The 142,966-nt window shown below is 44.4% G+C and overlaps 11 protein-coding genes and 1 pseudogene across 11 annotated transcripts; 7 read left to right on the top strand and 5 right to left on the bottom strand.

The window, feature by feature from the left end:
* Positions 1-28,161: 28,161 nt before the first annotated feature.
* LOC128715744 (ectonucleoside triphosphate diphosphohydrolase 5) lies at positions 28,162-30,655 on the bottom strand. The gene is made up of 4 exons (XM_053810656.1): positions 30,620-30,655; positions 28,571-29,684; positions 28,333-28,496; positions 28,162-28,257 (listed from the first exon to the last, which is right to left on the bottom strand). The coding sequence occupies exons 1-4, from the start codon at positions 30,653-30,655 to the stop codon at positions 28,162-28,164; spliced, it is 1,410 nt and encodes a 469-aa protein (XP_053666631.1).
* A 985-nt stretch (positions 30,656-31,640) lies between these two features.
* LOC128715745 (ethanolamine-phosphate cytidylyltransferase) lies at positions 31,641-39,243 on the top strand. Its single transcript, XM_053810657.1, has 7 exons — positions 31,641-31,708; positions 35,225-35,362; positions 37,035-37,147; positions 37,755-37,821; positions 37,886-37,998; positions 38,487-39,026; positions 39,098-39,243. The coding sequence occupies exons 1-7, from the start codon at positions 31,641-31,643 to the stop codon at positions 39,241-39,243; spliced, it is 1,185 nt and encodes a 394-aa protein (XP_053666632.1).
* Positions 39,244-42,517: 3,274 nt separating this feature from the next.
* Positions 42,518-45,680, top strand: LOC128713771 (phenoloxidase-activating factor 1-like). The gene is made up of 5 exons (XM_053808638.1): positions 42,518-42,626; positions 42,886-43,299; positions 43,689-43,797; positions 44,810-44,994; positions 45,259-45,680. The coding sequence occupies exons 1-5, from the start codon at positions 42,518-42,520 to the stop codon at positions 45,678-45,680; spliced, it is 1,239 nt and encodes a 412-aa protein (XP_053664613.1).
* Positions 45,681-46,736: 1,056 nt separating this feature from the next.
* On the bottom strand, positions 46,737-51,711 carry LOC128716136 (insulin-like peptide receptor). The gene is made up of 6 exons (XM_053811057.1): positions 51,395-51,711; positions 49,666-49,810; positions 49,519-49,599; positions 49,280-49,448; positions 49,100-49,220; positions 46,737-49,032 (listed from the first exon to the last, which is right to left on the bottom strand). Exons 1-6 carry the CDS (start codon positions 51,709-51,711, stop codon positions 46,737-46,739), a joined length of 3,129 nt encoding a protein of 1,042 aa, XP_053667032.1.
* A 5,872-nt stretch (positions 51,712-57,583) lies between these two features.
* Positions 57,584-77,269, bottom strand: LOC128715711 (rap guanine nucleotide exchange factor 2). The gene is made up of 5 exons (XM_053810623.1): positions 76,754-77,269; positions 62,851-63,039; positions 58,864-62,761; positions 58,405-58,788; positions 57,584-57,660 (listed from the first exon to the last, which is right to left on the bottom strand). The coding sequence occupies exons 1-5, from the start codon at positions 77,267-77,269 to the stop codon at positions 57,584-57,586; spliced, it is 5,064 nt and encodes a 1,687-aa protein (XP_053666598.1).
* Positions 63,856-65,411, top strand: LOC128714581 (uncharacterized). Its single transcript, XM_053809453.1, has 2 exons — positions 63,856-63,882; positions 64,824-65,411. Exons 1-2 carry the CDS (start codon positions 63,856-63,858, stop codon positions 65,409-65,411), a joined length of 615 nt encoding a protein of 204 aa, XP_053665428.1.
* Positions 77,270-87,237: 9,968 nt separating the features above from the next.
* On the top strand, positions 87,238-88,836 carry LOC128714487 (lysophospholipid acyltransferase 7). Its single transcript, XM_053809361.1, has 3 exons — positions 87,238-87,446; positions 87,525-87,999; positions 88,078-88,836. Exons 1-3 carry the CDS (start codon positions 87,238-87,240, stop codon positions 88,834-88,836), a joined length of 1,443 nt encoding a protein of 480 aa, XP_053665336.1.
* A 1,913-nt stretch (positions 88,837-90,749) lies between these two features.
* LOC128712033 (RING finger and CHY zinc finger domain-containing protein 1) lies at positions 90,750-93,411 on the top strand. The gene is made up of 7 exons (XM_053806929.1): positions 90,750-90,881; positions 91,434-91,595; positions 91,942-92,100; positions 92,181-92,303; positions 92,381-92,536; positions 92,613-92,877; positions 92,948-93,411. The coding sequence occupies exons 1-7, from the start codon at positions 90,750-90,752 to the stop codon at positions 93,409-93,411; spliced, it is 1,461 nt and encodes a 486-aa protein (XP_053662904.1).
* Positions 93,412-98,191: 4,780 nt separating this feature from the next.
* LOC128714676 (arrestin domain-containing protein 3-like) lies at positions 98,192-109,362 on the bottom strand. Its single transcript, XM_053809551.1, has 8 exons — positions 109,251-109,362; positions 107,137-107,207; positions 105,165-105,356; positions 102,938-103,033; positions 102,693-102,763; positions 101,089-101,389; positions 99,863-99,977; positions 98,192-98,535 (listed from the first exon to the last, which is right to left on the bottom strand). Exons 1-8 carry the CDS (start codon positions 109,360-109,362, stop codon positions 98,192-98,194), a joined length of 1,302 nt encoding a protein of 433 aa, XP_053665526.1.
* A 15,854-nt stretch (positions 109,363-125,216) lies between these two features.
* On the top strand, positions 125,217-126,755 carry LOC128715205 (uncharacterized; annotated as a pseudogene).
* A 2,630-nt stretch (positions 126,756-129,385) lies between these two features.
* On the bottom strand, positions 129,386-131,556 carry LOC128712167 (sorting nexin-2). Its single transcript, XM_053807061.1, has 5 exons — positions 131,422-131,556; positions 130,833-130,957; positions 129,845-130,733; positions 129,628-129,780; positions 129,386-129,543 (listed from the first exon to the last, which is right to left on the bottom strand). Exons 1-5 carry the CDS (start codon positions 131,554-131,556, stop codon positions 129,493-129,495), a joined length of 1,353 nt encoding a protein of 450 aa, XP_053663036.1. The 3' UTR covers positions 129,386-129,492.
* Positions 131,557-132,325: 769 nt separating this feature from the next.
* Positions 132,326-142,598, top strand: LOC128714771 (protein PRRC1-like). The gene is made up of 5 exons (XM_053809652.1): positions 132,326-132,833; positions 132,900-133,002; positions 133,066-133,236; positions 133,314-133,503; positions 142,284-142,598. The coding sequence occupies exons 1-5, from the start codon at positions 132,326-132,328 to the stop codon at positions 142,515-142,517; spliced, it is 1,206 nt and encodes a 401-aa protein (XP_053665627.1). The 3' UTR covers positions 142,518-142,598.
* Positions 142,599-142,966: the final 368 nt, after the last annotated feature.

The raw sequence follows: 142,966 nt of genomic DNA, 5'->3' as shown, positions 1-142,966 counted from the left end.
TCCGATGCGTACGTGTAAAGCACTTGGTGGCATTCTGAATGATGCAATCATGTATGTTGAGTACTGTTAATTAGCAATGACAACTGAACAATAGGAACGACAAGAATTTATGTGAATTTATAGATCCATATGTTCAGTAATAAGCCGTGATTGAGGAAAGTAATTAAATCTGTCTGACACTAAAGTAAACATTGTTTAATTGTGCCCAATGTCTGAATATATCAAATCATAATCATAAAGTCTTAAAAAAACTCTCAAAAAATCATTATTGCCTACTTTTAGAAGTGGAAAAGTTTATTATTGTTGCATACCAACAGGTTTGACAATATCTGTAACACTATTTTTTCCAAGCAACAGAATCAACATGCAGAGATTTCTTACTATCCGGCAATCCTTTTAACACAAACGGTCGTCCAAAATGCTCTACTATCGTAAGGTCTGAATATTCATTAGATGATTGCAGCAATTATTACCATTTATTCGAAACGTGAAGAAAATCTCCAATTCCAACACACCAACATTCACTCTCACCAGTGTACTTTTTTCTCGTCCTATCAACATATCGGATACTGCCAACAAACCCATCATCCCGATCCACTTTTCCACCGGTTTTCTTTGTTCGGTTTTTTTTGTATTTTCTCTTCACCCTAAAAATCACACACAATCAAACCACCAACAGCAACCGACCATTAGCTGCTGCGTTTCGGTAGGTCCAATCAGGTCAGAGGCTTTAAATTTTGCACCCCTTCTTCGTCCAACCCACACGATGGTGGTAATTTACGTTTATGGTCTGGAATAAACAATCGATGGAAGGTTCTAACCGGCGGAAAAGCGGAAAACTCGCCCAACTGCTAGATTGGTTGAGTGAATTAAAGTGAATGTTCTGCAAATTACGGTTTCACCAGGCCGCACTGATTACGATTCCGATCGCGTCCGGTACGCGGGCGCACCCGCACGTGCTCACATGGTGTGCAGTGTATATGGTGCAGGTGGCGTCAGACACCCCAAATCGTGTACCACCAGCGATCGTGTCAACCTGATGACAAATCAACCCAATTTACCGAACGATGAACCTATAGGTGTGTTATTTAGCAGGTTGTTTGTCGCTATGGCGCTCAGGGATGTATTGTAACGCTCACTGGAAGATGTTTTATCAATAAGAAAAAATCTTCATCTACCTCCAATTACTTTATGAGATTGTACAAATGTTTAATAATGTTCAAATTTATTATAAAAACATTGCTTGCATATCTGCAGATAGCTCTTGATATACCATGGCACGGAAATGCACATCCCGCCCCCATTCACAACCTCTGATAGGGTGTAGTTCTTGCACCAATTCACAACATACCAACAACGTCGCTACTCCTTTCGAGGCACGAAACGAAAAGCGTGATACAAAATGTCATTTTAAGTGCTTAGGACATCCTTCACCATCGTCGTTACCATCCTTGGCTCTACTCCGACGATGACACTGCCCTTGTTCTTGTCTCCTATTTCCCAAACGAATAGGCTTTGCCAGACCATCTTCCACCCCTAAGGGTTCCTTCCTTCCTTCACTTTCTCCCTAAACCTCACGGCCATGACGTCACCGTACCGCGAGTACGGCGAAGGAACACTTCACTATCGCACTTGACTGGATCGCATCCAGAGGAAAGCTGGCAGCGCCGTACACAAGAGAGATTGTGAGTGCAAAAGCAGTTGACTACGGATTACAGTGCCCGTGGTGAGTGTGTTTATTGCATGCACTAAGCAACGCAAACACCGTGCGCGGCGTGAATGAGACACCGACGACTTCAGTACATCGCCAGGCATAACACACACAGAGCCCGGCACTGGAAATCGGCACTAGAGTAAGCACTCACAGCAAGATGGGCTTGCCAACGGCGACCGCGTAACGACCCTTGATGTGTGACCGACATGTCATACGTCGTTAGATGTTTTATTTTATCTGCCAGCGGGTGACAGCGACACCAGTACACGATAAGTGCTATGTTGGCCATCGTGTAAGCAGGCAACAAGTGCAGTTACAGTTCCACATGTTACAGTATCGTCGAGTGAAATATACGTCGATCTCGTTAGACGGTCTCCCGGCACTGTGTAAGCCACATAATTTGCCAGTTTTATTATGTTTGCAAAGTAGCGCTTATTAATTCACTGCTATCATGTAGCGGTCGGAATAGAAAGTGTGCCACATGATGTTCAAATCAATCACATTATTTTACTATTTTTATTACACCAATATAACAATTGTAATGATGTACTTTTGCAATCAAAGCAGAACACACTTCAGAAGATTTCCTCTAAACCCTCCGATACCACTCTCATACGCGTGTACACACCGCATTACTTAATGACACATTTTCTCTAATGAAAAACAAATAAAAGATACGGAATGAAACTTTTATCACGCTAGGAAACTACCCGATCTCTCAAGAGGCGATTTCATTCCGTTCCTTCCACACAGTCATCAAGGACACTAGCACGTAAAGTGTTTGCGTGGACAAACATCACCGGAATATCTTTACCAGTTCCTGCTTCGAGTCTAAGTTCAGCTACTTTACTCGCTGACTTTTGACCGTAAGTTTATTTCCACAATTTCATTAATTAAAATATTACAACATCCATCCTCGGAACGATATGCAGTGCCATTGGAATGAAAGTCGGAACGAATGAAAGTTTAGTATAAAGAAATAGGTGAAGCGTAACGTTAACTAACTAGCTATTTTTCCATTTAACGGATACGTATTTCATTATTATTTTCGTGAAAGCTCATTTATGAACTATGTTTCTTGCCGCCACATTATTATTCAAATGAACACATAATTAAAAGCATAAACTTCCTGAAAATTGGCAGCCCATCTCGTATGTTCCAACACAATTGACTCGATTTATCAATTTAACGCTTCAGGGTTATGCAAATAAATTGACGTTTTGAATGGAACTCACCACTTTCGACACAAATAGCATTCCGAATAGTGCTTGGGTAAGCTAATACCCGATTCGAATTAACGCTCGAAACCACGTCAAAAAGAGCTTTGCCACCAATCAAGACCCCCGCACAAAAGGACAGTATGGCAAATCCGATTGATAAATGCACTCTATTCCGATCGAACCGAGCGTGAAACACCTAAATAAATAAATATGAAAATTCAATTAGCACGAAAAGACCTCTCACAGTTGGTTAGGACAGTGAGAGAAGTTTTCTGGCCAGGGTAACTGTAATTGCTGGCAAGTGAAACAATTCAACTACCACGATCGGTACGCGTTGGTTGACGGACCGCAGCGTGTGTATCGAATATTGGAAATATTGAAACAATGTACGTATTACTAGTTTAGCTGAAATGGTTCAGGCTAATGAAGAAATACATTCAATATAACCTCTGGCGTGCATATCGTTGTAGCTACAAACAGACATTCAATAGAACAAAGGAAATATTAAATATAAAGGACAATCGAATGTTTTCACACCCACCGTGAATGGCCTTTCAGAGTACAATGGAAACCTGGAAATGGAAGTGGGAATGCTGAACAATTAATTAAATTCACCAGCCGTCACCATTGCCACGCGGCTCCATTACGTAGACCATTTCGCACGAGGAGCTTTTCTGCAGAATGATAGATGAAATATTCAACATGACGCCTGAAGTTATGCAATTTATAAAGAAAAAAGTGACTTAATTTGTTTACACATCTTCCCGCTAACAAACAGACTGTCTTTTCGTCGATAATACAAAAACTACAAAGATCACTAAATTGTATACTAGGCTAGCCCCTAAAAGTATGCTAAAAATAATTCAATATTCTGATCTAGTAGGCGTTTTGGGTACGATGGATCCGGTAACAACAATTACGATTACTGAGAAACTATCACTTCTACCTCAAACCTCACAGTGTTTGCTATGTGCGAAACCTTTGCACGCATCTCCGTAATCATTTTCTGTCATCAAAATTCGACTTTCGCCCGATTAAAACATCTCAGCACTCAGCCGCTAAACGGGTACGATGTACCAAGCGCAAATTTGTTTGTGCAGCGTATCCACCCATTGCAAACGCAATTAACACCGTTGCAATAAAGGCACCCGGCATCCAACCAGCATTGGTACAACACTTCGAACTGCGAACACGGGGATGAGAGCGAAACAATTGCATCGATGACTTGTTCTACAGCGAGCGAACGGGATTGTCGGCTAAGTCCAACATGCAGTCCAACCGATCCATCCATATGCGTAGCTTCGATACTCAATTATTGAAGCTGTAATGAAATTCATGTGAGTGTGCCGTGTCCGAGCAGTGAGTACGAGAAAAAGGACCACCGTGGACTGGACATGATGTTTTCGTCCAACCTCCGCTCCACTCCAGCACCCGCACATCGCCGTGCACGTGCACACAATCTCATCGGTGTGATTTTGGGGTGAACAGCAACGAGACCACATTCGTTATTTCATATCTCCTACTCCGAGCCATCTCGAACCAACGGATGCTCCGTAACACGGTGGGTTCCGGTAGCGATGGGTTCTTGACCGGAAAAAGCCAAAATTCAACCGACACACAATTAACACCCTTGTCCTCTCGGGTGGCCAACGAGTAAAACCGTCGGTTTTAGTCGACGCCCCCTGAAACCAAACGATTCTGCCACGCTAACCTGCTGAGAGCTGCTACGTTCGACACACCGGAACCGTTTGCGATCCGCCATTTGTTCGCGCGCATCCTGCTTCCCGGTCTGTTGTGCTGGTATCATTTTGTGGTTCTCTGGTGAATAAAGGACGTCCCTCTGCCGTCCTTGCGCTATCGTCCGCTTAGTCCGGCCACAATGCAGCATCATGCACAATGTGGCCATTGGAATGCTAGTGGGTTGTATCGTTCCATCGTTAGTTCTAACCACACGCGATTCACACTCGTGGCTAGTGCTGTGAGATGCAAAAATCCCGCATCCATTATTGCGGACTGCCAGCGCTACCGGTGTGTCTGATCCTGCCACTTGACCAACTAACCGTGTGTATAGTTGCGTTTTGGCAAATGCGCCCGCTACCGGACGTGGACGATGGTATGGTGGAAAATTGAAAGTGACCACCACTGTGGCATCACGAAACACTGCCAGTACCATCGTTAAGGGAACTTTCGTACGAGGTAATGTGTTTCCACCCAGCCTGTGTGTTCCCAGTTGCCATGATTCTGGAACCTTCGCCGGGTTCTGGTGAAATATTTAAATATTAATGCAAATCAGCGAACGAACACTGCGAACATTCCAAACGAATCGGTGCGATGCGTTACGGTTCTGAGGCTTTGCAATACTCGACAGCGGGCGAAAATTGGCAAAATGATGCGCCCGACATCGAACATCAAACCCACTACTGACTTGACGTTTGATTTCTGAGAAAAAAAACTGCATCTCCACACTGCATCCATGAAGGTAGCCCGGTTCAGTAAAATGAATGGCGCACATTGCTGTTTTTTCCGTTGCAGGTTTATGCTTGATGTTTTTATTGCTTCGTGGCAAGTACGGTGGCAAGCGAGCAAGCTAAAGTTAAGGGTACTTGAAAAGCGTATGCCTCTATGTTAATTAACCTTCGCCTTTTCCATTGAGCGTGTGAATTTGAATTGAATTGAAAAGGACTTGAGAGGAAAAATAACCTGAAACTAGTTGCAATTTGTAATTATTTTAATTCAAAAATAATTTAATAAGGAAGTCATGTGATAAGCATTAAAGTTCGTTTGACAAATTGAATGCATGGCGGCATTTAGGCAACGATCAATACTGATGCAAATTGCGCCATCTGGTGGAAAGCCTTCTAAGCTTAACAATGAAAAATTATTATTCTTTCTAGGTGTTTGGAGCTATTTGGATTTACACCTTAACCCTCATGCACAATTCCTAAACTTACACATGAACTCATTATTGATTCAAAATCCTGCTTCACAAAATCACCACAAGACCCAACATTTCTGGATGCTTCCTTGTTTACTTTATCCATTTTTTAAAGATTGTTCAATTATGTAGCACCGGATGAAGCTGTTTTCTTTCAGTTTCCTTTCGGTTTCATCCATGCGGCTTCCGTGGTAATGGTAATAAAGGGATGCCCTGTATCAAAGTTTAGATAAACGAAAAAAACCAAACTAAAAATAAGCTTCCTCTACAACTCGCTCCATATGTTTCTTCCTGTGTTGTGTTTGTTATACGCTGGCACTGCCTTCCCCGTTGCCGTTATGGTTGTTACTCTCGGCATTGTTTTACAACCGACGATCATCATTCATCCCCAACCCAGCTGACGAGGTGGGTGTTTACCTTTAATCAATTGACTTGCCGATGAATAATTAGACATGAATAATTAATGACGTAACGCTGCGAGGGTAGCCCGAACAACGGTCGCTTCCTGCTTGGAAGCCTACTTTCTCCCCCATTTCGTGGCCGTGTACTTGCGTACGCGAAAACGGCATACATTAGCCCCACCGTATCTTAGTACAATGAGATCATGGAACAAATATCCATCAGGGTGAACCAAATGGCTTGTTTGAAGCAACGTGGTTCAGAGTTGAAAAGCTCAAGGAATTAAATATTTGGTTAACTCACTTGATACTACTTCATAAATATAAACATTCTTTAACTGTAACATGATTTATTTAAACGTTTTAGAACTCTCGCACCCGGCCAAGCAAGACATCAAATCTTTTTACTACGAGCGCAAATAGGTAAAAAAACTAAACTGCGAGAAATAAAAAACCAAACACTCCATTTCCATTCATTCTGCCCAAGAGCAGAAACGGGTCCCGCTAACAGCACTAAACGATCGTCAACGAACGGCTTGTTTCGTCGGTAGTGACACGCCTGTTCGCATTCGTGATGGCCGGAAAAAGGCAATAAATGTCATGTCGGAACGTACGTTGACAAACTGCACCCGGAAGGTTGATTGAAATGTTCCGACGTGGTTCCGGGTTCTACCTTTTTTCTGCCGTTGAAACTCACGTTCTAATTAAAAGAACAAGAGAAAACGTTTTAAACTGAGTGGAAAAAAGCTAGTCGAGAAAGAGAGAGAGAGAATAACTCCTGTGCCTACTCAAACTTATTCGCTTTGTTAGTTTTGTGTTTAATTTTCTTAGAAGTTTTGTTGATTTACAGATGTAAATACCTTTTTATTATTACAGTATTCTTCATTTAACTTGGCCTACATACGAATAAACACTTCCAGTACACACTGGCCGCAAATAGTATCCTTTGCTGTTAACCGTTCGAATAATCTTTCATCAACTAAATGCTACCTTGATGCGTGTTCAACAACGTGTAGTGCAACACAAAAACCAAGCACCCTTAAAGGTCCTCTACTCTAAACAACTCTCGAGGTAGATGCGTGTACTTATCGCGTAAATTTCCCCTCTTGCGGAAATGTTTATCAATGGGATTGGGTAAATAAATAACGGCATGTGTTAGCATGCGGAATAATTACCTCCTAGGGAAATACATTTCCGGGAATTAATGCGGTCTCTCTTGTTTACTGCTTATGCAGCAGTTATGCTGGTAGTATACAACAAAAAAAACAATAACATGCTTGACAACATTATCGTTCAATCAAACCAGCAAACAACTCGAATGGTTTTAAAGCAATGCTTCTTTGGCAAAGAGGTAACTCCATTATTTTCCATCGGAAGTGACCGATACCGATGACGCTACTAATGACGTGAATAATGTGCCTTTCAGTTTACATCTTGCGGTCCTTACTTGCCCCAGTTTACAAGCACTTCATCAAGCACAATCAGTGCGAAACGATTCGAGCGATTTGGCTTGCTTATCACCGTCTAAAAACCCCACCGCACGACGGACACGATCGATTGTGAATGGATTTTGCAAACGCTCTGCTCTGGTGCATCTGGTGATATCAATTCCTCTGCTGTTACGCAGAAACGCCCAACCTGGCCAGCGTATCCCAGAATGAGAAATTAATTTGCTAAACCATTTACTTTGATCACTCCGGATCGGTTCCCGGGCAACAGCGGTTCGGACAGGTGAAACAGGTGGAATACTATTTTCATAATCACATTTCACCTCTATTTTATGCCCATTTTGTGCTTGTTGGAATTAAGGACCGAGCGAGAGGGACCGGGCAGATGGATCGGGATAAAATGTCGGAAGATATTCTAGTCGGTCGTTTCGAGTGGATGAAGAACAAAGCAGAACACTTCATTCGCCCATCTGTACCGGCCTCATCATCGTCGGTGATGTCCCGGAAATGTCGGAGAGCAAAATCAACTCAACTGGTCAACGATAAAACGATGACTTTCCTCTTTGATCTCGTTTCCTTCGTATGGCTATGGAAGAAAAATCAGTTCATTTGAACGAAGATAAGCTCATACAGTGCCATTGCATCCGGACAGGAGAGCTGGAAAATTCTTGACCTCAATCAATTTGTGTTTTGCCTTGTTTTTCTGCCTTATTTTTTCTTCTTTTATATAAAAATAATTATGCCGACCTACTGGGAACGTTCCGGACGGTACTACGACTTCATTACTACGTGCCATTGCAGACGCTATCGGGAATGGGGCTTTCAGGCGTCATTTACTCCTTTCAAGTAAGAAGCCGGTAAAATGCAAAAAAAGACACCATGATCAACCACCTAATGCTCAATCATAAACAACACTGCAGGCACTGACTTCATGCCAGCCGAGTTCGAGCTGCTCCACGGTGGCTCACCGCACAAAACCGACTGTCGGGCAGATGCGGTGACTGGAATGTCCACTATGCAGTTCATTTTCTTCACCCTACTGGAACTGCTATCTGTGCAGCATCTTAGCGCTAACGTAAGCGGTAGAAGAAGCTGGATTCATCGACTACTTCCAAAGGAAATCGTACGTATAATTTGCTCCATCCGCATTGCCCGAGGACGTCCACTGGACGACCACATGACGCCAAGACGACGCCCGCGCATCTCTCCCACCCCCGGGGGCATAACTCTTTCTTCGACAACCTCCATGCAGACACATAAATCACAAAACGCCTACAGTAGGGTCGCCAACAATCTCAGTCCTATGTGAAGAGCGCAGTGTTGTAGTGAGCGCGAAGAGGAGTGTGGTCAAAAGTGCACTAATCACGGCATAGCACAGCACTGTGCAACACTTGCAATCGAATCGTTGGTCACCAACTGTACGGGTGGAACAGTGGGATAAATGTGCAGAAATAGTGGAAATATAGGATTTTTTGTTGATCAAGTACTATTCATTGGATATTTATTGAAACTACTCCGCCTAAATATATGCAATGTGTATGAAAAAATATGATTCACAATGCGTAAACGAGTTTGCATAGTTTCCCCAAACAGTGTGCAATGCGTTTTGGCTGAAGAAAGAATGCACATTAAAATTGCACTCAAATTGGCGTATTTTCACACTTTTTATCGTTTTTCCATAGTGCACTTGTATCATTCCCATGCTTCTTGTGAATGTAGGACTATGAGCAACGCCGGAGAAGACCCTTTTGATGGTGTCATCTCCTGGGAGTACTGTAGCATATAACAATTTTATCCAACTGCCTCTCACCCTCTTATTCTGCCCCACTCCTCCCTCCTTCCATACCATCCTTTTAATACAATCAACTTATCCCGAAACGAATGAGACCGATGCAATGAAATATGGCTTGCTTCCATTTACATGTTCAATTCATTAAAATTATTATACCCGCCCCAAACGTGTAAAATGGTGCCACCATCTTACCCTCAGCAGGGAGCCGGCGGTGCAATGTTTATTTATAGCCCTGTTGTTCATCCCGGCAGCTTCCCCGTGGGCCACCCCGATAGTCTCGCTTCATAAAACATGTGTAAGAGGACAGGAAACCATTGTTCCAAGCGTACCGTCCCCACGAACCGAATGGGTAGGCAGCTTCGATACGCTTCGATTTGTAGTACCAACACCGTAAACCATTATTGTAACACTTCGTGCATCCTTTCCGGTGTCCAAAGGCGTGCGAGATTGTGTCGTGCTAACGCACTGTTCACATCCGTAACGGATCCATGGCACAAAAAACTGGCGGGGTATGAGAGCGGAAAGAGCAGAGAGAAAATGAGTTAAATGACTTTTCAGCTGCTTCGGTTTACAGGAACATTCGCACCCACGTTTATGGTACCAAAGCTGGCGAAGAAGAGAACGTTGGAGCTCCTTGTTGGCAGACAGGAAAAACAGATCGTTTCCCACGCATGAATCGACTCACGACTTCCTGCTTCTTGCCATAAACGAATTCAATCATTTACCCATTTTCCATGGCCGTGTTGCCGTGTTGCCGACCTTATTGAAATGTGTGAGTGGCACACTCCATGCAATCATACGACCAAATCTTATTAAAAGCGTTTTATGATTGCGTTCAACCCTACGGTACCGAGCTAGTTGGGTGCAATTACCGGGAAAAGCTACTTAAATATTTAAATGCAACATATTCTAACAATTGCCAATTGAGCTGCTTAAGCTGATTTTGCACGCTTTTGCAGGCGTTTCATTGACTGTTTGATAATTATTTTATTTTGCTGCTTTATTATGGTTACTTTTTATTCGTTCGAAATGAACATTAAAGCATTCCTTTTTCTACTTATGAATTCATACAATCCCGCCGGAAATCTACCCACGCTCTATTGCTGCATTCCAGCTACTCATAGGCCTGACGGACCAGTTCACATTCCCCGTCTGCAGCATGCTCATCCTTCGCTTGGCGCATACTTCAAATGCTCAATCCACTACCGGAGAAGTAATGTGTCATAAATTCATTTCAACGCTTGCCGGCATTCCGGGAACTCGTCAGACTCGGGGTAGGGCTTTTCGTCGCGTCAGGAAAGCAGGATAAACCCCTAGCCCGAGCTGCATGCTCAATTATCCACAGTCTGCAGACGAAGGATGGTTGCTCGGTTGGCACCAGGAGGCTTCCCGTAGTTCCAATGGGGCAACGGCAAGCGGTAAACGGTCTAAGCCGTTTACGCTTTGCACTGCACTACCGGTCGACAACTGGTACTTGGGGTTGCACGTAATGGGGATATTAAAATAATTCATTTAAATGTAGATTTTCCTAATAGACGAGCGCAGCGAGGGAAAGACATTGCGAAGATCTCCGTACCATACGGCGACGAGTACGGTATAATTGTAGCTATAGCCACAATATTCTGTCGTATTCGGTTGGCACATAATAATGATGTTAAAAGTGTGCTTAAAATGTTACATATAAACATTACAAGAACTTATATACTCAAGTACCCAATGATTAGCAAATAAATTTTAAGCAAAAACAAACTCTAGTTTAATTCAACAATCGTTGTGCTCAAATTGCATACATTCAGGATCATTCGAAACTAAAAAATCTCAAGGTAGACAAAAACGTTTTCATGAACCAACGCGAGAAACAAACGGATTAATGACTACCATTTGTTTCAAGTACCAACAATTCGCCTTATGCTCTCCCGACAACAGCCAAAACACAGCACAACATAAGTGAAATCCTAAGAGGCCAATTAGAAACTGGAGAAGATAAACTAACGATAGTAAAAGGCATTTATAATTGCCCCCTTTCCTTGAGCATGTGACAGTGATGCCTTTCGGCTTCCTTCTCATCGGTGCATTAAATAGTCCACTCAAAGTAAGTGACTAATTAAACCGTTGTTTTTCTCCACCCTTAACTAAACAGCAATTATTTACACAAAGACTCACTAACTAGTGTGGTATATTCGTTTAGAATCGTTTTTACTTGGGAAAAATCCACTTAAAGTCGACGCTATTCTCGTTCTCAATTTTGTTTTAATTCTTCACTCATTTGCATCATTAACACACGCTTCATATAAAATGCTTACAGTACTGAGTCAGCGCCTGTTTGCGAATAAGTGCAGTAAACCGCGTCTCGACCACAGCAGCAGGAAGCCGCCGAGCGTAACGGAATAAAAAAATACCAAACCCACTCAAACTCTCGGTAACTCACCACAGTGGCCACAGTGGCCGTCGACGCTTTGCAGCAGATAATTTAATTTATTACTTGGAATGCAGCTCATTCATTACTGCGGCCCGTTCCGGGTGTCTCCCGGTTGGTTGGGTTCTCGCTGTGGCCGCAACACGAAAGCCCTGAAGGATTGTATCCTTACCATCGTGCTCACTGGGGTCTTCTGTCTGTCCCTTTTTGTCTGTGTGACGTCCGTTGACTGGGAGAATGTTTAAGTCCCGTGCCATACGGTACAGGCAAACGGCACGACTCCCGCGATGCAATGCACAGTGCTTGGACACTGGGTGGTAAGTTATCAACGCTGCCAGAACGCTGTCAGCAACACTAACACTTGGAAACAACTTCTGTGCAGCGGGTATCGTCGGGTCGCCCTTTTTTCGGGCACGATGCATCGCACACGAACCAAAGCGTTTCATTTTATCTCGAGCACCATTTTGTCGCTCAACTCCCCCCTAAGGAACGCACCATAAACATCCAACCTGCGGCACGTTGGGTCTCCGTGTCAACGAATGTCGGACAGTGAACCTCGGGAAAACTTATATCCTGTCTCCCGTGGCATTACACCAGTGTCCTTCGCAACAGCTGCCACTTGGGAGTAGAATAAGGGTAGAAACGCGACAAAAGACACCCGTATAGCGCCCCGGCACAAATGCGTCCCGGCACAAATGGCACTCTGGACAAGGACCGTGAACTTTAAACTTGACCGTTTGCCGATTATCACCTTTCCGTCTCCCGATGGGCAACGTTCCACCAACCATAGAGCTAAAATAGAAGGAGAAAGTCGGCATAAGCATCGCCACTCTGCAAGAGTATGGTAATTAATGGTTTACTCGCTTTCACCGTCCTTGCCGCCCGCTTCCACCTGCCTTGTCTATCCACATGCCAAAAATAAGGCCACTGTCGCTAATTTTTGCTTTTAAACATTTTCAACGATTACCTCACCTCACCGAGTGCTAGCGAGCTTTCGAGCTCACAATTTGTTCTTCCCACGGGAACAAATCGGTGTTGGCGTGATTTCCTGAGGCTTCAGCACACCAGCCGAGATTGTTAGTTCGTAGCGAGGGTCCATTCTCTTTTTTTCTCTCTCTCTCTCTTTTGCTGCTGTTTGTTTTAGTAGCGAACAGCTTCGACGAATCGTTGTCGCCTCTGTGGAGCACTGTGGAAAGTTTATAATTATTTTACACAACACCGCGTGCGCGTTCTGCTGCTCAGTTTTGCTAAAGTGCAGTATTGTTCGCGCTTTTTTTTTGCCGCTGGTTCTATTCCGCAGGCCATCTTTGCTTGTAGCGGAATCCGTTTCATCAACGGTAGGAAATGCACAGAACACCCAACGACAGTACGGTTGCAGGGAGATGACAGTCGGGACTGTCGGGATGTCATCGTTGGGTAGTGATAATTTCGACAGACCGTCGACTAACATAGTTGACACTCGTGAGGACAGTTTTAGTGTACTTTGATGGTAATAAATGAGAGGGCGCTTTAGAGACAACAACATAAGGGATCTGGAGTATTGAAGGTACTGTTTTGATCGAATGATTATAAAAAAAAAAACAATTCACTTCGTCTCTAGTTGGTACAATGATACAACTAAAAGTTACTTTAAAAGCAGTTAAAAACTAAACATAATGTTATAGACAGGGTGGCAAATTTCCCACCAGAAGAGTTCTTTTTCAACTTTTAACGCCTCTTGTTAAGATTTTTCCCATGAACTGTACTCCATAATGCAAAAAAAAAAAAATCAACATTTTAACTTTTAATAATAACAAACGATCCTCACGCTACCACGGACTGGTATTTTCTTTGCTACAGTGAGACAAGTTACTATTCTCCTTCCAACAAATGCGAACACAATTTATTATTGTATTCTCTATGCTTTATTTTCCTCGCAAGTTTTATTCCAAATAGAACTGGGACACTAGTAAGCGTCCGAGAGCGAACACCCGCAACACACGGGGAACCGAAAGCCAAAATACTCGGCACCGTAAAATACCATCTATCAATAATCTTCACTGCAAATTGAATGCTTTATACCGCTGTGGCTCGTTTGCGTTCGCTCAAACCGTGACCCGGCTTCGACCATACAGCCAAAAGGGACGCCTTCAAACGCGGTTCGTACTAAAAACCTCTTACGAGCAACCAGGCGCCTCCATCACACTGCTGTTTGTTTACGGAATCTCCATTGTGCTTTCTCCTTTCACCTATTCCACAGTCCCAAATCTATTCAGTAACAAAAAAAACAACACTTTCCCCCCCACATCCACACAACCCATCGCAGAAAGTGGCAAAACTTTACAAGCAACCAGTGGGCGCACATTTATCCTAAGGCACACAAGAAAATGGAAAATGACCCCTTTAGCAACCATCCCGAGCCCAAACCAGTGCCCATATGAAGCAGCAAGATAAAGCAGCACACAAACAACGGCCACAGAAACCGATGGCCAAATACACAAAACTGCCCGGTGCCGCACACATCACGCGTGCCACCCCAAATACACACACACACATACAACCGGCCACCAAAGTCGGGCGGCACTGTCATTGGTGCAAATGTGAATATATGTTAGCAATTTGCGTCGAAATATATCATCAAGTGTGGCACGCGCTATAAATCACTCTGGCAAAGCAAGTTTTCACCAACTCTTCGCTCTCGTGCTGGGTATGGCGCTGTAGGAGCGGACGCGCAGAGGTGTTCATTGGTTTGGTGTGCCGGTGTTATATTTTGTTTCGTGTGTTTGTTTGATTTCCATTTCGCAGTATACGTTGGCAAACATGCAGCTAAAAGGGTAGTATATCTAACAAGCGGATATATTTTGTATTTTTTTTAATTTACTACTAAGTGGTTTAGTATCTCAGGACATTGATTAGATTACGAACTTTCTCTTTTATTATTTCTTCTTAATTTATTTTAAACATATTTTCTAACATCAATGGTTACTGAACGAATGTTATTTTAACGACTTTTTTCACGTTTTCGTTACAAACCCTACATCAAAGAAAACTGTTCATGCGAAACAAAAAGTTTAAGCCCAAAGCACACAAACTCAGAAAAAAAATGAAACACTCAAACATTAGCACTCAACTTTAACCGGTACACAATAAATTATCGTACAATTTTCGTTGAGCAGCGTGTCACACATTCGGCTGACATTTGCGCTGTCACGTTGCCACTGTGGCGGTTTGCCTTCCAGACATCAGCGAAATATTGGTTGGTTTATGTTTCCTGTTCTGTTGCATTTTTGGTTGGGGATTTTTTGCTCCCCCCCGCCCTGCTATATCTCATTCACTCTCATACGTTGTTGATTAAAAAAGTAAAACAAATGGAAATTTCGTGTCCTTTAGCTGGGAACAAACTGTTTCCATTGCTTTCGTTTTTTGTTATGGTTGTACCAATTGTTAACCATTATTTGTACTTTTTTGTATTTTGGTTTGTGTCATGGTTGAACAAGTTACACACTCCCCCCACACAGAGATATTTGGATCTGTTGAGCAAATAATTCAACCCATTTGACACACATAATTAGGTGACCCCGTGCTCGGTGGTGGTTTTTCCTGAAAGCTTATCAACATTGCGCCAATGGTTGCAAGCGGACAAAGGGACAGCGGCGCCATAATACGTTCCGCCCCATTTGACATGTATGAAATACCGGAAAAGTTTTCGAAAAGTGTGTACACCCGAGTTGGCATATGAATGTCAGACCAATTAGTTTAGCGCAAATCACACGCGAACCGGTTATGCAGACAGACAAGCTCGGTCCACCATTCATGACGGATGATACTTATTTTAGTAAGATAAATTGTTTGCCTTTTGATCGATTGCTGTTCTGAGAACTGTTTTGTTGTCAACAGAGCAATTAATCATGGAACTTTTTAAGCGATGGCAGCTATGTGCTATTGTTTCAAAAATAATGAGTGTTCGGTATCCAATGTACTTTTTCCCACTAGTTGTCGAAATAACTCAATGTGGATAGTTTTTTAACTGGTTTTAGGAACAGGCAGCAAGGGGAGGAATGAAATTGTAATTGTATGCCCAAACAAACTCCACTAGGTTGTGTGGAGCTCAAAAACGGTGCCTGAAAGTATGCAATCAGTTCGACAAATGTCTTCGCACGGACGGTTATTTATGGCTTGTAATGCATACATTTAGGCGTAAATAGTCTCAATTTTACCCTTATGTAGAAATGTAAACGATACAAAAGAAATTTCAAAGTCAATCATCACCAATTATCTCTAAATTGCATTTAGCTGATAAACATATCTCCCATTATTCTCCAAATTGGAACAGTGCAGCTTGACAAAGAGTGAAAAAACATCACAATAATCAACCATTCATGATACACTTATCAACCTCACAACAATGTTATTTACGTGCAAATAAAACGATCCATGACAGCTAACTTGTCAACCTCACAAACACTCAAACCATACGAGAACCATCCGGCTATTCCAACAAACCGGGCCCTCCTATCCATTCCGGCACATTATGCGGTACGCTCTTCCAACGCTTAACGAGCGTTTAGTGCGTGGTTGATTGCAATAATTAAACCTAATCTATCCACACGATCGATCCGACGCTCGGCACGCTAATGGTGTGGGTTTGTGATTGTTTTTTCCCTTCTCTCTATCGCGCGCTTTGTTGGTCCTAAAAATTGCAACGGATGTATACCTCCATTTTGGGGTTGAATAGCTGACCATTTTGCCATCCACCCGTGGTGTCGTACAGCATGGATTATGGTTGCAAGGTGTAACGAAGGGAAAAAACGCAAACAAATATAATTTAAATGACACTTTTACCCTACTATGTGGCTTTTGTGCGTTAATCAATCAATTAAGCCATCAGGTTGATAGACAATCGTGCACTCCACACTATCGTTCCCCCACGACACGTTTGTCCGTGCTTGATGGAAAACAGATCATTACCGTGGTGTAGATTTTCCCACCGCACCACTCGCAAGTGTTCATATGTGCGGCATGCGAGGTCTTCCTGGTCAGTTCTCACTATTGACCATTGACCAAACGCTCACGGCTGCTCATTATCGCATTATCACAACGCAAACGCGAAACACCACACGCAACCGCAATACGCCTCCGGAACATCGAAACACCGCACGACCACCACCGTACGTTGTGGAAGCGGAACACAGGGAGGAAAACACAGGTAACACTACCAACCACTACGCCATGGGTTTATGCGTTCGAACGCGATTAATACACGTTTGGCTTTTGGATCGATCGGTCCGTACCTTTAGGGCCAAATGGATTTCGAGAACTCACCGCCATGCTTTGCCGCCTGCTACGATGCCATGTAATCGCACTATGTACATCGCTTGTACACACTGTTTTGCACCATGCTCGAGCACTTACGAACAGCATCCTATCGGAACGAGATTGCAATCTGCACTACCTCTCTCTCTCTTTCTCTTTCTCTTTGTTCCTTCCTTTGCTTCCTTCAACATCCAATTGGCATGCTACATCGTTCTGAATACCTTCGCCCATTGAGTGTCAAGCCGTACCTCGAACACAAACCATTAACCGAATGCGTACAGGATGCGGAAAGGATTACGGTGCGTGGCAGTGGTCATGCTACCATAAGTACTGGGTTTCTCCCATCGCCACCGGCAAGACAACCGCACAATGGCAACGTACGATCTGACGCGCGGACGCGTAAGAACCGTCCACCGGAAATGGCTCGTAGGCTTGAGTATGTCCCGGTAAGGAAATCGTACATTACGGCTGTAATGTTCAGAGGGGAATAGATTATGAATTACGCATGTAAATCATCGAACAAAAGGAAGCCAAATGAAGGTGGAGTTGTGCTGTTGGTTTGTGGGATTAGGGCAATAATTTTACTACAAATAATCGCTGGGGGAGTATTTACCTGGAGCGGGGTTTGAGTTACACAATCGCAATAGCCCTTTTCATTTTCTCTGTTTTTCATATCGTTTCTTTGTCAAACTCGTTTGTATCTTTATTATTGGTGCGTTAATAAGATTCCCTGTCGTAATACAAGTCAACTCCCATCGTGTACAGGAGAACAAACAACCAGGCGTCTCCATGTTGGATGTTGGAAAAAATGCCACAATATTTAGTATAAGAATACGTTAATATGTTTGCATTTTTGATCGAGAATTTATGTAACAAATCACTATTCCTGATCAAGACATTAATCAGCAGATCACTCTGTTATTATATTTTCTTCGTCTGAGTTTCATTTTACATTATTTCATCACTTCTGGGTTTATTAACGTTATCATTTATGGTGAGTTGAGTGAACTGTTTCACCATTCTATATTATCCTCTTTAAAACTTAAAACATGCTATCAGATGAATGCTGCACTGTCCGCTTAAATACATTTACAGCGGAGTACAAAAGACCAGGCGTCTCCATGCTTGTGTCGACTCCGTTCCACAAATGACGAAATAAAGAGTGAAAAAACCCCTTGATACGACAACGAATTTAGAATTTTATTTTTTGCCAATAGTTTCTTTTGTTTTCAAAAGCTTATCACACACCCTACCCTTTTCATCGTATTAAAAATATTGTGTTTAAAATACACAGAAACGAACAGCTGTACAATGTTCTCATTACTGCGATTTTAATGGTCGTTTCAAGTTCGCAGCCGTAAAATAAGCTCTATGCTACACGTTAGTTTTACTTTTCAGATGACTAACTTGTACATGGCCCGTCCTTCTACCCCAGCTAAATGGGTCGCCCACCGCTTGATGTACACTGTTGTGTAATCAATTTATCTATTGAACCGTAAATATCGTTCCATCAACAACCTTGAAATCGTTTTCCAGTGGTTACCTCAAAGCCCGTGGAATAACAGCAACAAAACTACGACACACAACGAACCACATTTAATGTGGCTCAGCCTCTCCAGCTTGAAATGTAACCGGTTCCAATCTTCTGTTTTGTCCCATGTTTGCGTCTAGATGTATCGCAAAATTTGAGCGATGCTCTTCCACCCATTGACCACCACCCTGTTGTCCCTGATGGCGTACGTTTAAATTTGTTTTTATTGGGATGTCAACGAACAACACAAACAAAACGTCGGACCGTGGACCAACCAAAGCACTACGGAATCAAATCGATCCGCACCAACCAATTGTCAATCAACTCGAGAAGTACCGATTGCAATTGAGGTTTTCGGTTCGCGGTGGGCGGTTGGTGAACAATTTTGCCATGGATGGAACAAGCAGAAACTTGTTTTTCTTTCCACGTGGAACTGTACTTAATGTTGCTCGATTTTCCACTGGGTAGCGTTTTCGGTAGCCTAATAATATCTATAAAATTTGTCCCATGGTACTCAACGGTTTTCGCCAGTGCCGCACAAGGTACGGACATCGATTGATTGAATAACAATTTCATGATCGAGCCTGAAGTCGAGGCAGACACACACAAACGGAACAAATTATTATTGAAGAAAAAAAAAACACCGTACATATTCATGTAGGTCTAGTGTCATCCAATTCATCATACATTTTTTTCAGATTGCCTTTGCGAATATTGAATACCGTGACGAATCAGAACGTTTTTCTACCCACCCTGATTCCATCGCATTCGAAACACTAAACGTACGTAATGGAAATGATTAATTTGGCCAAGAGCTCGTAAAGGCACAGCAAGTTGTCCGGGATGCGAAACGAAAGCATCGGGCACAATCACAATGTTGCACCAGCCAGTGTGAGTAACGTAACAAAACCAAGAAGCAACGCTCTTTGATTGATTCCATTGCTTCGGAACCGGGGCTGCGGGACATTAACGACACCAAACACGTTCGCTCAGCACCGCCACCGAAAGAAAGCATCTTCATAGGCATTTTCGCATTCATGTCACTAGCATGTTTCCGGTGGGGGTCACCACCCGGAACACCGGAAACCGACGCTAATTTGATGACGTTTTTATTTTTTGCACACGTTTAAGGTCACTTTTGGGGTCGTTTGTTGCAAACGGTAATCGAAAGGAGCGCAGAAAAACCCCGATCTCATCACACTAATGGTTACTAGGCGTTCGTGGTCGATGCAGCAAACACACGAGTACACCAATAAAATGTGTCGTGTTTTATTGTTCGATACTGATTATGTGATCGAAGCCTAAAAGTAGGCATAAAATAAAACGTTATCAAACTAAAACTAACAACATTATTCAACTATTAAACTAAAGTCTGAGTAGTGAGTTATGGAGCAGAAAATTCTAGTTCTGGTCTCATGAATCCATGATGCAGTTCCAAATGGGTTGAATTCCTTCGAATCAATGTCATAAATTACCCTTATTGTCACTCTAAGCTTTTCAATATTCAAGAATTGTATTTTATCTTACATATTGCATACTGTTAGGCGTAAATCGCTACATGGAACAGACTCATAATCCATGCTTTTAATTATCCATTGTCCATCGCACTTTTAAAATGTATTAGACGTCTATTTAGTCACAAAGCTCAAACTTCAAACTAATAATTGATCTTCTGCTGTTCGTTTTCCCTCGTAATCTTTACACCACATCTTTATCACTTCTGTCCACGAACGTAGCGTATCTTAAAACCCATAAACACATCGTGGAAACATCTTGTTCAGACGATCACTTCTAATGCTTGCACCGCTTGGGGGAAAAAAACCCTTATACATGCAACACACCACAACAGCCACTCATCAGGTTGCTTCAAGTGTAATCAAGCTTCATGGCAGGAATAAATTAAGTTGTAGACATCATCACCTACTTGTACCGCCGCCACTCAGATGGCAACAGCAACGGTTCGTCCACACAAACAACAGCACACATCTTCCCGCTGTACCAACGGTGGCGCGTTTTAAGATCTCTTTCGCCGATCGGCCACAGACGGGCGTGCCGCTGCTTAAAATACGCAAACAAAACCCATCCCCAAAGTGGATCGCACAACGAAAACAGACTATAAAATCCTCACGACGATTTTCAGTTCATTAAAACCTTGTTTACCGAACGGAATTGGAGGGAATGGAGTTTGTTGCTTTTTTTTTGCTGTGTTAGTTAGTTGTTCCATTTGCTGAAATAAGTTCCAACTCAGAAAAGAGTGCGAAACACTTTACGCGTCGCTTAGAAAAGATTGCAGGAAACACGGCACACACTCACACACAAGCATCTCATCAAACCTCTTTTGGTCTCCTTGGCATGTGGAATGTGACCCAAATTATCTATCCTCTTTAAAATGGAGTGGCACGATGAAATGGTACACGATACGATGGCGGACCGTCGAGCGTGAGATGCAAATGAATGAAAATTGTACGAATCTTGTGGCCACCGGGTTGGAAGCGTTGGTGATGATAGCACGCCGTGTCATTACGCGCCCCGTCGAATCATCTCCCGTGTGATACGTTTGCAAATGTTGCGGTTTTCGCCGTCATCTACTGCAAAACATTATTTATCCTTCTTCTTGTTCAGTTGCTGCTTCCAGCTGCATGAGGTGCCTGGAATGGAGCGACCAACACACAAGAGCGATGGTAAGATTTACTCGTCCTTTTAACGGTTATCTTTCCTCGGTCGCTGCTGTTGTGAACTGTGAGTTTGTGCGGCACAGAAACAAACCGCACTGGCACGGATATGTTGAGGTTGAGTGCTTCCGACAGCACACATCCACCGGGTGCGCGTATGCTAATGACTGCCGAACACACACTTAACCAACCACGTGCATGGAGATGATATCGTTTCGCTCGACCGTGGTCATTATTATCATCCCTTTCCGACCACACCAGTCTCCAGTAAAAAAGGGTACGCGACAGGTGAAGAAGGGCGGGACGGGAACAGAAAACTTCATTCCAACTTCTTGCACTCCCAAACTAGTTCCCTCAGGGCTGTTGTGGTCGATTGAATCTTAGAGGACAACCATCATCACCATCTTCTGTGTGTGTGTATGTGTGGTTAAAGTTCCTCACACTTCTTACTTTGCGCCAAGCATTAACTGATTATTTCGACCGCAGTGACTGTGCGCCGACACCGATTTGCCACCGCTCGGTTCAGTTTCATTTTACCATCGCTGCTTGACATCGAATGTACCGGGACACGAAGTTTTGGAACCACCTTTTGTGCTGTGTGCAGTGGGTGTTTTTGTGGTTGTGTGGTAAATATGTCGCTAAATGGATAACGATCACTGGATAGGTGGAGGGAGAGGTGAAGCTTAGCTGACAGGAAATTAGTGGTCGTGTAGTACTTTGTAAACCAAGCAACAATTCGCTTCATCCTTCACCAATGATTTCTGTTGGTTGTTACACTAAATAAACAAATGGAGCAAATGCCTTTATTTGTCATGCGTTTTGCATACTGCACGGCGTGTGTATCTCTTAAACGCCTAAAGGTGCGCAGTCTGTATCACATATTTTGGATTGGTTAGTATAAATCAAGGTGCAATAAAATTGGAGATATTTGAAGATTAATTCGAATTTATAAACCACTCTTTAGCATATTTTCCATTTGATCTGCTTCTATGACAGTGTCTAGTGAATCCAACCTAGCCTAACAGCTCCAACCATCCATTGAAGATATCTATCCATTGAATCTCATCATACCTTAAAGTAACGTACCGTTGGTACACTACTGCCCGAAATTGGGAAAAGTGTTATTTCCGTTTCAATTTCACCTTTCAAACTGGTGGCAAACATTACGCTGTCTCTCCCAGCCACAACGAACTCAACATTCGTATCCTCTTACGTTTACTTCAGTATCATCAAAACTTTTCGACTGACTTTTTGGCTAGCCCAGCCAGCCAGCCAGTCAGCTAGACGCCGTACACTCACACGCCGAACCTGCGAACCGACTCAAAGTCGAAGTCGGCACGTTCTAGATGCCACGCTCCACCGCTCCCCGAGGAACTTTTATTATTATGAGCTAAACGGCAGAAATAAGAGGGAAATTACCTGCGGAAAATGAGTTCTGATTGAATTGCAGCAGCACGAGCACTGGGAATCACGCTGCCGTACGCGCGTGCTTTGCTCTATCGTCGGGCTTGCTCTCTGTTTAAAGCACACTAACCATTTCTTTGTACCGAGCCTGGATCGGGTTTTGGGGTTTCGGCTGACGTATAAGCCCGGCACAGCATCAGCACAGCAGTACGGTTTTTGCAGGGAAGCAACCTGATGTATCCTCACGGATTGGAAATGACGACGGGATGTCATAATGGGAAGGATGATTGAAAATTATTTCCGCTTGTTTGCTTCCACGCGACACAGGCCCACCATGTCATAATTGCAGACAAGATGAGTACATTATGCTGGCATTGTGTGAATGGGTAAGGTTATATTATGGCATTGTGTTCCAGTTTTGATGCTGAGCGTTTCCACGTGCCTTTGCGGTGGCTAGCCTTTGTCTGGTGGTAGAACAAAAGCTGATTAGAAACATCGTCAACATAAGAATATTTAAAAATATTTTTCTGCAAAAGCATGCATTTTCTAGTCGTGAAATATTGCAGGCGTTCTTGTGCTCTGCAAAATTATTGAAAAAGAAGCCAATTTAAACGCCGAAAGGTATGCAATTGGAGTGTTAATTTTCATCATCGTTATTACGTTTCTGAAGAAACCGATATTGGTTATTCAAATACCTTGAATTAAAAGCCAATACTCTTATTTTAAGCCATTTTTTTGCTTCCAAAATTAAAGTTAAAAATATCCAGAAAAATCTCTACAGACACTTGTGCAAATATTCCAAGTGCAATATAATCCGGCAGGGCACTAAACTAGTATTTGAATAATAAAAAGTGAATAAATCAATCTACGCATTCACGTTCTGATGCTCCATAAAGCCTTGCCGGGAAGCACACTTGCAGTAGAATCAAAATTATACGGATAGCGCGAGGACACTCTTCACAGTTACATCCCTTTTCGGCGAATCGATTTGTTCGGTACGGATTTGAGTTTCGATTTCGTCTTTTCTTTTCGCTAGGTAAAAAAAGCTGCACCGGCATAAAAGAGTAGCTCCAACGCGGAGTTCGTAGATATATGCGATCAGCATAGGAAGCGAGTAAGGACGCAATGAAAGTGAAGTAAAACAAAATCAATAGAAAGCTATAAATTAAATTAAACAGACAGACAGCTCCCGGCAGACAGGAAACAGGAAAATGTTTCCGCGTAAGGCCAGACCCAAGCCAGCCATTGTAGGCGGTACATTTCAGTCCGTTTTTCCACACTGTCATTTATTTGTTTATCTCTTTCGTTTCGTTTGATACTTTACACGCAACTGTAGTAAAAGGAGGAGCTGAATGGTACCATTCTTCAAAATCTCTTTATTTTCCTACTGAAGGAAGCCATTTTTCTTTCTACTGCTTATCGCTTACCTGTCGCCAGGTTGTTTAAATACTTCATTTGCTGGGTGGAAAGTGTGCAATAACATTACACACAAAAATGGCACCTTGTTGAATTATCAGCGAGCAGCGCGTTTCCTATTTATAGCATTTCGGAGACAAGTTAGTCAAAGTACGAAGAGTTACTGTTCAGTCAACCAATGTTATTCAGCATGATGTATCTGAATATTGATAAGTATGGTAAAATAAGCGCCAGACAAAAGTTGGTACAAGTATACGTGAGAAAAATGGGTAAGGCATATGAAATCAATTATGTTCCAAGAAGCGTCAAACGGTTATTTTTATGTAAGGTCGGTTCTCAAAAGACGAAATACTACACAATAATGAATACCCTTTTTTGATAAAAATCCTCAAACCCTTAGTTGTAGTAAAATGTTCACAAATTGCATACCTTTAGGCGCATATATCCGCTGTCTTTTGGAGACCCGTTGAAGGTTGAGTTATATCATGTAGTACTACTCTTGTAAAAATAAATTTAAACAAAAAGAATAATAAACGCCTTAAATAGTTTAAACTAAAAATAGTTCTCCAAATAGTTTCGTCTTGGTAGAGATTGAAACGATGGAGACAGTAAACTCGTAACAAAGCCCTGTTCATTGGTCTTATTCGTCCTCTGTTGCATAAAACGAATCCATTGCTCGTACGGTTTCGATCACGACGGCAGTGTTAAATTGGTCCCGAAACCTTCCCGAATCGTAATTTCAAACATCGAACAATGTGCTTTCATTTCCGCCGTCGTTTCCCGCTTTCCTGCTGTTAAGGTGCACCCCCTCATTTTGGCAAATGTCCTCATCATCATCCACCTTAAGCCAAGCTCCAAATGTCATTGGAAACATTTCTTCTCTGAGCCGAAACAGAGAGAAACCAACGGCAAAGGAAAGCCGGAAAACCCGTTCGCCCTTACCGCACATGATGACACATTGCAGGCTGCCATTGAAAATTGAAAGAAATGAGAATTTAATGCTGCAACCAGCGAGAGCTATACGCTTTACCCCTTGTGCTGCGTTCCCCAGCGGTCCCCGGTTAGTGTGGCTGTGTTTCCGATTCATCGTATTCGTACTACCCGGTGCACCTGAATGGACCTGAATCCGTACGCCCGTGCGCTTATAATCACATTTTTCTTCGATACGCTCTTCCTGAATGCCCTGTGCGGTGGGTGAATGCTGCTGGAGCCACGCTACGTGCTGTATCCTACACATAAAACCAACCTTGCTGCCAGGATGCCAAATTAACCATAGTACGTAGCAAAAACGGTAGAAAAGGTAAAACAAACACGTTGTATCGCCCACACCATCCCACGGCCTTCGGAATCGGTAAGCTTTGCTAGTGCATTCTACATTCCGATGCAACCATTTAGCAGCAAGGTGTGTAGCAATAAGAGTGAAAGAGTTTATTAAATTCCACGTGCCTTTGTACGAGTAGCGCGTATCCGACTTTGGCCAATTACTGTACCGGCAAGCGGAACGAGAATGTACGATCTGAAATTAGCCGCTCACTAAGTTGCAGAGCCGTAATTAGTTTGTAGTGGTAAATTAAGATCGGAAAACATTTTCAAACATCCATTGCATGCTTCTGTTTTCCGCAAAATATGTACATTTGTTTAGCTTGACTCGTGCTCGTTCCATGAGATGTTATGCATTTCTTTATGTTCCGACATTTCACTCTAGATGGCGTTACTAGTTTCTCCGAGCTGTAACTCCTTGAGTATAAGCGTATTGCTTTATTGAAGTATGAAGCTTTTACCCGTAGCCCAAACCTGGCCATTTCTCAATCTGGAAGGTAGTGAACGTACTGGACATTGGGGCAAATTTAATAATACGACCACTCTGCAGACGGACAGAGAAAGAAACTAAAACGTTGCCCGCGGTGGAATCAATTAAAAGGCAGATAAACCCTCTAAAACAAAAATTAAACGACACGAATATACACTTGGTATGGTGTTACACCATCCTGAGGTTGATTTTTTATTAGTAGTTGCATCCGTTTACACATTTACAAAAAACAAAGCATGAAGAACGTAAAACAATAGTGTAGTACAATTCGCCTTTAATTGATTGTTTCGTCACACAAAAAGCTAATAATGTTCCTTCCTTTTTCGGCTGTCAATTAATCGACTTGATTGAGAGAGAAATGATTTGTTCTGTCGCTTCGTTTTTGCTTTGCTTTTCTAGCTTTTATCACACTTCGTTCACTTTAAGTGAGCGTTAGCAATTGAATATTAAATGAATGCGTGTCATTTGAATTGTTTTCAGAAAATCAACATGTTCTGTAAAGCTAGCTTGCTTTGAATTCTGTTTGACGGGGTCTTGTGTTATTATGATTGCGTGCTACGTACATACATGAATACCAGTGCAAGTATGTGCGCAAGAAAACTATACATAAATGTATACAGTGTGTGCAAATGGTAAGGAAGCAAACGAGTTTTTCCTTTTCTACTACATAGGATCCACAGCTGCACGGAGGAGCTTTCAAATGGGATGAAAGGGAATGTGATTTGGGGAGGATCGCGCATACCGATCAGCTACTACCGCTACACGGTTCACGTATTCGCTATTCGGTTTCTACACAGCCTACGTTATATGCTGTACACTAGCAAATGGGGACTATAAGGAATTGCGTTTCGCAAACTTCCCTGTTAAAAGGTGCATATTCTCTTCTTGGCTTTTAACCTTCAAACAACAACAGCAACAACAACATCAACAACAAATAAAAGGCAGGGACAACACGATCCCGCACAGGAGAGAAGGACACAACTTACATACACACACACACTCATGCTTGATTTGATTGCTTGAAAGGGTAAGTGCTCGGTATGATGAGGGATTTGGAGTTTTGTGCAGAAGAGTATGTTCCAGTGCAGTCTAAAGTTTACTAACAGCTAGATTGCTTTTTAACTAGTCTTTTCCCCCCTACTGCTGTTTTTCCGTTCTGGAATTTGCTTACAACTATTTCAGCTAATCACATGCTACGTTTGTTTCTCGTGCTATTTTTCTATTCACTATTGATGGCTACGGAATTACGCTCGTTGGTGCATTGTTACGAATGTACTTATTCATGTGGGTATTTTCGTGATATTTGACTGCACTGTGTTCATTTGTCTGACACGTTCTTTTCTGATCCTGTTTCTTCTCTTTGCTCCACTGCTTTCCTTGCTTGATACGATCAAATTTTCTAGAAAAAGGCACATCTTGGATATAGTTACGGTTCGTTAAAAGCGTCTTCGCTGCGATTTCGTTTCAAACCCATTTCCTCTACTTTCTTCCATGTTTTCCGTTCATCCATTTTGTTTTGTAAAAACACCGAAAAATGTATCAACCTTCGCCATTCGGTTTGTTTTGGTTTGGCAAATAGTACTTGTGTGTGGGGTTCGATATCATGGTTGCATAGTTTAAAAAATAGTTCTGTCTTTTGAATGCTTTTTTACTATTACGGCGGGACCATTCTTATGTTGGGTGAGTGTGTGTGTTACAAGTAAAAGCTATTCCGTTTGCTGATCTTTGTATAAAAATCGTCCATGAACGAGAAATTAACGGGGAACGAATCGACCGTTGATTTTACGTTCACAAATACTTCCTAAAACGGTTCACCGCCCCTGTTATCATTCAAATCCTGGTTCGCACTACGAGCGAATGCGGTGGCAACGTTTGTTTTTTAGTAACTGCCTGTAAAAGGGTAGATTAAATATAATATCCTTTGCTTTAAATTCTCTCGGTATTTTCCTCCATATTGCGAGGAACAATAAGTCGATTCGATTGCTTCGTTGGCGTTCGTTTAAGAAATACTTCTCCATCTGGTCCGGTGCGGTAAAAAAAAGGTTACACGATTACGTCATCTTGATGTTCGTCATTTGGTTCCGATTGAGTTGGAATCGCTGCTATCTTAAGCTTATTTATGTTTCATCGCATTTTCGCGACTCGTCAGAATGTTGTACGCACAGCCCAAGGCCCACGAAATTTCGTGACCGTCAATCTTTTTGTACAACTAAAATAATACGAAATGTCATTAATTATCAATTAGCGGCTAGCTGGTTTTCCCCGGGATCTCAACGGTACTTACCTTCAGCGGCGTTTTTGCCTTCAACCCATAGCCTTCCTCAAGCAGTGTAGAAATAAACACCAGGTCCACACACATGAACGGTTGATCTGCGTTTGCTTCGGCGCATACCTCTCGAGATTTGGTAACGAACTCACCAACCGTCGTCTCACCACCCTGCATTGGATCTGAAACATGCCGAACAAAAAAAGTAAGATTGCGGTTCGAAGACAATACATCATCTCAACCATTTCTCACTTACCAACTAGCCCCGTCTCAATGGCACGATCGAAGAAGTAGCTGAAGGCAGATATTTCATGCTGCTTCAATGTCACCGGCTTAGGTTTCAGCGCTGGCAACAGTTTCTGCTTCACGATCGACGCGCACAGCTCATAATCGACGACCGGATTTTCGGCCGTTGCCTTCGGGTTATCTTTGCCGCTGATGTAGTACTGTCCCGTACCGTACCGGAACAGCTTGTCGTGTATGATGGGATTAACGCATTCGCTGGTCAGCTTCGTTTGATTCTCTGCTGCCCGGTGTGTGAACACCGCATGTCGTATCGCGTGCAGTCCTGCCCCGAGATAGCTATTGGTGAACACCTCAACGTACGAGGTGAACGTGGGCACTCGGTGCATGTAGTCTTTGTACAGCGGTGTCTGCGATACGTCTTTGGGAGCAAACGTAACCTGCGTGCTTCCACCACCGAGATCCAGCGCAGCTACTGTATTGCGGCCATTCAATTTTCCTAATAAGAAATTCACCGTAAACCAGGAAAAGATACCCTCATCCGTACCATCCATTATTTCCACCGCCAGTTCGTTCACCAGAAAGCCGGACGATTTAAACAACTCGCGACAGGCGGCTAGAAGGGCTTCCGCTTGCGCTGGCTTCAGTAATCGCAACCCAGCGGTTGCCTTCAACACCAACGGAGTCTCCGCGAGCTTATCCTGTGGTACAACCTTTTTGGCAAGATCTAGCAATTTCCCGATACTGGCCGCACCTTCCGCCGGACGGTCGGCAAACGCGGACAGGCCCGGTTTCGATTGCTCGAACAGCTCATAGTCCAGCACTAAGCGCCCGTCGAGGTAGCCATGGTGAAATTCGAACGCGAGCACCCGACTCCCGGTCGAACCGGCATCTATCACGACGGCATAGATTTTCTCATGGTAACCGAGCTTCCCGGCAATGCCATCTATGATCGGATGGAACGAATCGGTGTACGCGCCGAGCAGGAATATAAGCAGCGAGGCACTGATAACGAGACAGATGAAACTGAAGCGCAGATTGCTGCTGGACGCACCACCCTTCGAGCCACCTTTGCGCCGTGATCCGGCCGGAGGCTGTGTGCGTTCGGACGAGTCTTGCTGCTGTAGCTACAATGAGAAAAGAAACAGATAGTCAGTTTACAATCGATAACGACACCACACACAGGGAGGTATTGTAGTTTCCAACAGTTCCGAATGAGCGGAGAGTCAAGGTAAACTACTCCACAGTACAAAACATGCAACTCATTCAATTGAAAACGAAGTTGCCTAATCATCATCATTGCTGCCGCGCCGTCCACCTCACAATCAACGTCATTATCATCGTGAGTGTGTGGACAGCACTCCCCGAAAAAAAAAGGTCTCTGTTGTGTGTACCTGGAAACTTCTACATCTCTTGGCGGTCTTCCTACAGTAATTACCAGTTCATACTCGAACCCCATCTTGATTGCAGAGGAAGAATCGCTCAAAGACGATAGACGGCTATCTTATCTAAAATTCAACAAAAATCATAACTCTTCTTCACTTCTTGGCAGTCGCATCATTTATCTCCGAAACTACTTTTCCAGATTAGAGGGTGGCCCATTCAGTACGATGCAAATCAACTGCCTTCGTGCGTATCAGCCTGTTGCAGCATTGCAAAAGCATCCAACTGGTGGTAGAAATGTCGGAGATACGCGTGCCTACGATGACATCTTGTCCCTTGTTGCTCCTCTATGTTCGACCAGCTTATAAAATTACGGACCAGCACTAAAACACCGAGATTGTACGGGGAACATGAAGATAATCGAAATGAGGTACACGCACTCGGGCGGAAAAGGTGGTAAAACTTTCCACCAAAAAGGAAAAGACTCTCGCTTGTAAAGAGACACGACACACACGCGCGTACACCAAATTTTGCTTACATTTTCCGACCTTTTTTGACGTTTCTACAGCACGGTCCGCACAAATCTACCGAGCAGTCGCAGATCAATAAAAAAGAATAGCACACAAACACACGCACATTCCAAGTGTCCCTGTCAAAAGGGATATGCGGCGGATCTTACCTTCCGGTTTCGTAGATTTTGGTTCGCTGTAGGCATTTTTGGTATGTTGTGAAGCGTTCCTTACGGTACAAGGCACTTGGTGGACCAGGAGAACCCCGTAAAAGACTCCCGGCTGGAACAGATGAAACGAAGTACGGAGCGTCCGAGCTGCACACCGCAACGTAAAAGGCAAAACAAAAGTACTCGGTACTGGTACTGGTTGACCACACGATGCACGGGGTTCGTAAATCGAGACCACGGTGTATAGAGAAAAGGTGTTTTCTGTCATTGGTTTTTCAATATTCTTTTGTTATGAAGCCTTTGGTTGAAAAATATTTGACCAACAAAAACTGAGCAAATCTTCCAATTTAATTTAATCCACGGATCCACGGAAATGGCACGGATTACTTGATAAACCATCCGTTGCATCCAACTTTTACTAGACCACGGTATAAGATTTTTTCACTTCGCTTAACCTTGGTTTCATGCACACCCAGCTTTGTTGTACACACCTCCGACAGTTGTCATCGCAGCTGGCATTAGAAAAAGATCACACACACACACAATCGCTCGCTCGCTGACCTACACGCTCAAACCATTTGAAGACCATTTTTACTGAGCTGCATCTCGTCATTCGTCCGGTAAAACGAAACGATTCAAGTGCAGATATTTGAGGTGATTCAACCATTCAAAGCGCCAGCTCCAGTTGCAGCATAACAGTGCGAGCCGTGCGTAAAGCAAGAACCGTATTCCGACTCTGGTGTGTTCTTAATCGCTCCTGTGCCATCATCAGCTCTAACAGTTCCACGGCAGTTCTCAGACCGTTCTTATCATTTGTACCGTGAGGGTGATTAATCATAAAAGCTTCGTACATCCGGCCAGCGGAACTCATTCGACGTTTACGTCTTTGCGGTAGCGGAAGGGACACTCCCGATTCTTGAGTAAAAAAGTTCTGGAGATAGCCGTGCGACGGTAAAAAAGAACCCGTGAAACCCCATACAAGTGCGCGATCGAGGGTGTCAGTGAAAAGCCAAGGAAAATCATGGAAAATCGAAACGGAAACGGACATGGCAACAGCGGGAAAGAAATCCGCGTCTGGTGCGATGGATGGTAAGTCAGATGGGGAAAATGGTGAAAAAAAGCCTGCTTCGAGTGCGTACAATCGGCTGATGCAATGTGTACTGCGATGAAAAAGGAAACTAAAAGATCAGCTTTGCGCCGGAGATGTGTGATTTCCGTCCCGTCGGTGTACTTTATGGTGTGTGGGGAACGAGTGTGTGTATTTGACTGACCAAGGATTTAAGTTGGCATTCCAAAAATAGAACTATTTTTCATAAATCCGTATACCGCACCCAGCACAGGGACCAGCCATTGCCAGCTGGTTGCAATAATGGTGGTTGGAAATGGTTCAAAATTTTAGAAAAAAGAAACGCCCTTTTTCTTCGCGCTTTTGTGCAACTGAACTAAATAGCAAACAAGCGCACAACCCGCGATAATTGTTTCTTGATAAACATAAATAAATTTACGGCAGCGTAGAATTCCCATTTGTGCGTTAAGTGGTAGTTTTTTTTTGAGTCGCCACCATGCTCGCCTTGACAACCCATAGAGGTAGTTTCCCTCTCTTTTTTGGCAGTTTTATGTTCCGGTTATGTGCAGTTGTTACTTTTCGCAATTGCCCCTGTGAAATCTGTTGCAATCGGACACGGAACACGGAACCGAGCGGGCGGCCGCACGATGTGCATCGATGTGCAATTATCCGTCGTAGGAACGATGTACATCATCAGTACGGTGCTGCCGTATGTCTAACAATTCTGTTTGCCCTTAAGCTTGGCAGAACTGGTTAACATTGCACTGAGAGATGTACTTCCCTTTCGGCAACAGGGCTACTTTGTTGTAGCTGCTTAGCGCGTCTACTAAATGGTGTCTAAATCGGTACTAGCAACTCATTAGTGAACAGTTGCTACTGCCAACAAGGAGTTCTTTGTTTTGCCTTGAATGAGATACAAATTTGCCAACACACCTTTGTCCTCATGTTTTGAGGATACGATTGTAAAACCAGATATTCAACGTTTTCAATTTCATTACAGTGTTGAAGCTGCCACAGCTTCGGTCCAAATGCAAATAGTGTTGGGTAAATCTAATTCGAATTCATAAGTGAATCTTTGAAATCGAATATCTGCTCTGAAGGTTCACGAATTTTTGAGGATTCATGTTTCTTTTGGGAATCGATTCGGCATTTGATTGATTTTTTCCCATTGAAGATGCATGTGAAAGACTGCTGTCGAAAGATTCTTTAAGCACATCACTACTCCCATGTGATTCATCGCGTAAGAACAACTTTTCCGTGACGTGGAGTAGTGCAAATGCGCCGAGGAACCGTAAACAGCAACTTCCGTATAACCCACCATGAAATTAACTTTTGAACTCTACACCTTTTGAACATCTTATGTGTGTATGCGTCTCGTCAAGTTAGAATGGAAATAGTAGAACCGCTTTTTAGCATTTATTTCGTAGGGCGGGCTATGGGGTACATCGAGCACCGCACAATGCACACACCTCCAGGTGAATGAACGATTCCCCCTTGTGCACTAGACCACCTACCCGTTAAGGTCTTACCGGCGTCACCCAAATGGCATGCGCTGTGCATCGAGTAAAACCGCCTTTTAACCGATGACCACGATGACGTTTCAACCCGCTACATCTCTGCCAGCGGTCTATGTTTCGACAGCAGTACAGGAAGGTCACACCAAAAAAAAACCGTAAAAAAGGAAAAAGAGAAGGAGAGAATCAACGGAACGGGATGCCACTAATCAAAACATTACACGCGCGATCGTATGATTCAGCCCGTACACCTATCAGCGTCGAGTTCGTGTGTCCGCTCTCTCGGTGTGGTGTTAAAATGCGCAAGTCCCGCAGGTCCCCGCGTGAGAAGAACAATCCGGATCGGATGATAAACCCGATGGAGGGGAAACAAAAAGGAAAAGCACGCGCTTACCGTTTGCTGGCTTGCTAGCACGTGTGTGCATTAATCGCATTTTTGTTTTTACTGCATTCCTCTTTTCTCTCTCCCATTCGGTTTTGTATCTGTCTTCCTCTGCTGCTAAATGATACATGAAACAGAGTAGAAAACAGGTTTTTTTTTGTTCAAAACAGACCCTACACTACCCACTTTTTTGCACGGTATGACTCAAAACCTGCATTACTGCCTCCCCGGTTTAAAGTGTGTGATGCTTGCCCTTGATTTCCAACGAACCGAGCGGTTGTTTACGGAGAGAAGACGCCAACCCATAACGACGAGGAGCGTCGTTGAATGTGTGGTAGTATAAATAGTAACCGTTAGTACAGAATAGTGCAGCGTGGTGTAGTGTTGAGAAGGGAATCTTCCCTTAGTCTTCATCCGGCAAAAAAGGAAAACCGTTCGAGCGGAGGATAAAACCGGTACAAAAACTGTACTCTCTAGGTCAAGGTCGAGGTTTGTGTACGCGGCTGAAGTAACCGATGCATGCGAACTTCCGAGGGACGCCGTTACACATCACTTGGGAGTATGAGATAAACAACTTTATACTGTATAGAATTTGTGTCTTAAAGCAAAGACAGAAATTTTTCCGCCAATAAAACGAATAGATTCCCTCTCTCTATTACTCTATTTATAGCCATGACTCTGCACATTGTTCAATTACCTATAATAAGATACTTCAGTCATTGTATTTATAGCAAACAGTCTATCGTTTTCCCTCTGAAACGTGTTGTAATGCATTTACTCATATGGAACGCTTAGACATGCAGAAAGATAAGATAAACGTGTATCTTCCTATGTGGGATGGGATGATTATTCATCCATAAGCTATCTCCTTTCCGGCGATGTCATTTTAATGTTTACTTCCGGAAGAATTGATTGATAGCTGTTCGTAAAACCCATCAAGACAATTCGGAAAAACTGACACACGAGTTAGGAATATGATAACAGGATTTGTGACGGGAGTGCCCGAATGAAACAAATGGAATGTTTCGTTCGTGTGGAAAATTTCTTCGATTTAAATTGGCTCAATTTTTATTAATCGACTGTCACACGACGCCGACAAGAGATACCATTCATACGCTATGAAGAATGCAATTGGCCTTCGTGCAGCTGATTGCGCGAATAGTATACGGTGGCACGAGTCGTGTCTGTTTTGCATTTGTTTGATGTATGTTGTAAAACTCGGCTGTATGTCACTTGCAGTACAGCAGGATTCATCATGGCCTGTGGCCGTTACTTAATTTCTTCGACATTGCTTCGTTAAGTTGGTCACGTTTAAGGAGATTTTCTAACCACCCGGACACCGTTTGCCAATTAGCGTAATATATCGTTCACGGCTACGGACCAGTGACCTTTTCAGTGCAAGCATGGCTCTGCTTGGATGCCGCAATGCTGAAAGGTTTTTTGTTTCCTTTCCTTCCTTTTTTGGGCACGTGTGTCCAAGGGCGATAAGAAATAGAACACTATTACTAGGGAGCTCTGTGTGTGTACACACGACGCTGTTAGTACATTATGAAATAAGCTGCTTGGGTAATGAAAACTGATTGCTATTTCCCATTTATTGGTTGTCTATTGATTTTCTTTCTTTTTTTTCGTTCTACTTTCAGTTACGATATGGTACACTTTGGACATGCGAATTCTCTACGTCAGGCAAAGGCTCTCGGCCACAAGCTTGTTGTAGGCATCCACAACGATGAGGACATCACGAGGAACAAAGGACCGCCGGTGTTTACGCAGGAGGAGAGGTAAATTAATTGCTTACTTGTATATGGCTTCAACACCTGGTATCTGTCAATCTTTTATTATGAGCAGGGCGGGGTGAAATTAACAGACGGTTCTGGTTGTTCAATTCGATTCTCATCCCGCTCAACTGGGATCCACCTCGACCTCACTGAATAGCTCACTTGGGATTCATGTATTATTGATATGGTACGATATAGTATCGATTAAAATAAATGAAGAGGTGGTAGAATGCTTATAAAAATATTGGCTTGTGTTACCAATTGTTCCCGCTAGCAGTTTTTGTTTCGATTCACCCGCTCTTGACCTCCGTTACTGTGTCATTCGATCACCCCGACCGTCGAGTACTTTATCTAATCCGATCCGTTCGATTACGCAAGTGTCACGCCACCGGTAATAATCATGGGTCAGTGCCGGTCGCCGATGACGTGCGCAAATCCTTATCCCCGCCTCAGCTCGCCTTACGTGAGACCGGTTATCAATCGGACGAACGAGTAGAATGGTTCCAAACAATTCCAAAAAACGACAAAATGAACCTCATAGGGAGATTCCCTTTCTAGTACATACGACCTTCTGACGTTACACCTCAAGGCTTTGATAACAAAATGATGGTCGGGGTGATTTGTTTTGCGGCACGGAAGTTTCCCGATTGGGATTAGTTGACCCGAAACAAGTGCTACCGCTGTTCTTCAAAGGCATCCAATATAAATGATGTTTAGTACCAATTCCGCCCATTTAATGTTCGGTTTGTTTTCTTCAACTTTTAGCATTGCGGTCTATGTTTTGGTGGATCGAAATTGTCAACCGTGCAAGAAATTAGCGTCACAGACGTCCTCATAATACAAAAGCACAGACTATGAGATCATACATCTTAGGGAGAGCGCAATGGGCAACTGTGCTAAGTACTCACCGTGGCTTAAGATTTCCATTGGTTCTTCGGTCTCAGAGTTCAATGAAAGACTGCTATGCAAACCGAACTTTGAAACACAATCGAACGACTCTTTTTACCCCGCGCTGGTACACACAACCCCGCCGCACTAGAATCAGCTCGCGAACCTCCTGTATGTGTACGCCGCCAGTGTTGTCCGTTTGAGATAGGGGGGCCAAAACAGGGACTGGAGGGCGTTCTCATGAGCTGATTGCCGAGCTCACACTTACGCGGTTGTCGTGCGCTTGATAGACTTAATTTTTTTATTCCCATCCACACAAGAATGTGTATACGTTGGCTACGTTACTTATCAGAGACAAAACCGGTAAAGTAGCGCGTAGTAGCAATGGTATCATGGAGCGTCCTCTGTACTGGCGGACTGTCTTCTCATTCGCTGTTAACAATAGTAGTGTAGTAAATAATACGGGAATGAAACTAACCGGAATCGTGCTAGTTGTGTGTGCCGACGTCCGAAAAGAATATAAAAGTACGATAAGGTGGTACGTATCGCATGTTTATGTGATTTTGGTTCCGACAACGTGCCGCTCCGCCATGTGACATTCATGATACGCTAGATAAAATGAAGATCTTGAGATACAGTTTTTTTTATCTTACTTGTAGTATAATGCAGTACTCCCCCTTTTCTCTTTTTACCCTTTTCACTTATGTTAATGGTTATGTTCATGAGCTTAGCAAAAATGGTATTTTATGAAAATTGAAGATGTTTTTCTCCTTTTCCTTCATTGCAGATACAAAATGGTGCGTGGTATTAAATGGGTAGATGAAGTGGTCGAAGATGCACCCTACGTGACCACACTGGAAACTCTAGATAAATATGACTGTGACTACTGCGTACATGGTGGTAAGTTCCGATGTGCAAAACCTATATGAATGAGTGGCAAACGCTCCGCAAGGAACCGTTTTTGTCTCGATAGTTACGCGTCTTTTGACCTCACTATCATCAACCCCAATCTCGAGGTGGTACGATGTTGTCGGTAGCCACGGGGAGCCCGCGTTATCGCCCGGCTTAACTCTTAACGCACGTACAAAAACACACAAACGTCGCTCTGAAGACAGATCCGGGATCACATCCTTGCAACACATTCGCGGTCTGTCACTTGCTGTGCCTCTCCTGTACTCCAATCTTCATTGACAAGGGCGCGAAACGAGGCCGCCGCTTGGAAGGTACTTCCGAGCGCGAGTGGTAAGGTGCTGTGGAAAAAGCACTGACCCTATAATCGGAGTTGAGAATTGTTTACTACAGCAGGAAGCATGGTACGAACGCTCGATCGATTGATTGATTGGCAATGGTGTTGAACTATGGACCTTCGATGTATGCGAAAGCGAATCATTGGTGAAGCGCGAAATTCCGACCGTTCCCTTGTGATTGTTGCTCTCTCAATCTACCAGAGTACGATTGACAAAATAATTCAATAACTAATTATAGTACCATGTTTATTTACTTCCAGATGACATCACCCTAACAGCCGATGGCATCGATACGTACCATTTGGTAAAAAAAGCACAGCGATATAAGTAAGTTCAACTAAAACTTCAATGCACGGTTGTACTAAAACTGGTTTTCTGTTTTACTTTGTAGGGAAGTATCGAGGACAGCTGGCGTTTCTACAACCGACCTGGTCGGACGAATGTTACTCCTGACCAAGAACCATTTTAAACAAGGTGAAAAGGAATATGAGGTTGAGAAAGATGGTAAATATTCATCTCCACATACTCGAGAGTCCGTTTTGTTTTGTTTTTTTTTCGAGATGCGTTCCGCCGTGTTTTGTGTGTGTGCGTGTGCCTGTATTACTTCCTTCTATCGCTCTGTATTTTAATTTTACAGTAGTTGTACGTCGGTGGCACTGTCTTATTGTATTGCATTGTTGCCTTAAATTTGCTGTTTGGCTACTCAAATTGCGAGTAGCGATCTATTAATATTTTCTTGCAATAATTGCTAGCTCTGCGAATCTGCGAGCCTGATAAATGTTACAAATCCCTGATTTGTTTATCCTTACGATAACGTCTACTTCTGTGCGGAATTTCACCGTCGTCATTGTCTCATTTTACGACCCATTGCACGCACATCTAATATGCCTGATATCCTGTAGACTAACCTACTCTAACCACCTGCTATGCATGCTTGAGCTTTACTACTACCCCTTTTCCGTTCAACATCCTTCGCCTTTCTCACGATGTAGACGCATTTGAAGCACTGCTGAAGCGGTATAACGTTGAAAAATTCCAAATCTCAGGCTCGTCGCAGCTCGGCCAGGACCATACGGCCCGCAGTCCGTGGACCGGATGCTCGCAGTTTCTGCCGACGACACAAAAGATCATCCAGTTCAGCGACGGCAAACCGCCGAAGCCAACGGACAGGATCGTGTACGTTGCCGGTGCATTTGATCTGTTCCACGTCGGCCATCTAGATTTCCTGGAAAAGGCGAAGGAGCTCGGTGATTACCTTATCGTCGGTCTGCATACCGATCCGGTGGTGAACCAGTACAAGGGTGGCAACTATCCAATCATGAACCTGCACGAGCGCGTACTCAGCGTGCTGGCCTGCAAGTACGTGAACGAGGTAGTGATCGGAGCACCGTACTCCGTGACGACGGACCTGATGGAACACTTCAACGTTAGTGTGGTATGCCACGGACAGACACACATCGCGCTCGACGTCGGTTACATTGACCCGTACGCAGTTCCGAAGCAGATGGGAAAGTTTATGTTAATCGATTCAGGTAAGATCAGTAGATGGTTGAGCCAGTCAACCAATCACCTGACGAATTGTCCATTATGTGCGCCATTGCAGGTAATACCATTACAACGGAAGATATTGTGGAACGAATCATCCGTCATCGGCTTGAATTCGAGCAGCGCAACAAGAAGAAAGAAAAGAAGGAGATTGAAGTGTACGAAGCGATGCAAAAGGTGAAACTTGCGCAAAAATCCGGTTGACCCATCGTTGACGATGCTCAGTAGGGTGCAGCAGAAAGTTCAAATTGCAAGTCTCTGTGTATATTTTAATCCCGTTCGACGGACGATAAAGAGGAGAAGAGGCGTGTGTTGCGGCGGGGGGCTTTAACATAAATTCAAACTAGAGCGTGATTCGATCCGCTAACCGCGTAACCCAACGGGAGGCTCTTCACCGTCATGTTGCGTTTATTTTATCCGTCACCAGTGGTGGCATCATTCCTTTTTATTTGTTTGTTTTTAGTTTGTAACAAGAAAGCTACTATGCGTAAGGAGGCTGACTAGGGGGGGAAACAAAAAGTGTTCACCCCTTTAACAAGTAGTTGCAATTCAGCGCAGTTGTATGTACCGAAATTGTATGTCAGTTTGTGTTTTGTAACTTAAGTAAAGCGCTGTTTTAGTAATTTATCATTTTAACGTCAAAACTACAAACAAATCACATTTCTAGTTTAAAGGAAGATTGTAGCCATCGGTCAAGGTTTCGTTTTGTGAAGCTGCGCATGGCAAGAGCGGGAACAATAGGAAGAAAAAGGTGACACAAAAGCAATAGAATCTCAGTTTTTCCATCACTGGTCCGTTGTGGCCAAATGTATGGGAAAACTAGGGTGTTATTTTTTTAATTTGTTTCATATTTGTAACACGCAACATCCGGTTCCTTGGTTTGTTGTTTGTGAATATGTGTGTTGGATTTCATTGATTGATAACTTTTGCCGGTCAGCGCGACAATTTGTAATAGTGTTGTGTGTTTAAGTGGATGATTAAATTATTAGTTGATATATACGGCTCTGTGTACAGGGAACACAACACAACAAGGCACATTAGAGAAAAAAAAGAGTAAGTCCAGACTCACCTTCCCCTTCCCACATTCACGTCCCCCCTTTTCCCCAACCCAACAGCCTAAGGCGCCGAAGGAGCGATTGTACGCTATAACTACTATTTAATGCAAATACTTATCAATGAAAGTCATATAATCCAGATCGTCGGTTCTAGCTGTGAAAGTTTTGTTTTGCAAATTGCTTTATCACGAATACGGTTAAGCTGCAGAATGCAATTAGTGGTAGGAGCAGCAAAAAAAAAAAGACGTAAAAAAAGATGGAACAGAAGTTCAGGAGCTCGCTTCGAATCAATCAAAAAGCAGTTAAAATAATATGTAAATAATACGGCGTCGCATCGAAGAGGAATTATTGCGCGATGCGGAAGCGTTATCGCGGGTATAGGCGCCAAGAGCAGAGCATTATTGGAGCCTTATGTTTTGTGTGCAAGCCTCTAGGTTCAGCAGTTCAGCAGGAAATGTGCAGTGAAAAAGCAAATCTTGTAATTTCCATACTTTTTAACACACTCCAACAAAGCAAACCAAATAATATAACTTCACATTCGAAATGCATCTGTGGTACGTTTTACGATGTTTTGCATGTCCGAAAAAAAAGTCGTTTAAAGGTTGTCTGAATCTGCGCAATTGTGAGATCTACCCGATACAGTTGAGGGAGGGGAAAACAGCATTTCAAATCTGTGTGTTATAGTTGGGTGTGTTGTGTAACATGCTGATATTTCATTCTGATAAAAACACACATCAACCTAAATATGTCAAAGTTTGATACGAGCGACGACGGTGGCATGAATGTGCATTTGTATTGAGGCACGAGCGTATAATAAAATCATTACACGTAGAGCAATTTTTGCATGCTTTGAACAGGTAGCAGATGATTTTCCAGTTTGCACACCGTCCCAACCGTCCGGATGAACAATTTAGTGGATCATTACACGGACGGATTGGTAGGCTGCTGGGGTGGGTTAGGGCAAGTGTGCTTTCCAAAGACGGTAACGGCCATAAAATAAAAGAAATTCAGATTTTACTGGTTTCGATTAAATTTCTCTTGCTTTTTACGACTTTTATCTATAGGTTTGCAACATCTTTTACATCTTTTTGTCCGAATCAGTTTGTCACACCGCATATCGTCTAGTGCTAATCAATAGCCCGGAGCTATAAAACGACGATTGCATACTGTCAGGCGCTTTAGTCTAATCCTCGAAGCAATTATAAACTTCTGAGAGAAGTGCATGAAAAACAAACTTTGCACACATCATTATTAAGTATTTTGGGTACTTTTAATTGTTGATTTATTTAATTTTGCAACAATCGATCCTACAATTCCAAATGTTATTCAAAATACAATATTAAAATTCTGCTTCGAAATTTTTAACCATACGTACCCTAATCGACCTAGACGAGACATTAATTACACCTAGTACGACCTTCAAACATACACACACACACTGTTCACAACAATCAATATGGATCATCTCGGTTCGAGCTGCCCCAAAAGAACAATTCAACCGAAAGCCCACTGCCTGCCTACGAGCATTGCAAAATGCGAATCAGCGGAAAATTTGCTGATCGATCTCGGACGCGCTCTGTGTTGCTGAAACAACGTTGTTAAAAATCGCTCTGAATACGGTCCCGCTGTCCGGGGTGAGTGATCGTACCATTATGATAATAGCGTTCACGGCACCACTACAACCCCTAAAACACCGGCAATAGGGGATGACACGACACATCTGAATCGAATCGATGCTCTGTGCTGCTGGGTGCTACCTACCTATGCGGTGACCATTGAAGCCCACCTTACACCCCCCCTCGATCGGGCGATCTCCTTCCTCCCCGTACTATTCTGTGGTTGGATGTGTTATCCTCCGATTAACCCTCGGAGCAAAAGAGAAGCGTAGGTGCATTTGGTGGGATCAACGTGGAGTAGTATATTATGAGCCTCTTAACAGCTCTGAAAGAACTAATTAAGCGATAAGTAGTATGTAACCTCTGTCTCACTAAAGAAAAACGCTATATTCAGCCTCAGCTGCAGTCATGTCAGGTGTGTGTGCCGCCAGTGTGCATCCAAAGGGTTATCATGAACCCAACGAGCCGTACAATGATGCTGGAAAATGAGAGTGAAAATTCGCAACCGGGACAGAGGCGGGTTGGAGCGGGAGAATGGAGCGGTCACCTCCATTACGCTTTTGTCGCACACTGGCCGATTCGAACGAGCGCACGAACATTGCCCTACTGGTGGGCGGAAAAGCGTTACCCATTCGATTTAGTTGTGATTTAGACCCGCAACAGAACGAATGTGTGGCGAAAAACGGGTCCACTGTACGGTGCTCGATCGACGGTTGCGGTTATTTCGAATTGCAGGACGGATTGGTTATTAAGCGTTGACCAAGTGTGGCAAGTTGTGATTGTAGCGTTAGAGGGAACGTGGATACTATGTGTTACAGAACGAGTCATTTCAATGCAATGACACTTCACTGGTGGTGTGCTAGAAGCGTGCTGTGCCTGGTACTGTTCTGTGGACTTTTCCCGCGGCTTAGCTATGGTAAGAATGATTTTAGTGTACTTAAAAAGCTGAAAAAATCTTTTAATACTTGTATTGTAATTTTAAACGCCTGACATTATGCAATCACTATCCAAAGGATCACTTAGCAACGATGAAAGGTGTGTTGGGGCATACATTTGGGGGTTAGCTGCTGGAAATTAACATTTTAGCACATTTTACTACAGAGATTTGTTTGGAGTTACATTTTGCGGAGCGAACCGTAACGTAGTTCTCTTTTTCCCAACCGTTCCCGTTCTAGCGCACACAATCGAGGAAAGTGAAACCTCCGGAAGTAGTACCGTTGGCCGGGCGATACCCGTCGTCACGTACCAAGATCCGACGCGCGGCGATCCCTCACCATCGGCCGAAACGACAGCCGCACTGAAGGAATCGAAAGCACTGTATCGTGTGAGCTGCCCCGGTCTGAGCGAGTGCGTCCCGTTGGCCGAATGTCCCGAGCTGCTGTTGGAAATATCACGCCAATGCTACCGGGGTGACTTTTCCCTGTCGTGCGGGGTGAACGAGTTCGAACCGCACGTCTGCTGTCCCCGGGTAACGTCCCCCACGTTCAACGATCAGCGTGCGCCGACCGCGTGCGGGAAGAGCATCGTTCAAGGCGACTTCTACAACGGACTCGGAGCGTACCCGTTCGTGGCACGCATCGGATTCAAAAGTACGTTACCACACATCTTCGTGTGACCTCTGGCCAGATGAAGCTGAAGGCCGTGTCACCGCGACCGCTAGTGCCGACGCACGACGGTTTATTCTAATTAGATGATCTTCAACCATGAAACGAGACGAGATCGGGGTACGATTCCGCCGATCGGCGATACGGAACGGGCCCGTTTAATGGCTGGAACAATAGACGCGGCACGCCAGCATAGTAATTGTCGGGGACGTGGACGTGTGGGACGTTGTCGTAGTGGTGCATGAAGCTCGTTTAATGTAGTGCGTGCGTATAAAGGTTCGCTAATCGATTACTTTCCCCCTCTCTCTCTCTCTCTCTCTCTCTCTCTCTCTCTCTCTCTCTCTCTCTCTCTCTCTCTCTCTCTTGTTTGGCAGATACGAAAACGGGAACGTTTATATTCCCCTGCTCTGGATCTATCATATCCCGCCAGATTGTCCTAACGTCGGCCCACTGTGCCCTGGCCAAGGCCGATAGTCACCGGCTGTAAGTAAAGAATGTGTTTTTGTTTTTGCTCTCCACATTTCGCGGCGTAGCGCAAGATCGATAAATGGAGGCGCATGATTCATTGTGTGTGGAATGGTGAAGGAACACTTCCGTCGCGTTTCGAATGAGTCTGTACGCATCCGATCGAGTTCCGTGCGCTACGTGTGTGCATTTTCCCTACAGCGCGCACTAAACTTTCTCCGGCAGCGCGCGTAAAAGTGCAACTCATTTGCAATCCAATGATTGTCATATCCTGTTTTTGCGCAAAATCGCTTCCATGTTTTTTTTTTTGCGCATACGAATTTAATTGACGTAGCAAAAGGGAGTTTAGTTTTTATTATTGAAATTGCTTTGTTTATCTTTATAAAAAAGGTGAAAACCGTCGAACAACAACGGTGCAGCAACACGATTAATGATGCTCAACCTCGTCTGGGGTTTTTATGCTTTTGTTTTAAACAAATGTTAATAATCCCGGTCACGGCACCAAATGGGCGAAAAAAAAAACTCTTTACAATCTTTTGCTCATTGTTGGAAGTTTTAGTGCTTTGTATGATCGTTGGGGATATTTCACTTCCCCTCTTAGGGCGGGTCCGACCATTAGGTGGAACATACAGAGAAACCTTCATACCATGGGTGGCCCTCATATTCCTATAGCTGATGATAATATTTGGAAAATCCCTTTTCTATTCAGAACGAACATTAAACAATCGATGTTTCGATTTAAAACACTGCGTTTTTTCTCCCCCCACGGTAACGACATGTTTATGAGTGTTTTCGTCGTTTGTCCATTCGACGGAAACAATTTACTATTCCCTATCCAATCTCATAGGCCCTGTAACTAATGTGTATCGTTAGCTATTCAGTATCTAGCGGTGGCCAACACCGTCCGCTCCCTCTACAAACCGGACTCATCGCGTTTACGTTACGTTTCATTTGCAATTCAAGTGTGCTTCCCTTCCTTAATGATTCCCGTTCTCTATCTCTTCCTGGACGCCGACCACCCACCGCGTAGCTCATCTGTCCGCGTGGGCGATTACGATACGCGTTCCGATCCGGATTGCGGAAGTACCGGATTTTGTGCACCGGTCGCGATCAACCATGCCGTCAGCCAGATCATCGTCCATCCGGACTACATCGAGGGTCAGTACCATCATGACATTGCGCTGCTAATACTGCGCACGCCCATCAACTACACCGGTAGGTACCGCTTTTCACTGGGGGGGGGGGGGGGGGGGGGGGGGGGGGGGCATGGGGAAATTCTGTGTGACCCTGACCACGAACTTTCGGTGGATAGCTGAGGGTCACTCTATTTGGTTCTGTCCGCTACTGCAGGTATACTATTCATGGGAAAACAGAAATGTATGCATGTACGGGGCTGCTCACTGACCGTGAAAATGTATTTTGTCAACACATCGCACACGCTTCATTCTCTCTCTCTCTTTCTGCTTCATCGTGCTCTAGTGGCCGCCCAACCGATATGTCTTCATGCACGCAAGCAAGATCTTACGGTCGGGCGTCGGGTACAGATCATCGGTTGGGGAAAGCTTTCGACCAGTGCCACCAAATCGCCCGAGCTGCAAAGTCTGGAGGTACCACTAACGTCGTGGGATAAGTGTGTCCGTGCTTACGCTTCAACCGGTGCGCTACAATCTCCGCAGTCGATCGACGGTGAGTGGATGTGTGCCGGCGGAGAGGGCCGGGATGCATGCCATGGGTTCGGTGGTGCACCGCTGATCATTCGCGACCAGGGCCGATATGCGCAGATCGGTATAATGTCGTTTGGAGCGGAAACATGCGGTGCATTGAACATGCCGAGCGTTTACACGTCGATCGCTCACTATGCGCCCTGGATTGAGGCGAACTCACCGAAAGCATTCGTGTGAGCTGGTAGCAGCCGCGTCACGAGCTACATCGTATTGTACATATTTAAGGAGCAGATCACCGTTGTTGAGGAGAGCTTGGTTTTTCGATCCCTATCGTTTTGTTGCTGTGGTTCTTGTTGCACGAGGTTGAATAAATGTTTGAATAAAGTACAAAAGCGTAACGTAACGTTTAAATGTTTGGTTGGTAATTATGTTTTATTAAGCAATATATCTACAGCAAAAGAAAGGCGCAATACATATGGTACATTACATTACTGATAAGAAAGTGTTTGATGATGCGATGAAGCACCGTCCGATGTGCTGGGGAGGACAGAATTGAAAAAAGGGGTGTATTAATAGTAGAACATATTTTTTTAAATTTCAGATTTTTCACTGCAATAATTACCATTAGCCGAATTCGGCGATGATTCATACTTGTCTCAATCCTCCATGTAACTTCGTAACTTGGATAAATATGTTGTAAAATCTTAATATAGTTTTAACTGTACAATAATATAATAATATGAAGTTTTAAATGATGGCGGAATATAGTATTGCTTATGTCATAAGTTTTGTTTTTCTTCTCCGTGCCATGCTATTACTCTCTCCGATCGATCCGATCGGAACATCGTAGTCAACTTATAGACACAACAACTCTAAATGCCACTCATGAGAGATAAAAGTATTCCTCCTATTTGGTAGTACAACTTTGGTCCCACTTTTGTCTGGCTTTGGCTCTTTTTTGGCTGGCAGCATGTGGACCTATTAACGGACACCAAACGGGAGATAGTTAATTCGGTCTTACGGATTCACAATATGGCTATATGATCATAAGCTCCCCCAAGGTTCTATATGGCTTTAGAGAGTCATGTAATGCGTTCCAAAATGGATGGAAAATCTTTGTCTGTTGCTCTGATATATCTTTTTCTTGCTTTGAGTCTTTGACGCTTTGTCTTTTTCCAATTTTATCCTGTCCTTACTGATAATTCGGCACATCATACCAGGCCTTCCTTTACTTGGTCTTACAACTCGCGGCACAGGGTGTACCGAAAATATAAACACGCCACCCTTCGTCCATCACTTCAATGGGCAGTTTACAAACCCATCGTCGAAATTAATCTGATTGCCGTCGTTGATTGCGAGCGGAATCTTATCGTCCCGTTCCGTCACACGGCGCAGACGGCACGACGACGGCATTCGATGACGGCATAAGTAAAGCAGACCCAAAGCAACACCAAGCGCGAACAGCACTGCGAGTGTAATCAATCCATCACGAAGCTCCGTATTAGCGCTCGATTGTGTGCTGGGAGGTGGTTCCAGCACCCGGACAACCAGCCATTCGGTGAACGGTCCTGGCCCGGCGAGTGAGACCGCCTGTGCCCGTACCAAATACTCTCCGGGGCTTACGTTGAGCAGCGTGAAGCGATGGTGGTTTAGTTCGTGTTGCAGTCTCGTGAAACATTCGCCACGGCGTTTTAGGTACGTACCATTGATGGCTTCCATCTCGACACGATAAGCCACCGTCAGTCCGTTCACTTTGGTTGGTTCGGGAAAGTGCAGCACGATACGATCATCGTACGTCGTCTGAATGAGCGAGGTGGTTGTGCCATTCACAGCACCAGCGACGTCGGAAGCGACGGGAAACATTTCCGTTTCGATGCTAACATTCAGCCGATCGGCGTACGGTGAAGCATTGGTTCGATCCGAGTACAAACTGTACGCGCTACAGTAAACGGTGTCGTTCGTACTGCACGCAAACAGCTGGAAAACGTACCGCGTGTAGGCATTCAGCCCCGGGACCGTAAACTCGAAGTTGTCCGTCGTGAAGTCTAGCGCGACAACGCGATTCACAAAGACTATCTTGTCTGACGCTTCGCGGCGCGCACGACGTGCATTGTGATCTTCGGCGGCGTTGGTCTCTTTTAACAGCTTGAGCATACTCAGCTCGAACTTATCCGGGGTATGGCCGTTCGTGGAACGTTTCTTTCTCCGTCCTCCGATACGTCCTCCACCGTCCTCAATGGACGGCTGCTCGTTGAAGAAATCATCCGGTGCGGTTAGCTCATCATCATCGTCCTCGTCATCCTCTTCCAGCTCCTTCTCGAACTCGTATTCCTGGCAGCAGCACGTTTCCTCGTTACAACCTTCAACAGTCTGGTCGTGGTGAACGGGGCGCGGTTCGTGTGGATGGATGCAATAGTTCCGCTGGTCGAACTTGGCCGGTTCGTCCGGCTGTATGAACACATCCACGTGGTACATAATTACCATTTCTTTCTCCGACTCCAGTATTTGCCAGGAGAGCGTGATCGAATGATCGCTCTTTCTGGCCGTACGCACGTGCAGCGGTGAGGTTGGCCGATCTTTTGCCGTCTTAAAGTATTGCATGTTGGACATCCCGACCAGATCGGTGGCACTGTTGAACGATTCGTTATAGTACGCCTTCACGTAGAACCCATACCGGGTGTACGGTTTCAGCCGGGTCAGGTTGTACGCATAGAAGCTTCCCTCGATGGAGACGTTCTCCAGCGACACGTAGCGCATTTTCCAGCCAAACTTTGAACACACGTCCCGGCCCTCGTACGGCGATTTGTCCACCTTCGTGCGAATGAAGTAGATCAAGTAGCCCTGCACACGGTGGTGTGTCTTCGGACTGTGAATCGACCAGTAAATCGTCACGTTACGGCTCGACAGCACCTCAGACCGGGCGAGAAACGGTTGCACATGGCACGCCTGCATATACCCGTTCGAGTTCCAATCGATCGTGTCACTCGCGTTGTCGTACTCGGCGATTTTGCGCAGCAGCTTAATGTGCGAATTACACAGCAGCTCATTGTTGCGGAAGTACATGCTGCCCGAAAGGAACCGCAGCGAGGTTTTGTGCTCAAAGTTCCACAACCGCTGCAGGTTGCTGTTTTCGTAAACCATTAGCGAAAAGTTGGAATTGTCGGTCGTGTACTGGCCGTGTATAATTTCCAGATTGGTCAGAAACTCGAGCGAAGAGATGTAATTCGAACGGAACACCTTCAGGATGCCCATGATCTCCTCAATATCGCCGAGCCCGTTGCGCAGCTCTTCGAGCAGATTCGGATGATCCTCGGTTAGCCGAATGTGAAGCGTCCCATTGACGATCGTACAGCCGCGCATACGGTCCGCATCGGACAGGTACATTATTTCCGTGCCGTCGCACACCTTCGGACAGCGATGCTGGCAGGGATAGCACTGGTGGATGGAAAAATCGGCCTGCTCTTGGTCGACGTTGGTCGTACTGTATCCTGCCGGACACTCAAGCACACACTCGTCCTTAAACAGCAACCCACCCCGATTCAAACAGGTTTCCTTCGTAACGCAGCGCTTTGTAGGCCGGAACATTAGCCTGCGGTGGTGGACGGGAGAGCTAAGCTAAAGATGAGTTTGGACAGACTAATCGCTCACATCCTTACCTATCAACGGAACATTGTGGCACACATTTCTTGCCCTCCTTTAAACTACGACAAACGTTGCATTGCGTTGCCAATTTGCCCGTGCAGCCTCCAATACATTGTTCATGACATTTTATTCGACCTGCAAAAATAGCAAAGCGATCTTAATGCCATTACGAATATGTTCGATCTGTTCCATACCGCTGAAATTGTATCCCTTGTAGAACTTTTGGCAGCTTTCGCTTCCCCAGCAGAACTTCGGTTCGCAGAATCGGCACACCTCAAACTTGTTGCACACGGATTTTGGTGTTTCGAACGAGTTTAGATTCTTCGTACTGTTGTCCAGCCCGGTTATTGCTGCCCAATCGATCTGGGGGTGATAACAAAAAAAAAAACGATTAGGAAGCTGTTTCTAACGCAAGGGGAAGGGTGCTACTTACCGTATCCAGATGGCAGAGTTGAGGGCAGTGAAGTGTATATACGAATCCTCGCTGTATGGCAATTAGGTTTTTCAATCCAACCTGTAGGGTGGCAAAATGTCAGTCATAAATTGAACCATTTCTTCCCTTTTTGGGCACTGAACTTACCTCGATCATGTTTTCCATGTAGTAAAACACGAGCGCATAGTTACCGATCAACTGCTGTCCTCGTATGACCGCCAGCTGGGGAAACAGTCGGCGCAGCGTGGAAAGATGGATGACGCGAAAGAAGAGCATATAGCCGGTCACCTCTCTGAAGGGGGGTTTTAAAAAATGGGTTAAGGAACACGAAACGACCAAAGCTGGCTGTCGATCTTCATGCGCTCTGATGTGGGTTTTTGTTCTACACTTTGTTGTACGTGAGCGTCGATCAACCATGACGTTTTTTTTTCATTAAGTAATTTATTACAATACAGGAAAATGTTCGTTCCAAATGGAGAGCATTTAATTGGTGCTTTGGTTTCAGCATAATACGTTAAAAACAGGATAAAAGCAAAAACATCGGACTCAGCCGATGACGTAAGTAGCACAGTCCCGGTTAATCGTACTCACGAGCACTCATCGGTACAAAGGTAACATCAGAACGTGAGCGTGACCCCACACATGACGCTGCACGGTTCGAAACGCTTGCTAACTGAGTGCCGAAGGGGAACGCAACGAAACAGTACGACACAACGCACTCGGTACACAGAGTAATGGAGATTTTTATTTCATGTTCTTTTACTTCTGTAGGGATCGTTTCACAAAGAGGTAAAAAAGGCGGTCTTTTACTAACTTTCACAGAGAACCATTAACCATATATCTGTAAAAGATCCTGCATCTATGATAATGAAGAGATTGACGGTGTGTGAGGACAAACACTATACCTTCCCTGGATGGGAATAATTCATTTTTTGCATCTTTTTGATTTTCTTCCTATGCGCTGATGACATATTATACTGCGTATACACTATATGCGTTATTCTATACGATTGTTTTTTTTTTTACACAAATCTACCAAATAATACGTTAACCATCATTGTACCCAACGGCGCAGCATCATCGTCCTGCCGTATTGTAGTAGGGGGCTGCATTGGAACAGACAACTTCCGTGTATCACATTTATCACTTAAAACCGATAAACACAATAGGTGCAGTAGTAAGTAGCGGTATGTATGTATTGAGTGCTATCTTTCCCTTGTGCCCCGAAACGTTCCGTGACAGTGGTGTGTGACGGGAATGAGTCACGTCCCTTCCACACTGCACGGAACACGTTTAATTGTTGTGACCTAATTTTACAAACTATACCTCCTAAATGGTGCGAATTCTAGTCCTTTGCTACGTACACTATTTACACAGCTTATTGTATTAATGTGGGGTTTTTTTCTTAAATTAACGAGTTCCACGAGGGTCAGCTTCTTACGCAACCGGAATATGCCCGGTGTCCTGCTTCTTTTTCCTCCTGTAAGTTTGCAGCTTAACACCTTTTTCATTCTTGCCTTGTGGTGGATGTTTTTTTTTGTGGTTTGATAAGAATTGTTTGGTTAGAAACGGAACGGAACGGAGGCCTTTACCTGGCGTCACTGTGTTAGGTACCATTGTTAACTCGAAACGATGAGAGAGCTAACCAAAGAAAGCGTGAAAAACTCGATCACTGGCCAAGTGATGCCATTGAAAAGGGTATTCCGAAAACACACGCACACGCGCGGCGCAGATTATGATCCGCGGCCATTCATGCTTTTATTTTATCGCTACGCACACGCACGAACAATCGATGTCCGTTGACACCCTGCAAACTCAATTAAACACACGAGCGCCGCACACCAACACCGGTACGGGGGGCCCTTCCGATACACACCTTAGCTTTGGGAAGCTGTACTTTTCAAATTCCGACGCCGGGACACGATCGAGCAGAACCATCTGAAGGAAGCCTCTTATCACGGTGCAATTTTCGATATCGGCCAGCCGTCGCAAATCGTTGCGTATGTCCACATTCGTGCACCGTGGATCATCATCATCGGCATCGTTATCGAGCGGGGCAACAAGATCGCGATCGTTTGCATCGCGAGCCTTCCGCACGGAATTGTGATCCCCGTGCACACCCGGTAGACCACACGATGCCAGCAAAAAAAACACAACCCAAACCAACCCCGTACTGCTGAGCCGTGGTACCATGTTCGAAACTGTGCGAATAACACTGGGACAGAAGAAACCGCGTGAAAAAAAGAACAAAACCCGTCGCAGGCGCGAGAACGCGTGTGTGTCTGCGCTGGACGAGATTCCGAAACGGACTGTGCACGCGAGTATCGGTGGGCCGGTATTTGTTCAAGCGCACCAGCTGCAGTGTGTTAGATGCTGCCGTGTTCCCTTCAAAGGTGAACCAATCTCAAGTCGATCAACAATTATGCCTAATTGAATTATTAAGCTCCTGGACAACTGTGTCTTGGGTGTTATTGGGTGTGTTATTGCTCTTGCTATCGTACGCTTCTTCCCCGGATCTAGCAATATTGGTAGCCAATGTTTGCCGACGGCCCCGACGGACAGTAAGCATGTACAGTACAAACGCTGTTGCATCGGCGCGTGTCGTGTTGTGGCAACATGTAACTTCGGCGTTCGGCGTACTTTTGCGACAGAAAAGGGGATGTGTTTTGTGATGATCATGTTGAGGGTTTCTGTTATTTTAGAGTGTAAGTGTGTTTTGCCGGTGGTATTCGCGAAACCGTGGCCCTCAACCTAGCGGCAAAGCTTTCCTGTCTTTCCTGCAAACGGAATTTCTCACGCTCTTTCTTTCTCGCGATCGTATAAAAAATCAGTTCCTAATCTTTTCTATTTTCTGCTCGGATAAATTTCCCTTATCGTTCGTCATTGCGTGTACGTGTCACTTTGCCAATCTTTGGCACGATTGCCATTTTGAATTTCTGTTCTTCCATCTTCCGTCGGCCGTTCTCCTACACACCCTACACGTTCCCCCCCGTTCACACCCTTTTAAAACCGAGGACCGCGTGTACGGGAAATGTGATTGTGGTAGGCCTGTGACGCATACTGCACTCCGTACGGAACCGCCGTTCGTGCTATAAAAAAATTGGTAAATAATATTAGGGTTTTCTTTTTGCTGTTTGTTCTGTGGCCAAAAGGACTAGTGGAGGAGTATTTAAAATAAAAGCACACACGCAACGCAGAAGCGCATCTAGCGATAGGCAACCATTATCCCCATCGTGTTTTTCTCTGTAGTGTAGAATTCGAGTTATTGGTTGCTAAATTGTTAATTGTGTTGTGTTTGCTAAACGTTTACGCCATCAAGAAACACCTTCACCGTTCGAGAGCATGGGTTTTGGCTAGTTATTGCGCTACAGATGCGTTGGTATACGGGTAAGGGAGAATCAGTTACGTTACAACCTAACCTCCTGTATGCTAGGGGGACCTTGTATTCTGGGGATGACCAGTAGTAGCGATATAAAGGACACTATCAAACAAATAAGATATCTTAAAACTAAAACTACACACACTATGTACGAGGGGGGGAAAAAAGTATAGAGAGTCACAACAAGCGCCCACACGTGGTATTTATGTGGTCAGATTCGATTCGCATTTCGATTTTGATTCCAGTTTGCTTCATTCTTTGGTACACACAGTTACTATTCACTGTCGACGTCGTGGTTGGTTTGATATTCATCGTTGTTTTTGGTTCTACGCACTACCACCTACTCGCCTTGTACTGCATTAGCCACTAATCCTAGGGTCGCTAACTAGGTAGATAAAGGATTCCCATACACCGGAAGGCAGATGATGATCGCAGTTAGCGCGGGCTCGTGCCTGTCTGCAACACCGATAGCGGAGCGATCATGTAGGTAGGGTAAGGAAGGAGGAGTTTGGATGGTGGAACCCCGGCAGAAAACGCCGCAGAGCTGTTATGTTGCACACGTTAGCTAAAGCCGGAATACGCGCTGACGGCTATCCAACACATGGGTAAAAAGCCACAGCCCCACAAAACCAATCTCCAACGGCCAATGTCACTATCGAAACACACACATAAGAAATAAACACGCTTCCCCCACGGAGATTCGGAACGTCGCGCGCATTTTAAGGGTTCGTCGTTGTGTGTGATCGCAGGGAGCAAAATAGACGAGATTGGTTTGCGGACTGGCGGGTTTTTGGTTTTTGTTCACTACATCACTACAAAAGCGCAAAGTTAGAAACAAAAAGAGAAAGAGAAAACAGAAGCATAGTTAGTTTCTGAATGTTGTGGTAAAGTAGAGTTAGTGAGCTTGCATTTGCTTTTAATGCTGCTTTTTTGCAAGCCCGTTTACAGAGTGTGAGTGAGGCAAAACGATTTAGATTAGATTAATTGCACTAATGGTGATTGAAATATTGGGAGTTTAATGTTTGCTATCTTGTTTTAAGGATTCATACAAAGGGATAGGTAGATATGGAAGGCACAGATCACGTGACACCCACAGCATGCCGGTGCCGCTGTAGAATAAGCGATCGCGACCACGTGTGCATTTAGCGGTGAGCGAATGGGGCTTTTGGTGAACCACATTATGTTAGCCGAAACACACGGACGGCCACACCAAATGCAACTTTCCACCAGCAAACGAAGTTCCCATTGGCATTCTCGGGTAGATCGATGCTATTTTTAGGAAACGATCTAATCGGCTCCGCGACGCGACGCAAAGAGCTTCGTGGAACTTTTGATGCAATTCCCTTCACTCACGGATCGGAATGTTAATCACCATTAATGCAAACATCTAATTTAACTATTGATATTAATTTACATTACATTTTCTCTCGTTGGCATTGCTTGTTTCGATAGGGTTCTTGAAGGGTTCATTCGATTCTGTAGGTCTCCAACTTTAATTTATCATTGAAATAGTACACATACCACCAACTAGTTAACCAATCTTCATTAAATGTCATCACTGCATTCGGTTCACTAAGGTACAAGAACGAAGGTTTTGCTTATTGTTTTAGGTATGTACTTCTGTTGTATGGTTGTTGATGTGCAAACTACACAGTGCCGTGTGGAGACATATTTGACGGAACATTTATAATGTGTGTTTGTAGAGAGCTTTGATTTTGCTGTTTTCGCTGAGACCGGCGACTCAGAACTGGGTCATGCATGTGTTTTTTTTTCTTGTTGCGCACCCTTTTTTCATGTCCAACAATAGTCATCACAACGCCTCGAGCTCAATTTGATCTGCATGTTTCATTGGGACAAAAGTATTTTCCTTTACCCCTTATGATCTTCCTGGCGTGAGTGTTGCCACTTCCCGTACTCGATTGCTAGAGGTATACAGTAGTCACGGACAATAAAAATAGAAAAAAGGAGAACGAAAAACACTGTTCTTACTACGTGTTTACTCTCCACTGGTAAGTAGAGTCAAACCACACAACCTGCCAGTTAATTAAACCCTGTTTTGTCTGTACACCGGTGTATCAATGCAGCGCACAATGTTTAACATTGCTTCAACACATCAATATTCGTACCATGATGTGTACATATGTATATATATATATATATATATATTGCATATAACAGGCTTCTTCCGCTCACTAAAAGAAGCATTAATGCTCGACAACTATTCTATCATATGTTTGAATATTTTGCACATTTTGATCAGTGGTTTTTTTTAACGGGTTTCCTGTCCTGTTGGTCATCATTTGTTGCGTGTCTTCTAACTCACTCGGAACGATGATCGTACGATGCTGACTTTGGCGACACTGCCGAATATTTTAAGGATAAACAACAATTTCAAACAACATTTCATCGTGCAGTTAACTTCATTATTTTGATGACATTCAATATTCTGTGTTTTGCTCTGTTGATTGCTCTTAGGCAGACATCTCTATATGATTAACACCAGTGTCCGTGCGTTTTAACGCTGTAAAGAGTATAGAAAGGTTTTGCTAGCTGCCTGGGCTAATGAATACCGTGGTAGATATATTCTTATTACTGCTACTAGCGGCTGATAATTTAAGCTAAAGAAGTGAGTTAACGTATGCGTTAAGAAAAAGAGCAGGATTTTTCCTTTATATCCTTCAATCTTCGGATAAAAGTGTGAGGTCGAAACCAATACGACGGTCACGCTTTTCTCGCAAAAGAAGAATAAATAAATACAATCCGGTGTTGAAATATATAATTGTGAACAAATTCCTTGTTTGCAGGTTTTCGCAGTGACTGTAATGAACGATAACGGCTGATAAGCTTATCACCTTATCTGCTGTGTCCGTGCACAATAGGATAGCTATTATAGACGCTAGATAGATCAATAAAACTGTCCGGAAGGAGAGCAACACTGGATCCTGGGCACGGATTAGTGACCTGGCCATGAGAGCGAGCCAAGAAGAAGAAAAAGAAGTCAGAGTATCGTGGAAAGCCACGAAAATCAGCTCTTGTTTTAACGCGCACGTTAATCACCCTTTTCAAACAAAAGAACGCACAGAAAATTAGAATCCTCGATATGACTCGTTACAAGAGGAAGCAAATACTAAAGGAACATTGGCAAGAAGTTGGTTGTGAAAAATGTTCTACCATATATTGGATTGTTTCATGTGTGGCTGACAGTACACAACCATGTGTACAGGAATTCACGCGCGAAGCTTATGTGAAGCGCCGAGTTCCAGTCCGTACCGCTGTAACAAAATTTCCTGGGCACTCAGCTGCGCGTGCTCAGCAACTTCGGTAACTCATTACAGGGAGCTCGAACGATCATCGAACGGCCATCCACATTGATCAACTAGATACCTTTAAATGGTTTAACAAATTGCACAACCATCTTCACCTTACTTGGCTGAAATGTTCCATTATTTGAGCGGAATCGTTTGAAACCAAACCTTACCTAATGATTTTTTTTAATATTAAATGTAAAATCAAAATACAAACACACACGTAAAGCAATTGTTTGCACTTTCTTATATACGAGATTGGTCAGTGGAACAACGATTCGTACGTGATAGAACGGCTAAAGCTACTTGTGTTTGATGTGAGTGTATATCATTGTGATTATTGTGGTGTAATCACACGCCAACAGAGTTACAGTTACGATTTGAGTTTTGATCCTGCTTTAGTCATATGTTTAACATTTATAATATCTTCAAGGTACATGGCTTCATGTAAATACATCAAGTAAACAAACTTTTCCATACTTTTCACCGTCTACCGCGCCATTCCCCACACACACACGCACACAAACAGGAGACACACCGATTTCTTGGTAGGAAAGAGATTTTTTTTTGGTAAAGAGAAATGCAACAATCGGTCATATAAATCTTCCCTATCCTTGTGGAAAGTGTACACACATTGATGACACATTCTATTGATGTCACTTCATAATGGATTGTGTCCTAATAAAGATGTGTGTTGTGAGGTGGAAGGCGAAAAGGAGAACGGAGATTGCGTTTACATGTCTACAAAATATGCATTTTCATCTGCTTTGCTTCAGCATCAGTCTTGGGGATGGAAATTAGTTTTCTGTCTGTTTCTTTATTCTCAATTTTGGGCACAAAAGGTTCCAGAGAGTAAGAGAGACCTTCGTAACGGTTCGCCACGAAAGTAAATTCTACCAGTTACGTTGTCTATCAGTATCATTGTGCAATAGAACACACTCCTTCCTCCCATTCTACAGTGGTAAACGCGTCTAAAAAGTGACTCAATCAAGAACTTGTGATCGGCCGGAAAAAGCTGTCCAGCGCTTTTTCCCCCACTAAGCGGAAGAGAACGTCAACAGAGGTGTACCCGGTATTGTACGTGTTGCGAATGTAGCTTGACTCTCGGACCTGTCTAACGTCCGATTTTTACGAACGATTTCGCAGTATCTTTGCAAACATTCACTGATTTAAACATTAATGTGATTAGTTCAACAACAATATACCATCAAATACGATTAACGATACCACCAGTTACGGTTGAGTGGTTGTGGATGCGGCTTCGGATAAATACTTGTTCTTATTTGATGGCGAAATGAAATTCTTTTCTTTATCAATTTCAGATGACCTTTTATCAATCCGTCCCTTCCATGCATGGGTAAGCTCTTGGCGGTGCCGTTGTTTAAACATCCGTTGAAATCGTTCCCAGACAATCCGTCTCAACGGACTCACACGTTTCATCGTTCTGTTTGACATCACCTGAAACAAGTTCTGCAAAGATGAAACAATTTCATCGTTCAACATGTGTGCGTGTGTGTGTACGCAATGATCAGGAAGGGCTAATGATCATGCAGAAACAATAATAACACCAAAAAAAAAACACATACAAAACATTTAAGACCAAATTGCATTTCATTCCATGCAACGCAAATGTCACGTAAGTCAAATGGAAAAGAAACACACTGTCGCCACATGCAAAGATTGTTGTGAAAAATGAAACCAAAAGACTTGTCCACACTTATACATAAAAATGAACTCGACACAACACTTTTGGTCGCATAATGGTGTACATAAATAAAATGTATTACATTCATCGACTGTAACCGAAACAGTGTTGTGTAGAGGAAAACAAAAACACACAATGAAAAGACAAAACAAATCTAAATTCCAATCAAATGGATCATCTTTCGGGAAATATAAAAGAAACATTTTGCACACAGATTTTCCTATCGAAACATGCAAATGCCAGCGAGAATTAAAACAAATACACCAAAAGATCGCGTTCATGTGAATTGGTTTTTGCGATGGGTGAGAAACAACGATAAAAACGAAAAATGATAAGAATTATTTCATGTTTACTTATATGTAATGATCTTCTACCTAAACTACTCCGAAAAGAGAAAAATTACTACAATTACCAAATTTTTGTCACACTAGTTAAGGGAAGGAATTAAAAAAAAACGGATTCTACTGATGGGAAGAACAATTGCTTAAAACACTCACCGGAAGCGGCACTGCTCAGCACGGTTACGGAACTGCTTTCTGCCGACAGGTCTATACTTGGCGGCGGCAATGGAGGTGGTGCTGAATCGATGGTTTCGTGCAATCGTGCCGGTATTGCTGGTGGTAAGTTTGGACACACACCACCAGAGGAACTCACTGATGTCCCGCCACCTCCGCCTCCACCACCACCACCACCACCACTGTTTCCGGTGTACATGGGTGATAACGCATTTACGGCCGGTGCGACAAAGTTCGGTGCGATCGGCGAAATGCCTACGGCCGAAATGATACGCGACGAGTTGCCAAAGTTTTGGTGGGGAGTTGGGTAGGGCGGTGGAATGGTTGTACTATTACTGCTGGCAATTCTTCGATGTGCCGTTTGAGCTGTTGGATAGAAACAAGCGAAAAATATGTTAGCATTCACATAATCTGTCTGTTTTATTCCCGGCTGTTGCGTACCATAGTTCGGTGGACTTCGGAAGGAGCTACTCTCTGGCGGGAGTTCCATCGGTGGTGGTATTTGACTAGGTGCATCGACAGAACTTTCCAGTATCCTGCTGGCCAGTACTGGCCGGCCGTTCGCATACATCGACATGGTGGCGCTATAGTTTGGTGGATTCGGCAGCATGCCTGCCAAATGGACACCGCCGGCAGTTGTACCGGCACCGGTCGCATAACCTCCGGCTGCGTGTGCCGATGGCGGAGGATATTGCGGAGGTCCCATCACGCCCGCACTTGTTGAAACACTGCCGGCTCCGGTTCCGGTTGCTGTAGCACCTACGCAACAGTGCGCTGGAGACTGCGAGGGACTGATCGTTATGCCCGTCCCATGATGCAGATAGTTCGTGGGCGGATGGGCGTGATGGAAGTGAGAGAGCGTACTGTTCAGGTGACCCGACATTGCACCATGATGATGCGGGTGATGATGATGGTGGATGTTGTTTAGCGGTGGCGGTAAGATCGAACCCGCCGAAGGATGTCTCGGTTGGTGTGGCCGTGTTTTCGTTTGCTCCGACAGTGACAGCAGCTTTTTGACGGCTTGTGGCGATGCGGCACCAAACTTCGGTGCTCCACTATTGCCACTGCTTGCACTGCCGATCGATAAGCTGCTCATGCCCAGCCCGAGTGCTCCCTTTTTGCCTTCGCTGGTCGAACTGGTGCTCGATGTTGTGGAGAGTGTCGGAGATGGGTACCGTTTGCGAACCTGCACTGTGTTCGGTGTGGTGCCACCCTGTGCTTCACACTCCAGCGACAATCGATGCAGCTCATCCTCGTCCGTGATGACTTTCATATTGTTCAGGTACGCCTTCACTCGCCGCACCATCTGCGCTTCTTCGAACATTTTCTTCGGGTTCGGGGCCGCGGTCGATTTCTTTCTTCGCTTTACCGTCTGACTGTGCGCGAATGCTGATACACCCGATGTGATCGATTGTGGTGGCGGAGCGTGCGTGACGAGCATGAGATTACTGCTACCGGACGGTACCGACATCTGATTGAGCGCAAGCATGGCCGAGCTGGGAGGCTGACATTTGTACTCCAGCATTGTCAGTATGTCGTACGGCGAGTTGCACATGTGCAGCAGCGTACGAATTTCCTTCGAAATCATGCGCAACTTCTCGAAGTTGATCAAACTGTCGATCTTCGTGTCATTGCCGAGATGTATGAAGGTGAGATCCTTCTTCACCACCGGGTAGAACGGAATGACGGGCTGTTGCGCGTTCAGCTCAGTTTGTATCAGCTGCCGGTACTTGGACATGTTTCGCGACGGATCCATCAAGTCCTGCAGATCGTTAAACAGCTTTTGATACTTTGACGGTAGCTTTTCCCACGTCTGTCTCAACCGGCTCACAGCGGCGTGCCCGAGACCGCTGATGATCGCAAACAAGCTGTTGAAATTCTTACACTCCTTACAGTGGCGGGCAATCTTGATGAACTGTTTGATGATCTTGCAACGGCGCATCATGTTGTGTTCGCTACAGACTTCCGTCACCACCCAGAACATTTCCCTATTGACCAGCTCGGCGAACCTCACCAACATCGGCTTCCCGTATCGGCTCTTCAGATTAAACAGATCGTCGATGTATTCCGTCGATTCGATCTGACGGAAGATGGCAAAGTCCTGCAGCGTCAACTGTATTGCCAGCTCGTTTGCGTTCAGCTGCAAAAAGTGCACGGCACTCTCGCGTATTAGCTCTGGCGCTACATCGTCCGGTACAAGCGTCTCGGTGATGCCGTTCGTTTTCAAATAATACCTCGAACTAAGCCCAATACGTTCGGCAAGATTCTGCAGTTGGTCCGGCAAACGACGCTGCTTGATCATACCACCCTCGCCGACACTCACCTCGCACAGCGAAAAGTTCGAACTTGGATCGTGTATACCGAACTCCTGCAGCGCCAACATCACCACCTCGTGTGCGGTCGTTTCTTTGTGCACCAGCAGGTACTTGCACGTTTGGTCCGACTTGTACACCTTCAGGATGTGCTCGGGAAAATCGCTTACACGCTGCTCCTCCAGGTACGTACTGCTCGTCTTCGTCGGGATAATCGCCTCCGTCGACTGAGCCTTTGCCGGTGTGCAGTGGTTTTCTCGCAAATCCGGATTGCTCTGGTAGGTGGAGGTCGGTGGCGTTTCGTCCGAGTCCGCCGTCGTTATCGAGGAGGTCGATATGGACGAAGCCTGTGACGAAAAGTTCACGCTTATGCCCGACGACCGATCGCTGCCTCCCTCGTAGTTGCTTCCATTGTTACTGTTACCGTTGTTGGTGCTGCTACTACTGTTACTACTGTTGTTACTGCTGCTGTTATTATTGTTGTTAATATTGTCATCCTGGAAGACGCTATTCTTTGGCAGTAGGTTCATCTTGATCAATGCCTTTTGGATGCGCTTCTTACCACCGAGCGTCATGAAACTGCCACCCTTGTTGTTGTTGATCTGCGAGGACGAGGACGGCGTTGATACGCCAGAATCCTTTCTCCCGTACTCGATGTCTCGCACCGGAAGTGGCATAAGAAACTGGGGCGTAGGCAACAACCCACCGACTTTGTCCACCAGATCGAGAGATTTTTGAGATTGCAGCAGATCCACGCGCAGGCCTTTCTTTAGATCTAGCTTCATCTTTCCCGAATCACCGTCCGCATTCGAATGCATACCCTTCAATGCCCACAGATTGCTCTTGACGGTAATACTAAGATGTGTAGTGCCCATTAGAATTTCCAATGCTCGCACGCACGTCACATGCTCGAAGCTCTGCCCATTTACCTCCAGTATCTGATCGCCTCGTTTCAGTCCCACTTCGTATGCTTTCGTTTTCGGTTCGACCAGCGTTATAAAGATTCCGCCAGGGCCACTGGAAATCTGGAAGTTTAGATCTTCGTCCCGGGAACTACGCGCCAGGGTAACGTTCCTTTCTCGAGCATTATGCTGCGCGTACACGTGCAACATTTGTCGCTGCTCTCCCATGTTCTTTTTCACCAGTGCGGATTCAAAGATTTCCAAGAATTCCATCATCTGCGGATCGGTGTCGAAATCCGTGAAGTGATTGTTTACCCATAGTAGAACAACGCGCGTCACCCGATCACACAGCACGCTATCCCCTGGCGATGAGGAAAAGTGATGTGAAATTAATGCTGCTGCGCCGTCGACGAGGTCACTAGAAGCTCCTCCACTCTCCTCACCACTATTGTCGACGTTGAACCATTTCAGCAGCTGCTTCGAAATGTCAATCGGATTGCTGATAAATGTACGGAATGTGAGCAGGAAGTCTTCCACATAGTTCGGGTCCGTCAGGGTCGTGTCCTCTACTAGCTGATGCATCAGCCGCTCCACCGTACCGCGTATAACGACATAACCCTTGCGCGAACCGTTCTCTCCGGTGGTGTTGCGTAGCTCTGTCACCATCACCACCTGGCCGTCTTCCTCGATCTTGCGTATGTTGTCTTCGCCCTGGTGCTGTATCCGATAGTAATCCGTCTGTGTGATGCACACGAACTGGCAGTCATCGCACTTGGTACGCATTACGCCCCGATGGTACAGTTTGTCCATCGTCGGCATAATGCCGAAACTGTCACCATAGTGCAGATATTCCACCTCGCCCGTACTATGCTCGATCTCCACATGTCCATTGATTAGTACACTCCAAGAGTCCAGCTCTTCGCCATCGTTCATCACGACCGTACCGGCTTTCTCCACCACCGCGAACACCATCACCGAACAGAGCGCCCGGCGTACCGCGAAAGTCATGTTTGTGAACGCTTTCAGCTTTTGTGTAAACTCGAGCAATATCTCTATGTCTTCCACCGTTCGGTCGCTGGGATCCTTTTCCAAACATTCACGTACCGTATCCCGAACGCTTAAACTCTACGGTCAAAGAAGAAGGCGAGGTACCAGGGATTAGATCAATAGTTACGTCACGGGGGGGGGGGGGGGTTTGTGACGGTCATACTTACATCTATACTTTCAGCAATGTCTTCTTCGTCGGAATCGACTACCGATTCCACCAAACCGGAGAGATCTACCTCATCCGAATCCAGCGAGGAGCTCGTTACAGAAGTCATGGTGTCAGCCTGGCTGGTATCACTTGAATGAGATAATCGATTGCCTTTGTCATAAAGCTCTGGATAGATGCTAGTAGTTAGCTGTAAATAAAAAATTAGATATCGACAGATTAATTTACATGCAGCAACAAATCCTATAAAACTATAGACAGTGTTAACGGTTGGTTTGAATGTCATTCTACACAAGCAATAGGGCGAAAACGGAAACGTCACCGCAATTTCGCCCCAGCTTCAAACAATCGCCCGTAACACACACACATCCACGCAATCCAAACGCAACTAACCGCACCGAACGCACGCACACAAGCGCGCAGTTCACCGAGCGCGCAACATCAACGCGAAGTCCAAACATCTGTCAAAAATTTTCGACTTCTTCCGCGTTGTGTATCGTGTTTGGAACGTTGTTTCGCATTGTTGAGTGTCCGTAACCGTGTTCCATGCAAAATATTGCTCAATTCACCGTTTATCCGGTCCAACGATTAAACATTAAACAGGCAGCGAAACAACTCTTCGCCGACGCTTATTTATTGTGCAACAAAAACAACAACGTATGGCGTGTGTGTAGGCTCTGGCTCGCTCTCGGTAAAATCAAGTGTCGAAGCATAGGATCAAACAGCAGCCACACATTTGTTTAGCTATTGACTGGACTTTCGAAGCTCGAACAACGTCACCAACAATTGCTGCTGCTGCTGCTGCGCCTTGCGAGCTCGCGCCGTCTGGATTCGGTGCATGCAATCGATAATACGACAGCGAGACTGCGTTTGTGCCAAAACTCAACAGCTGGCCGTAGATTGGTGCGCTTACGAAGTGTGTGCACAGCATAAAACGAACGGAACTGGAAAGCAAAAAACCACAAAGTTCCGTTGCCCCGTGCAGGAAGCTTCGGATGGATAATTAATGCCAGTTCTCGTCAGCATCTGCTTAGTACAACAACTCATCCTCTATCGTGCAAATATAATTGTGCCTTGGTGTCCGCAACCGCAGATATACACGACGGGCGACTATAGGGGGAAAAGTGTCCTTCGCTTTCCGCACCAACTTAACATCATAGTTTGTGGGCAGGTGCAAGAGTGTTGTTTGAGAGCTCAGCAACCAATTAATGCCCGTGGTTACTTGCGGCAGCACGGGTCCTATAGCAACGGCAGCGATCCATCCATCCGCAGCAACCAACAACGAAAGCAAAGAAACCAAGGGCAACACATAGGAGCTTGTTGGTTATTGTTGCTACGTATCCCTAGGTGAGAGAGAGAGTGCAAACACCGCCGTCTGTTTCCCCGGGGGCTTTACTGGCGTGTCGTACTGCAAGCATACACGCATCCAGCAAAACACTCTCCTGCTTCCGTGAAGAGTGTGTGAAAACACTCAGAAGTGTGCCAGAAAGTTAAAAAAATCCACCACAACCCAACTTTTCCCAGCATGGTAAGGACATAAGGTCTCCCGCACAGTTGGAGGTAGAAATCAAAACGTTAGCATAACATTTCTCCCATCCCACACACACAAGTGGGCATGCTTTTTCTGTTGGTTTAAGCATTTTCTAATTTCATTTGCCTTTCTTTGGTTCACCCCACGCGCCCCACTCGTGCATCCAATGTGGTCTGCTACCCTTGAGTCTCCCCGGCAAACACACGAGAGAGCACATATTTGGTCAAGGGCAACTTTCGCCGAAACATTTTGCCAACCCACGCATCAGCATGATGTACGTTGGGTGAAAAAGTAATGTTTCAGTGTCCCTTGCCGTACAGAACGGACAGCAAAAAAAACTCCTCAAATCTCAAACACGACCACTTGCTGTTTTGACCTTTGCTTAATTTTCAACCCCTCAGTTGATTCATTTCTCTCTTGTTCTTCTTTTTTTTTATTTACAGGCGTCCGGATCTGTGTCCGTTTCCACAGGAACAAAAACCACCAACAAAACTGGCATGACCGGTACCGTGACGACGGGCGTCCCTACCGGTGGTGCGGGAGGTGGTGCCGGTGGACGCAAAAAATCCGGCCCCAAGTTCGAGCTTTCCGACGAACAGCGGCAGGACATTAAGGAAGCGTTCGATCTGTTCGATTCGGAAGGAACCGGAATGATCGACACGAAGGAGCTCAAGGTGGCAATCCGGGCGCTTGGGTTCGAACCGAAGAAGGAGGAGATTAAAAAGATGATTGCCGAAATCGATAAGGACGGTTCGGGGAAGATATCGTTCGATGATTTCCTGCAGCTGATGACGGTCAAGATGGCGGAGAAGGACTCGAAGGAAGAGATACTGAAGGCGTTCCGGCTGTTTGACGACGATGAAACGGGTACTATTTCGTTCAAGAATCTTAAGCGGGTCGCAAAAGAGTTGGGCGAAAACCTGACCGATGAGGAACTGCAGGAAATGATCGATGAAGCGGATCGGGATGGAGACGGGGAGGTTAATCAGGAGGAATTTCTGAGAATTATGAAGAAAACTAGCCTATACTAAGGAAGAAGGGCCATTGTATTTAGGGACGGTGTGTTTATGTTTAACGATACCATCAATGCATTTACTTTGTTTGAAAAAGCAGGGTTTCTTATCGTAATACAGGAAGGACAACTAATGAAAGCCAAAGCCAAACATGGGAGTAAACTAGCTACCACACTTCGGACGCATATGCGGTTGCACCAGAAAGTTACATAAGGGTATAAAAGCGCTAAAAATGCGATTTGAGTTTATCAACGAATTACAAAAAATCAGAAGCACACGTAAGACTAAGAATCTTCCATTGCAATCTCCTTCACATTCCACACCCGCAACGTGTTGCATTTCCCACAATCGCCAGAGCAGACCAAACAAAACTTAACTGCATTTGATCACCCCAAGGAATAATGGCACTGTAATAGGGGGTTTCTCGAGCGATTCAAGCGCGTTGCCATTGTAACTCGCGCACTGTCTCTTTTCTTACGACTTATTCCTCTTAAAGAGGCCAACACTAAAAGCTATTAGCGTTGCAAAAAAAAAAAGAAACAAACGAAGCTATTGATAAGGAAAATGTGAAAGATCGCATATTTCAACCCGATGACAAAAGTGTTACTGATAATCTATTGATGATATAGGTACGTTTAAAGTAGAAACGCGCACGATTCAGCGCACAACACACACTCAGCACAGGCAAAACCACAACCGGTTGCGCATGGTTTAGGATGCAAGTTAATCATTTGAATTCCCACCTAACCAAATCTTTCCGCTCCAGTTGCCTCTTTTCGGCACAATTTACGTAGGGAGAGGCACAGCAAAACGAAAACGTGCTTGTTTTAATCAGTAGGACAAAGCAAGGGGAAAACGCAATGCCCGATGCATCTTACCGATCCAGGGAGATATCACTTTTCCGGGATCGTTTTTGAAACATTAAGCTTTACCACACCACAGACACACAACTCACTAACTCGCGCGCTCTTACTGCATTTTGCCTGGAAGACTAAAGAAGTATTAAATGCTACTCGTTTACCGATCGCGCCTCACACGGGTAGAACTTACGGACGCATTAGCCGGCTCTCCCAACTGCAACGAGAAACGGATGCACACACGCACTATGGCTTCTTTAACGATAGCGGCGCATAATGTAGTGAGTTATTGAAACAAAAATCATGGAACGGCGGCAGCGGCACCCGAAAATGGAACAAAGCAAGGAATTTCAGGTTGATGGGGTTTTAATGTGAATCGTGCTCGATGAAAATTTACTGTGCTGATACGATAACGGAACGGTTCCCAAAATGTGCGGGATGACATTTAAATATGACTACAAACAACACACACACACGATTACAGCAGCAACTATGTAGTGCATAGTAAGGACTTGATCGTTCAAATATATAAAATATATATTTTCTTCAACAAATGAGACAAAACAGCTGCTAAATCGTATTCCACATCTATCCGAAAAGCAATTCCGAAGACTGTTTTACAGTTTTTTTTAGAAATTGGAGTACTGGAGGGAGTCAGCCAACGTAAAGCATCTAAAAAAGATCAGGCATAAGGTAGAAACGGAAGAAAATATGGACGTCTGGCGAGAATTTCTGTGGTGTGATTAACTGGATGAGTTCTACCATTATGAGGGTTAACATTTTTGTTAAAAAATCTGTTCATGGCCTTGAGTTTCAAACTATTGAAACATTGGGCAAGGAATTCTGCAACTTTCCGAACTTTAAACCCATGATTTCCCAAGAATACCTTCATCAAAAATTATGTTACCAACCTATCGATTATACGGAACACCGAAGAAGATAAGGGGTTTATCCGAAATCTAAACACAAAAGGGCACTTGCATGTAAAAATTCGCCCAGAACAACCAACCCGTAACAATGGGATTTTTAGTGGGCATTTTTCTCTGCTTTTGGTATTAAAAATAACCCACAACGTTCGCCACAGTATGGGTGGAATAAGAACCTGCCGTCACCACAAGCGTAAACACATAAAAGTTGTCTTGCCTCAGGCACAATGACGATGTCGATTTTACAAACGGATGAGTTCTGCAGATATTACAACATACCATGCCCATATGTAAAATGGCGCACGGTCAAATGCGGGGAGCGGGTATTGGTCTATTTCCGGAAGGATTCAGCTGGAACGAGGTCGACCCCACTGTGCTATGCCGATTTCTGCTCGTTCCAGTGCAGACGACTCATAGCGAGCCGTACGAGCTCTCCCGCACAGCTTAAATTAGATGTCAATCAAATACAGACAACAACGCCGCCAATCCGTTCAATGCCATTCAATTGCATACGATATGGGACGTATTAGCGCACGGAATGAACTGACGCTCTGCCCCACGGGATGCAGTCTATTTTCTTTAAATTATCACACTCTCCACAGATGGCTGTGCAAGTTAAGGGGAGCATTGATACAGCGATAAGGGCATGCGTCGTTTTGGCCGTCTTATGAATCATGTATTAGAAATCGAATCAGTTGTGTAACGTCGTGACGGTGTTCCTCGTTGGTGGATGGTGGGTTTTTGGCAGCTTCACAATGAATAATGAATAGTAATGATGGAGCAAAGCGAATATTCATTAAGCGCTCCAAAGATTGTGCTGCTGCTGGTGGAGCTAAAGTCCGGAGTAGTTATAATCCCGCCACTGGCAGTTAGTGTGAGGCAGCGAGCATAGATTTGCTGGAACTAATACTGCTTGTTAAATTACGTGTAAAGCTATTGGATTAATTGTTTTACTCGTAACGAACGGCCGAATCCATTTTTATAGCCAATAATTATGGATGTTTACTGTCGATAATTGGTATCCTCCCAACACCACCACTGGCACAATGGTGGACGAATGAAATTAGCATGACGAAAAACTAATCAAACCTTAAGCACACTTTTCCTTTTTGATGCCCATTTTTGGCTAAGTGAATTGACCGCACGAATGCGCGTTGAAGACTCTCGCACGTGAAAGGGAAAACTTGGCACAAAATGGACCAAAAAAGTGAGGAGCAAGTGTGCGTACGTACAAGGAAATCACAAACAGTGACGAGTGGCAATGCTGCCACACAATTTATGAGCAGCCATTATCAGAAGAGCATAGACCGAAACGAACATATATCGAATCGAATCGTGACAGAATGAATCATCGCATCAGCATCAGTGCCAGAGACCGTCCTCGTTGAGCCGAACTGAGAAGTTCGGAGTTACATTCATTAAGGGCCCTTAAAACCATGGGCGTCTTTTGAAAAAAAATCCCTCTTCTGCCATTCTTCTCCTTCGCTGTACCGAAAGGGTGTCTAATCTACATGATAGACGACTCTGGAGCCGCTGGCTTAGCGGTCTGGTGGTTGCTCTTCTAAACGGCACAACGGCGTAGTCAATAGACATTAACCGACTCAAAAAAAAAACGAAACACACCAGGAAGAGATTGTGGGGAGAAAAAAACAAGTGGCATGGAATGCATGTGCCATGCATGCACTTAAAAAGTGCTCCGATAAAACCAGACGCGTTCCCTCATCTTCCAGCACGGACCATTAACCCCAAACGCTCCCTCGTCGGGGCTTTGATTTGGTTTTATCCACACTTTTTCCATCCATCCAGATATTTTTCTCCACTTCTTGGTGTGCCTAAAATACGCAACGAAACAACAATCATGTACACCATGCGCAGATTGCTCGTAGATTGGGATAAAACTCGTCTAAAAGGAGGAGTAAATTTCGTGCCTAAGCTTGAGCCAAACATTGAACGGTGGTGGAAAATATAAAGCTAGCTAATTAGGAAGCTTGGAAGATCCGCTACTTCTAACGCTACTACTAGCATCTGTTCTCTATATTGCATCGGAGGCTATCAAATTTTCCAACTGTGAAAATGGCAAACCAAAACAGAAGTGCGAAGAAGCCGATGTGGAGTTAGGCATGGCAGACCAATTCCCGAGGAAACAAATGTTCCTCCCGAGCGTTGATCACCACCACGTTGTCTAGTGAAAGTGGCCCCGACGCCACTTGAGTGGCTTTAGCAAAGCTCACCCGTGCAGGAACTCCGGAAGCACTTGCCCACTTGACAACCACTTCGGACGGATGGATATTTCTTTGGGCCACATTTTCCCGAAGGTTGCCACACTTTTCGGGTTCGAGGAGGGAAACTTTTTCGGGCCCCTTCAAGCGGTATGGATCGAACGCGGTAAGCGGAACCCAGACACCACACTTCGAGCGTGTGGATGCGGCGAACGACAAGCAGTTACCAGCTCTGCCGGGAAGCGGCAGCTCAATTGGACACTTAATGTAATTGAAGCTATTTTGAGTGGCTACTGTCTGTGTCCCGGTGGCGACCTCCGGCGGCGCGTTGGTGGAAGAATTCCGAAACTTGCAGCAGCTACAGCTACAACACACATACATCGGATCGGGTGGTGGTGATCTTTCCCTACAATTTTCCGTTTGACTCCCCGCTGCTACCAACGTCTTGATCGCTCTGCCGCTCCCATTCGGAGGGCTCGTTCGAAACGTTACGAAACAGCGCTTTGTACGCGCTCAAACAACAATGGAGGAAAGCGAGATTCTACTCCCCGCTGTTTTTGGGGAAGATCATTCCGCCTTTTTGCGCTATTGTCCGACAACACCACAAATGCCAAGTGACATCGGTGGGAGGAGGGCATCGAAATGGTACAAGACATGGTACAAGGGACAACACCCCTTAAGAGCATGTCACCACCCATAAGGCCCATGTGTCAACCACCCATCATCATGAACCTCCACATAATATGCCACACACACTGTTTGCCCTTGCCCGCACACGACAAATCGGTTGGAAGCAATGAACAATGGCTTTATATGCACACAGCCCGCTGTGTACCGTCTGCTCTGCAGTACTTCTCCCTTAAATGTGGACAATTTCTTTTCTGCCCCTTTTGATCTTTTTTTTGTGTGTAGTTTCCTCGTTATTTACTATTGCAAGTGAAGGTTAATTCGAAACACCAGAATTGTGTGTCGCTTTTATGTAAGTGTCAATTCTGCGTGTCAAAATGTGGTGCCCCCCAAAAGCCCATGTTTGCTTCGATCTGCCATTTCCACTTGTAAAGTTATTGTTCCATTTGTGGTGTGCCAAGTGTCAAGTCGAGTAGATTCATTGTTTTTTTTTTGCTCTCTTTTGATTCATATTTAACTCTTAAAGTTATGCAATAGATGACTTATAAAATGAGTTTTAACACTTTTTGAGCCCGCATTAATAAGTCTCCAAATAATAGTAAACTGTATACATGCAGGCGTTTAATACAGAGATTAATGTCAAAATTGTCCCTAATTATGGAGAGATCGGTTGAAAAGTTAAATAAGTTTTTGAAATAAAGTTATAAACAAAACCTAAGACTGTTCCATATTATATGCTTGAAAGGAATAATGCGACAAAATAGAACCCAAATTGGACACATCGTATTAAAAACATCATCAATGAACAACAAAATTCAGTTCATTGACCGTATTTATAAAACCGAGCAATCGCTTGATTGATCAAAAAGTGCCACTGTTTTGACGTGACTATCCCGTCCATTTGCGACCTACACCTCCACCTTCCACCCCTCAAGTGACCACGTTTCGCCACTTCAGTGTAAAAACGGTGTCACAACATTTAACCCGCGCACCCACGGAAGAAGCGCAACCCTCCCGCCACCCAAAAACCAGTAACAAACGTAACAAAACGGAAACAACACATGTCCACCACCGGGACAGCAGCAGCAGCAGCAGTCATCTCCTTTTCAATCCTCCACAATACTCGTGGGGGGTGGTGTAGTGCACAGTTCAATAGGCTCTCTAATGAGGCTGCTGTTCCACTGAGCTACATTCACACCGGGACCAGCAATCTGTCCTCAAGAACCGGCTCCGCGTACCGAGCGTGCGGCATAACGCAACACAAAACACACGAAAAGCCACCGGGAATGGTCCAAGAGGTGTGTGTGTGTGTCTGTGGCCTCACCCTATTTGCAAAACATTTCCGGATCGACAAATGGGATTGTTAACACGCCTGCCTCGCCGGCGGTCTGTGGCTGATGGGTTGATGGGTGGGATCGGTCTAGATCTGTTCGTTTTCATTCCCAGCTTCATGTTGCCACCTCATCCGGATGCTACCGTGGACGTGGCGGGTCTAGATGATGTCCAATCATCGGCATGTTGTACGCTCCATTCCATCTCCCGCTCTTCGGGCTTGGCTCGCTGGATGACATAGTTCACTCACTCGTCTCTGTTGAAGACTTCCGGTGCAACAAAACACCCGTGGGCCGTGGTCCATGCCGGACGGAATAAAGCAATTTCCAACCTACCGGGCGTGATTAAGATGGGAATATAAAATCGATTTAAACTCTTAATCGAATCAGAAAAGATGAGTTTCAATCGGTTCCACTGCCGATCTGCCAGGGCACGTTTCTGGCGTGTTAAATGAGCGCTTCTAGTGAGAAGAGATGGAGTTTGCTGCTATTTTTGCATGGTAGTTTATTTGAAAAATTGATTAAAACCCTTACATTTCTTTGCATTGTTCGCATCAACCGTTAAACAGTTTGTCATGTTACAGTGAATGGTGTCCGGATGGACAACACAAAAATAACGCATAAGTTCTTGCTTGTGGCAATCGTGTAGGAATGGGAAATTGTAAACTACTCTGCCCAACAAAAGCTGCAACATACAATACATATGTCGAAGATACGTTGTACTACTACCTCAGCCTCAGCAGCACGTCCACGTAACGTCGCTTCTTACCACATTGAATGTTTATGTTTTTTTTTTTTGTAGTAACAACTCGAAGTGCATTCCTTTACCATTCGTTACATGCCATCGGTCCGCCACCAGCCACGGTTCCAGCTTCCGTTCGCATTCATTCCATCCCCTTGCCGTGCACATTGCGGAGGAGCAGCACAAACACCCCGCCCCTGTGCATAATGTTTATTCATGGCTCGTGTATAATCAAACCGGCCACCATGGCACGCGCGCACCCGTTTGCGATGCACCTTCTTTATCTAAGCCAGACGACGAATAAAGAATGGCCGGCAGGGAAAGGAATAATATGCCGAGGTGGTCAGTAAGTCAGCATGATCGAGTACGGGACCGAAAGGAAGCGGGCACAGACAAGGGGTCGCTATTAGAGACACATTGCTTCAACACAGCTCCCCCTTCGTGCGTGCGTGCGTGCGTGCAGCCACCGACTCGGAGAGCACGTAACGTTACGCTAATCAAACGGCAGATGGTGGTCGTACCGTGGCGGGTTCGAGCGATGGACACAAAAGCAGGAAGTAGAAGCACACCACCAGTGGCAGAGACTAGGCCACCAATTTGTGACGAGATAACGCACGCATAAAAATCCGCCTCACCCCGGGGAGGGGGAAGGCATACGCTCACAAACACGGGCGCAAGTTGTGCGCCAAACGCCACACCCAGCCGAAGAGATGGCTTCGGTGTGGAGAAAGTTGAAACCGATCAACCATCAATCCAGTCCCATTGTATGTGATTCAGTTTTCCACTGCATGAGAAGCATAAAAACCATTCATGGTTCAATATGCAAATAAGATCATACTCAGTTCCACTGATGTAGGTCAAATGAATCGAATGGAACTGTTTAAAACAAGTTTGCATAAGATGCACTAATGCTGTATCGTAATATAAAACTGTCATTCGCATACTACAGCGTGAGGGGCACGATTGGGAGGCGCAAAAGGGCATGAGAACTAACCAAAAATTAAACCCCATTAAAGATTACACAACACAACCGTGGCCGTTCAAGAACCGGAAGTCGTAAAAATGCATCTCTTCAGTGGCAGCTGGCAAGCCAATGTTACGACCTGCACGAGAGCTATGTAACATTATGCTTTTTTTGGCCATGTTTTGCGACATACGGCCACACGGACGAGGTAATAACAATCATAATGATAATGCTTTCCAAACTCGCTCCCGGAACGGCCCCAGAATCAACCCACCGATTCATCGATCGGGCATCACACGTCAGTGAATGGCGGGGAAGGAATTATGTGGTAGTCGCTTTTGCTGTGTGTGCCGCCGTCACCGTCATTCACCTTTGGCTATTACAACCAATAAAGAAAAACACCGAAATGGTAGCTTCACTTTCACTACCACAAACGGTGGTGCGTTCCGAGGAGGGAGGAGGGGGTGAGGGGGGCTTTTTTCCAACCCCGAAAATATCGTCCATCTTGGCGCGATGGATGGCGAGGTGGTGCGTTACCGTTGTTGTTGATGATCATGACGATCATCATCATGATGATGATGCAATCGATCATTACTAACAAGGAACTCATTTGCAAAGCCTCCCAGGTGCTGGGAGGTCCACCGAAAAGGGGGGAGGGGAGCGATTGGAAAGCATAAAACCACGATGCATGATTACAGTGTTGTGTAATCGATGGAATAAAACTCCAATCCTCCTACCCACTGGCCTTTCCTTTCCAGTCAATGAATATAAAGTGTGCGGCACAACAAAGCGAACAGAGCAGGGGCAATGAATTATTGATAAAGTTTTACGCATTGGAAAACGGTTAGTATTTTCCTATAGTTTCCCAGACCAGAAAAATATGTTACTCCTTTCTGTAAATTTTAAACATAATCTTAAATAGTTTTAAGCCCACCTAACAAAAAAAAACGACACTTTCTTATAAGAGAAAGGAAAAACAGCAAACAACAAACAAACAAGAAAATGAACACAAGACAACAGAAGCACAACAGATCCACAAAGCCAGGCACATCATTAAAAGCTGTTTACTTTGCCATCCCGGCGGGATCTTTCTCTAGTGCTTCATTAAGTGCCCGGGGGTCCGCTAGGGACGTTAGAGAAGACATTTGCTCCCTCCAGCTGACACTACACACGGATTAATGTCTTCCGAAAACGGTGTCATATGCCCGGTGTGCAAGGGCTCGTAGTGTTAAAATGCGAACCAACCCCCGGCCACCACTTGCGAATGTTCGTGTGCCGGAAAGACATTACACGAGGGACTAGTTTACGGTAGAAGGTGCACGAGTAGTTACATATATTTCTTTGCGTATTTGAAGTACACTATACACGTTCTTTTGTAATGAATCCTCTCTTCCCGATGTTATTGTCCGGAGCATTGGACAAAAACAACGGACCACACAACATCCTTCCAGTGCACTAATCCTTTGTTAAGGAAGCAACATAAGATGACAGAAGCAGACAACTATCCCTGCGTAATACGAAAGGACACGGTCCCTTCGGGAACAGGAAGATGGTTGCTGACCTATTGTTGCGCAGCCATTAAACCCTTCCCACAATGCCAGTCAAGCGCCAATTGCAGAGCGCGGTTTGCAGAACAACGTTGCACAGCGCATGAAGTTGACATCGGCTGAACCATTCCAGTTCTTTATCTAGCCTTGAAATTCCTCGCCAGATAACCATCCCATCGATTATTCGCGCCACGAATTCGAATCGCGGGAAGAGAGTCGCACCAACATTCCACGTCCGATTAGATCATTCCGGCCGGTTGTTCGATGCTATGCAAACACCGTCGCTCCGCACCGTTACACGGGTGCCATTGAAATTTAAATTAGCCAAATGCTTCTGTCACTGCTGCAGACGACACACGGGAGAATCAACCTTTTAGCGCGCCCCTGTGGACAACGCCTCCCGAAATGGGTTTGGGTGTAATACGGCAAGCATACGACGGATGAGACCCCCTTGTATTTGTTGGTGGACAATAAATCAAACAATTCACCAGCGAATTACGCTGGCAACGAAGGGGACTGTGTCCATTCGGTCGCAATTTTTGCCATCAAACAGCACCGCTCGCTCGCTTCCTTTTGGGAGGGTTCTTCCGCCAGGGGGATAGAGAACCAGGCCACCTGATGTCAATCGCGATGCTGCACCGAACGGCACACACCAGATGGCGTATAGCAACACCACAATCAAGCCGATTGTGCGGTGTGTAGACGAGCATCGTCTCATCCAAACGATGGTGGTGATGGTGGTTATTTTGCTTGATCTCCGGAGGGAGATTAATCCCATCTGCATTTGCCCCGGCACTGGCACGGTGCACATTAAAGCGCAACGACAGCCAGCTACCAGGTTGTTGGGGTTGGGTTGGATGATCTCGCGGGATCGTTGTTATTAAATCCGATTCCCTTTCCGTGGGTTGGCGGGCTCGGTGCGTAGTGAAATAATTTATCCACCAACCGGAACAGCACAAACCATCAACCGAAACGTAACTCTCCCGCAAATGGGTACAGTGAGTGATGGTCTACCCTGGGCGGGGTAGAAGAACCAGCTTTCCGTGCCTTCGGTGTTGCGGTTTTTTTTTCCTTTTTTGACTTACTGTTTGTCGTAGGTACTAGGAATTGGATGAAACGTAGCACCAGGCCTGTGGCATTGGTCGCGCCGGTTCGCGGTTTTGATGACGTCCGAACGGGGTAGGAAACCCTATCGGCGCATCGCCTGAAAACAACCCCCGGGACGACGACGGAAACAGTACCGGGGAGGACGATGGACTATGGATGGAAGTGCATCGTAACAAGATTAGCATTATGCCTCACCCGATACGAACGGCGACAACGGGCTCTCTCCGTAAGGGGTGGAAAAACTGTCGATTTTAGGTGCATTTTACAGTGAAAGCGGAGGACGTCAATAACGAGGAACGATCTCGGTGATGATGAACGGTTCCGTTCGGTAGTTACTTTCAGTCGTCGATTAAGACACTTGCCACTCGTGTTAGCAATCTTTTCGGTTCCACTTGGCAGCCAGTGATGATTGAATTGCTGTGACAATGTCATATGGTATTTGAGCAGCAAAAAAATCTCTGTTATTTCTCAAATGACTCAATAAAACCGTACCATTCCTAAATAAGGTACCATCATGGTAGCGACACCGGTCTCCGCACGAACGAACCGGACCAAAATCTCATCCCGAAACAATCCCCCGTAGGCAGCACTGACTATTCAGCTACGGGTAAATAAAGTCAAGCCAGAAATGGCAGACCTAGACCTCTTAAGGTTGTTGTACCGAAGAAAGAAAGGCTGAGATCATGGATTGGCAGACGACGGAGCTGGACCGTGAGCGTTTAGAGGTTTAGAGGACTTGCCGCAGAACTTTTGAGAGGATTAGTCGACCAAACCGCAATTGAAAAACTTCGAACAGTACTTCGGGTCGTTGGGAATCTCTCCTGTCCAGTCTAAAGGCAACTTGTGCAACTCTCAATTTTTTACGCCTGTACCTAGAAGCAGAATACGTTACACCTTCGCACCACTACTCCTGCTTTGTAATATAAATAGATAAATAGCCCACACACACACACACACACACAGGCTGTGCCCTCTTTTCATGGGTAAACTTTGTATGAGTTCCCGTCGTGTCCCAAAAAAAGCCCATTCCCGACACTTACCGAGCTAGTGTGCTTCAGACGATGCATGTTCGCGTGCTTGGTGCTGTTGCTGGTGGCCGTCGTGCTGGTCGGGCCGGTTGCATGATTGCTCCCGATGACTCCACCACCACCACCCAGACTGTTGCCGGTGCTACTGTTGACGCTCGCCAGCGCGACGACGGCGGCACCGGCCTGCAGATGATGGCCAGAACTCAACGATGACGTACCTCTGGGGGGTGGTGCCGGTGCAACGGTCGGAACTGGGCCACTGCCACCTCCAGCAACTGGCCCCTCACCAGCGCCACCAGCAAGCGTTTCGCCAATGCCGGCCGTGATTGCAATGCCGTGATGCTGGGGCTGCTCACCTGCAACACGCCTCAGGTGTTGCTGCTGCAGATGATGATTGCTGTGTGCAGGATGCTGTTGCTGCTGTTGATGAAGATGCTGCTGTTGGTGATGATGCTGGTGGTGCAGGAGCGGGCTGTGGTTGGCCGTGGCCTGTTCCGATGGGCTAATTGGCAATTTTCTATCGGTCATTTATTACCTATTATTTTTAGAAAATTCACTTTTCCAAACAACAACTATATCGCTGGGTGCATGACTCGCCCCGTTTGCACACCGCCTACACACCAACTTCCTAACACTTTCTCCGATTATTTTTGTTTTATGTTCCGTGTAGCCGTGTTTTGTGTGGCTCGTATTACTTTATCGCTGTATCTATCGCTCCAGTGCAGGGTGAAACCGGTCGTAAAATGCAATACACAGACACTTTACGTTTCCACTGCACTTCCTTCACATGGCGGAGCGAGGCGGCATACACATCTAACGCAGCTGTAGAGCCATTGTGAGGCAGCAATCATTTTGTACCGTACGCAACCACTTGATGCACCGAGAACGCTTCTCTTGTTAGCCAACAATCTACAGCCTTTGCGATGATGATAGCGGGTGAAGAACGCAACCCGTGACGATAACACATTGCTTTCCCAGGATGGGTGACACACTCGACGCACGCACGCACGCACTTCGCTTTCACACGGGACGCAGGATCACCATCACGCGCAAACAACACAGACCGGTCCGGGTATAGGAAGTCGATAGCCCGCCAACGGTTACGATCTTATTTCACCTCTGCTTCCGGAGCTTTCCCAGTGGAGCGTTATGCCGGAGCGACACTCAACTTGGCGGATGGAAAAGCTCGATTGCTTCCGTGCGCGCTATGTTATCAATTCACCCACTAAAACTCGTCAGCTTGTAATCGAATATCAATCACTGACCGTACACTTTCCGGACGATGATAAACCTACAATAATAAGCGAAAAAAAATAATAAAAACCCCGCATATCAGTGAAGCGTTCTCTTTTCATGCACCCAGAAGAACGATACACGGTGATTTTGCAGAGCCACCTCTGTCCTCTGTTCGATTGCGCCCTTCCATAGAAAAAAAAAATAATTGCGGGTGTGGAAAACCGAACCACCATCTCTGTTTGTTCTGTCTCTATCTCGCGCCGGACACGAACATGGTGGTAGGCGAATTCCTGTTGCACCCGTGGAATCCGGTCGTTAAGGTACCGGCCGTTTCGAACAGCCCGCGAACATTAAATGATATGCATTATAGAATGGGAACAGGTTTTTCCTGCGGGTGTCGATCGCACTCGAACCGCTCACGATCTCTCACGATGCCGCGGTAGGTTTCGATCAGGCATTAAGTTTTCTATTTTGCTTGCCATTCGCGCTATTGTGCCTTTCTAGCGGTGTTCACCGTGCAGGGCTGGTGCACCGTGGTGCACTTGTTGCAACCAGCCAACCAGCCAGCCAGCCAGTTCGAAGGTTAATATTAAATGCAATTTTGCCACGGTCGATCCGTTCGTTTTTGCGCTTCGTACCGTGAATATGCCCCGTTCCGTTCGATTGTATAGATTTATGTTAACGGTTCACGGTGCTGTTTGCATGGTATTCCACCATCAAGCGTTGAAGAAACATTTTCCAGCTACACAAGTGGTTCAAGTAGGGCGATCGTTTTTCGCTTCCGGTAGGATGTAGATATGACCGAACTAAAGCCGTACATTCCACTGACTTCCACTAGTCGCCCTTCCGACAGCTTCCTTAAAATAGAAAGAAAACAGAGATATATTTATTAGTTAAAACAACACACTTGAAACAGATTTGCTTTATTTCTAGCACAGTTAAAGAAACCTTTTGTTTGTGCACTTGGAAAAACCAGGAACGAAAACAATATTTCATTGCTAATTTTAGAGATGAACTGAGAACATTTACTTTGAAAGACCAGTCTGGGCAGGGAAATTCCTACGAGGGAACTGAAACCGTTCTGCACCGTGTGTTAAGCCCTGTGTTCCTTCCTCAATTGCAGCATCAATGGGGGACGGCACACAGTCGGCAGGCTCAATTGAAGCAAATGGATTTAAATTGCACTCGCTTTGTATGTGTATGTCCACCATTATCAAGGCTGGGGTGCAGCATTTCCAGCGTTCCACAGCAATTGGGCCTCAGGAAGCAGCCGGGGGTGTCGCATTATATGCTTGCGCACGTACTCACGGTCCGAGGTACCACTGCTGGTAGAGCGCTACTTCAATGTCACCCTCCCGTTGTCCTGCCGTGGGACAACGGTGTGAGGCTGGGAAATTCCACACGCTTAATCCCAAGAACCTTAAGAATAAACTTTTGATACCTGTTGCGTTCGGCATCTGTGGTGTCGTGTGCATATATTTGGTGCTACCTTTCTGCGGTCCTTTGCATTGGGAAAGTATTACCCACGGTACGGGGTCTTAGAGGGCGAAAAACATTCCATGAAAAAGGTCATAATGAGTAAAATTGTAAAAAAAAACATCTCTTTCTATTTTTGATAGTTGCATAAGGATAAGCGATGCCGCTAAGACTTGGGGCCTTTGTTAAGCTCCTCACTCGCTTTGAATGAATCTGACTGCGAACGTCCACAATCACAACTTCCTTCCCGACCTTGATGCGAAACATCCGTCTCCAGTGCGATCAAATGTTACAACGTTTTATTGCACACATTTCTATGGCCAATTTCTCTTCATTTTCCAACCACCAACGAACCGCCTTTCGCCGAACGGAGCGCAAAGCGGACCTGGGGGACCCTAACCTACCGTTTCACTCTCTTCACACATTTGTTTTACTGGGCATTGAAACGTGTGCGTCCGTGTGTAGGAAGGAGTTAAGCTGATTGATGCCGTTGGACCGGTCATGGTTTTTCGACGACATAGTCGTGGCGGGGTTTATTTTTTTGTTTGGTATCTAGAGGACATCGCCAGATCGCTTCGTTACGGTTCAGGCCGACATCTCGCAGCATCTCGCTACATATCCACAGACACACACACACTCACGTGAAGTTAATAAAAGCACAACCCAAGTGCGAGTAAAGAAAGAAACCCACACCTTTCTTCGAACTCCACCGGCGCCTCCCCATCGCGCAAAAGGCGGGAGAAAGTAGCGAAAGATGTAATAATGCAAGCTTGTCCTAGGACGCTGGTGTAGGAGGTGGTCGTCTGCGTCATCATCAGCATGAACGGGCGTGTTGTTGTCGCTGGCGCTTTCGTCTCACGACTAGCTTACCCTACGCAAACAGTTCATCATTGTCATGTTTTTGGCCTCGCTTCGTGAGGAACCGATTACGCGAGCACTAGCGGTATCGGGAATAAAAACGCTCGGCAACCGACTAACATCCACCGGGACGCTCCAAAAATTTCAATATCCCGTTCGTTACATGTGAGTGTTATTTTTTTCGCCTGCGGAATGTTGCATTTCGGGTGGGGCGATCGCTTGACTCTCGCTTGACCCGTATTACCCCATCGCCCCTTCCCGTTTGGGGGCAGACAAGGGCATGATGTTCGGCAGTAAATTGCGGACCGTTTAAGCATCACAAAAAATATCTAGGGGAGCGATAATCAGGAAGCAACCATTTGACTCCTCATGCGTTCCTTCCGTGCCTCCAACGGTTCTGCTAAATACGCTGTAAATTATTCCCGGCCTCTTGATGAGCTTTTGTGTTTTTTTTTTATTTTGCCATACTCCCTGACGCCATATGTAGTAATGAATGGTAATCGATTTTCATAACTGTGCGATTTTTTACTACTGCAGTTTTGTCCTCGCTAGCTCAAGAAGTTCCTCGATCGGGCTCGTGTTTTGCGTCACACAGCTGATAAAGCGAATGACTAAACTGTGAATCTGTTCGAGTTCCCAAGCCACACATTATTTGCCACCATCGAGAACGGCTAAGAGCGAATGCCGTGGCTTCATGACCGTGTAGGAAGAGATTTTTTTTATTACACGATTATACTCCAACTCTTATATTTGTGTAAAGGCCAGAGCGCGATTAGAATATTGTTTGTCATGATTTCCCTTGGTTTATCAATGTATGCCTCAAACCAAACAAGGGGATGGACTGGTTATTTGGGTGTATGATTGCATTTAATACATTCGAAAATAAAAATGATTACAGACCCACAAAAAAACATATTCATTATCGTAAGTCACAAAATATAAAAATCTTGTAACAACAACAATAAAGTACAAGGCATTAATGCCACCGTTTCATAACATTACCACAATGATCGGCTTTATCAGTTGGCACAAAGATCCCTCTGTTATGCAAGGCATGGGAGTTTTGCTTGTTTTCGAGTCACGGTGACGTCATGAGAATAAAACCAAACAATCCAACTCATACATGCATCACATTGGGCCTTCCCCAGCATCAAAAATGACGTGATACGCTTTGGATAATTCAATTCTATAGCCTAAATACATCAGTGGGCGTTAGGAGACCAAATATTGCTGTGAGTTCTGCATTTAGTCTGATGCACCGAAGGTCGTAGGCTCCTTATCTATACCCAATCCTTCATATCACAAGGATTTGATTTTCTGAACTTCATTCAAACAGGATTAGAATGTGCCTCAATTAATGTCTGGAATCCTTCTCAGATTCTTAATCTCGTGCTCTAAAAACAGAGGAAAATATGCTAAACTTTCACGACTGACACATTGAAGGCTCTGTAAATGTGTGAATGTAATGTTTTCAGTGTGTTAGTCGAGTAAGCTCCAAACAGAATTTTGAGGATTCCGTCCAGAAAGGGCGTTGGATTCCCGATACATCTCAGCAAATTCTAATTCTATTTGAACCTAATCCAAAAAAAAAAAACAAAGTCTATTGGTCTAGTAATAGGTAAACGTGGTCAACACCCTGTCGTAATTTACAGTTTCCTACCCGTCTTTATGGTTGGTTTGAAGCAAAATCATACGAAAACATTATCTGATTAGGAACAACACACATGCTCATGTTTGAAGACAAACAAAACCACCCCACCCACCCAGCACCCACATTTAGTTGGGGATGAATTATTCATCTTCAGGCTTCCACCTCAACTTCCAACTCAAGTCTTCAGGCATGCACCCAAGTAAACTTTTGAGCGGAATCTGAACAATCAATCAATAGCGGCTACCAGGCGGAGGCCTCTGTACCGTCATCATGAATCAAATTCCACTACATAACTGAGGCACGCATCGCTCGAGGGCTTGCCCTCGCTTCAGTGCTCATACTTTGGGCGCTCATTTTCCAAGGGAAAAAGATCAAAGTGGAAAGCATCCACAGTGGGGAACGCAACCAATACACCTTCACAGCCATCGATCAAAGCACAATCGAGAGCAACACATTCGAGCTGGGAACTGCAAATGTAACTTTCAAAAAGCGAAACAAAAAAGAAACAGTTAGAAGGCAGCCACACCATCCCGGTATGGTAGTTCCAGACCCAATGTCAAGTGAAAGGCTTTTCCTGCTTCTAGCACCATCGATGTAACTCGTGCTCGTAATGTGGGTGTTTTTACATGCGTAAGTAGATGCGTGTGTGTGTGTGTGTGTATGTTTTGATGGGTGGCGCTAACCTGTTGTTGTTGTTTCTACCAAACGCCCACCACATCATCACGTTACACACACTCGACATATGTGCGTAATGTTCATGTTTTAAACGAGCCTCCCACCAACGGCACGAACATGACTGGAACAATGAGGTAGTGTACCGCGCGCGCGAGAGCGAGAGAGAGAAAACGAGAACAAAAAAAATCCACCAAAAACACGTCGAAATTCCTCTCGTTGTACGTGTGCGTATTTATTATTTGCTTTAGCGAAGAAGACCACCAAAATATGCAAAAGCTTTCAAACAAACACAAACAACAACCAACAGAAGCATATTTAAATAAAATGTTCGTGCCTACGACGAGCGGCCGAGGAGACGAGGAGGTTGCGGCAGTGTGGCAGGGGCGAAACATTCCATTCCGATGGGTGTAGAACGTGTGTGGGATTGCCCTTTGCCCTTGGGGGGACCACGTTTATCCATTTTGCACCGGGTATGATCGAAAAAAAAAAAGAGAGAGACATGAAACAGCAACGATGACATGCCCACATTCTTTTCACATACAATTTAGATCAATTTTGCACCAACATTTCACATGCTTTTGGGCGTTCGATGGCATTTATTTTACCTTCTGTCTCTGTTAATTTTCAGAGCCTACGATGTCCACGGATTTGTGAGTTCTATTTATTAGTTTTCGTTCTCGTTCTGTGAGATGTTCTTCAGAGTTTCACACCATTTTGCGGTGATTTTCCCACCCACAAAACAAAGCAAATTGCGGATCTTCTTTTATCTTATTCATTCTTCAAACAGCGTCTGTTCTGAAAGTATTCTTTTCCAATCACCCGTCGCTGTACAAACGTACACTCGTCTCACACAAAGTAGCGCGTTTACTGCTGGAACCTTTTCTCCTGCGTCAAGCAGCAACTTCTAACTAAGGGCAGCGCGCGAAGTTTCGCGGCATGCTTCGATAACGAAACAAAAAGCAAAATCACCGTTTTCCATCATACTTTCTTCCTGCCATTTTTTCTCGCCTTGTCCTTCGCCTCGCCGTCTTCGTTTCACATTAGTTCAACCGCGTACACTGCGGCTCTTTGCTAAACATTCTTCCATTTTCTCTCGTTTCTTTCACACATCTTTCTCATTCCGGCAGTGGCTGCTTTTTTATTTTAACAAATTGCCGCACCTCGCGATGCTGTCTGTTGCTGCTGCCGTTGTTGCAACCATCATCAACATTTTTCCACTCAATCATTTCTCCAGCCACCCATCCATTGGCTCTTCTCTCTCTTTCTCTCATTCTCTTTCCATCGCGTTCGGATGTTTCCCGCAACTTCGCGCACAACTCATTTGCTTCTAAACTTTTCTGACCCACGGCAACGGTCCAAAGATTCCGCAAAAACTACCGCTGCTTTTCACACACACGCACCAGTCTCCGTGACCGCATCTTTCCAGCCCCGAAAAACCAGGAAACATACGGGAAAAAAAAGGTTAAGGAGAGAACGAATCGCGGCCTTCTGGTGCGTTCATCATATTTTCACTGCCAAACTCTACCTGGAATACCACCAAAAGCTGTAAGGTTTTCTTCTGGCAGGATTCGAACCACTTCGGGATTTGTGGATTGGAAGAATTACCCGCCAACAACGGTTCACCTTGTTGTCGGTGGGTATACCATCCAGGGCTACTGGGTTGTTAGAGGTGGCAATGAAAGGTGATTAGAGTAGCGGTCCATGGCACATAGAAGTGTGCTCTGTTGTCCAAATTATTCGATTGCCAGGGATTGTCAAATAGTCGCTAGGATTTTGAGAATTGAACTTTTTCTTCTTGTTGGCGTAATGACCTACTCAGGTCGTACAGACCTGCCTCTTTGTCGGTCATGGCTTGCTAGAATTATTTCACCACGTAGCCGGATATTCATTTTTTGTTACGTAATTTTCCAGAGTTCTTTAAAGCAAAAGTTGAAAAATTGATCTCATATTAACCGGAGTAGCCGGAATTTTGCAGAGTTCCCAGGCAATATCCCCAAAACGATCTCGAAAGCAGGGCCTCATATCTATCGCTTCAAATGCAGATCTTTTTTTTTGTTGATATGTAACCAAATACATTTTTCGTTTACCGGCCACTGCATTTTTGCCAAATCATAGATGCGAAGTTACATGCAGCGAATGTTTCACCACTAATGATGATTTTGCCGCAATGGGTAGATGCTTTTTGTTTCCATCGCAATCGAAGTAACCACAACAGCACGATAATATTTGCAGCTGACGACGGCTAGTGAGATTAGAAGAACCGTTGCGCTAAAATGAAGGCAGCACCAACAACGGATTCAACAAGTTTTGGGCAGGGAAAACAGGTCCGGTCCACCGTTCGGACCGGACTGGTCTAAGCCTCCTCGAACATTGAGGTGCCTGGTGCAATTGTATTATGACCCACTGCCGTTTCGTTCGGGGAGGATAATATTGCAAATTCCAAACCAGAAACGGGAGATAATCTCTTTTTGACATGGGCACTGCTTCTGCCTCTGCTACATTCCTCTTGGAGATGATTGATAAGCATTGGTTGTACGTATGTAGCTTATGAAATAGCACGTTTTCACAAAGAAATAACTTAATCCAGCAAACGCACAACTACATGCGTACGGATGCTACTACTACACGCTTGCACATTAGCACAAAAGGTGTATGGAAATACGGAAGGAAATACGAACCTTAATTGTTTATTTTACTGCACCCCTTCTTCTGGCTTCAATCGGAAGGGTATTGGGTGGGTCACACGGTCCGAAGGGTTGGAGGGTGGAACATCAACAATGCAGCAAAAAATCAACAAACGAATTACAGACGCACACAAGATCCACTACCACCACATGTATGTCGGGGCGTCCCACAGCACACTTTCTTCCGCGATTGAAGGAGGCGACGGTGGGCGGCGCGTTGCGTCGTTTCAGTTTCACTCGATGCAAAAAAGTGCACCAGATGCAGTTGCGACGGTGGGACTGGCTGGTTGCTCTGCACACATTCAACACACCGTGCAATGTAACTCTGTTTGTCGTGTGTGTGCAAAGGTACAACGCAACGAACGAAGCAGGCTGTTGTTGCTGCTAGGCGGAAAACATGTTGCCGATGTTGTGAAAATTATGCACGACGGCGATGATTATGTGCACTGGCCAATATGTGATATAGTGATGGCTGTAACGGTGTGTTGGTGCCAATATTAGCAAACGGATATGCAATATTTCGGGAAGGAATTTCGTTTTAAACTTTGTATTCACACACATACACTGTTTGGGTGGACACGGTGGGAGGTGAAAGGAATATCATAAACCGATTGGAATCTTGTTTTCTGTGTACACACACACACACACACTCGCGCGCACGCACTTTTTCATGCACACACGTGTACACAGGCGCACGAAACGGTATTCTCGCTATACAGAGCTGTCACATCACAACTTTTTTTTCTCCTGCCTTTCCCGTAATGCCACTAAACAACACCTTTCACACCATGCACAAAAGAAAAATGCAACCACAGACAAATCGGGGGCGAATAAACAAATACAACAAGACGAGAACTACCCAAACTCCCTTTTTTTACAATGAGCAACGCAGTGACAAAAGTGCTTGGGTGGCAAATAATGTATTCGCTGCTGAGTGATATTAATCAACGTCGCACGCTTTGTACGAAATGTTTGCCAACAAACATTACTAATGCATCGTGATTTGTTAAAGTACATAAGAAAATAGAAACACAATATAACAAGACACTTTATATTTAATGGCACACGTTAGTTTTGTAAATACACACTGTAAGACACATTCTATTCACTGTAACTGTATAATGGAGTGGGACATGCAGGAATGGTAATACAAAACAAGATCCGCGGATGCAACATACACTTACGATAGCGATTTGAAAGCAGATTTGGGAGGAAAATTCAATTCGTCGCGGCTTGCTTTGCTGATTTGTTGGCTTCCTTTGCCCAAGTAGCGTGAAAGTTTGACACGACACTGTGCTGTGCTGCTTTTGTGGATTGGTACGCAGTGCTGGTCAATATTCGCCATTTGCTTTATGACGTTTGACGTAGGACCTCGAAGAAGCGGGAGAGAGCGATCCCGAAATCTACTGCTTTGTGCTTTAATTCTAGTTTTCGTGGCAATATTTTATGTTTCACTTTATTTTTATTTTGTAACAAATTCTGATAATGGATTATTTTACCCTCAAACAACTCAAATAGCCTACATTTCTTGTTGTTAAAAAAGAAGAATGTTTGTATGTTGAGAGCTTACGTCAGAAAAATTACTGTCAAAAGGAATTTTGTGGCCCAGCCTCTCCTTTTAACTATTCGTCACATAATTGGCTGTTGTTTTTGTCTCTTTTCTCTTTCAAGAAAGTCCGCCTCATGCCTTTTCTCGTCAAGCAATAGTGTGTTTATTTCTTGTTCGATGTAAACAACGCAACCAAATTAGAAATCGGCACAAAAATAGTTTTACATTGTTGCAAAAAGCTTCACGAGTGAGGTGTGTGGCCTCACTAAGCGAGGTTAAGGTGTGAAAATAAGCTGACCCTTTGCTGTGATCTCCCAAAGTGCAAACGATCGACAAGCGTGGTGCATCCATCGTTTAAGGCTGCACGATGAAGGACGATATCATTTATTTGGTCTTGCTGGCCTCGTGCATCGGATTTGGGCAGATTTATCGCAGGTTCACCGACCCGGAGCAGAAGAAACTGATCGGTACCGGATTCGGGCTGCTGGTGGTGCTATCCGTCAGCGGCTTCCACATGCTGCACATGCTCTTCTGTTATCTCGTGAGCGCACTGCTGATAATCTATGCTAGCCGCAAGTAAGCCGCAAGTTGATAATGTTACTAAGCATGGAGCACAAATTTACGTAATGATCGTTTGATTTTTCCCTTTTCCAGAATATGTCATCTGGTCTGTTTTGGGTTTATGTTCGGGTATCTGTTCTTCTTTCGGTCGTTGTCCCTTTTGGGCTACGATTCGCCACCCGGGCATACGAACATGATACAGATGATTCTGACGCTGAAGCTTGTGGGCTTGGCATTCGAGGTGAACAATGCGTACACCAAGGAAAAAACGGCCGATGAATCGAAAAAGGGATCGAACGAGAACGACCACCAAGTGCAACCTGCAGCTGGACTGAATGATGCCGACCGTGCACTGCTAAAACTAGACATGTTGGACATATTTCACTACAGCTTCAATTACGTCGGCATATTGACGGGTCCATACATTACGTTCAAAACGTACCGGGATGCAATTTATCTACCGTTCAGTGGGAAAGCGGATTGCGCCGGGGCAACTATTGAAAAGCTGAAGGTTATTCCACTGTACGCCGGACTGTTTTTGCTTGTATCGTACATCTGGCCGCTAGGGGTAAAATGAAACCTGCCAAGGTACCCTTTAATCTGTCTAATCCTATTAATCGCTTGTAACTCGTTCCTTTCTCACTAGTACGCCACGAGTGAGGAATTTTACGCGGAGAGGTCTTTCTTCTACCGGCTGATGTACGTGTGGCCAACGTTTTTCATCTTCCGAATGCGTATCTATACGGGTATTATGCTAAGCGAGTGTGTCTGCACGATGGCCGGAGTTGGAGCTTACCCGAAGCTTTGCGCCAGTAAACCAGGCCATGGTCCCAGCAAGGAAGATTATAGTGTCGACGTGTCGTCGTCGTCTCCGTTGGAATACGATTTCGAAACTGTACGCAACATTGACGTGATCAATACGGAACGCTGCTGGACGTTCCGCGAAGCCATGAAGTACTGGAACATGTGCGTACAGTATTGGATGGCAATGTACGTGTACAAGCGTTTCCCTAGCAAGAAATATCGTACGCTCGCCACGTTGGCCGTTTCCGCTATCTGGCATGGTGTGTACGCGGGATATTACTTCTGCATATGTGGAGCACCATTTTATCTTCCGATAGAAGATCTGTATGTGAAGCTGTTCATTAAGGACTCCACCGGACAGAAGCGCACGGTGCTGAATGTGCTCTGTTGGATTTCGAAGTTTTTCGCCTTCTCATATCTGGGCATTGCGTTCCTGCTACTAACGGTGGACAAAATATGGTACTACTATAGCTCCGTCAACCACTTTGGGTACATTCTGTGGATTGTACTGTACGGTGTGGGTGTACTGATAGCAAAGCAGAGAAAAGTCAAAGCGAAAAAAGACGCAAAACTTCAACAGGAAGCTACCAAGCTGGAATGACCTGGTAGCCGTTCTTAGACGCTCGCCATTGTTCAATTGTTCTCATGACACTCAACTAGACTCAAATTTGTCGCACTACTAATGTAAAATTATAAACGCAAAGTGTGGTGTTCTGAGCTGCGTTCAGCAGCTATGCTTTATGTAATAGTTGGTAGGTGATGTTTTTGCGGGTCAATATTTTACATGATTTTTTTCAAACTCAAATAAAACGGGTTCTGTTGCATACTATAGCATTGCCTATTTCATTTCACACGGCTTCCTAAATTTATCAGAAATGTATCATCCTGGCGTATGATAAACGGCTGGATTTCAAAATGATCCGCGAGAAAGAGAGCACATTTTCAATCAGACGTTTGCCCTGTCAAACGTTAAGACGCATGAAACGTCAGCTTCTTCTCTCACGCAGCTGTCAAAGCTCAATTTTTCAATTCGCTGTAAATTTACGCTGTGTGTTGGTTAAACATTTTTGCTCTAAACTTGAATGAAAACTGGTGTAAATTGTGTATCTGCTTGGTGGTTTGTCCTTGTTTGCTGGAGGGCCGATTGGGAAGAATCTACGCTTCCCAGGTTCCTGCAAGCTGCGGACAAAACGACGACTGTGAAAGTGAAAATTTCCCTGCACGACGGTCTCCCTCACTCTCTCTTTTCAGCTGGTCCGCAGGTGTGAAGTGAAAACGCGATTTTGGAATCGAATAAGCGATTAAGGTGTCTGGGGGCGTTGAATAGGAAGTTTGCATCGTTTACCAGCAAGATAATGTACGAAACGTGGTCGAACCAAGTGGAGATATGAGCTGCGAAAAACAGGACGCTAAAACAGCGCACTATTTGCTGCGTTTTTCGATCGATGTGCAGGTTTCGTAACCAGGAAAAATGATCTGTGAAGTCCTCCGGTTTGCAACGATGAAACATGAGAGAGGGAAAGTATGCATAAGAAGATCTGCAACGGTGGCTTCTAGTGGTTCCAGTCCGTTCAATCATCGGTGGTTCTCAAAGTAGCCAAAGATGCAGCCTATGGTGAAAACAGCAACAACAAAGAGCACACTCAATCGATGACGTTGAGGAGCATGTGAACATAGCAACCCACGTCGAAACGAACAACCCTCACCGTCATCACCATCATCATCAGCAGCAGTAGCAGTAGCAGCAGCATCATCATCATTCCGCGACGTCAAAGTGAAAGAAGAAAGAGACGCACGATTGCCGCTCGCCCGCGACCCTAAGTCAAGTCGTCGTGTTCGTCGCGTGTGCAGTTTCACTTTCCCTTTTTGAAAAGACTTTTATTTTTTATTGACATACCACAAGAGAGGGAGAGTGAAGCGCGTGTTTGGGGGTAGGTTGCTGATTGTGTGTGGCTTTTAGCAACATCAGCAGCAGCAGTCAGCAAACGGGTAGATTGATTTAATGGATCAAGCAAAAACAGTGTAGTATGTGTGTAGTGTAGTGTGCGTAGTGGGTTGTTTTATTTATGCGCCTAATCCCTCTATATTGCAGTTGAAACGGCATATTTGGTGTATTTTTCCGGAGCTGTTACGAGTGCAAAATTTACGAGTTACGAGTGCACAACAAAAAAATATCTGTTTCGTAAGGAAAGCATGCAAAGTGGTTGATCTTGGTTTAAGCTAGTGTGAATAAAGGAAACAAACGAAGCTCTGCGCAAGATCTATTGTTGTTGTTGGGAAGCCAAGTGTCATGTGGCATGTGTCAAAAGTGTAAACAGTTGGTGTAGTGCTGGTGTTCAAAATCTCAAACCGTAAAACATGATTCTTGTGTAGAACCAAACGTTTGTAAAGTTCGTAATCTCAACAACGGGAGAAAGAAGCATATCCGGAGGAAGGAATACTTTTGTCCTCCGACTGCTTCTCTGAGTGGTTCGTCTGCTGGCCGCCACCTGTCACCCCAAAACACTGTGCATCATGGATGAAAAGAAACCAATTCCAACGCCTGCCGGGAGCAATGCAACGGCCACAGTATCATCTGCAACGGAACAGGACGAAAACGAAAAGCGTGTTGGATGTGCACACTACAAGCGACGGGCAAAATTTGTGGTAAGTTCCCGCAGCACCCGGAACCAGCAACCCTCACGGGTCTGCGATGGGATGCTGTCCGTCATCCAAGGTTACCGAGACGATAGGAAGTGGAAGAAAAAGGGAGCGAAAGTAGCGAAAACCAGCCCCCGTGCTACTGCAGGTCTAGCCAGGCAGTTCATTCACTTTCGTTCATCTCGCCCAAGAGACATTCCAAGACACCAAACACACAAATACATACAAGCGCCGCGAATCCAAATTGTAACGGTGTATTGCTCTCCCCGTGGGTGTATGTGTGTGTATGTGCCTCTTTCTCATTACCCCATGGATAATAGGATGATAATTTATGATTTGAATGGAGCAAAATCACTTTCACCACCCCGGCGTGCACCGGCGAGACCCCGGACTCCTGGGGTTGGGGTGTTACGATTAATCTTTTATGTTTTCTTCACGCTCAGTGCGGCTGCTCCAACTCATTTATGCACACGCACGAATAAAATCTCTCGCTCTAAGCTTCCGCGAAATTCCCATGGTAACGGTTTTTTTTTATTAATCACATTTCTTCATTTGCAGACACCTTGCTGTAACAAATTCTACATGTGCCGATACTGCCACGACGAGAACGAGACTCATTTCTTCAACCGAAAAACGGTGACGGAGTTGATCTGCACTGAATGTGACACCCGGCAGCGTGTGCAGGCCGAGTGTGAAAAGTGTGGCGTACGATTCGGACGGGTAAGTATCAAAGGTTGTTGCTTGTGGAAGAGCTACAAGGTTTATATCACGGTTGGATGCATGGAACCCCGTTTGAGTTGGCTTTAGGTTGACGAAAAATGCAAATTGTCCCGAAATGTGTCGGATTAACAGAACCTACGCTATTTATTATAAAGCAGAATCTTCAAATATTCTGGAATAGTATTCCCTTCAGGAAATGCTTCGACCCCGTCATGTGATTTCGTCGTAGTCATTAACTTTCTGATGATGGCTTGATGATGCTACTTCTATAGTTGTTTGGTGTCAGTTTATAGGTCAGAATCATACCCGTAAAGTTTAATCCCCATAATTATTCCGTTTTTCGCAGTACACTTGCCTGGTGTGTAATCTATTTGACGACGAGGACCGTAATCAGTATCACTGTGATGGATGCGGAATTTGCCGCGTTGGAGGCCGAGGACGATTCTTTCATTGCGAAGTTTGCAATATGTGTTTACCACTCCAGTTAAAGTACGACGGGCATAGGGTAAGTATAGCAAGAATTGTAACCCATGGCAAAACATTTATGTTTTAAATCCGCTTTGTTGCCTTGCTTCCTCTGTACAGTGTGTGGAGAATGTGTCCCGATCGAACTGTCCCGTGTGTCTGGATGATATTCACACGTCGCGTATTCCATGTCACATTCCCGACTGTGGACATTTACTACATCGGACATGCTTCGAAGAATTGGTGCGTGTTGTTAAAAGCACTTGAAGAACTGACGTGTGGAGTACAACTAACGTGAATCATTCTCGCATTTTTTTTAGCTTTCGTCCGGTCATTATGCTTGCCCTACCTGCCAGACGTCGATGATGGATATGAACCAGCTGTGGGAGTATCTGGATGCGGAAGTAGCCGCCACACCCATGCCAAAGGAATACGCAAACTATTACGTTGACATTCTATGCAAAGATTGCCACAAGGTAAGACGGATGTGCGTCGAGAAAATGTTTAAATTGTTGTCTGAACCTTTTCGCAAACCATTTTCCTCTTTCGCAGGAGTCAACGGTGAAATTTCACGTAGTTGGATTAAAGTGTACTCACTGTGGTGCATACAATACCTGTCGGACGAAGACGAAAAGCATAAACGGATGTAATAGTAATACCGGTAGCAGCAGTACGAGCGGAGGTAGCAGTGCGGCAAGTAGCACAGCACCTACGAACACTTCCGAGACGACTTCATGGATAAGGATGGTTCCACTGTCGATGGTAGAGTCGGATGATAGCGCCATCGATGACATCGCCATTGACGACAGTGAAGATGGTAGGACACAGATATCGCGACCGCCATGCACGCCGCTCGTTTGACTAATGAAAGTTTTCGGTTTTCACAGAACGACTCGTTGATCGGCTTGAGACGTATCTACACCACGTATCGCACGGTGACGATGACGGTGCAAGCACATCGGCCGCATCGTCTTCTTCCTCCTCAAACTCTTCGTCTTCCGCTCCGTCCTCCTCGACGATGGTGAGTACCGCGGCATCGGTTGGCGTTGGGCAGCAGCAGCTTCGTGGAGCGCGTCTAACGAACGGTACCAGCAGCAGAAGTGACGCGAGCAGCTCATCCAGCTCTGGTGCGTCTTGTCCGAATGGCGGCCAGGCGAGTAGTAGTAACAGTAGTAATAGTAGTAGCAATACTAATAGCACCAATATCAATGGCACAGTGGCCGTTGTGAGAAGAAACAATGGACGGACGGATGTAGCAGGCTCCTCGTCCTCGTCCGCTGCGCACGACGACGAGGGTTCCTCGTTCGATGATAGCAAAAGTAACGATAATGGCGGTGCAGCTCCAATCTGAGAGCAATGTAGTGGACAATTATCAGCTTGATAGGTCGAATTGAAATTGAATGTGATCGTTACAAGTGTGAACGTGTGTTCTTTCCTAATCGCGAATAGAAGGGATAAGTCGAATAGATGTTTGGAAGATGCGAGAAAATGGTTCAGATCGAAATGATCAGAAGAGACGAAAAATACACATGCACCCATATCTCAAAAGTGTTACAACTATTACATTTATGTGTAAAGTATTCTGATCCCGTTTGGGATCGAAGCTCGACTGGATCATACCCTCCGTACGCAGGACTGACTATTCGGCTATGTTGAAAGATAACCACAACCTCTATGTAATGGCAGGCCAAACCCGACGAAGGTTGTAGAGCCAAATAAAAGGATGAAAAATATTCCTTATTTTTTTGCTCGATCCTTTCAACATCTCGACAAACTAGTGTGACTTTAGTATAGGACGTCCGGCTGATGTTCATTCCATTCGCCACCACTCTATATTGAATAGCTTCTTTTGTGTTCATTTTCCCGTTTCACTATCGTTCCACTCTTGTAACTTTAGTGATGTTTCGAATCTCAGTTAACCTGTCAACGTGAAACAATGTAAAATAGCTGTTTAGATGTATGTAGCCATTTCCCACAAGCAAAAAAAAAATCTGAGGTAGAAACGTTGTAGTTAACAACACATTTACTTTCACGTGTACGACTATTCTGTTCTCTGTGTTGGAAGAAGGATAGACATTAATCATAGGTGTTAGGTAGCGTTGTATTAAACTTGAAAGGGAAAATATGTGAAAGGCACAACGGGGACAACAGAACGTTTATTACAAACAACTTCTTCTATTACCTTACTAACTCTCTTCATATTTTGCGTTTTTCTCTGTCTTTGCGCTCAAGGCACAAGTTTTGAAAAAATACCATTGTTATGCTTAGATCCTTGTAAAGCAGTTAACCACACCCACACAAAGTCATTTGAAGTGAATGGAAATTCTAAAATTATATCATTAACCTATAGGTACGGTTTCGTTTCATTTGGCATTTCTATTAATATTGTTAACATTACATTGGCCTGTCTGATTTTACCTTATAGTTCTGTGTACTAGTGTAACACAACATTCTGTCTGCTTTGCGTATTTTTTGTTTTCGTTTGACGTGCATTATCTTTTAGCTAATTTCGACTAATCTGTGTTTAGAAAATTGTTGTAGACACTTTACAAAAATCAACAATGAGTTCTGTCCGTGTATAGTACCATCACTAACCTTACGTTACGCGTAAAAGATTTAGTGTTTGATTTTGTGATACATTGAATTCGCTTCTAATACTGAGTAACATGGACCGATTATATGAAGTGTAATGGGTAACAACACGACTAAACAACCAACCCGGGAATGAAAGGAAACTCTATTGATTCCCATAGGCAGGATAAGATATATGGCAGGTGGGAATGATCCATAGCACGTATATAGGGACAGCAGTGGGCGAAGAACACTTGTAGCTAATACGACAGTTCTATAAACGACCACTAACCTTGCCATCGTGTCGTGTTGCAGGAGACAAGAAAAATGGTGCAAGGATTCGCATTAAAATATCAATTCCAACAATTAATGAAGAATGTTTACTTATACCTCCTTCTTTATTGACAACTAACAGCCAGTAGCGGGAATGGTTTCAAAAAGCTTGAAAAATGTGTTTTATTAGCTCCTTTGTGAGCTAATGAAAGCTACAACAGTGTATGCTATGTGCGTACTGCGTTCAGTGACACATTCGCAGATCTGCACATTGCGGACGGGATTCTATTTATTCGCCTTACTTTTATCGATCGCTTACACACTCCTGTAGAATGGATACATTTCGTTCCCAGTTCTCTACTTGCCCTAGGCAATAATATAGATCGGTACCGGTAACTTGATAGATAGCGTAAAACAGCCGATAATCGATGATACATACCGGTGTAGCATTTCATCTGTTGTAATCTCACGAGGTCAATGGTTCAGAAATCATTCGAATGCACTTACACTTTACACCCGGGGAAATACATCGGAATCCTTTGGAATTAATGTTGTAGACGGTGTCCCAAGCAAAGACATAAACAGCCACATTATCAAACACACTATTTCGCTACCGGAGGCATAATTAGCAAAAACATGGTGTACCTAGGAATTAATACCAATTTTTCATATATATTTTGTTTATAGCTAAAATGTAGTCAAAGCTAAACCAACAACCCACTCCGTCAACGATAATCATACACTTAGTAGCGATAGAGAAAATCTTGCAACAAAAAAGAAGGAAAAAACAATGCAAACCAATGCTTGCAAACGATAAAAGAGACTAATAGAGAAACCCAATAGAATATAATAAGTGTAATTGAGTTTCGCGGCACCAGCAAAACAAACGGGAGGAGATCAAACTGTGAATCCTGCAACTGGAAGGTAACTGGTGCCGCCAACATTTTTCTCTCATACATAGCATGGTCTGAATTTTGGGGAAAAATAAAAAAAAAACTTAAAGCAAATGTAGAAACGAAACACTGACAGGTATCGGCACTTGAAAAGTGTAAAACATGAATTTAACGTTTAGACTTACTACAAAAACAAACAAGCAACAACAAAAAAAATCCATGATCAAACAATCGTCATTAAAGTGAAATGCAATTACTACAAACATACAAGGGTGACAGTCACTATGGTATACTTGCGCCCAAAGGTATACCAGCTCTCTCCGGGGGAGCAGTAGGCACAACTTTCGGTACCCTGGTTGGAATGCTGCTGAATGTAATTCGTTTCAAAGTTGCGTACTACACAATAAACATTTCTCTATCGTTTGAACTAATAGATAAAAACATGGCCAACGCTATGGTTGTTGTTGTTCTGTCTGTCATCGAAGGAATGAAAATCAATTCACAACCCCGGGGGCTTTATACGTTTCGCGTTTATTTTTATTCGGGTTTCTATCCTTCCGATGTTCTAATGCTTTCTTACGTGACGCTAAATCATTCGGGAGAACATCAGTTTTCATTTGTACCGTAGCTGTAGTTGTGCACCTTCGTCTTTCTTTTCGTTAACTGTAGCTGTGCGTAGCATCCATTTGTTCGGAAAATTTCGGATTTGCATGTCATTCGTTTCGGAAAGTGGATGTACTCGTTTTACAAAAGGGTTTCAAAAATCTGCATCCATCCGTAACGCTTTTTTCACCTGTTTTATGTTTACAAAAATGATCCACTGAAACCACGTAAAGAAATCACACACAAAGATCTGGACATTCACACTTAATTCGTGGAATTGTGAGGCGATTTGAAGCCGGTATACACACATTGGATGAAACTACTAGTTTTCACCGTACTGGCATTCAACTCGGTTCAACTTCCCTTTTTTGTAGCTAGAATTTTGGAGGCTATCCAATTATCGATCCTAGGAATATGAACAGGAAACGGTGGCCAAATCATGAACCAAAGTGAACAGAATGGGTGGCTATCCGAGGAAAGTATCTCAGAACGTACATCTGCTGAAAGTCCTTACTTCCCAAGGGAAGCATGTTTAATTTATATCTCCGTAAGTAACTTTTATGGAAGATTTCTTCTGGGAAATGTAGGATAATTCTAAAAGTCACAAGTATGTGTATTTTTGTGAAACGCCATATCTATCACAAAACGCCACGAATTAAGTTATCGTCCAGTTGCTCTTTAATCTGCCTGTCTTTGCAGGTAACTTCCACCCCATCGTCCCAGGTCGCTCGAACGCGGACAAATAAGAAACAGAAAGACATATATGGGCAGTGGCAAACGGTGAGAACTTGGTACACACAAACAGTTGCTACACGCGATCGCTATTAAGTACATTCAGGTGGAAAGGAACAACATAAAAACACACCACACTACACGAAAGGACACAAGAAGGATACACATTCGTTGAAACGCCTAGCAAACAACAGCTAAAAACATAAACGGAGATGTCTCAACATCTCTTACCTTACTACTATCGCACTTAAAACGTAAGGGGTCCTGCCTTGTACACGTTGAGTGTCCGAAATCTTTGGCACGCTGGGGATTCCACTCGCTCTCTCTCTGTCCCGCTCTCCGGAGGCGTGTTTTTGTGTGTCTGAGTATGTGTTCTTTTAATTAGTTTGGCCCTGTTCCGGGTAAACTCACCACCGTCCATCTTGCCATCTACGTGTTAAAGCTCTGCACTCGTTTTAGGGGAGCAATTCCACCCCGAGCGAATTGAACCTACGAAGGTGTGTATCGTTTCCACTCCAATTCTCACTGCTATGTGTGTGTGTTTGTTAATATGTCACTCTTTTTCTGTTTTTCGAGCTCCTTTGCAAGGAGGAACTTCACATCGTACAGAGGATGAACCTGACGATGGAGCTGGTCCTGATGGTGTTTTCTTGCAAAACTCTAGTTCACCTCTTTTCAATAACCAACTTTTCGGTCGGTTTTGGGACGACGTTGTCCTTAATGCTTTGTGTTTGTCCTTTTTTTCGCCATTTCCTATATCGTCAAGACGATAAAGTTGGGCCTGTACGGCGTTGTTGGTTTGTCGGTCGAGGGAAGGTGCAGGAGGAACAGCTGGGAAGAATATGGGAAATTGTCCTCCAAACATTCCAGTCCTCCCAGTTTGTAGGAGGGAAGGTGACGAGTGCGGATGAAGGGGTGGTTTGTTGACGTTAGCTTTCACACTGGACCGAAACCGAGAAATGACCTTCTTTCGCATGGAGAAACCGTACCCATGACGGTGCGCTGGGTGTGGTTGTAAAACTGGCTGGGGGTTGGTGTGCATAAAAGTAGTGTCCCGATCTACTTCCGGTGCCGCTGGAGATCATTTCTACCTTCCACGGTACCTTTACTACCAACAGCACCACCGTTCGTGCCGCTACTAGACGCCCCACCGCCATCCATCGATGAGGACGGCATAGGACCGCCACCCAGGACGGCTGAAGCTGATTGTCGACGGTTGTTGCGCTCGACCGCTTTGGCCGATATTTGCTGCGAGCTGCGGACAACCGTCAGATAGACCGGCCGGTAGAGTGGCGCCAGGTCCCGGTGCTCGTTGTCACTCACATTACACCCATCGTACACTTCGCCCAGCAGGAACTCTGGCCCGATGTAGGTGCCACCCTCGACGTGATCGATAGCAACATCTGTTAGCGGAACGAAAAAAAAAACAAAGAAGGGGTTTATTGTGTTATTTTGTGTGGAAAAAACGAAGTATAAATAGTGTCGTTAAACGACCGGAGAAGCACAAAAAAACGGCACATTGAGTACCGGTCCCAAAAGGGAGACAGTAGACAAAATGGCACCGAAAGTGAAACGGGTTTGGTGGCATGACTAACCAATGCCTCTGATCCTGTGATTTGCTATCTACAAAGTCTTATATCGGTCTTACACGGGTTCAGAATCTGTTCCTGATCCGGAGCCATTTTTTTGTGTATGCCGTGGGACGAGGCCCCAACACTTTGCCGATGAATTTTGAGTGACGCTTTAAGTAATCTCGTACGTTGACGTCGTAAAAGCTGAGTGGTAACATTTTACTTCCGCTTACACCGGTACCCGTACTCTGTCAATGAAAGAACGTGAATTGACAGGGTGTTTTTGGGACAGCTGTCTCTTTAAACCCCTGCGAAGGGATTTCATTCAGCTGTATAACGCACTTTAGGGTGGAGGTTTAGCTTTATTTTTTGCCTACCTCGCGTTACATATAAACGGGTTTGTCTACTTTGGGGTGTTTGAAAGATGAGAAGCGATTTTTACACCCGGGTATGGGTTTGTTTGTGTTAAATTTTTGATTTAATTTCCTAAAACAAAAATGCAATGTGATTGCAGAGATTTAGGCGCACAATTTTCGATATCGTTTGCAATACGCCCAGAAGTATGCAATTGAAATTTGTTTGATAACCATTTAACACCTCGCCATAAGTTCGTTCCGATTTACTTACACACTGCACTGTAAAACGTAACTATCTGCTTCAATATCCTCTTTATTGCCAATTTCAATTTCCCCTCAGTCGCGTCTAGCAGCTTCAGTTAATTTTCGATCCAGTAATGAATGCTTGATATCAACATTCTCTACTGCACGGTTTTAGTGTACCACACAGGATGACATACTAACTTCCTGTTTAAGGGGCTATTATGTCTTTTTCCCTCTTTCTCTCTCTCTCTCTCTCTCGCTATCCTACTGCGAACAAATAAAGGATAATCTGGTACCGTTTACGAAAAAGGTCAGAGGTTAGCATGGCAGCGTTGTCATCATGCTGTCGCCCTGTTTCCGGTTAGTGAACGAACGAGGGAATGTCTGCATGCAGCAGTGCATTGTGCTTCGGTCCTACGTCCACACGGAGGGATGGAATGCAATAGCGCTTGAGCTTGGACGCACCGCTTTCTCCGTCGTTTATGTCGGGCTGGTAGCTGGTTAACTGACAAACGGAAAAGCCACGAAAAGCAAGGAAGACACCTGCCGATCAAACTTACCGTATCCTATGTGCGGTTGAAGATTGCTGTTCGGTATTCGGAACGGTACCGTACCGATCGTGACGGGGAAGTTAATTTGCAAGTCGTCGCCCGATTTATCGAATTCCAGGCAGGCCTGCGGAAGGAAAGGCACGGAAGGGACGAACGGTAAAGCAAAGCACAAAAGTGGTAAATGTATTTTCAGAGTGTAAGATTAAGCAGCCATGGAGCAGGAACAAATTATGCAACCAGGGTGTGCGTGGAAGGTACAATTTGTGTTGGGCAATTGTCGATTGATTAGTGTTCGATTTGGTGGTGGGTTTTGCGAAAGCTTCACCTGCGCTTTAATCCTCTGTGCAATATTAATTAATTCCATGGCCTTGGAATCGGATTTATGCGGAGCATTCCGCACACATTCTGCCATCAGCTGTGGTGACTGATGTGGTTTCACGTTTCGTTGCGGTTTTGTCCCACAATGTGTGCGGTTTTTCCGCGCGGATTGATTCAAACACGGCACGGATTTATGTGCCCATTAGGTGGGATTTGCTGCAGACAGATGGGATGATAGCTGCTGAATCGATGTCCATGTACAAGAACGATTAATTTCTAAAGGCTTTTGGTTAAATTGAATTATTAAGAGGGAAAAAAGTTGTATTGTCGACTAGACTTAACTTTAAGCCATTAAGCTCAAATATAAATGGGTGGTGCCGATGCACCAGGATGCACAACTTTCTGAATAAAAGTTAAAGTTAAAAAAGTTAAAAGTTAAAAAAGAAATAGCTAAACGCGTCTGGTTGTATCGCGATGACTCTGCCCTCTGTTCAGTTTCCATGTAATGGTCAGCATTCTCTTGCTCTCCTTTGTTCAAAATCAATGATTGCATTCATCTGTGTGTTGCAGCACTGTGTTGAAAGTACTTCGGAACCACAGCATAATCATGCGTCTAATAGTAACAGCCGTGCCGGTCTCCGGTGCACCGTAACGCGAACGTGACAGATTGGGTTTGGATGGCACGGATGCTCCTTAACCACGCTGCAGCTTTAACGCGTCCTAACCACACATCACACAGCTCCCAATCGGACGGTGTAAACAGTTGTGTGCCGCTGATGTTGTACTTGAGGCAACAGCCTCGTGCAGGGATTTTGTGGTGGCTAAGCGGAAGGCTCATTAGAGTCGAGAGGTTCCGTGTCGAGGATTAGGCTACAGGGTAACCGGCATGCAACGCACTAAACACACGTCTATCTTACCACGAGCGTGTAGTAGATCTGTGCCAGCCGGCAGACGCCCATCATGGTGGTCGGTACGGTTGGGATGCGCAGGTTGGCACAGGTGTCCTGCCGCTCGTTCGGTACCACCGTTTCGCCTTTGTACTCGAGCACCAGGTGTTGGACTTCCTTCGTCACACCGAGCACGCCTCGCTCGACGAAAAACTCGCAGTACTGTAGCAGGCGCACCTTTAGCTTGACTGCTTCTTCGCCCTGATTGTCGATGATCGATTTCAGCTTGAGAGTTTCACCGCAGCAGAATGCCGTCCGGTCGAGGGAACAGCTGCAAGCACGGTGGAAGAAACAGTGGAGGAAAGGTTGTTTAGCTGCAATTCCACGAATCGGTACACGACTGGATTTGTGCGGTTAAGCAGTCGAGGGCAACTGAGCCAAGAGGATTGAGCCCGTTGATCGAATCTAATAATTCCCGTACGAGGGGCACGATAACGTCATTAGTTGAGTGTGTTACCAGTCAGTGCTAGTTCATGGAAAGGAAAAGCTGTGTTCTGTTAATTACTGTTAGGAAATTGATCGCACAACTAATGCACAGTTTAGTATGGAAAGGTGTCTGAAGTGTTATAGAAATATGGTTGTTACCTCTTAATAATGTCTATACAATAATTTACAATATTTTTAATTATAATATTTTTGTGAAGGGTATATATTAAGTTACTGCTGACGAAATACTTAACCGGTTAATTAGCTTGATTCAATTATTGTTTCGAAGGGATAAACGCGCCTGAAAGTATGCAATAAACATTCTTTTAGTCCTAACAACCATTTGTGGCTTGCAGGTTCCGCTGGCAAACATTGTTAATGAGCTCACAGTTAAAAAATTCCCTTCACATAACAATTGCATACTTGCGGGCGTGACGACCCTCAAAACAGTACCCAAGTTAAATTAGTGTCCCGGAGTGTAATAATTATGCGAAAAAAAGGGTCACCACCGATCGTTATTGAATTTGTGGTTATATTTGTTCTTGTTCAATCTGCTGAATTGGCAACATCAATCACTAAAACTTTATCCATTCCCGGACTCCTTCTGCTGGTTGTTTTGAACACTAAACTTTACCGTTACAAATGGCCCCCATTCCGTAGGGCCGGAGGCCAACGGGCAAATAAAAAAAAAGAATGTCTACAAAGCTCCATAGAACTACCACACATTCCACATTTCGGGGCATTTCTTATATTCTTACATGGTACAACCAAACAAATGGCGAACGTAAAGCATGCAAACAACAATCATTATTCTGCCTTCTCTTATCATCCGCTCCACGGTTCATAAGAAATGCATAAAATGGAAGGATGCCTCCGAAATGCGATTATTTCCACTCGAAACTCATAACTCAAAACTTTCACCAGACTGGGTGCACATTCTCGTAAAGGTCATCGGGAGATAATAGAAAAAAAAATCTGCTTCAGAAAAAGAGGAATCTTGGGCGTATTTTTCAACACTGAACAACATCCGCTGAAAGATGCTTAAATTCCGGGGTTTTTTTGATTTGCCGGGTTATGACGGCGAAAGGATGCGCCATGCTTGAAGACAAGTGCGGAAATAAATAAAACATTGGCAGCCTTTTACGTACCTGAGCGTAACGGGTCCTTTGGCACAGCATAGGCAACACTTGACCTTCTTGTCCTGTCCCGATACCGGTTTCTTTGGAGAGCGTTTGGAAAGAAAGTGTAAGAACGGGATCGTGTGACTTAACCTACATTTTCGGTCTGTTCGGAACTAATCGAACTGCCCGGTACAACAGCACCGAGCAGCATTGTGTACCGCGTTAGGGATGGAAAGGATCTTCTTTCCCATTTCGATATAATACCTACTCACCAGATATTGCTCATCCATACAGTCTATGTGTGGTCCGATGATGGTGAAGTACTTGATGCCTTGGGGTGGAGAAGCGTACGGAATATCAATCGTAGCCTACACCGCAAAACCGGTTCCGAATGTAGGCCACAGTTGGTCCGAAAATGGCGAAAAGACAGGCACGTAAGGTATTAGTATATATCATAAATCGGCAAACGATTATGGGCCACTCGGTCTTCGGGCCGGGAAGACACTCGGTTCGATTCAGTCATATTCTCCTGGGCCCTCCTTATCACAACAACTAACCTTCCTTAAGACAACCTTCCCATGGCAAACCCGTCACCCGGAAGGTATTACCACTCGACATCAATCCTAACCCATTCTGATGACATATTTTTCCAGTGTGTATCAGAAATGTGTGTCCACCCCGGCGTGTGGTGGTGAATTGGAACAACTCATACACATACGCCGCAGCCGGATTTGATGAATATTTCATCAGCTTTAAGCTCGTGCGAATGTGGCGGTTCGCAAAGGTCTATGCATGTGTAAAGAGTGTGAAAAGCTCGCACGCAAGCGGCCAGCTCGCATGGTGTCTGATTTAATTGATTAATGGAAAAAGGATTTCCTAAGCCCCGGATGCAGTGCCGGTGGTGGTGCTGTGTGGTACAGAGTTATTGACCATTTTGTTGTGCGGGTATGGGCCGAACGATGCAGATGCAGTTCCGTATCAACGCAAGCCCATCTAATGGGTTTCTAATCAATCAGTGGAGAGCGGGTCGCCGTTCAGTCGTCCGCTTACTGTTGGAATAAATCTGTTAGTTTTAATAGGTTGCATTATCAGTTGCAAATTATACATCTCGGATGCACCTGCACCTCGAGGAGATTTATCAACCAGGCAAACGGTTGCGGTGCTGAACGGATCATGTGATCGAATAGGTGTGATCGTTGATGGTGCTTTTAACCGTTTTTCATTGTTGATCTGCTTGATTAATTATTTTCCCTATCAGAGGTAGTTTCGAGGGTTCTATTGATAAGCTATTTTTGTTATGCAAATAGTATACTTTTCGACACTGTTTTGTGACAAAACATCCATTTAAAGTGATTTGCAAGATGGGAAAGTTTGCTATTGTTTTCTATTGAGAATTATTAAGTCATGATCAATAATTCTTCAATACATGCGATCAATTTTACGTTTCATACCAATTCCGTGCTAGACTCAATCGTCAACACTTTGTTGCCCGCCTGTACCCAAATAAATTTAACCGTTTTGCGATCAACAGTTCCCGTTTTTTTTTTCGCTGTCCATTCACGCGGAACAAATGCAAATAGGTACGATTGGAAGAAAATCGCGGCTTATGATAAAAATCCCTCCAACAGCGATCCCACTTCAGTTGGGCGTGACACTGGCAGCAAAAAAGGGCAACACAATGAAGAACCTCGCATACAAGCGGACCAAAAGATTGTGGCCATCATTTGAAAGGCATCTGTCCCCATGGATTGTCACTAATCCTTGGCTTCGTTTCCACTCAACCGTTTGCGGCAAATGCAGTGGGCAGGAAGGCAAAAACTGAATATTTTATCACGCTACTTTCAGCCATCCAACCGTGCTCTGGTCTGATGGGACGTTCACAGTGGCTGGTTGCGAAACCCGATGTCTGACGATTTTGACCATCCAGCAGTCAGTCCATGCTGGTGGCGCGAGTTTTGAATCAAAAATATGAAATGTGGTTCAATTGTTTTGGTTCCGTGCGCGAGAACGCCTGAATGTATGCAGGAGGGTGGATAGCGAACCGTGTGACCGTATGATTTTATTATGGCATCATTTACTTTCTTCAGCGAGAAGAAGCGCGACTCGGGCGGCGGGACACGTGCCATGAACGAAATGCGATTTACTGAGCGCGAGTGAGTGAATTTTCATGTTAATTTACTTTTACCCGGCTGTGTGTCTGGGTTGGTGGCGTTACCGGTGGCGTTACTTGCCGGATGTTCGGGTTGCGATGTGTCACATTCAGTGCTTGCCACGGTGTAAAATGGTCGGATACCGCACATACCAAACGGCACACAAAGCTAACCCGACTCCGACTAAATGTTGTTGATTGTCTTTGCTGTTTTTAGTACGTTTTAGTTCCACCGTATCGTGTTTATCGTTGGGAAATGAGTTTATTGTCCACTGCCCCACACACACCGGGGGGGTTTATAGTGATCACGAAACATTGGGTGAATAGTGTCGGCGTCTTCATCGTCTTACCTTAACGAAATAACGGATGTAACAGGCACGTGACTCAAAGCTGCAGGGTAGGTTGGTTTCGGGGATGTTAAAACGGAACGGAAACTGATGCTGACCGCGCACCAGCACCGGCACGGTCACGTCCAGTCCTTCGCCCGCCCGTTCGCCCCATATGACGGCCCGCTCGTCGATGTAGACCTGATCGTCCTTCACCTATATTCCGGCCGGGATATACCGACCGTCCGACCGAACAGGAGGAAAGATATAGACACATAGAGAATATAAATAAAGGGATAATAAAACGAACGGGTCCGGTGCTCCGATACCGAATCAGATGCAGATCGGTGGAACGAGAAATTGTTGCGCATTTGCTACACGGTTTTCGAGGGGGGAGATTTTTTGATAGTCCACAGTCTCTCGACAAACTGCCACTCGAAAGGGAATTTCGGGGGAGGTAAAAGGGATATAAAAGGGCAATGATGCTGATGTCCATTTCCGGCGAAATTTGGTCACTGACAGACGGTGTGACCGTGTGTGCGAGTTTTTGACTGAACCTGAAAGACCTGATAATGATGCTGCCGTTAATGGACAATGCGCTGAATAATGTGGGCAGCATCGTTAATACTGCTCTGTCGCATTATTGTCACTGCTATTTCGAGAGCACGTAAGTTACGGTACGATGATGAGTTTTTCTGTGATCGTATGAGCCATGACTTAAAGCATATGTTTTTTGTTTTTCTACACACGCCAAGACAATTGCATACATTTCGGCGTTTTCTAACGGAAAAAAGTAATCAAAATTAAACCATATTTAAAATGAAACCATTAAAGAACGTTCCGTACGTGTTTTAAAGCTGGGGTGTAAGCCGAATGCTCTCCTAATCATTACATTACCATTAACAATTCGAAACAGATGCCCGTGTCTGTGTACGATACTGTGCCGCAGTATGCAAATAAATGAAGATGAAGCTCCGTACCGGTTACGAAATGCGATGACAAACGTACACAAAGTGTGGGGGGGGACAAAACAAAAAAGAACGCCACTAACTTAATCCATCTCGACTGCTGAACAGTGAACCGAGAAGCAGTTCCCAGCCTTATAATGACCGACAGCACACGAAGCGGCCATCAAAGGGAAAAGAAAACCGAAACAAAAACAGGATTAGCCGATGAGTGAGCATCATTTGATTACGTTCTTCCATTGCGGTTGAACGTTATTTTCCCGGTGGTTTTACATCCCGTCCGACCAAACCTAACTGTGTATGGCAACCAGGACTGCAGTTTGCAGTGGCGAAGAAGTAAATAACAGGAACAAAAAAGGGAATGAAACAGACAAACTACCACGTCACGGTGGTGAAAATTTTATCGCTTCGCAATGGTTTAGATTTCGGGGCTCGGGGTCGAGCGTTTGACTTTGCGCTCCAAATAAACGGCTGATGGGAATTTGAATGATGTGCGTAAATAATTCAACGCAAGCAAGGGACAGGGGCTTTTTTCCATTGGTGGAAAGGTTGTGAAGAGTTTGGACAATATTCTTTGGCGTAAGCCGATGAATGGTGGAAATGTAAAGGATGGAGTGCGCAAAGCTTCGGCCCTTTTTCTCAATGTGAGGAATGGTGGCGATGAATCGTAAAATCAACGGCACTTGAATCACGTTTTTTTCGCTCAAAAGAAATGGCTTGTTAAAAACAAATTATACTTTAAAGGCGTTGCGATTGCAAAGGTCTTTGGCTCGTTTGGCGAATTTTCTCTAGAAGACACAAAGAAGTCATTTGATTTAACATGGTTTGTTCACGGTTCCATTGCTTTGTAACACACTGATGGCATAGCATTTTCTTACCGGCGGAGTCAACCAGCTCGGAACCAGTGTGGGACCGTATGCATATGCAAAGGTCGACGATACCCGCAAGGAGAACCCCTAGGGGCGCAAGTCAACCAAAGGGAAGGATGATACGATGATGGAAAGGATACACACAGTTTAGGACGTAATTACCGTTCTTTTGTCTCCGGACACGAACACCTTCCACTCGACGTGCGCTTTTCCTCTGAGCAGTAACCGGATGGCTGTAGGAGAAGAGATAGAAAGAAAGTGAGAGAGAGAGAGACGATGTAGTGAAGAGTCAACTAAAGTAAGGTTAGAATGTGGTCCCTTCCTGTACGCCATACTTCAGCTATAAGCTTTTTAGCAAAGCGAAAGCATGAAACAAAGCACGAGGTCGGTTACCTCCCCAGAAACGGTCACGAGGAAGGAAACCGAAAGTCTCGCACGTTTGGCCACGGCAAAGTTGGCCAAGAAGCTAGTGTTGGAACTTAGGATCGGATTGATCCTCGGGAAGGAACCGGTATGTGTTGCGTTGCCACGCAAAATACGGTGAAAGTTTTATGTGGGGATACAAATATGTCGTCAGCATCGTCAGCATTGTGTATGTGTGTTTACCTTACTACACTCGGCCTGGGTGGGAGGGGGCCCTCGTTTGTCCAATGTCGTTGTTTTCATTTTTGCCATAATTCCATCGACGTTTTGTACTCAGCAAAACAGTGATCGACAACGGTGTGCGACATCAGACCGACTTTGAAGATGAGATTTTGTACACCGAATTGCATACTTTAGGGCGTTTTCTTGGAATTTCCTTAAAACTTGTGCGAAAACTTCAACACCGTATGATAAAATGTGGTTAATTTTGGGATATTTTGCGACTTATTTCGATAGCTTTTGTCGAGCGCTGAACAGACGAGTGACTCTGAGTAAATATCTGCTTGATTTGGGATATTGATGTTACCTCTTAGTCAAACAAGATGTCGCCCCATTATAGAACATCGCTGTACAAAGCAGTTCGTCGTGCGAATACCTCTACGTTATGAGAGTAATCTCCGTCCACAACCATTCCACTGATGGAAGTGGTCCTAGTGGTAAGATTACTTAAGAGGAACGAAGTCAGCCAGGCAGGCAGACAGACAACGGAAAAGTGAAACGACTGGAGCATGAGAGCACTCCATTCAGTGAGTTGGGTACCATGGAGCGTGGACGTGAGAGAAAGGGATAAATGCCCAAACCGGATACAGTTCTTACCGGTCAGCTTCCACTGACTGTGTGTCTGGCAGTGTGTGCAGAAGGTGTATGACTCCGATGTGATTACGACGGATGTGTGTGCCACCGGTATACCCGGTGGCAGGATTTCTGTCATGTCAGATCCTTGGAATGTCATTCTGTGCGGTGGATGGGTTCGGGAGAACGAGTCGATGGGGAAGGAAACTTCCATGTCACCTTGTTGTTCCTGTTGTACTTTTGGAAACGATAAGACGGTGGATGTTTTAGGAATTGGCGCCCCCACCGTAGGGTGGGAAATGCAAACGCGTGATAACTGAGCTCCGGCACGGCAACCTAGTGACATGTGTAGATTACGTCGAAAAGCTAACAATGATCAGGGCTTTTGGTTGGGAAAGAGATTGTGTCCCTTTTCCTTACGCCCCCAAGATGGGATGCTACACGCTTCATGTAAGGATGTAAATTTGTACATTTGCCAAATTACGGACAACAGAGAGTTTGTGTACTTTCTTGGGCTCCTTGGAGTGGCAAAAATTGTGCCATTTACGGCTAAAAAAGCACCAAACAATGTGTGTCCTGTGCTGCTACATGATAAGATCGAGAACCTTGGTCAAAAATTGCCTATGTATACAATTAATTAGGAAAGTTGTTTTCAGTAGAAACTTTTCTTGTTGGAAGGGAAAGCTTGTGCATTAGAACAAAAAGTACAGGTAGGTTGGATCGATACGGTTACGTGGATATCCGTATTGTCACCTACAAAGTAGAGACTGCCTATGGTGATTTGGTAAAGCTCTGGTAAAACCGGTCGTGAAAGCGTTACATCCCCGTAATCCACAGTTCCCATCGCTCGTCCCATTGTGCGCTTAGTACCTACTTAGTCGCTTTAGCTACTCTGGATTTACTGCTTTCATGGCTGCTCTCTACCTTTCATTATTATTACTTTATTTTTTCGAAACGTGCATAGAAGGAATGTGGGAGAAAGGGGGGGGGGGGGGGGGGGGGGGGGGGACATTACGAGGACACACACCATAGACATGTTCGTGCACTTAGCGCATACTTACACTTGAGCTTGAAATTTTCCGTAGTGTGCATTATGACTCGCCCCGAGAGCACTTCACCGGCGTAGTAGTGCTCCTTGTCGAGTCGAATATCGAGCTCTTTGATGTAATCCATGACGTGGGACCGGCAGGATGGTGACCGTTCGTTCCGGGGACGACTCTTCCTGACGGTGGATTGATTCTTTCAAAATAATGCGCGTTCTAGTTGCTGTGGCTGAAAGAGTAGTCGAAAAAGAAGCAAGGAAAAGAATCGAGAAGTGAGCGGGTATATTTTGATTTAAATATTTCATTACAATCAAAGTAGCGGACGACCAGTTGGTAGGTGAGCTGACTCGATTAAATATTTCCCCCAGACGGTAACGTTTGTCCATGGCGTACCGAGAGGGTTTGATAAATAAATATGATGCTCGCTTGAGTTCATTTGCCTAATGGAACATTTTCGAAAGAGAATAAATGATAATGAAATTTAGTGTACAAAGTGACGAAGCGAGACTGGAACGCGACATCAAGGGATACAATCGTTCGCGATGCATGATAATGGAGACGCCCAGTCGTTCACGTGTGTTCTATTGGAGTTTAAGCTTCATTTGTCATTTACACTCAGTGACCAAAATTGCGTTAAACTGATTACAAAATGATCGTGTTTTTTATCGATCATACACGCGTCTCATAAAACCATTACCCGGTGGTGGTTATTCACCATTATTCCTTTGTCCGAATCGAATTTCACCGGTGTGAAATGTGTTTGTGTTGTGTAAATGCCATTGAGCAGGAAGGTACAATAAAAGCTTCCCTTTATGTCGCTCGGTTTGATGATGGTTGCTGGTGTAAAAGCTCCGTGAACCAAAATAACACGCCCTTTCATCTCTACGCACGGAGTGCACAATATTAGAAATAATTGAAGCGTAAATTGGAAAAATATAATTTCATAAGTCTGCACCTTTCTGTGGAGCGATTTGTATGTTTTTCTTTTGTCGAAAGGTTTTTACAACAACGAAAAAAGGTAAAGTAAATCAAACAGCAAAGAAATAGCCACACAGAAAAAATGTGGAACATCAATTATCCAGCTTGCCACGGTGAAAGGAAACGGCCACCGTACAAGATTGTTAAAATTTCTGCACAAAGCGATTCAACAAAGCTCCAACCGAGAAAATAATTTGTGGAAAAGGAAGGCACAAACGAGAAGGAAAGCAAGAGAGCGAGCGAAAAAACCCAAGAAGTCCCATAAAGTGAGTGTTCAACCCCATGCAATTCGGGGTAGAAAGACGCCGTAAGACGAGCCAACCGCGTTTGGGCTTTTGGCTTGTGTTTGGCTACCTTACCGAGCGGAACGTAATGTTTGATGGTATCCCAAGGAACTTACAACTTTTCTTAGCGAGCGAGATGCTAATGAAAAACATAGCTAAAGGTGAACTGGAAAAAAAAAATTCTAACCATAAATGAGGCAGGTCGGTTTTTGTTGTGGCGGTTTTTTGGTGCGCAACTTATTTGTCTTTCCTATTACACATAAACATTTATTCAACGAAAAGTTAATAGACTAACAAAGAACAATCACTACAGGGAAAGGAACGCTTCCTGCGCTTTGATCGAATGCTGTGTTTCGCACGAGCACATGAAAGTGTCGTTAAAGTACTGGCAAAGCTCATTAACAACAAACGTACCCAGTTATGCAGAGCAACAACGAAACAAACCAGACCTCAAAGTTCGTCGAAACGTCGATCAAATGGCTTGAGAGCAGCGCCGGAAAGCTGGTGCGTTGTTCCCAGCGAGCGGACCAGTTTGTACAACGAAAGGAAAACTTAAGGAAATTATTGTTCCTTTGCGCTTCATGCTTCACCTGCCACATGGACATGATATGGTGGGTTGCTCGGTGTACAAAAATTAAAAAAATCGCTACTTGGAGAAATTCTTTCAGCGTTTTCGTCTGAAAAAGCTTGTCTAGACTTGCTGAATGATTTTGTTTTTCGTTTGTGTGTAAAAATGCGATTTTAGAGTAAAGAAACTTCATAACACGAATTTTTTTAGCAAAATTTTGTTATAAGCGCCTTAAAGTATGCAATTAATTTGACATACTCGAAAGGTCGAAAGGGTCGTGACTGGTCTTTTTCCACCGCCTTTTGGTTCGTTAGCTTGTTTTCTCTTGTCTATTTTTATAATTCTTGTTAAAAATAAAACACGCCAAGTGCGTGCGTCAAGTGATAAATATTTCCTCACTAATCAAAATAAACAAACCGTTCCATCGCGAGCTTTATGATTTCTACCGAATTGATTCCAAGGAAAGCAAAACAATACCATTTCCATTTATGTTTTTCTTCCCGGAAACGCTCCGGATCGTAATTTTTGGGCGCATTTGTAAAAGCTTACCGAGAACTAATTCAAATTATGTGACCAAATCGTTTGGGGAATATTCTTTCCACGGAAAATTTTGAAGCCTACTGACAAGATGAAACGATAAACCGAGTGTCCCAGATATTCGGGGACGGGAATCATCCCGGACGATGAGGAAGAAAACAAACACCACCGTTTATCCACCAAAAGTAAGGATCTTGCGGTAGTGGACGGAATTTTGTCGACTCCCGAGCTCGGCCCTGCCACCGCCAAATTCCTTCGTTTCATTAGTCTCGAGAAAAATGATGCCTAAAATGTGATTGAAAAAGTTTACGTGCTTCAAGTGGGGCTGGCACACCGGATCCGAGTTTCCTCTGTTCTGCAGAACTGGGAAGCCTCGACCAAACAATGGATCTCGTTGCGCTGTTGTTCATTTCGTCCATCTGGGGTGGTGAGATGGTCGCACAAATGGGCGACAGCGTAAAACCGTACGACGGGTTTGTTTACCATTTCTGGCCAATCGGGCACGCGAGCATGTTGGCACCCAACACACTGACACACAGAGGAATTTGAAGCCAGTTTTATTGTCATCACGATGAGTTGTTTGCCTTCAATGTATCTAGCTCACACAGGGCGAGGGCACATGGGACAACAGAATCCCACATAATAGCGCATTTGGAATGAGCATTTTTGGGGATCATTCGGTTTATGAGAGACCCAAGCTTTATTTGGGATACTGTTTGGTGGGTTCGGGGGTTTATTTAGTCTCTTCCCTCCATCCTTCACCATCGCGACCATGTACGGCCAGCTCAAATCTCAACACACACACCGCATTCGATGCCTCTTGACAAATAATGGCGTAATGATTAAATTAGATTTGGTTCGTCACGGAGCACAGCAAGTGTCATCTCGCAAACAGTCACCCGATTGGGCTCATCGTTGCTCCCCTCAGCGACGGACGAGATTGATAAAGTTTGGCCAATGGTGTGCGAGTGTGTACGTGGAAGGGAATGCTATAGTTCCAGCGTTCGGATGCACCGGGGTGTAGAATTTGACTCTGTGGTGAGCTTTCCCCGAACGGGCTAATATCGAAAGTTGGAACGAATTTAATAGTACGAACGTTTGGATAATGACTCCACGGCAATAGCATTGCAGAGGGAACCAGCCACCATAAACGGAGATGGAAGAAGGAAATTAGCAGTGGGGACATTTTGATGTGCCTTCCCTTCGCCATGGTGCAATATAATTTGGATGCATAATATGTTCGTCCCTCGCAGGACCATATCATCCAGGTTTTTGGATGAAAATGGCCTCATCTGACTTGATGAACATTTCATGCAATGCATGAAACTTTTGCAACAAACGTAACCAACGATGAAAATGATGTGAACGTGCCTGGTTGATGGGGATCGTGACGTCTTGACGCGATTGGTGAAATGCTGTGGGATAGTATTATTGCAACGAGCAAGCACATTGTAAAGCAAAATGAGGCAAACTATGACTCACTGGGAGCGGAAATGTCGCATTAGTTTTACAGTGAAGAGTAATAGCTCTGGCGCATGGTAGTAAATTTTATGATATGTTTTTTTAGGGTCACTCAACATATTTCTGCATCATTAGCATATATATATAGTATGCAAAATGTGATTAGTCTGGAATAACCTTGATGTGAAAGGATTCATTCATAAATTTATACGACTAATATTAAATAATTTAGGCGTTGTTTAACTCCTCTGCCTAAAAGTATGCAATCCGCCTGACAAAAAATGGTGCTTCTGTCAAATGTTAGCAGTACGTTTACGAACGTTTCACTAAAAGGGAAACATGCACAATCCACTCCATCTTTTCCCAACCCAAATCGAACCGTTCTGATCGAGGGCTTTTCTTTCCACGGGATTTCCACCGAATGGCTGCTCCATCATTCGCGAAACGCAAATAAACATGCAATAAACAACGCCACGGGACACTCGATGCTCGATTTGCGTCAACGCTTCGGTCCGGAACACGTTCACGTAGTCAGGCTAATCGGATCATAATCGATTTTGGAATATCCTGTTATCCGCCACTAGATAAAATGCACCACCGACCGCTTGGACCGCTTCTGGAATGGCCGGAGTTTACCCGCGTACACTCTCCCGGCCTAGGCCGCTTATGAATATTGATTAATGGAAAGTTTTCTCCCATCCGGGGGCAGACTAGTTTCGCGTTAGATATCGGTGCCATTTGGTCCCGCGTAGAATGACGTTTGGCCTGCCATGAGTGTATGTTTGTGTGTGTGTGCCGCTTTTTATTTTGCTACCGTCATGCGGTTTTGTTCATGTCGTAAAAGCAGGTCACAGGAGCTACTTAGTGCGAAACGTTTCGAGATGAAGCTTCGCTATACGCGAGAGAATGGAATATGGCGATGTAAATATTCCACCGACATGATATGGACGAGAAACAGAGAGGACCCGAGGTGTGTAGGGATAATGGACCGAGTGTGTGTGTGTGTGAACACTTTGCATTGGATTATTATTGAGCCGATCCGATCGCTTACTTTCCACGGTGAAATCGGATCATTTCCATTCGAAGTGAAGTGGGAGGTAGCGATAAGAGCGTGGCCACGGGAAAACCATTCCCTACTTCACTTTTAAGCAGCCAGGGGAAAAAAGCCGGCCCTACAAAGCTCTTCACGAAGTACGCTTCTGGTAGGTGGCGTCAGTTCTTTTTTTTGCCGACTTAAAACCAGAGTGAAATTGAGTAGCTTTTCGCGGCCTCGTGGTTTTGCAATGGTGCTTGTTTGAGATTTTATTCCGGCGATGAGTCGAGGATGATAAGATTATTATCGGTTTTTATCGCCTGACTCGTGTCTGTCAACACGCGGTCTTTAACGGACGTGCGTCGGAAGGAAGGAGCAGTAATGGAACTGTGCGGGGGGAACGAAAGCTGATCAAAGCTTTCGCTAATTTATGCAAGTACGAGTAAATGTGAACTATGTGGCTAGCAGCAACGAAAGAGCGGCTTATTAATATTCTATTAACTTGACTTCTAATGAACTCTTCTAGTGATTCTTGTCAGTTGTAAGAAATGTTTGTCAAAGGTTTAAGCCAGAGTTTACAAAAGTGATAAATACTCATTGCTTTTCTGTTAAAATTCGGAAACAAGAGTTTCATGAAGAAAATATGTAAAAAATATTGCATACATTTAGGCGCTTTTGTTATCGTCCTCCTAATAGTTGTTCGATTTAGTGTAACTTTCTCGTGTGTTTTCTCAACGGGCCACTTAAATCCTTACATTCATACAGTAATAACGGAGTTGCACGCTTTTTTCCTGGCCCATTGAACATATGTTCGATGGCGTAAATAAATTCTCGCGCTCCACTTTTACAGCCTGAAGAGAAAAGTGAATCCAATCAAGTAAAACGAACAAACGACAAAAAATCATACAGATTCAAATGGCCAAACGGTCCCACCACTGGGGGAAATAAAAAAAAAACATACTTCCAACAAGATGAATGGAAGATTAAAGGCTGGTGGAACTCTCTAAACGATGGCACACATCGATTTGCGTGCGTGAGAATCACGTGTCGCACGCGTCCACAGTTGGCACTGCAGAGGATCTCGTGTGAACCGCTGTTTTTCCCCTTGTTCTCGTGTAGAACGTGCCCGTGAACAGAAAATAAAAGGTCCGAATAAAAATTCATTTTCGGTTTGGAAACCGGCAACCCAATGGGAATGGAACGATCGAAGCCTTTTCCGATGGTCGTTTCGAACGGCGAGACGCAAAGTGGAAATCGCAATAACCGTATCAATTTCGGCAAACGGTCCATTTGCGTTCGGCCTCTGAAGTACGTCGGGCAGGTCGGGCGCTTTCGCACAAAGAGTCGCAAAGGGTGTGCGAAAGTTGAGCGTGAAGTACGTCATGAATTGCCAAAGTTTGAAGGACGCTATCCGAGGTGCTGGAGTGGCAGAACAAAGCAGCAGTTTTGCTATTGTGTGTGCAATATTTAATATTGTTGAATTACAAGAAAAGGATCTCATCCATTTTCTTTATAGGATAAAAAGAGAGAGATGGAGGGAGAGGGAGAAGAGTTAATTATTTTGGCGGTTGGATGAAAAAGTTTTCCCCAACAATACCTTGCGACAGCTTAACCGTGGTGAAATTAGTAACGAGAAGCGTAAAATAATGTTCAACTGACTTACGCACTGCATATTGTCAGGCGCAAAAAGTTCACTCGCTTTTTTTCTAGTGCGATACGATATAAAGGTAAAAACGATATAAAAATATGCCTAAAAACAAAAATGAATCTGTCTATCAATATATCAATCGCAGACAGAATGTTCGTTTTCTAGCCGTGAAGTTCTCACTGGTATGGAAATGGAGCACAGTAGCACCTCCAGTTCTGTGGCAACCGTATTCGCGTCGTCCCATGTAGCCTTCAAATGTCAAATCACTCAAGCTTGTTCGCGTTGAGACGTGGCGGAACATCGCGCCTCGCTTCGTTCGTTGGATCCACCAATTACACAGCCTCATCCACATCCACAGATAAGACAAGGATGCTTGGATGTAAGGACACACGATGCGTGGATCTCACTGGGACGGAATCGTATCGGAAGACGCACATCTTTCGGGGTGATAGGGTCGTGGGGCCTTTTTTGTTCTTGTTCCGTGTCATACCCGCATACACTGGCCTTTAATTGAATTTCTAATCAGGTGATTTATTGTTTTGTTTACTAATGTGAACATGTTCCTATTCGGCGGGTTTTTTTTATATGCTGTGAGCAACACTGAGTCTGAGTTTTCGTTTTCTGTTGCCCCTTTCTTGTCCTTATTAGGTTGATGGGGGCTTGTGGGTGTTTGTGGAAATAAATTCTTTACTTGAGAGAGAGAGAGAAAGAGAGAGAGAGAGAGTGAAGAACACTTATTTACCTCCCAACCTTCCGACATTACGCACCACAGTGCTGGGTGGGATGTGTTGTTATTGAGGTTTTTCTTTTAGCTTTTGGCCATGGCTTCCACATGGAAAACCTCTCCCAATTCAGCTGCCAACCGTTTACGGTTTTATTGCACCCTCCATTTTCCGTTCGCACTAAGCCATTGCTTTTGTAGTTTCTTGATAAGCAATGAGCATAACGAAAAAGGGAAAAGTTTCGGTGGAACTTTTTTTGTGTTGCTTCCCAAAATAAAAAGCTTTGATTGTACCGCACACCAATAACAAGGAAACAGTACTTCTTCTTCTCGGGAGAAGGAGAATTCGGAGTAAAACGAAGCACCCAAATCGGCAACCACTTGTCTGTTTCATGTCGTTTTTTTGCAACGGGTGAGCTTCTTTTCTTTTGGCTTCCCTTTCCATGCTATTCCCGGTTGTGGAAGATGGATAAATTGTGTGTTTTGGAGTAGAAGCACCAAAAAGCAGTGGATTAAGATTTCCCTTTCGGTACAAAGGAGGAGCCTGTTAGGCTGTTGTAAGAATTTTTTGCTGTTGTTTTGGGTTTGCCTCGGAGACCATCCTCATTCCCTTGAGAAAGTCTCGGGTTGAGTTTGGCCCCGAGACGGAAGTTAACCGTTTTGTGATCGGTTCAGGCTGTGGCGAGTGGCATCAATTCGTGCTCCATTGCACAGCGCGTTTTTCCACGGTGGGTGGAACGTTTCTAATCCAGAAAAGAATAAGAAATGATTTTATTTTTCAATCGTTTCATCCCGGTCCGTTAGGTTTTATTCACACCATCCATTAAATACTTCCCCAGATTCGTATCGATTTTTCTTTGCCTCGGGATGGTTTCGTTACATTATTGGTAGTTTTCGTTTGTTTCGAGACGCGGCACACTTTATTGTTCAATTTTTCCATCTTACTATTGCGCGGATCTGGGCTTAGGTGTTGGGTGATGTTAATTTGCGTTGCATGGTGTAGAAAGCTTCCGTAAAGGGGGTCTCCGATCGGTTTTCCGTTTCATATGCATACACACTTAACACGTTCGCATAACTCGAGCGACGTGATGCAATCACGATGGAATCGCAATCGCAGCGAGTGGAATTAATCCACCGGGACGCGTAAGACGTTTGAAGGTGCCAGCACAAAACAGGCCCATCGATGGAAGACACCAAAGGCACACATAATGGTCCACTGCACACGTCACGTTTCCGTTTACTTGAAGCCGTTCATTTTATGAGCCATCGCTGCCGGCGGATGGGTGGGTGGTCCTCATTTCATATTTAATGCATTTTTATTGCGATTGCCTTCAAACGCAAACCGATGCTAGTTTCTTGCGTCGTCGTAAAATTCCATAACTGTCTACAGGTTTGCTTCTGGCTCCCAGTGCGTTCTACCGACAGAGAGCGGGTTTGGTTAATGTGTACCTGTTGGGGGATTGTATCTGAATTTTAGATTTCCAAAAAGCGTGTAGCATATGTGTGTGTGTGTGGGCGAAAATTCCTTCGGATGGGTTTTGTGGTTTTATCGAATCACTTTACTTGCTGTGTGAGGGAAAGTATTCATAAGCGCTATTGCGGCACTATCGAACAACATTCGGTCATAAAGATTCGGGTGTAAATTTGTTAATATTCATCAAAGATTGCTGCAGGGAAAAGATGCTAATAGGCTGACAATGTCACGGAGATTGCATACTTGTAGGAGGAATTTCGATGTATGAAATGGCGTGCGATCACAATCATGGAATATTAACACCATGGATAACATGGCCCATAAGCACTTTCAATTATCGGGACGGTTTTGGAGCCTTTTCTGTCCTTGTAGACTGTTTGACATGAGAGTAAACATTACTCTAAGCTTATTCCTTTCGATTCCGCAAACAGACGGTGTTATATAAAAGGTAAGCATTGTTTGCATACATTTAGGCGTTTTTCAAAATGTCTCAATCAAATTTCCATGTTTTGCATTCATTTGGGCGGTTCTTATAGATTGTAAACAAACTTTATAACTTTTCGCATTATTCTAACGAAAATTGCAAAGGTATTGCTATACTCCCAATGCGTTGACTCACATGACCACCATTACTACAACAGTGCAGTCGGGCACTCGTATTCGACACCTTTTAGGCACGCCCGAGACAGATAAACGCTTCCAGAGAAAACGAAATCGTCCATTACGAAAGCCATGTTGAAAGCTTTTGTGGGTAGAACGGTTTGCTGGATCGCTTCCCGTGGGATTACTACCATGTGTGTGTGTGTGGTGTTCCCTTTTTACGAATTAATATATGAATGCAATGCATACGTGATACTGCATTTAAAACGTTTCGCCCGCAGTTTACTTCGATAGCACTTCCCTAGAGTCCGTATGCGATACGAGTGGACAGCAGACTCGTAACGTCCCTTTCTGCAGAACGCTGGATGTAATTATATATCCCATTCGTATGCGGTGATGGTGGTTGCATTTAAAAACTTGCTTCTTTATACTATACTTATTGCTACCGAATGTGGGTTTGCATGGGCAAAAAACGGACGCAAACAGCAAATGGCAATGGCTTCAATTCAATTGCAACTTTACTCCGTCAAGCCGTACACACGCATTCCCATTCCTCGCACGAAAGTTCTTGTTGGGGCATGAAGGTGTGTGTGTGTGTGTGTGTGTTTTGCATGCAACAGTTAATCAGAAAATTCCATTCCCAGCTCACTATAGCAGTTTTGCACTATTTGCCGCGGAGAAACATGAACGCCAGAATCAAATTGAATTTTGCCTCGCCGACAGAGCGCACGAACACGCTGCAAGACGGACGGTGTTTGGCACTTGTTGTTGCTTTCGCGCTCTAGCTGTGCTTTTTTAAAGAGGCGAAAAGGCTGAGCATTGATGCAAATATTTGATGCACTCCACTTGAGCAGTGACGTGCTTTTATGAGACTTAGAATTGTGCATCGCTTACATTGCACTTTGGATTTTGTGGGCAGAGGCCTTATTATTATGTTAAACTATTTTCTACTAGTAGCGACTAGTGTGTTTAACATCGCTGGCGCATCATATGCATACCATACCGCACTAGAGTTTTGTGCAATAGAAAATTTAATTAAATTCCTACAATATCATACTGCAAAACAGAACTCACAGCTGAGACAAACGGTGCAGTTCGCACAGGAAGACTTCGTCAATGCCACTCCAAAACGAAAAAGGACCCCAAACTCCAAACCGAGCATCCCGTCGTGGGAAAACGGTTTTGCAAAAAGCATAAATTTTCAAACCCGATCCATCCGTTCGAAGGTTGACATGGTAATGGATGCTCGCGAAACCGGCTCGTCATTCCACACGAAAGGCCACCGGATGACTTCACCCGACGCTTTGGACCCGTTCTATTTTATTTTATTTGACTCAACGGAGGGAATCCTTTCGCGCACGACTCAATGGCAACATTGGGAGAAACTTCCCATGGTAACAGTATGATTCACATGCTACATGATTGGATTGGAATCTTCCTCATCCCCGCGAAACACGATACGAACATCGTTGCTGGGCGAAACTAACTTTATGATGAGGCTCGTTCCACAGTTGGCCCGTGTTGGGCATGGGAAGAAATACAAATTTGACAACATTCGGGGTGTTATTTTTTCTCTAACACGCTTCACGTAGGGTACGGGGGTAGAAAACCAAGGGCCACACAGGAATGGAGACCACCGGGATGGTCTCTTTTGGTAAACTTTACTTTTATGCAGGCAGAAGGCACACGCTATCTGGTCGGGCAAGGCAAACAATCGGCCGGGAATGGAATGTTGGGAAGAAAATGATATTTTACACAATTTTGCTATCGGCGGGCAGAAGGCAAAAACCTGTCAGAGTCAGAGAGTTTGCCAGAAATAGCTGTCCTTGTTGAGAAATATCTGGTTCGAGGGGGAGGATTTGCCGGTAAACACCCTCATCGTGCACAAACTTGAGCGGTTCAAAATTATGTAAATTGGCCACGCGTGAGAAATGGGTCGCGTTTTTATATACGAGAGCCATTCTTTCCCCCCGGTGGGTTACAATCAATCTGGGAAGGATTTGGTGTGGCAAGAGAGAGAGGGAGAGTGGGGAAAGAAAACTGTCCTAGATGGATAATGTAAGAACACGGGAAAAGACGTTTTTTTGTAATTGTTCAAAAGTTCAGCAAGTTTATGTCTCATTTTGAACACAAACGATTGGATTTGTCAATGCAATTTAATGCCTAAGGGAATTCCTTTAAACAAATTCCGTGCGGTCGTTTAAATCCTAGTGTCAAATACGAACATATTGGAAAAATGAAGTTTGCTCTATGGTTTGATAATTTTGTTTTCATTAATGGCATTACCCAAAGTCATTAAGCATTAATGCAAAGCCATGGGCAAAAAAGTTTCACCCAGTCAACGAACCAACACTTTGTAACGTGGTTTAAGTGACAAAATTTAAATTTACATCCATTTATTTCCTCGTCCTGCTATTCCATTTTCCTTCCCCATTCTGGCCAACCATAAAGTACAAGCATACCAAAGAAAAAAAAATTCTTACCGATGATGAGCGATGCTGCACGGTGATAAAATCCAAAAACTCTTCTAAACACTGAACAAACACCTGCGCTGCCGAAACCAACGCTGGTACACCGCAGAACACCGTGGATTATCGGTGGCAGGCGCCGGAAATATCCCTAGGGGATGATTCGTTTTTTCTTCTTCTATCTTCCTCTCTGACACTAACGCTACACACTCCCGTCCCGGATAAGACTCGGTTCCACCTTTGAAGAAGTGATGACGCTGACAATTAAGCGCCAATTAACGATTCACTACGAGGCAAAACGGAAATGCGGCACCGCTCCAGTAGGGAAAGGGAACCGAATTATGACCACAAACCCACCACAAACAACGGATATTACGTGCGTGTGCAAGTGTGTGCGAGTTTTTTGGCGCGCAGAAATATTCGCGTACCAGTGCTGGAACGATCCCGGGAGCGGAAATGGTGTTTGCCCAGTATTTTTTACTACCGAACCGACCCGACACAAGAACGGATGTTAACTGATGAGGTTAACAGCATGCTGTTTCTCTGCATGCGTAAACGTAACAGTAGCGGGTGTACGTGTGCGTGTGATGACGTTTGAAGACGACCGAAATGTGAAGGCACGCTCGGGTCTGCTTCGGATGTGGATAGCGGGTGATGCTAAAATGATCCTGGAAAAATAAAGAAAAATATTTAATTTGTTCCTAACGTATAGAAAACGAACAAAGTATATATACAAAGCACTTTGTTTGTTAGAAAAAATATTTAAAATATTATTTATTTCGTGAGCCACCAGGCGTCCGCTTCAAAACCGTCGTCTGCCATAACTCGGCGCATACTGTGTCGTGCTTTTTAAAGTACTTTTGTACCCATGTCACCAACACCAACACAATCACTGTAACTGCGATGCGATGTGACGTTTATGCTTCCTTCAAAGTAGTGTGCGTGAATGTTCTGTTTGGTGTTGTTTTCTCTTTTTAGCCGCACCAGTCGCGACGTACGCGTTTGGCGGTAACTTTGTTTGGATGGCCGTACGAAATTTAGCCATCGTAGCTTTGGCGTGATGTCAGGCTATGCTTGCAAATGGAAATTTTCACACACAACCTCAAGTTTTGTCGGGAATGGTCCAGACCGGAAATGCGTTGGATATGAATACAATAGATAATGTACGGCGACGTATGAAAAGTTTGCAAATGAAAACGGGAAATTTAAGTTCCTTTCTGCAAATAACAATACGTAGTTTATTGTTGTGAATGGAGAACTTATGTAGAAATTGCCATGTTCTACACAAAATAAGATGAATCTTCTTCTATAGTACGGATGGCTGGTTTAGTTCTAAACATAAAAATTCCAGAAATTTTCTTTGTGCGTACTGGAATGAAAAAAAAAATGTAAAAGGACGACCATAGAACTATAAAATACTCATCTAATCTGTACTAAAAAGTGATATTTATTACCCAACCTTCTGCTCTTCCCGTTTGATAGAATATTTTTACTACTGGTCCGTTTTATCCTTCATAATAAAACCATATGACTGGGTTTATATAAATACACTTATAAAAATTTAATACAGGAGCAGAGCCCAGTACCACACACTCATACATCTGCTGAGCTTGTGCCTGCTTGTTATTTTTATTATTATTCCTGATTTCCCACTTCCAAACAGACCAACGATCGGCAGTCACTAATGCAAACTTGGTTGGCTTCATTAGTGCGGATAATTGAAATCGATCTGTACGGAAAGGGGCTTTCATTGAGATTTTCATATCTCTTTACCCACCATGGGATTTGTACCGTTACAGTGTTTACTGCTCGTCCCAAATTACCAAAACTGGGCCATCAGCAGAGTGTGGTGTGAGTGTTGTCCACAGAAAAAATGGAGTAAAACAAATTTTAAAGCAAATTTTGTGCAACGAACGGAGCAAAAAAAGATTATTAAATTGGGTGTGTGTTGCGCTATGTTTTAATTATCGGCATGTAAAATTGGCAGACTCTAATGGAGGCGCCTAGCCTTTCGTGTTGTCTCATGGAGACGCCTGGCCGTTCGTGTTAAACCCTTGTCACGTTCAGACGAATGAATGCGGGCTCAGCCGCATAACAGTTTCGGTGACGCCAAATTAACCATACAACAGAGCAGACTTCACAAAGTGTTTGTTAATTAAATTAGTTGTAAATATTAACCGTTCAGCATTATTCCAATATTTGGCAGACATTGATTATTTGGAACACACTTATTGGCACGGTAAAACAATGACGAATTGCGTGTCTTCATCCAATCAAATTATTGAACGAATACGAATACGAATCATTAACTGTAACTTGTCAAAGTCACATGAACGTTACGAGCATAAATTATTGACGGACCCTTCATTCCCCGTAATGTTTCATCTGGGTAGAGGATTTTCCATCGTTCATCAACTGAAGGAACCTCTAATCGTTGTTTTACGTTCCATTGTAGCCTATCGTCTATTGGGATTTACAGTTATGTGCCATTGATAATACAAAGAAAATATCTCGAATTTGAAGAAAATGACACGTTTTGAACTCCTTTCCAACATGCTTTACGTAAAAACGGTTCTCACGGGTGTAATTCCCTTTCGGCTTTTTCGATCATCCCTCAAACTAGAAGTCAGCAGTGTACTGTTGTGTTATTGCTTTCTCGTGGCAATTGTTGGACCGACGGTTCGATTCGGTATTTATGTGTCCGTTTTTATAAAGGCCTACAAGGGTATCAGTGTAATATATTCGTACGCTGTATTTATGGCAATCGGAGACGTCTTGGTTTTCATTGTACCACCATGCTACCTTCTCTCGCAACGAACTATCGTTAAACGATTGTACGAAATGCTTAAGAAACTTTACCACAGTCCATTACTCGCGGATGATTTCCCGCTCAAATCGTGGTTCCGGAAGTGTTTCCTCTTCAATCTGACTTATGAATGTGTGAGCGGTGTGAACATCCTATGCAACGTTGTCTTGCCGGGAAGGACGATTAATCAAGATTATCTGGTCATGCTGCCATGGACGGCACTTAGCTTACTAACCAAATCGACCGTGCTGTTGGTCATGTATGGTGCTGTGCAAATCGTGATAATGTTTACAGTAATGTTTCAAAAGCTTCTCTTAATCCCAGAAAGTTCTTCGGGCCCAGTACAACAAGAAATTATCAGACGATTACATCTGGGCAAGGGTGGGTACATGCAGTTCCACGAACAGTTGTGGAAAGCGTCGGAAACCATGAACGTGCTTTTCGGTGTACCTTTGCTAGCTTACCTTGCGGGGGCTTTTGTTCATGCCACGTCCATTTACTATGTTGTGTGTTACAAGATGCTGGTTGATTGGAAATCTTTCCCACCAAGCTTACTTTTCCTGGGTGGACTAGAGTTTATCTGGACTAATTTTGACCTAATGTATTTAATGAAAATCATTGGCATGTGCGGTCAAATTCTGAGAGAAGTAAGTCTTCAAATGAACTCTGAAAGTAGAATATATTATTTAAAAAAAATATTTAATATTTATTTAAAGATCGTGCATCGACCATTGCACGTTACTTAACTCTAACTTAAAATAAAACAAAAACTGTAATCAACAATACTTTGCGAGCTTGGGAAGGAAATCAATTACAGTTAAATTATTAATTGTATCAGAAAAATTGGCGACGCCAAAACAATAAATAAGTAAACGTACGTGTCCGTGTTACTCAAATAGCGTGTCACGAAACGACTTAGACAGAGTACGTTTTCTAGGCAGTTAAAGTACATCATTAGGATCGTTTTTTTCAACCGTTCCTAATGCTGATACCAGTACATTGGGAAATGTTGGTTAGTGCTGAAGGTTTTTAAACATCATGGCAAGTATTTACTGGTATACTACACTTCATTAAAATGATGGGTTCTTGTGGTTTGTCAAATGGTTACACCTGAGAGAGAGAGAAAAAGAGTTCGTATTACGTAGCGCATGCAATATGCACAACATAAACATTATCGGTGAAGATTGTTGTTTTTCTAATCCAATCCAAAGCCTATCCTTGTCTGCACTCACCGTTTTCATTGCCTTTCTTATCTAAACATTACGGAGTTTTGTGGTCACAAGGGACTGTTTCGATAACAATTTCAATAATTCAAATGAAGCGCAATCCGCAATTATAAAAGGCACTCGCTCCAACTATTGCTCCACAATCTGTAACAGAACATAAGACCCATTGCTCCAAAAGTAATGAACGATAAAGTGGTGAACTTTTTGTTAATGCTAAGCACGGTATTTGCTATCACGTTTGGCTATCTAAGCATCACCTACGACCGGAAAAGTAAGGAGTTACGTGTGTCGACATTTTTGGTGATTTACAGCATTGTGCTGGCGGTTGGATGTACGGCTACGTACCAGGGCACTCAGTTTCTGATGAGTGACACACAATTTCGGAATGGATTTAAGGAAACCTACGTCAATAAGGTAATCAGCGCAGTGCAGGGCCAAGTGGTGCTGCAAACGTTTCTGTCCGCCGTTCTGAGGCGTTACCAGAAGCGTTACGAAATTGCCCAGTTGATGCGGGAGATGTTCCAGCTGAAGCAGGAACTGTTTAGCGTAGCAGAGCTAGGCTTCCGGTGGATGAAATGGCGCATTTTGCGTAAAATTATCATCAGCCAACTGATCGTGACGAGCTCCTTCGTGCTGGCGTTACTGCAGGTGATCGAGCAGGGTGATGACGACATTAGCAACGAGGTATTCTCGCTGTGCATCTTTTACTATCCGAAGATGAACGTCATCTGCTCCGTATCGCTATACTACGCGGTTATGATGTTTTTGCAAAATCTTTACTTTGCGCTAAACGAACGTCTGAAGCAGGTGGTGCTGGAACACACGAACGGCCCGAACGGTGGAATGCGAGGATATGTACGCACGCAGCATTCGGTGTATATTCGCAGCAAGCTCAACTATCTGGCCGATGCGCGTTACCGCATTGTCGCTTGCTGTACCAAGACTCACGAGCTTTACCAGCAAATGTTACTCTCGTGCAACTTTCTCTGTATGACGTTCATTATCTCACAGGTAAAACAGTGGCGATAGTATTTGGCTATCAGGCGGAAGATAGTTGTGGAACTAATGGGTTTTTCTGTGGTTGTACTATTTTGCAAGCTGTATCACTTTTTCGAGATACTGTACCTACACTATCGAACGCAGAACACTTTGGCGTTTGCTGCACTTGGCCATGAAGCACTCACCTGTCTGTTTTGCTACTTTGAGCTGTACTGTATTGCTGAGGCATGTGAAATGGTCCGAGAGCAGGTCAGTTTCATTGACGATACACAGTTATTACATTAGCTCTAGAGTTCTTAAGCTAGCCGATGCTTGGTGGTTGTTTTAAGACAGAAAACCTAACTATTTTCTTCCTTTTTTCAGTCACGAAAGACGCAAAAACTTTTGCTTCGTTTAAATCTTAGCCCCATGGACCATAAGCTGAAACAGAATGTACTGTGCATCCTCTTACGTAAACGTTTTCTTTCAATAAGTTACTACATTTCTTGTTCTGCTTGCAGATAGAGGTGTTTGTTCTTCAAACCTTGCATCAACCGCTCGAATTTACCGCCTGTCGGATGTTCACGTTGGATTACACGGTGCTGTTTTCGGTATGATTTTCCACCAATTTCCATCGTTATAAATAACTCACTTCACCATAACCGTTTGTTACAGATTGCTGCCTCTGTTACGAATTATCTCATCATTCTGATCCAGTTTGAAATGGCCATTGAGCAGTAGTAGTTGAATGGATGAAAATTGAAAAGTTACCTTAAATAAAATAGAATTAGTTTTATTTCTGTGTATATAACCTACTTCGATCTTCGAACGCTCTTCACACAAACGGTCCGGACCAATACCCCGTTACGCAGGATTGACTATCCAGTTACGGGTAAATAAAGTCTCAGAAAGCCAAAAATGGTAGGCCTAGACCTCGTAAGTTTGTTGTGCCTATAAAGAAGAAGGAGAAACTATTTACATCGAAATTGATCATATTGCATAATCAGTAAAGCAACTCCGTATTTCAGAATCCTAAAAAAAAATAATATTTACCTTCTGTATAAATTACATTAATTTTCTTTTGTTTGTTGATACGCAAAAGGATTACACAAATACTAGTAATATAATATAGATATATATGTGTATATATATTTTTTTTTAATCATAACATTTCTCGCTGTGTCTGTTATGTTTGCTCGAACATTTTTGCTTATTATCATGGACATCGGTCAAAGAGCATTTGAACGTTTTGCGTGGTGTAGTGTGTATGTATCTCTCTGTATGTTTTTAATTTTTCAGTTGATGATCGACAGACAGGCGAAACGAAACTCGATTAAATGCAGTAAACAGGATCTATTCCCGAGACTCTTGCACTACTTGTGGAGAAACGTCCCGCAAGGAGAATATATCGCTCTTGGGTTTGGAGATAAGCGATTAGAGAAATTTAGTATACAAGATGTAGCTTGAAGCCATCTCCAACCTGTTTGCATGTTCCTAAACTTTACCTACTCAATTCCTGTACTGGACATACATACACACTCACACATTTTACCACACGTGCACGTACGTATATGAACACAGATTGTGCATCCTTCGCAAATACATTGGGAGTGTACGCTTCATACGCTTGGGCTTTTTGCTTTGTTTACATAAATGCTACGAATCGAGGTGTGAGACGTGTTTCGTAGACGGTTGAACCATTCAAACACTCTCTCAGCGAAATGAAATACAAAAATAGAGGCTACATATTGTGTTGGAATGCTGGGACCTATTATTGATTGAAACACTTGCAGTCAAGCGCGCCATTAAATAACAATACTTAACGATTTCAACTGAGGCAACGCGATACATCAAATTATTCTCTAAACTGGGGGGTTTGATTGTTTCAAGCATTTCGCGGGTTTTGGCGAACACGGAATCGAACGGATCTAGATTATCCACGTAACACGCTTGTGTATATAAGACGGTTTCAGTTCCGCTTGCTGCCCGTGCATCTCTGACTGTGCCATACGTATCCTTCTCCTTGGTGTAACATTTAAGCACAGCATTAAGGAAAGAAAGGAATTCAAAAGATTTACATTCAAACGGTTGTTCCGAGTGAACACATTCGCCTATCTATGCAAACACTAACGTCACAAAAATCGATGACACCCCGTCTTTGATTATCTGGTTTATCTTATGAACATAGCTTCTCTAGTTAGATCCGAAACGGAGAGAAATGGATGAGAGCGGTTGTGTATGCATCATATTATAATAGTGTTCGTATATCCTAACCTATGACAAAAATCTAACAATATCTTTTGTCCGGCATAGCGCACGATCAACAGAAAAGAAAAACAAATTGTTTTTGTAATAATCTATCATCATTTCAAATCCTCACAAATATATTGCGGAACATGTGGGTAGCACTACTACTATTTGCCCCTCTAGCACATGTACACGGGTTCAGATAATACTTCCGTCGTCGTTAACAATTAGCCTTGGGAAGAAAGATTTAACAGCTGGCTCGAAGCATAGCGAAGATATATCTATGTATTCCGAGCGTAGGACGAAAAGTAACGTACTGTAGTAATAAAAAAAATCCAAACAATATTTCACACGCGGAATGGAATTCAAACTGAATATAATAAACATGTCGCGTAATTTAGTGTGTTCCTTATAATCACAAAATATCTCAAAAATGTACGGTCATGCTTTGTATGCCCAAACGCTCATCTATTCGAGATTTTGCACCACTTTACAGTTCCCCTCATGCGGGTAATAACTCTCCACGAACTATTTCAAATTCAGAAACATATTTACATCGAGCTTAGCTTTCCGTGACGCAATCAAGCAAAATAAACACAGGCACCTAATAAAAGTCTAAGGGAGGAAACAAACGATAGCCTGTTCAACTGTTGCGCGGATGTTTAACTTTGTTAGGGAAAGATATGTGACAAGGGGTAGAAGCATCATTTGTGAAGCCATTAACTAGTGGCATTAGCCAGCCGTGTGTACTACTACTCCATCATTATTCTTTTTTAGTAAATGCGCTCTCTTTCTCTCTTTCTACGTCATTATTTACAAATACATCACTTTTGGTCGATATCTCTTTGCTACCATCACTTGCGAAAACCGTAGCTTTGGTGCACAATGGGCACAAATTTCATCTTAAGGAAACGGACCTCCACATTCATAAGAGAGTGTACAGAGCAGAGAAATGAGGCGTAAGAAATCTTAGGTTCAGAACACCCGAACAGCTGTCCTAACACTATATCCGCTAACAGCAGGGTTCTGTTTTGTCTGAGAGTCGCAGATAACTGGCACTTGAACCAATGCCAACCATCTTGCTGCAGTACGCGAAGGTAGTATCGTTCTACGATATCCTAGCATTGGAATCGACTAAATTAATCGAGAGGCGCAGTTTGTCAGTCGTCGGAACACGGTCATCATCGTCGTCGTCATACAGGATGGGCGGATTCATCGCGTTCGGTTCCTCTCATGCAATGTCACGGGCCACCGGTACGATTGCTTCCCAGTATCGCATTTGCTAGAAAGATAAAAGCGAACAATGGAGAAGATTGTTGATTGAATGTACTTCTAGAAGCACCATCACCACCGCCAATGCACCTACCTGTTGTTGGTGTGCCATTTGGTCCTGCAGATATTTAACAATCGTTGACTTAAAGTCACGGGCACGTGCCAACTCAAAGCGCTCCATTTCCTTCTTGATTTCACTGGAGATGTTATCAAACTCCTTCTGGCACCGTTGCACCTTTCCTTCCCACTGTAAATATACGGAAAAGTGTTTCATTTGCCAATGTTCGCTTCCTTTACTGCTGTGTTCGTACCTCTTCCACTTCTTTCTGGGCAAACTCCAGCTTATCGCGCCGATCTTGTAACTCCAACTTTGCCTTGTTCTCACGCTTCTTCGTTAGCTGAATCTGTGCGTGCTGCCAGTTCTGAAAAACCTTTACTCGTTCGTGAAAAACGTCCTTTATAGCACCGAACAGTCCGATATAGTCCTTGATTGTCTCCGACAGAATGTAAAGGTCCGAGTTTGCCTGCTCGGAGCGCAACAGTTCGACCTTCTCCTCCACGTCCGCTAGCTGCGACAGTGCTTGCGATAGACCCGTATGCTCTTCGCACGTACTCAACAGTGCTGCCGATTTTGCAACACCACCAGTAAGAGCGGCCAGCTCTTTGCGGTGCGATACGAGCGCCTTTATAGCGGAATGTAGCTTCTGCATATGCGCATCAATTGTTTCGACCTCATTGATCTTATCATTAAACCAGGGATCGTTTTCATCCATCTTGTACGTGATCTTGTTGACCGTTTCACCCATCTTGTTGAATAGACGCATGACACCGGCCCCGCTCAGGGCCGCCGTATTAACGGCGCGCGGTAGCTCTTGATCACTTTCGAGGAAATTAACAAAGTCCGTATCCTGGCACAGTATCGGATGCTGCGCGACACGGTTGAGGAAACGTTCGAGTGAGGCACGTCTGTTCTCAATCCACTCCAGGTTCACGCCTGTACCGGGTTCCGATTGTGGCTGACTGCCCATTTTAACCTTGGTCGTGCCGATAATGTTCTTTTCCGGTGCCGGTGGAATAATGCGCCCCATCCGCAGATATTTGCTGACAAGCAAGTCGTGCAATCCGAGAAAATCGCTAAAACGCCGCATCGTGAAGAATTGTCGTTTTTTAAACTTTAAAATGTTCGTCTTCGTGGACACCCTGTTGGGGTTGAGGTTTAAGTGAAAAATAATGCAATCGTTAGCAAAACTCATATTCGTACGATCGGTATTCAGTTCCGTCCATGTGGGACACACATACTTGTACGCTAAATATGATCCCATGCCATCGCCTACTTTCTGCGGGTCAGCAACAACTATTTCGATAAACATATCCCCCGCTTCGTCCGTCGGTACATCCTCCAGCACTGGCGATAAAGGTTCCTGCTGACGAAAGAAGAACAAGACGACAAAGAGTAGATGGATGAGTGACGATCGAGATCGTGAGCACCGAAAGAACATAAAACGCCCATTCAAGCCTTCTTATCGTAACCTATGGGCAGTGCGTTGTTATGCTGGTGAATCACTGTATTCATAGGGGATAGAAAACGATAGGGCCCTTTCTGCAGGGTGGTATCAATGGTGAATCACACACCCTCCCCCACTGAACGCAAGGTGGCGCATAGCTTATCTATTGCCAATTAGGATGCACCGCCCAGAGTAACGTAATTCAATCAAATTTAATTTAATTTAATGGTATTGGTTCGTTCGGTTGGCACACGCATTGCCAGCGGTTAGAAAGCGGATGCCATGCCCGCACTGTACTGCAACTTGCATGTGCGTTGGCAGTTGATAAGAAGTGCAAGAGAATGAAATCAGGTGCACGTACAGCCCGCGAAAGATGCACAAACCTGAATCGCCGATTCGAAGATATCGTTTTCATTCTCATCGTCCGGCGACGTGATATCAACATTGTCGAAGGCTGGCTGGGTGTGTTTTTGCAACTGCTCCGTCTCTCCGTGGTCCACGGTACCGTTGGTGTCCATTTTTTTTATTCCGCTCACGGAGTTGATTCCGGCCGTTTTCTTAACTACTAGCTAATTTTCTTTATCCTCCTTCAATCGTCGGTCACGGCTAGTCTCACAACAATGGCTCACGCCTGGAACAGATTCTTGCTGTCGGCGCTTCTGCACAACAAAGAAACCCCGTTTTCCCGGTAGCACCTGTGCGCACGTACAATACTGGCGTACTTATGCTTTTTGGCACCGAATTTCCTACTGCACACGGTGCGGGACAGGAATATTGGGGCGAAAGTTACTTGCACTTATCTTTGTACGCGAAAAACGAGATGATAAAAGAAATTTTAACTACTTGTCGTCAGCAAAAACAAGAAACGTCATGCGGAGAAAAACGAAGAAGAGCGAGCTGTCATTCGCGTTGATTGCGGTTTAGAACAACAAGGTATATAGAGACAAATTGTTGACAAAATTTGAACTAAAGCAGTAGCAAATGACCTCAAAATTTAACTTTATAAAAATATGATGTTAACTAAGCAATCACATTGTATCATGTGAATTGTAGGCAAAATATATGAAATAAAATAAATGACCACGATGCACACGCACACATTCCTGCAGTGCAAAGGGGTTGTACTAAAAGTGCTCAAAACGTAAACAAACAACGGAGCTAAATAAACATAATCCGAATTCCGTCGGTCGTTGTTTTAATACGTTCAAGTGGCCATCTGCGTAGAAAGTCAAACGATTGTATATCGTATCTTAGTGCTGAGCTAACGCGTTAAATCGACCAAACAAAATGAAAGATCTTCCGCAGAAAACTAGAAACATCCTATCGAACGTGAACCCACCGTCCGAGCTGCCCAGCTTCATTACGGCGAACGTGGCAACAGCTGGTACGGAGAGTGTGTCGCCTTCCAGCATCATGCCGGCGGCCATCGTAGATGATGCAGCGAAGAAGGATGAAACGGAACCATTCATACCGACTAAGTTCAGTCCAGCAATTCCCGCGAGCAAGGACACATCACAGTTTACCGCGGAGCAAGCAATGGCTGCGGCTGGTGTCTATCCGGAGGAACAAACCAACCCTCCGGAACCGGTAGGACGGGAGTTCGCAAACATGATACTGAACCCGGAACCGGTCGCAGCCGCATTAAGCCCAATTACACAGGGAGGTTCGGCCCTGTTTGGGTGGATGAAGGGTGCCGTATCGGGTAGTGGCATTCTGCAGAAGGTGGCGGAAAAGGCAAAGAATTCGGTCGACACAATCGTTACCACGCTGGATCCACAGATGAAAGAGTACATAAGTGAGTATGGATCGTGCATATACATTGCAACGACCGATCTAAAGCTAATTTCAATCCTCTTTGTAGATTCCGGAGGAGACACGGAGGTCATTGTAGCATCGGACAAGGACGATAAGGTGCGACCAATACGGGAAGCATTTCAGAACGTTTTTGGCAAGGCCACCATTATGTAAGTAATTGACCGAACTGGAACTTGAAGAGATGTAATTTGACAATGTTGGTATCTTTATAGTGGGCTACCTGCTCAAGCGGTTGGCATTGCAGCTCAACCGGTTGGTTTTGCGGCTGGACTAAAGGGAGCCGAGCATCGTATCAACAGTATAAGGGCCGAAAATCCACGTGTGGACGATCATCTTCCAGTGGTGGCGGTGGAGAATTTTGTCGTAGAACTATTCCCCGATCAGTACGTATAATTTGGAGCGGTTTCGTAGAGTCTTAAAGAAAGAGGTAGCAATAATGTTATCCCTTTATCCTCCACAGATGGTTCGAAGCTGGAGCGATTGTATTATTTGACTATGCGAAAAATATTCTGCTGAAAACCGTCACACAGATGACACCGATCCCGTTGGCCGTCATTACGGCACTACAAGCCGATACGTCGGCAGACTATATGCTAAAGGATACCGGATTTGCGGCCACGGTCGGCAGCGTTATGGCAAGAAATTTGAATGTAAGTATTGCTACAAATGCTTTCTTTTAACTACAAGCTTTGGTCAGTCATTAAGTTCGGAATGGATTAAATCTTCCGTTGCATTCTCTGTCTCCGCAACTAAATGGAAATGGATTTTCAGGAACGATATTTTTGTGTTGCTTTTGACCCCCCTTGAATACAGCAAAATTGTCATTACTTTTGCAGCCTGAATGGATTCGGCTACCAACGCACTTTACATGATACTGTTTAATCGGATTAACAGGATTTCTTTTTGTGCATCCCATGGATAGCAAAGGAAAGCGAAAAATGCACAACAAATTGTGGATCTATTGAAAACATTAACCAACCATCAACTTCTGCAATGCTGCGCTGGTTTTCTCCATCCGTTTTTGTAGGATTAAGCTTTGCACTTCCGCTATTGTGGGCCGTAGTGTTCCAGAACAGAACAGGAACATTTTTAATTGCAAGCAAATGTTTTTCTCTCTGTTGTTATCAAGCCTTTTGCTACATGTTTCAAATAGAATGATACACGTGAGCATACACTCACAATTCTGTTGGCCCATATATTTGGGCATATGCAACCAAAAAACGATATCCAAGTTTCTGCAACTTGACCCACTAACGAAATAATGGAAGCTAACACACACCACCAGTTGAAACCACAACAAAGACTCGAAAAAAACCGAAACCAACGTTGTTATGGTTGTGCATACTATTTGTTTTGAAGGTATTTTAAAGTGGCATCTTTCGGCGGTTGCATTTGTGTTCCCTTTGGCCTGTAGAATGTGACTCGGATAATTACGGATAATTATTACCCGCCCTGTGGGTACATGTTCACAGATGCTTTGAAGTATACAGTTTAAAAGGAATGAATAAAAATTGCAAATAAATAGAGCTGTAGTATTGTGAGACACTTGAGCATGGGGAAATGATACTTTTATGTGGTTTATAAATTCCACTTATCAATACCGATAATTTGTTTGCCTTAATTGTGTGATGATTATTTTAAGTATTTTTTTAAAATGTTTGCATTAATTAAACGATTTGTGTTAAATATTTTACGATTCATTACTGTTCTTGGTATTGTTGAACGAAAGCAAACCAACATCAAATGTGACACACGTCGTGTTAACGTTCAGAATCGATTTAATCAGCGTTAATAGTGTTTTGTTTAAATATACGAATTGGATGTAACAAAAAAACCGGGTGGTAGAGGTTCGGGTTCGACTCCGGTATCACTGGTTCAAACTGGGATTTGGGTACACCGATGTACTGTAGCATGAAGAATGGCGCTGCTACACAAATGAACTACAAACTCGGTACAGATTATTATTAGATTCGAACTCGCAGCCTACATCAAACAAAACTTTAATGTGACTCTGGACTGTCTTGCCCTTTTGGGGAGAATACGTTAAAAGAAACAATTAAAGTTCCTACTTCCTTGCATACTACTCTTTACATTTGAAAAGGAAAGTTTTAAAGGTAAATTTAAACGCTATTGTTAATCAATTAAGCTTTAAAATCTGTCCTCCACTAATAACCTCCATCTTTTTGATAATGTTTTCTCTAAAGCTGTAAAGCAAATTTGGGAATTGCATACATACTCCATTCAACAACGGTGTCCTTAAGATGCAACAGGAGCGTAACGTAGAGGAATGCCATAAAGAAAGCTTCATAGATGATTAGGAGAAGGTAAACAGAAAATAATACGAAAGAACGGAGACTAATGGCACGTGGTTTCACACAATGTATGCGCGTTCGTTGTGATATACTACTTCCACTACGTCTACCGCTACTGCTTGAGAAAATCCTACCGTAGCGCTTTTCCTACCTCCCGCAGGGGATGATTTATTGCCTCCATGCGTTGCGTGTCGTCGTACGGAACAGAACGGTACAAAGGAAGTTGTGCGTGTTTTCTCGTTTTTGTCGGCTACTTTTCCTGGAGCTTTAGCAGGAGATGCTGATGAAGCCACTCTGGAGGTGAATTGCTTTCTGCTCCTGCGAGTGTGAATAGGGCACCTTCCAGCGTACTCGGTACCATCCAACACTCACTCCCAGTACGCACTAGACCGGACAAGTGCGGAACCGGAAACAAACAGGTGTAATGGGAAGCGGAAAAGGAAAAATAGCAAGCTAGACTTTCACGGAGGCAAAAGTGCAAGCACGCCGTTTGCCTATTAAAATAATGTATGTCGTTGGCCATTATTTTGCATTGGAGTTTGGCTTTTCGCAGGGTCGCCAGCGATGAAAAGTGCCCGACGTCGTTACGGCAAGCATGGAATGAAATAAGCTTACGCCATCGGGTGCACGCTTGTGTGCTTGGAAAGTTGGCCACAAGCTTGCGACGGTGGTGGCCCGAATCCTTACAGTGGAGACAAACTGATGGCAAACATGCACCGAGCTGCATAGGATGGTTCCGAATGTATGTGCAGTTATTACTATTGGCCACGTGTGTAGCATTTGTGCAGCCAGGGTTTTTGGTGTTTACGAGATGAATTATTAATAGCACTGTAGCCGCGTTATTAAGTGGTGGTTCATTTGTGTTTCAAGTCCAAAAATGTAATACGCTCACCCACTCCCCCCGTCACTGCAGGTATTTTCCAATTGTAGCCGCAACTGTGCTTTCTTGCATGATGCGCTTTTCTTCGGTGATAAAATTACCAAGAACTGGTCTTTTGCCTGGGCGCAAAAGTTGGACAACGACTCAGCGTGATCCGACAACTTGCTGCGGAAGATTGTCTGCCACGATTCTTCCACGAGCGGGAACGCAGTCAATATCAACCTGTGTAACTTGGAAGCTACCATCCGTCTAGCCCGAGCACGCTGGAGCGAACATGGTTCCGGGGGGTGGTAGCGGAGGGTTTTTGTGCAAAGTTTTCCCATTTTACACCGTGTGTACTCCATCTAATTCCAATCAATTACATGCACCAGGGACCTGAGTCGTTGGTCGTCTTGCTGGCGGTTTTGTTCCGGACACGTTCCACCGTTCCCATCGTTTGTGATGCAGTATCCCAGCGCACACGAGTGCAGGCTCGTAATTGGGTGCACAAGCGACACGTTTGCAATGTCCCCTACTGCTCTTCCTTTTTTTTTGTTACTTTGCCTGTTTTGGGAGGTAGGTGTGCGTTGCAGCACAAGCAGTCTAGCTGGATGGAAAATCGTTTTGGACAATGACGTGAAAAGGTCCCGTTCCAAGGGGTGGTCGGTACACTTTATATCCTTCAGGCGCTACTGTGACCGATAGCAGACTAGTTACCTTCATTCAATGAAGTTCCTTGAGCGCCCGGTAGCATCATAAAGGATCGGAAAAGTTTACGCTGAGCTGTTTTTATTCGCCGTCCAAGCTGTCACCGGTTTGCCGGGAACTGGGTAGCATTATATCGCAGTACGCGGCCGCCGCACCGCACCGTGCACGATGACGAAAATTTAAAAGTGCTCGGTCAGAGTTGGTTTTGTGAGGAAAGTTTTCGGTAAATTGGTTAAAGTTGAAGTGGAACCCCCAGTTTTTTTTTGGTGGGGAGCTACCGAATGCAAAGCTACTTAAGGTACTTCGAACGCCGGTGTACCGGTGGATAATGGATCTGTTTTCGGTGAGTGGAACCTTATCCGAGAGGAGTTGGAGTTGGCCTGGCGCAAACATACCATTGACGGTGTAGTTTTATTTCATTGAAAGAGAATTAGGGTTTTGATGCCTTTTACAGTTCAATTTGTAGCATTCATCAAACAGAAATTGTGGCGTTTTCAATTTAAACCCGCTTTGTGGAACTTTAGAGCGCCAAATATTGTTTTGTGCTAAATACTGCCTGACTTGACATGAATTCCTTAGCGGAATAGACATCATTCTCATCAAATAGTTCGAATGTTCGCAACGTACCACCATTTTGTGCGGTTTATAGATCGTTAAACTAATTGCCGAAAAGTTTTCGAGCATCCTGATTGCGTAATTGTTGTCGTTAGAAGGCAGCATTTGTCCACCCGACATTAGCAGCGTTAACGTTATTCGTTGGTGCCGAAATTGGAATGTGGTTTACTGGAAGTTCGTACTGCCAGCTTGCATACGTTGGTTTAGTACACATTCCAGCACAAAAGAAAATCCCATCTCGTACGAACGGATCAACAATTGCTGTACAATCATTACACGAACGAACCGTTGCCAGCTGACGATGCAATGCAATTGGACACAGTTGGTATCAGTTCAGTGTGCATTCAGTTCTAAATTGAATGCTTTCTAGCATGGGATGCGAAAGCAAATGTACTTAAACATCTAATTTGCTTAATGAAGGATGGTCACGAATTCTACAACAAGTCCATTAACGTTCAACCTAGTGATGCAAGGTATTTGTTTATCTCTTCTGTTGGCCGCTATTCTTTGTAAACCATGAAAACTGATCTTGAAATATGTTGTGCATACTTCTTCAGGCGTTACGGTCTCATAACACTACCTAATAGGTATAAGGTCAAAGAGAGCAGAGATCAGTGTACATGTCGTGAAAAACAAACTTCTGAACTTGCGAAAGAATATGATATTTTCTCCTTCATTGAAAAGTTCGACAACCTTGTGGGGGGATTTTCCTATTCAAAGGGGGTCATAAGCCCATTCGATCAAGGGGACTTTTTAGCCGGATCTCACCATCCGCTCGTCCGACACCGTAACGTTCGTGGATAGTGTCGAAAGGAATATCGTTAGTGAAGGATGTTTTGTCATGTTTATCAATAGAGTTTCCCTTTGATAAGCCTGCTAAACTTTCGGCCCTTTGAGAATACGGCGATGGTCGATTAGATGTTCTAAAAGTTGTTGATAGAAGAATTCATCCGTTAAGGAACAAACGGTCGCTTGTACCTTTACAGTGGCAGCATTTGGTTCACGAGCAGGTCGGATTGATCCAATTGAATAGAAAAGGAAGAACACACGTTCGGTTTTTGGTGAAAATGTTTGGCAGCAACCCGAAACGTTTACCCAATGGGTCATCCTTCCGTCCTTCTCGAAATACAGGATGTGAAGGTCTCGGTTTGATACCAGTCATCAATATAAAGTTATGCAAGAATTTCACCTAATGTATCGATAAGTTAACTCACAAAAGTTCCTATCAAAGCATCGATGTTGGAGCAAATCTTGTTTATCAACATTTGATTACTCTTTGATTGGTACTTTGGTGTGTTGTCGAGCTGTCGGTGTACATTTTCAGCTAACGCCCATCGGTGCGTTGAACCTTGGGGTTAGTATGTATCTTATCTTACTCACGATACCATGAGTTGCATCATTCAGACATTGGCAGTTCGGCGAATCATTCCGTTACAAGCTTTCCCAAACGTTACGACATGGACATGCCATCGAGTCGATTTTAATTGATTGTTCCCCGCAGCATTACGGTCGGGACGAGTCGTTTAATTAGTTTTGGTTTGCTGATGCTGATGGCCATGTTGGAAAAGATCGCTTTTTGGAATCTCGTGGAACGCTGTGAAGTGGATTCTCTTAAACCCCTTACGGTGGTATGTTATTTCCACCTGATTGCGTCACAACATTTGCTCTGTTCGACGTGTTACCTGGGGCAGGGATCATACACCCAATATGCTAAAATAGAACGGTCCGTTTCCAGGAATTCATGTTCTCTTTTTACCTTTTAGAGGTTGAACATTTTAAGATGGATTTAATATTTTATTGTTCGTTATTATGATGCTGCATTATTTTTGCACAAAGAAACAATGGTCAGTCGTCGCAACTCTATCGCAAGCGCTAAATAATTTAACGTATCTAAGGGTTTAATATAAAATATTCACTAGGAAATCCTCTTCCATCGTAGTATCACTAAGGTGTATTTAGAGTTCGTATCGCCTGGAAGTATGCAATCTCTACCAATTAATCCCTTTTAATGGCATTGCATGATTAAATTGAGTAATTTGATTATGTGAAGCACACATTTTCCCTTCTGATCGATTACAACAATAATTAAAAGTTGAAAATCATAGTGATTTTTTGCCCGGTTTTAATGTTCTCCATTACAAGCATGTTTTTTTCTAAGCGCCACACAGTTGAAACTCGATGGAGCAAGTTGGTGGTGGTCGTGTCCTGTGCTGTGTTTGCGGCCTCGTGGGAATGATTATTTTAATTAGCGTGCTTCATTTGAAATGTGTTTGTGCTGTCCAGAGACAAGAGACACAAAAAATGATAAATCCCTATTAAAATCACGCAGCAAAATGACATTAGAAAGGGAATTTAAACCGCGCTACGGCTCACAGTTTCATTCCGATGAAATGAGGCAATTTTAATTAAATTTTATTACTTTTTCTGCGCATTGGTTTTGTGCTTTTTTGTACGTAACCGGCATGGTGAAATCGATTAATCGGTATTGGCCTTTTTTTCGTTGTTGCTTGCTAGTCGCGCGTAATGAGATTATGCTCGGCGTAATGATTTCAATTTTATTATACTCGCGAGGGGATGCTGCGTACTAAAAGCTACAAAGCTACGAATAGATTTTCCCGTTTTCTAGCACATTATGAGTGGACAAACTTTAGCCTTCGCCGCCTTCGGTTCTGTTCACAGTGTCGCAGCTAAACTTTCTGTACCACTTAATTTTCAGTTTGGTCGTAGCGACTAATCTTCTGGCAGAGACACTTCATCCAGTGGCGGTATTATTTGGCTTTGTGTCTTTTTGCCGAGCTTAATCGTATCCCCGGAAAGCAAATGGTCGGTCGGGAAGGATTTGCAAATCACGAGCTGACCTGCAGGAGAACTACGGCATTCAGCGACTAGAAGAGTTTTCGTGGAGTTGCTGGGTGAATGTGCCGGGATTTGTGTGCTTCCGGCGATGTTTGCCCGACGATGGCGATGGTGTGTGTGCGGGGCAGTGGTTGCAGCTGCTTAGCAGCATTATGCAGAAATGCTCTTGCTTGACGCGATGATCAGCTGTGGCTAGGTAGGCGAATGTGCAACCGGAACGTTATCTCTCGTTGTGAAGCCCTAGTTCCTCGTTTCAGTTGCAAATGAGAATCCAAAAATGATGCACCATGCGATAACTCAAGTGAAAACGTTCATTTTGCGGTTTCGTACGTCCATGGAAATCCGTATCGATTGGTTATCTCCACAAACCCCTGTCCGAGGATGGACGATCGTGTAGACCGAGCGTATCTACTGTTGCCTTTAGGCGCTTTTCAACGCCAAATACACAACCGGAATTGGGTTGTGCCAGGAAGTGGATGGCGATGATTAGCCGAAAGCCGTCCATCCAACGTTGAACGGTGAAGGATGAGGGTCGTTAGAAAGTTTACGGGTTCGTTGGCTAAATATATGTCTAAATTGGATTATAAACTATGTTTCACCTGTAGCCAGTGGTCGTAACGGTACGTGTACGGATATGTGTCGAAGAAAAGCGTAATATTTTCCCCGCAACTTCAGCCCAACTGACACCGTCGGGGGCTACTGCAGCCGCAAATGGAAAATTATCGAACTCTGCCCCAGAAAAAAAGCTCGTGTCCGGATAGATGCTCATGTTTGTCCGGATGTCGAAAAGCTTCAGTGCATTATGTTGGTTTTCTGTGTGTGCAGCGATTGGCCGATCGGGCACTGTGCCTTCCAGCGTTGCTTGCTACTGTGGACGGATGTAGTTCGTCTTACTCTTATTTTGCTTGATTCACTTTGTTTGAGTCACATCCAGCAGGGAGTTCGTAGCATGTTCCGGTTTCCGGCCGGAACAATCGATGGGCATCGATTCGTTCTTTACCACCGGTTGTTTGCGCTGTATTTTGAACTATCGATATAATTTCAGAACACAAAATCAAGCTGCTTTGGTGATTAGAAAAAAATAGTTAAAAACATTGAATGTTTTGGGCTTCTCTTCTTGGCGTGAGGAGGATCTTCTATTGGTCCGGATGGGATTTAGGATCGGTCCTGTCTTGTGTGAAGAGTGGCGCCGTTACCAATACACCACCGGCCGCCCATTATTTGAGTTTATTCAAATTTAAATTGGCGTTAAGTAACACGTTTGAATTCCTATCGACGTATTTAAAGCATCTCATCTGATTAAACTACAATCGTAATAGTACTGAGCAATATAAAAAAAATAATGCTTCACGGAAATTGAATGTCACGATCCAACGAAACGCTTTCGCTGTTGGTTGTATCGATTTACCAGAAGGTACGGACACTACCGGGAACGGTCATTATCCGCAAAGGGTTGTTGGTTTTCGTTACTTTGTTAGCTGCTAAATAAACTGGCAATTAAATTGATTGGTCCGACTGTGTACGGTACTGTGTTTGTGTGCGCTTCCGGAGCTTTCCGGTTGGTTGTGTGTTTGCTTAATAAGCCATAAACAAAGATGAATTGATTGGAAAATGGACTCAGATGTACCTGCGCTGAATTGCGCGGTGATGTTTTGAAGCGCTTTAGAATTATCCGATGGAAACCGTTGATAGAAATGTAAAGAAAGAGCTTTTTATTGAACTATGGGTTTCTTTATGTCCGATGCAGCGTTAAAACCTTACGCAAAAAGCTAAAGAAGTGAGAACATTACGAGAGCAATTTATTAGTTTTCTTATCAGCAATGCATAGTGCTGGTAAGTTTTGCTTGAAACTCCGATTAGCTCCCTAACGAACAGTGCTAACAGTACCTCTCGTAAATCATCCCACAAAACGGAACCCGTACTAACAACCCCCAAATCGGGGTAAGGTGCTTCATTTACCATCCATTTCTGCCCATTGAACTGTGCGTTTTGGGACGCTTTTTTACCAACTCCATCTAATCGACTGCTTACACTTTCTTTCCCACGCGCGGCTATGTATGTGCAAAAATCTCATCCACAGACCTCACATACCGAGTGGCATCGGTCGTACACATCGGTGTCCCGCTCCGAGATGATACTGACCGCGGCAAAAACGATAGCAACGCTCTACAAACGAGCCGTACTCGACTACGAACAGACTACGGCAGCGGCAGTATCCCAACAGGATCCGACAGTGGCGGGATTGCAGGTGGGCAACAACACCGTCCCATCTGGTACCGGTGGCGGCGGTGCCGGTCCCGAACCGGCGGAATAAGAATTAATGTTCACCATCATTAAGGCTTGCCACTGTAATCACTACTAAACGGACGACTGAAGCGGATGGACAAATGAATTAAGCACATAAGAAGCAGACTGGGACGGTGGCGGTGGCCGTCGTCGAAAGATATCGAAAGAGTTAGATCGGTTAAAGTTTTTCCCCCGACATAGGGAGATCGGGTTTTATAAGATTGGTTGCAAAAAAGGGCAGATACCACTGACGAAGGCGAGGGCGAGAGGGATCCACACGAAGCTGACAGATACAAACGGGCCCAAAAGAAGAGACCTTTGGGCACGAAATCTGTGGCGGAAATGAGGTTTTGTAGGCGAGAGAAGAGTAGCAGAAGCAAACGCATAAAAGTTTTAATGTTCGGTGGGAGTCTCCGTTACGTGACGGTGTAGAATATCACCCTTCTTTTATATACCACGTTCTTGTTGCTTACGTTA

The sequence above is a fragment of the Anopheles marshallii genome, chromosome 3 (genome assembly GCF_943734725.1).
Source record: "Anopheles marshallii chromosome 3, idAnoMarsDA_429_01, whole genome shotgun sequence".
Classification (NCBI taxonomy): domain Eukaryota; kingdom Metazoa; phylum Arthropoda; class Insecta; order Diptera; family Culicidae; genus Anopheles; species Anopheles marshallii.
Note: the sequence above shows the minus strand (reverse complement) of the source record. Positions and strands in the feature narration are given on the sequence as shown.

Bases quoted from the DNA above. Each gene is read 5' to 3' on its own strand.
- LOC128715744 (XM_053810656.1), bottom strand. From the start codon at position 30,655: ATGCCTACAGCGAACCAAAATCTACGAAACCGGAAG. The intron at 28,497-28,570 runs GTAAGTGAGAAA...GGCATGTTTCAG, and splicing joins CATTGAGACGGGGCTAGTTG to ATCCAATGCAGGGTGGTGAG. The intron at 28,258-28,332 runs GTAAGTACCGTT...GTATTATTTTAG, and splicing joins AGGCAAAAACGCCGCTGAAG to TTGTACAAAAAGATTGACGG.
- LOC128715745 (XM_053810657.1), top strand. From the start codon at position 31,641: ATGGAAAATCGAAACGGAAACGGACATGGCAACAGCGGGAAAGAAATC. The intron at 37,148-37,754 runs GTAAGTTCCGAT...ATTTACTTCCAG, and splicing joins TGACTACTGCGTACATGGTG to ATGACATCACCCTAACAGCC. The intron at 37,999-38,486 runs GTAAATATTCAT...CTCACGATGTAG, and splicing joins ATATGAGGTTGAGAAAGATG to ACGCATTTGAAGCACTGCTG.
- LOC128713771 (XM_053808638.1), top strand. From the start codon at position 42,518: ATGTGTTACAGAACGAGTCATTTCAATGCAATGACACTTCACTGGTGG. The intron at 43,300-43,688 runs GTACGTTACCAC...CTTGTTTGGCAG, and splicing joins GGCACGCATCGGATTCAAAA to ATACGAAAACGGGAACGTTT. The intron at 43,798-44,809 runs GTAAGTAAAGAA...CCCACCGCGTAG, and splicing joins AAGGCCGATAGTCACCGGCT to CTCATCTGTCCGCGTGGGCG.
- LOC128716136 (XM_053811057.1), bottom strand. From the start codon at position 51,711: ATGGTACCACGGCTCAGCAGTACGGGGTTGGTTTGGGTTGTGTTTTTT. The intron at 49,600-49,665 runs GTAAGTTCAGTG...GCCACCCTACAG, and splicing joins ACATGGAAAACATGATCGAG to GTTGGATTGAAAAACCTAAT. The intron at 49,033-49,099 runs GTAAGGATGTGA...CCACCACCGCAG, and splicing joins CCACAATGTTCCGTTGATAG to GCTAATGTTCCGGCCTACAA.
- LOC128714581 (XM_053809453.1), top strand. From the start codon at position 63,856: ATGCCAGTTCTCGTCAGCATCTGCTTA. The intron at 63,883-64,823 runs GTACAACAACTC...TTTTATTTACAG, and splicing joins TTCTCGTCAGCATCTGCTTA to GCGTCCGGATCTGTGTCCGT.
- LOC128715711 (XM_053810623.1), bottom strand. From the start codon at position 77,269: ATGACCGATAGAAAATTGCCAATTAGCCCATCGGAACAGGCCACGGCC. The intron at 62,762-62,850 runs GTAAGTATGACC...CTTTGACCGTAG, and splicing joins ACATTGCTGAAAGTATAGAT to AGTTTAAGCGTTCGGGATAC. The intron at 58,789-58,863 runs GTACGCAACAGC...TCTATCCAACAG, and splicing joins CCGAAGTCCACCGAACTATG to CTCAAACGGCACATCGAAGA.
- LOC128714487 (XM_053809361.1), top strand. From the start codon at position 87,238: ATGAAGGACGATATCATTTATTTGGTCTTGCTGGCCTCGTGCATCGGA. The intron at 87,447-87,524 runs GTAAGCCGCAAG...TCCCTTTTCCAG, and splicing joins ATAATCTATGCTAGCCGCAA to AATATGTCATCTGGTCTGTT. The intron at 88,000-88,077 runs GTAAAATGAAAC...CTTTCTCACTAG, and splicing joins CGTACATCTGGCCGCTAGGG to TACGCCACGAGTGAGGAATT.
- LOC128712033 (XM_053806929.1), top strand. From the start codon at position 90,750: ATGGATGAAAAGAAACCAATTCCAACGCCTGCCGGGAGCAATGCAACG. The intron at 90,882-91,433 runs GTAAGTTCCCGC...CTTCATTTGCAG, and splicing joins AGCGACGGGCAAAATTTGTG to ACACCTTGCTGTAACAAATT. The intron at 92,304-92,380 runs GTGCGTGTTGTT...CATTTTTTTTAG, and splicing joins GGACATGCTTCGAAGAATTG to CTTTCGTCCGGTCATTATGC.
- LOC128714676 (XM_053809551.1), bottom strand. From the start codon at position 109,362: ATGGATTACATCAAAGAGCTCGATATTCGACTCGACAAGGAGCACTAC. The intron at 102,764-102,937 runs GTGAGTAGGTAT...CGCTCTCCAAAG, and splicing joins GTATGGATGAGCAATATCTG to AAACCGGTATCGGGACAGGA. The intron at 101,390-102,692 runs GTACGTAAAAGG...CCGTGCTTGCAG, and splicing joins AAAGGACCCGTTACGCTCAG to CTGTTCCCTCGACCGGACGG.
- LOC128712167 (XM_053807061.1), bottom strand. From the start codon at position 131,556: ATGGACACCAACGGTACCGTGGACCACGGAGAGACGGAGCAGTTGCAA. The intron at 130,734-130,832 runs GTATGTGTGTCC...CAACCCCAACAG, and splicing joins GGATCATATTTAGCGTACAA to GGTGTCCACGAAGACGAACA. The intron at 129,781-129,844 runs GTACGAACACAG...GTATATTTACAG, and splicing joins CCCAGAAAGAAGTGGAAGAG to TGGGAAGGAAAGGTGCAACG.
- LOC128714771 (XM_053809652.1), top strand. From the start codon at position 132,326: ATGAAAGATCTTCCGCAGAAAACTAGAAACATCCTATCGAACGTGAAC. The intron at 132,834-132,899 runs GTGAGTATGGAT...TCCTCTTTGTAG, and splicing joins ACAGATGAAAGAGTACATAA to ATTCCGGAGGAGACACGGAG. The intron at 133,003-133,065 runs GTAAGTAATTGA...GTATCTTTATAG, and splicing joins TTTGGCAAGGCCACCATTAT to TGGGCTACCTGCTCAAGCGG.